At 41.0% G+C, this 144,179-nt stretch overlaps 5 protein-coding genes across 8 annotated transcripts; 4 read left to right on the top strand and 1 right to left on the bottom strand.

Annotated features, from left to right (window-relative positions):
• The first annotated feature begins 397 nt into the window (after nt 1-397).
• Nucleotides 398-6,828, top strand: LMOD2 (leiomodin 2). Its single transcript, XM_009512704.2, has 3 exons — nt 398-791; nt 4,681-6,033; nt 6,383-6,828. Exons 1-3 carry the CDS (start codon nt 519-521, stop codon nt 6,407-6,409), a joined length of 1,653 nt encoding a protein of 550 aa, XP_009510999.2. The 5' UTR covers nt 398-518; the 3' UTR covers nt 6,410-6,828.
• A 21,335-nt stretch (nt 6,829-28,163) lies between these two features.
• On the bottom strand, nt 28,164-79,096 carry WASL (WASP like actin nucleation promoting factor). 2 transcript variants are annotated; one of them, XM_064446245.1, is made up of 11 exons: nt 78,961-79,096; nt 51,556-51,690; nt 50,241-50,327; nt 49,601-49,697; nt 44,608-44,631; nt 39,437-39,605; nt 35,993-36,035; nt 35,433-35,586; nt 31,740-32,260; nt 30,599-30,707; nt 28,164-29,193 (listed from the first exon to the last, which is right to left on the bottom strand). In XM_064446245.1, the coding sequence occupies exons 1-11, from the start codon at nt 79,078-79,080 to the stop codon at nt 29,132-29,134; spliced, it is 1,521 nt and encodes a 506-aa protein (XP_064302315.1). In that variant the 5' UTR covers nt 79,081-79,096; the 3' UTR covers nt 28,164-29,131. The 2 variants fall into 2 exon arrangements, with proteins under 2 accessions (XP_064302315.1, XP_064302326.1); XM_064446256.1 differs by lacking the exon at nt 50,241-50,327.
• On the top strand, nt 79,079-84,899 carry LOC135312481 (lysine-specific demethylase 6B-like). 3 transcript variants are annotated; one of them, XR_010372036.1, is made up of 3 exons: nt 79,079-79,730; nt 80,299-80,405; nt 80,555-84,899. XR_010372036.1 is itself a non-coding variant. In XM_064446275.1 (2 exons), the coding sequence occupies exons 1-2, from the start codon at nt 79,079-79,081 to the stop codon at nt 80,563-80,565; spliced, it is 663 nt and encodes a 220-aa protein (XP_064302345.1). In that variant the 3' UTR covers nt 80,566-84,899. The 3 variants fall into 3 exon arrangements, 1 of the variants encoding a protein (XP_064302345.1); XR_010372035.1 differs by having other exon boundaries at nt 80,296-80,405; XM_064446275.1 differs by lacking the exon at nt 80,299-80,405.
• A 29,413-nt stretch (nt 84,900-114,312) lies between these two features.
• Nucleotides 114,313-123,318, top strand: LOC104041811 (hyaluronidase-1). The gene is made up of 3 exons (XM_009501142.2): nt 114,313-115,230; nt 121,646-121,735; nt 122,890-123,318. Exons 1-3 carry the CDS (start codon nt 114,313-114,315, stop codon nt 123,316-123,318), a joined length of 1,437 nt encoding a protein of 478 aa, XP_009499437.2.
• Nucleotides 123,319-139,457: 16,139 nt separating this feature from the next.
• Nucleotides 139,458-143,898, top strand: HYAL4 (hyaluronidase 4). The gene is given in 9 exon segments (XM_064441712.1): nt 139,458-139,512; nt 139,515-139,723; nt 139,726-139,759; nt 139,762-140,136; nt 140,139-140,305; nt 142,311-142,397; nt 143,505-143,586; nt 143,589-143,759; nt 143,762-143,898. Coding segments are annotated over 9 exon segments (1,317 nt in total).
• Nucleotides 143,899-144,179: the final 281 nt, after the last annotated feature.

The raw sequence follows: 144,179 nt of genomic DNA, 5'->3' as shown, positions 1-144,179 counted from the left end.
GATAACAACGCGGTTCCGCTCAAAAACCGTGAAAACAAGAGGAAGCGCGGTGAACAATGGTGAGGGTGTTTTATTTCCAGCTTCTGTGGCAGCTCAGGATTAAATGGATTTGCATTATTCTTTCTCTGCTGCAGTTTGGACATGAAGTCGGTGTAAATGCGCCCAGCGTTTTATTTGCTGCTGCCCCCCCCGTCTGTGAGGCTGGTATTCTCCCGCTAGCCGCCTGCTCTAAATATGGCCATGGCCAGTGTGTCAATAATCCCCCTCTTTAAGGGACCTGCAAACACTAGTGTTGGGACATTCTTGCTGTTCAGATGTCTAGCTGACGTCTGATGCTTAAAACGGAGCATGCTTTCATCCCTTCGTGCATTGTCGTAAGCCCCCGATGATTACTCTTAAAAGGGTGCCTCCACTACGCAGGGAAACAGTTGCTGACCAAACGAGACACAGCTTGCTTGCTTCAGCCTTCTTGAATGCCTAGTCACTTCAGGTTTGTGCCAGCCTGACCAAGCGGGACCATGTCTACCTTTGGCTACAGAAGAGAGCTCAGTAAATATGAAGACATTGATGAAGATGAGCTCCTCGCTTCTCTCACTGAAGAGGAGCTGAAGGAGCTGGAGCGGGAGCTGGAGGACATAGAGCCTGACCGTAACCTTCCGGTGGGACAACGGCAGAAGAGCCTGACAGAGAAAACACCGACGGGGACTTTCAGCAGGGAAGCGCTGATGGCCTACTGGGAGAGGGAGACCAGGAAACTCTTAGAAAAAGAGAGATTGGGTGCATGCGACAAGGTAAGATGCTGAGACGTTTGCTGTTTCCTAGGAATATTTGGGTTTGTTCTTTCCTGGCATGATCTTACTGACTGTTTTAATTTTCTTTCAGTCTCTTGTAGCATTTTTAAGAACATTGTTAGCCGTACTTCTGTGCCTGCTAAAGCACTGTGTATGAGCTCAGCGAGTTTTTGCTCTCTCTGGAGGTACTTTAAATGCTCAGCTGAGAACAAAAGGAAGTCCAGTAAAAGCTACTGTTAGTGATTAAAATAGGAAAAATTTTAAAGGGGATGTTAGAAATTATTGCCAGGTAGCAATGTGGACTTCTGGATAACATTTGATTTTGTTTAAAAGCTAAAATAAGTGCCTTTTTCTCTCCATCATAAAAATCAGTATTGATTTCTCAGAAGCACGTCAGGAAGATAATTTTGAATACCTGTTATGTCAGAAGTCAAGTAAACAGCCGCCAGGCGTTGTGCTCGCTGGAAGGAAGCTGCTTTGCAGTCAGCAAAATGTTGCTCTGTTCCTGCTGAGGATCCTTGGCGCGGCTCGGGAGCCTTCTGGCAACTGTTGTCAGAGGGTAGCTGTAAGTTATTTAAAAAGTGGCCTGGGGTAGGGTCATCAGCCAAACCATTTATCTGTATTTCCCAAAAAAGAACCAATAGTGCTTGTTAGGCAATTCATCCACAAAATAAAAGCGTTAGTAACAAAAGCTGGCCCCTGAACTGCAAATGAACAGTACAGCCGGGCAGGAGTGAAGGGCTCAGTCCTAGCAGGCAGTGAGCACTCTCAGTCTAAGCTGTCCATGTCAGCACCCATGTCCATGTCGGCATCTCCCAGGCCCTTGCTAAAGTAATTTGTGAGGCTGAGCTCTGTCAAGAAGCAGCTTCTGTTTTCATGTTGGCTCCATGTAATTTCAAAGCAAGGTGGGGACTTGCGGATGTGAGTAGCTTTTTGATTTTTAAACACCGCTTCACACCAAGCTCTGACTCTGCTTGTAAGGATGCATTTTTCCATGTTTAATTAGAAAATAATACAAAAAAGGCAAACACAGCAAAACTGGACTCAAAACTTCAATCAGCCTAGGTTCAGGAGCTCAGTTCATTTGCAAGGAAATAATTGCAGTTTGTACATTAGATAAAATATTCTCCTAGAGACAAATCACCTGGATTAAATTAGCCTGCAATAATAACATCCAGGATTTCTTTACACATAAGTGTTTTCTCCTGCTTGTGAATGGTGGTGTAATGTCTTTGCAGGCAAGCGCACAGACCACTAGCTGTCATCAGACCATTAGTATCAGCTTGCAGACGTTGACTTCACTCCTTGTTTGTCAAGTCCTAGGGAGGCAATGGCAAGATTAATGTTTATTTCCAGCTGAGCCTGGAACTCAAAACCTGGACAGTTCCAAAAAACCTCAGAACAGGTCTAGTTTGGTGTCTTATATAATGGCAGGAGGTTTTTTTTCCTTTGTCCATGTCTACACAGCATTGATGATGGGCACTAGCTAAACCTCAAAGTGCTAGCAAAAGCCCCTATACTTTTTGATCTGAGAAGAAGCTCCCTACATGTATCCATAAATATGAAAATGTTGACATGCTGATGTAGAGGGCACAAAGGCTCTCTCCACCGAAGGCAGTAAGAAAGCACCTTCTGAGTTTCTTGAAAGCCATTTTCTTCTTGCCCTCAACCATCGGAAAGTTAGACACCTTATCTAAGGTGGTTGATTGTGCTCCTTCTATAGTTAGTGGTGAGAGATCAGCCTCTCCAGAAGGCAAACATCCTGCAGATAGCCTTTTGGGGTGAATGTCTTGCCCTCCAGAGATATTTACCTCTCTGCATTGACTATCTATCTTAGTCATAACTTTTCGTCGAGTTCCTACTACGAAGTAAGATGAAGCTCTGCAGGCTGCCTGCAGCAGTCCTGTACTGAAATGTTGCCACAATAACAAAGCATGCCTCTATGGATTTGCAAAGAGAAGAGTATTCAATTTCAAAATTATTGTGCAGATTGTTATGACAACAAATGATGTATGTGACAGGAAACTAAATTCCCCCTTTCACCCCAGAAATGCCACTCAAAAAATAAAAATCAAGTTGTTTTTTTATTAATCTAGTGTTATCAAGCATATTAGCAGTTCATTTAGAGGCACCGACTTCTGCTCACCTGCAGCTGTGTTGAAGGCTGCAGTGTAGATAAAAGCATAGCCATGAAGACACTTTCCTGGATACCTGGTATTTTCAGCTTTTAAAAGTCTGCACCTATGTACAGCAGCTACAGATATAAATCTTAGTCCTGTAATAAACCTAGCTTAAACACAGCGCTGTTTCTATATGTAGCACAGCATCTCTCAGTGTAAAGGCCTTATCAGACATGATCCACAGGAGAAGCAACAGGGCTAGACCCTACAAGCCCTCCAGGTGCTCAACACTCAGGAACAACAGCCTGAAACACCTCAATGACCTGTTTTATTAGAGTGACACTTCTCCAAACATTACAGTTACCATCTGTTTTGCATGTGCCCCAACACAGAAATGTGCTTAAGATTGTGAAACAATACCATGCAGTCTGTCATTACTGTTATTTTAACCTGTCCCTGCATTTTCAGAGCCAGATAATAAAGCAAACCTAAAACTCCACAGGTTTTCTAAAAATTGGCTGTCAGGTTAGTAGCACTTTTGTTTTCCAGAAGCACAGAACAGAATCACTATGTCTCCACAGAGCATACTCACTTTTTAAAATACCCTCTACTATTTCACGAAGACTAAAATATAAATGTTGCTAAAGTAGTGCATGCAGAACAATTGTATTTCATCCAAATTTCTATAAACATATACAAATGTAAGTAAAAAGGCATATGCTATGGCTTGTCCAGTAGACAAACTAGGACATGGGAGATCTTCTGGGGCAAGAGGTTTAAGGCTGGTCATAGCGTATGTGTTCCGTCATGGCCCATACAACACTGCTGTGCCTCTGGAGTCCTCCTTTTGCTGCTCCTGTGCAGACAATTGTCTTTTGCCACCGTAACTGCTAAGGGCACGAGGCAGAGCTCTGAGAAGTGGTTCCAAATTTGCCTTCTTGGTGCCCATCAAACACACTAAAACAACCTTGGGTTTTAGAAAAACAATCGGTTTACTCTGTAGGCAATGAGTTATAACGGTTACAGTACAGCAGCTGACCTGTGACAGCTGCCGATGACCACAGCCTTAGCTCTTGGCAAACATGAAGAAATTTAGGGATTGTTGACATATGATTACTTGTTACCTGTGGGAATCTGTTGGAATCCTTTCTTCACAAATAGCTTCTAAACGTATAGCCCATGCCATGCATCCAGGGTCTTTTCAACATGGCTCCTGTAATTCTGTATTGTTTTACATGTCAATATGCATGTTTATACATACAGACACTATTTGTATTCTAAGTCATGGCAGCCTTTAGCTTTTTTAGATGTACTAACATATGCAAGGGACCCCGAGCATTGACACAGATGTCTAATCCTTATGAAATTAAGAAACTTGTTACTCAGATCATGTCCATTCTGAAATTGCTGTCTTGTGTTTCTGCTGGCAAGGATCCACAAGGATCCCTTGTGGACATGCCAACACATAGAAAACATAAAGTATGTCCATGTTGCAATATCTCATATCAAATTTTCTCTCAGCAGAAATAATTGACATCAGTAAAAGTGTTCCAGTTTATACCAAGCATTTGTTTTCTAAAGAATATGAAGGAAATGTTTTAAAGGTGTTAGGTGCTGAAACATTTACTGTTCTCCTAACTGTCTCTGGGGATTTATTTTTAGCTTTCACCATTAACTTCTATAGTTTCAGGATAATTGGTTTTGTGCAAAAAGGCCATAGCTACATTACTGCAATCATGTTTAACACCCACACCTACATTCCTGTTCAGGATTCTGAGCAAGAAGACAATTCAGAAGACATTCAAGAGGAATATTTCACAGAAAGCAATAGCGAAGTGTCTGAGGAGGCATATACTGAAGAGGATGCTGAAGAAGAAGAAGAAGAAGAAGAAGATGAGGAAGAAGAGGAAGATGAGAGTGATGATGAGGATGAGGAAAAGCAAAATGCTGCAGGTGGTGAAAGGCCTGAGGATAGGAGGGGTTCTGACCACATCAGACGCAAAAAGTGTAACGATGCAAAGGACAATGAAAACTTACTCAATGGCCATGATGGAAAAGACACTGATAATCTGAGCTTAAAAAGCAGTGCCATCCACCCTTGTGGAAATCCAACAGTTATTGAGGATGCTTTGGAAAAAATTAGGAGCAATGACCCCGACACCACAGAGGTCAATCTGAACAACATTGAAAACATCACTTCACAGATGCTTATACAATTTTCTCAAGCCCTGAGGGACAACACAGTGGTTAAGTCATTCAGCTTGGCTAACACGCATGCTGACGACAATGTTGCAATAGCTATTGCTGGTATGTTAAAGGTAAATCAGCATATAACTAGTCTGAATATTGAGTCAAATTTTATCACAGGCAAAGGAGTGCTGGCCATCATGAGAGCTTTGCAGAATAACAAGGTTCTAACAGAACTGCGATTCCACAATCAAAGGCACATCATGGGCAGCCAGGTGGAAATGGACATAGTTAAACTGTTGAAAGAGAACACTACTCTGGTCAAGCTCGGATACCACTTTGACCTTGCTGGCCCGAGAATGAGCATGACAAGTATCCTCACAAGAAATATGGATAAACAAAGGCAAAAGCGTATGCAGGAGCAGCGGCAGCAGGAGTCTGGTTGTGACGGAGCCATCACTGCAAAAACCAAAGTCTTGCAGAAGGGGACACCTCGATCCTCACCTTATGTGTCACCTAAGAGCTCACCTTGGTCCTCTCCAAAGCTCCCTAAGAAAGCACCACCGGTGAAAAGTCAGCCTCCAGCTCCTGCACCACCTCCTCCTCCTCCCCCTCCCCCTCCCCCTCCTCCTCCTCCTCCTCCCCCAGTTATTCCAGAAAAGAAGGTACCAACCAGGAATATAGCTGAAGTCATCAAACAGCAAGAAAGCTCAAAAAAAGCCTTACAGAATGGACAGAAAAAGAAAAAAGGCAAAAAAAGCAAAAAACATGAGAACAGCATATTGAAAGAAATTAAAGATTCTCTGAAATCAGTTTCAGACAGAAAATCAGAGGAAGGTTCACGACCCTCTACCCGTCCCTCCACTCCACAAAGGTCTCTCCATGACAGCCTTATGGAAGCAATTCGGGCAAGCAGCATAAAGCAATTAAGGCGGGTAAGTAAGATATCCTATTTCGGTAACTGGTTGTTGCTCAGATATAGCACAAGCTCTATTAATTTTAGTACATATATATTTAATTAAAAAAAACCCACATTTGTAGAACTGTGAGCATAAGAAAGCACTTGGGAGGGGGCTTTCCTCTGATTAGCCTTTGCTCAGCACACCGAATTCCGTTTGACTGTGATTTTGACAGAATGTGAGATACTTTCCCAGGTTCAGGCTTGTTACGGGAGATGGTGCATAGCACAGGGCTCTTGGGAGTGTGTCTCTGGTAGGAATTTTGCCATCCAGACTGCACAGCAAATGTAATGAACACCCTCCCCACCCCACCCCCGTTTCATAGGTGGAGGTACCAGAAGCCCTTCGGTGAAAGCCTGGATGACAGAAGAGGCAGAGCACTGCAATGGTCGAGGGGAGGCTACTCGTCCAGTCACTGGTGGTAACATAGACTGTCTAGCAAGCTGCTTCCAAAGTACACTCTTAGATTCAAACCATTTCTCTTTTATTTCAAAGAAATAAACCTGCTAAATACAAAACAATGCTTTAAGGATACATTTGCCTTGTAATCTGTAAATATGGAAATAATTTTTTTTTTTTTATTTAATGAGATTTCTATTGAGAAATTGCTGCTTATTTAGATATTCTTTTCAATATCTGATTGCACATCACTGGACAAGTTCTTCACAATGAGATGTAATAGTTTACCAACCTGTGGTTTCTTCTTTTTTTCTTTTTTTCTTTTGTTTTTTTCATGAATTTACAATAAATGTGGTTTGAAGCTTTCAAGCAGACACATAGTCCTGGGTTTCTGTGAGCGAAAACCTACCAGATATTTGCATCAAGTTCATCAGCATTAGGGAAGTCTCCTGGGAAAGAACCTGAGGTCTTTCTCAGCTGCGCCCATCCAGCCTGCTTGGAGGATAGTACCTGAGCCCATATGTTAGTGCAGTTTCATACTGACATGAGAAAAAGTGTTTCATAAAGCTGCATACAACTAAGATTAAGCTGTGAGCTGTGTCAGGTGACTGATGTTGCATACTGGGTCCTAAACCTTGATCTAACAGAAGGGGAAGCGGGTGATAAATAGAGCTGCCGTTTATATTGTCTTAAAGGTTAAAAATTAATGTAGATATTTGAAGGATGCGGCCACATTATTCAACTGAGATCCATTCAGGACAAGTGCACAGTGCTGTATCTAGGCAGAACTAACACCCCAGTGCAGACGTCCAGCGAGGCAGACAAACTTGAAAAGCTGTCTAGCATTCAGGTGGAAAAAGACTTTCATATGATATCAGCTGAACAACAAGCAGGGTGTGAACTGTAAATATGATATGGTGGAAGCAGAGCCAATATCATTTGGAGATGCATGGCTGGAGGTATCACATCACAGGCAATGGCAGGAATAGCCCTTCTTCATGTAGTACTAGACTTCTCCCTCTGTCAGATTAGTTATGGTTCTGGGTGCTTCAGCAAGTGTGAAGGTAGTGATAACATGAAGAAAACTGAGCAGTGGCCAAAATGTTGAAAGGCAAGAGGAGATGTATGTCTAGAAGTACTACTAAATATTAATTAGTTTGCTGATTTCAACAATAAAACCAGAATTAGTATTTCTTTTACAGAAAACCACACCAAAAACAAGTAATTTCTTAAGGTTACCCAACATTGCAGTGGTACTGAAAAAATAAAGGTAAGCTTGTATCTAGAAATATTAATGAGACAGGTTTTCCCAGAAAGATAAACAAATTACTGGAAGGAAATGAAGCGTAAGGGAGAGGGGATCATTGGTGAACTGTCAGGAATGTTACTGTTATGGCAAGGAAAAGGTGAAGATACATTTTTGCTTTTGTATTTATTGACTAGAACATACCAAAAGCAATTTATAAGTAACTGAAACACTTTCCAACATTTTTGCTCTTGCCTCAGGATCACAACAACTCATGAGTATTTCTAGACCCAGTATCACGGGAAATATGGTACGTACAATTAGACTTTAGCTGCCTTTATAATTGCATGGGCTCCCGTAGCATAAAAGTCAACCTACGGTCAGTCTCCCATGACCAAATAGAAGCTGGAGCTTGGGATCTTCTGAGGATGGAAGTAATGCTGGAATGCAGACCACAGTCAGGAGGAGACCTGTGACCCCAGACCTTGTCCCCAGCAGCTTTGTGAAGGATGAGAAACACCAAAATGTTTAATCAAATACCAGAAGCAGCTAAGCAGTTGCAAGACAGAATGAAAGATAGAGAGGGAACTCAGGGAAAGCACAGTGGAGAGGATTTGGAGGAAGACAAGAAAATGTTTTAAAAAACAACACCAAAACTTTAAAGAAAGAGGGAGAGTGAGAAGTGAGGAAACTATCTGAATGGAAGGTGAAAACTGGTCTAGAAAAAGAAGATGATATGGAAGAAAATGAATACTGAAAAGTGGCAGATGAGAGAAGAGAAGAATGCGGAAAAAGAAGAAAACCTAGAAAAAGAAAAGAGGAAGGTAAGATTCATCTTTCGGATCAGTAGGAGCTGCTGGAGTTACTCTTTTGCAGAAGGAGAGGGCAGTGGGCACAGCCCTTGTGAGGGCTGGGCCAGAGCTGCTGGCTGCGGTTGCTGACAAGTGGCGCATGGGCCCTCTCTGGTGCTGCGGCCGGCTCTGACGATGGAGATCAGTATTTCAGCTAAAATTTAAAGTCACAGCAGCCATATGTGTTTATTTAAGGTCCTGAGGCACACTGCCTCACAAAGTTCCAGTCCTGTGCCTTAGCCAAAGTCTAGTCTGGGTAATTACCTTCTGCTTACATAAATTTTGCAGTGGCTTCACTTGGAGGCATTTCGAAGCCCATCTTCTACCTGCAGAGTCACAAGGCAGAGCCCCCAAAAACACCCTGTTAAGGTTTTGATACCCTGCTGAAGGGTAAGGCAGCCCCCCCTTCCCTCCCGCTGCCAACAGCGCTGAACTCCCTCACAGATGCTTCCAAGGAGCAATGTGTTTTCCTTTCAAATAGACAAGTAAGCACCATGTGACAAAACCTCTCTGGGACGTACTGTGGCGCCTTCCCAGACTGGAAGATGGTTTTGCAGGAGCCAGGAGGTACCATGCCATATTCCTACCTGGGGAACAAGCACCTCGCAACTGTGCATTTCCCCTGGGACCCAGGTCCTGCCCGTAAACTCAGTTCACTTTCTGTACCCTTCCGTGGAGTCACAGAGAAGCAAATCATCGTGAAAGCCTGACTGCCTCTTGTTTGACCTGTAAGGAAGGTGGCCCCTGGGTCAGCCTCTGCACATGCAGTGCTATGTCCCTATCAGATCTGGATGCGTTATCTGGACAAGGGAGCCCCAGGATGCAGGTATGCTGCTCGTTTGCACTCACAGGGCTCCCTGCAGTGGGTGGCTGTCCACCTTCTCTCAAAGACCAATCAGAGAAAGAAACACACCAAAATGTGTCAAAATGAATTGGTCAGCAATAAAAGAGCTGCAAAGGATAACCGAGTGTTTGCTGTCACTGAAGAGGTTATAATGTCTTTAGGAACAGACAATATGTCATTGGAACATTATTTATCTCCTCATGAGTTGCAGAAATAACCAGCCCGTTGAAAAAACAGGAGTACTCTATCTTCCCAAGGAAGAAAAAACCAAAACCTGCCTCCCTTATTTACACTGAGCCAAATCTCTGCTGTGAGTGTTCCCCCAAATTTGGGCTGTGGGTGGGAGGGGGAGGGCTGGGTACTGTGCAGACCACACAAGCTTCACACTGTGGTTGAGACCGATACGGGGTCCTCTGACCCCCCTCAACTACCCTGCCCCATGTGCTCTGCAGTGCCGCTGCAGCAGTGATCTGCCACCCAGCTGCACCAGGTAAGGGCTGCAGCCTTGCGTGGTGGTCGGAGGCTGTGCCACCCTGCGATGCCCCAGCTCCTGGTATACTGAAGATGAGGTGCTGCCTCCATAGCAGCTTCATGCTTTGGCCCTTCCCCATGGTGTGTATCCACGTGAGCATCCATGCCGTGTAACATGGTGCGAAAGAGCACCAGAAATATCAGAGCTTGACTGTTACTTGTAATTCCAGTATTTGGCCCTTTATTTTGTGCCTCATCACCTAGGGACGTGTCCGAGCTTATATAAAGAAAAGGAGCTCATAAAAGTCCATGAGATTTTTTTCCCACATCTTCTGGAAGATTCCTGCCTCCTGCCGAGTCCCCTGTCAGACGTTCTGGACAGTTGCTCTGCAACTGCAGGGGTTTACCTGGGGGTAGAGGTGCTGGTCCGACAGCCCTGCAGAGGCCCTTCCTTCCCACCAAAGAGGGCAGGTCCCAACGAGGCTCCCTCCAGGAGAAGCCACATCCATTTCTGGAGGCCGAGTCTGCGCTGCACGCAGCAGGGAAGCCAGAGGAGCTGGAGCAGCCCAGTCCCAGCATGGCGTGGTGGGAGGATGGGGCACGGGAGGCTGCGGGGCAGGGGGGAGCGGGAGGTTATGGCCAAGGCCTCTCCTTTGCCCGCACACTAGCACAACACAGACACAACCCCCCCAGCACAGAAGAGAAGCTGTGAGTATTCAAGACTTCCACGCCACCAATCATACGGTTTCCTCAGAAGTTCATCAGATCTATGCAGGTAATGATTAAGGCAGAGCAGCTCCGGAGCCAAAACAGAGGGGGCTTGTCTGCAGGCTGTATAGAGAGTGACACATAACTACCATGAGGTAGCCATGAAGGGGGTACCTGCAGTGCCTGGATTAAGGGCAGAGGTAGCTCCAGGGACCATTCCCAGGTGCAGGCCCAAGTGAAACAGAAGCTGTAAGAGTGTGTACAATTCCAGTAACTAACAGCCACGAAAAATTGGTTTGAATCAGAAAAGGGGCAGAAAATGGCTAGGGTAATTGGGGAACAGGAGAGGCTGTCCTATGAGAGAGATGAGAGCAGGTGGTTGATCAGTCTAGCCAAACAAAGGCTCAGAAGGATTTCAGCTCATGTCTATACATACTGCAAAAGGGAAAGAGCTACAGGACACTGTTAGCAGTAGGCAAAAAAGACAGAAACTGCATGACTGCATTTGGATCAGAAATTAGAAGAAATTTCCGAACTCTTAGAAGAAGAAGGTTCTTGGAACAGCATTTCCATTAAAAAGGAATGGGTGAATTCACCTCTTACTGTCAAAAGAATGCAAGAAGCTTATGAAAATTATAGTATGGTATGGTGCTTTGAGCAGCAGAAGCCTGAAACTGGTAACAGAAGCTCCTGCCATTGTTCTATTAATGCTCATAGATGTGGTAACTCCACAGGATCTGCAAGCCAGGATAGTATTGAAAGCTGTAAAAATCTCCTACAATTTGTAGTAAGATGCTTTATTTTCAAATTGATGCAAGTTGGGTGTAACTTTAGAAAAAGGCTATCACATGGAAGACAAAGTCTTCTACTAGATGCTGGCTTAATACCACCTACTCTTGATACCAACAGGAAGCAAATACAAAAGGAAACAGAATTTGTTTCAAATATTGGTAAGCCCAGCACTGTACATACACTGTCTTGGTCTGACATACCTCCCTTTCCAAAACCCTGCACTTTAGATAGAATTCATTTTTATATTCATACCTCAAAATTTGCAACACAAGTTTACTTTGACTTGCCAGTTCAATGTCTTCATTTTGAATTTCATGTTCTTGACTAAGATAGTGATAATTGTGCCTTACACACAGGGAGAAAACCTGCAACCAAGAGATAAAGCCTTGCTCAGAAATTAAATTGTGTGCTTGTGTCACCAAGAAGATGCTCTTTAGAAGCATTTGGTGATTTTGAGTGGCCGCTTTTATATAAATATCATGAGATATTTTTATTTTCAGACGTGTAAAATGTCAGCCCACTGACTGTGTTTCGAGTTAGGTACTTCTAGATGAAGTCTCTGACCTGGACTGTGATTTTTTGCAGTATTTTGGTAATTTTATTTTATCTCACAGTTCTCTTGCTCTTGGAAGTGCAGAGGACTCATGCTTAAGAGCTGCTACTCAGAAAAGATGAAAGACGTTCATTATCTGAGGGGAGACATCTCAACATCCCACCTCTCAGCTGGGACTTGTGTTCCCAGTCCTCAGCCTTACCCCAAGCTGCCAAGACCCAGAGCCACAAGGAGGACAATTACGAGCAAGGGGGGGCCATCACACCTCAGGTAAGCAAAGTGAAGGTATGAATCCGCATGAAGTAAGTGGGCTACTGGTAGGGGTTAGCTGTGGCAGGGTAGCTCCCAGCATGGACCGACCAATTCCCCCCAGTCTGCGCTGCTCCCTGGCTTGCCAGGGCTGTCCTGCGAGGGTAGCGTGGGCTGAAGGTCCGTCGCAGCTTTGGGTCTGTTGGGTGGATGCAGCCTTGCACTGAAACTGGAAGGTGAAAGAGCAAACTGCAGCTAGTGTGCAGCAGTTGAGGGCTCGCTTTCTTTCTTTCTGTGAAGACAGTGGAAAAATAGGGCAACTGTCACCAACTGGTTGTGGGGTACTGGTGCGTTATTGGACCCAGATGTAACTGCTGTATGTGAAAAGGACAATCAGTCCGGAAGAAAAAGGGAGATGTGGAAAAATTCTGCCCTTGCTGAAAGCAGGGCAAGAGCCTGCCTGCCAGGTGTATTTATTTCTATCTTTCTGTAACATTTGATTATTTTCAGCTTGAAATGAATATGATTTTTATAAAGCCTTTTCAATGGCAAAAAAGGAATTATTTTTTACAGAAATCTAACACAGGGAAAGATGCTTCTCTTTCCTGAAAACATTGTCATAGTAAAAATTCTCAGTAAGTTTCTGGTAAGAGCCAGGACATGTATGCCAGAGCCAAGACTGAAGGTTATGTTTTGGGCTGTTCTTCTGCTATTTGTATACTCTGGTGTATATTGCTTAATTTCTTGTGCCTCTGCTTTGCCTTGGAGATATCAGTACTGATCTGTCTCACAATACTGCAAGTCTATGTTCATGTAGACTCAACTGTGCTCCAAGATCCTCAGACATCAAGAGCTATTAGATGCATTACTTTAATTTTAATTTTAATTTTGATTTTAATTTTAATTTAACTAACAGGAATGTTTTGACTGCTGAATATAAGTCAATATGATGAGTGTCAGTGTATTTCTAAGCAGTAAGAGAAGCACAGCCCATGACCCAGTGCAGGAAATTTTGTAAATGCAGATGAAATAAGCCATGAGGACAGGAATCCCAAGGCTGACTCAACGTGCAAGAATGCTGTCAAAAGGAAGACATGCCATTTCTGTCATTCAGTCACCTAAGAAACAAGTGTATAAGGAATTGAAAGGGCAGTCAAAAATGCTTATGCACCCTGAGGAGGATAAATTTGGGATGTTTCCCAGGAGAGGCCTAGGAGACAATTTCACCAGACTAACCAAGTATAGACTCTATCTGTCAGAAGAGATACCTGAAGTCTCAATTCCGTAGATAAGAAATTCATCGCTTCTGCACCCTGTTATGCCTTTCTGCTGAGAGCATTAGGTCAGTCAACCCATAAAGGGCTAAATATTTCCTGGGCTTTTCTTTCCAGAGGTTTTTCTGAGAAACATTTGGAGCCCTAGCTTTAATTTTTTATTAACATATTCATGAATGTTCTTGAGGGCTGTTGATTAGCTACAGTTAAAGCAGTGAATTTCACAGGCACCTGAAGGAAGTGTTTATGTGTACTTAGAGTGGGGTCACTCATTTCACTCAGTCTCAGCTTACTGCTCTTTAAATCAGAGATATACACGCACGTGTTGCTGTGTTTCACAAACAAGTTGGAAGGCAACAGTGCTCATGTTTCATGTGCTCTTGAACACTTCCACCAAACTGCAGCTCTTCATTTGCCTCTTCATCAAGCCTGCCCAGACTGTGGCAGGTTAGTCTCGATTGTGTAGGGTGGACAGGTATGGGCAAGCCCTGCCTGTATTGCAAGCCGGTGAGGCAGGCACCAGCACCAAGCACCAGCGCCAAGAAGGTGTGTGACTGCACACGCAGCACTCAGATGGGGCAAATATTCCTGCCTTTCATCCTGGCTTAGCACACAGGTTTGGGTGCATCACTAGCCCCTCTTACATGACTTTTGACATCCCGTGCCAGGCTTATCTTCAGCCTGAAGCTAAACTTTCAAGTCTCTGCTATAGTTTAGAGTGACCAAAAATAGCCTAAGTGAGATCCAGTCACTCCAAACACCCTAATAGTTGAGTTTTAGATGCAACACCAGCCGGAGCAGCTCCAGGACAATTTTGCAGCTCTGTGTGGGCACTGCTGTTGTCCCTGGTCCCCCTTTAATTTCTGCCTGTCTGTGTATTGCTGCCCCTTCTCTCTCACCAAACCTGCAATCAGTGAGTTCATGGAGGTAAACCAACACCAAAAAAAAAGAAAAGGAAAGGAAAACCAACCAAACAAAAATGAAGACTGTTCTGGTTTGGCTCCCCAGACCACTCACTGAAGGTTCACTCCTGTGTTGCTGGTACAGGGGAGGTGGTGCGAACCTCTGGCCAGGGACAGAGGGAGGACAGCATTGGGCAGCATAGATTTAGCTTGGCTTAAATTGTTCTGGATCCATACCCTAAGCTCTTTGTGACAACAGAATCGCAGATGTTGATAGCCCAGCACAGCTGAGCAGCCTGCATCACCCCACCATGCCGCTGGCTCCTGCTCTCAAATTCCCACTGAGATGAATCCCACAGGTCACATGGAGAACTGAGCTCACAGCTGGGTGTCAGACAATCCTAAACTCTAATCCCATGCTGCCAACTCCATGCTATGAGACACAGTGTGCCTCAAGGGCACTGAGCAAGTTGTGTCAGCTTCCTATCTCTGTAGAGCACAAAAGTTAGTTATACAATGTGCTTCCAGAGTAGCCTTTGCTCCAAGACAAGATCAAACATAACTAAACCTGTCCTTAAAAATACATAATGGAGCCCCTAGTCTCCCTAAACAACCATGCACTGGAAAGTCTTCCTTAGTGCTTCGTTGTCTTCTCAGGTGGAAAGTAAGCCCATTACTTTTCTATCAACTGCACTGAACATGGAGGACCAATTACACTGGATAGCTGTCGCTTGGCTATCTCAGACAGGCAATGCGTGTCCTCATCTGTGAGTGACTGTATAGCAGGTTAATACTACAAAGTGCTGTGTCATTTTATTGCTTAATTAAATGCAGGGTGACCAGACCTGTACAACGCTATGGGTACTGGGTCCTCTGACGGTCATCCATTTGAAAGCTAATGGAGCCCATAGCCCACTGCACACGTGCGCGAGCTGTGATCCCGCCAAGAGCATGATTAATTCTGAAGCAGTCAACTATTTCCCCTGCGGCGTGCCACTTCGCAGCTCCTCAGGTCTGTTCTCCACCAGAAGAGACATGGTGGTGTGTAACTGGGAATAGGGGGTCATTACCACACTTGGGGATCTGCATGACCCAAGATTGCTCTCCCATCGCTTGTTTTGCCTGTCAGTTTTCTGATACTGACTCATCATTGTGTTGACACTAGTAATGCCACCTGGGATAAAGTGGTAATGGGGTGATGGGTGCATAGGCAGTTCTTTCATCAGGGATGGGCCAATTCATCACTTCCAGGGTGGAATTCCTGACAGAACCAGCCTGAGCCTCTGGGTCTCAAGTGCTGCTACTGCGGTGGGACTCATACGCCCAAGACCACTCAAAACAAAGACTTGAACTTCACTCTGTCATATTTCAATGAATGTTTAAACACCTGCTTTCCAAATCAGCTGCTTTTGAAGCTGATAAATATTTACCCCCTCTCCAAATGGAGAGTGGTCTCAAGAGAATGTCAATTTTTCTGTAGCTTTGTTTATAGGATATCTCCTTATTTGAAATTCAAGGTTAATGCATCTCTTGGCAGATGCAGGGTGTCTCTCATTTGCTTTTCATGAAGAAGTCTGGAGGGTTCATGTCTTCCTGGGGCAAATGGTGAAGCCATTCAGTTCTTCAACAAGCCATGGGATGGAAAACCTCTGCAGGGCCATTCAGTCCTCTTGCTGGGTCTGGGAGAGCTGCAATGATCTCTGTGGGAAGAAGAAAGAATCAGAGAATGGCAGGGGTTGGAAGGGACCTCTGGAGATCACCTCATCCAACCCCCCTGCTTGAGCAGGAACACCTAGAGCAGGGGGCACAGGAACGCGACCAGGTGGGTTTTGAATGTCTCCAGGGAAGGAGACTCCACAGCCTCCCTCCCTGGGCAGCCTGTTCCACTGCTCTGGCACCCTCACAGGAAAGTTTTTTTCTCCTGTTTAGCTGGAACTTCCCATGTTCCAACTTGTGCCCCTTGTCCTGTCATTGGCCACCACTGAAAAGAGCCTAGTCCCATCGTCCTGACACCCACCTTTTAGATATTTATAGTATTGATGAAATCCCCCCTCAGTATTCTCTTGTCCAGGCTGAACAAACCCAGGTCTCTCAGCCTTTCCTCGTAAGGGAGATGCTCCAGTCCCCTGATCATCTTGGTAGCTCTCCACTGGACTTGCTCAAGGAGTTCCACATCCCTCTTAAACTGGGGGGCTCAAAACTGGACACAGTACTCCAAATGTGGTCTCACAAGGGCAGAGTAGAGGAGGAGGATAACCTCTCTCTCGACCTGCTGGCCACAGTCCTTTTGATGCAGCCCAGGACATCATTGGCCTTGGCCACAAAGGCACATTGCTGGCTCAGGATCAGCTTGTTGTCCACCAGCACTCCCAGGTCCTTCTCAACAGAGCCGCTTTCCAGTAGTTCAGCTCCCGACATGTACCGGTGCATGGGGTTGTTCCTCCCCAGGTGCAGGACCTTGCACTTGCTCTTGTTGAATTTCATGAGGTTCCCCTCGGCCCAGCTCTCCAGCCTGTCCAGGTCTCGTTGGATGGCAGCACAGCCTTCTGGTGTATCAGCCACTCCTCCCAGCTTGGTATCATCAGCAAACTTGCTGAGGTTACACTCTATCCCATCATCCAGGTCATTGATGAATATGTTGACCAGGACTGGACCCAGCACAGACCCCTGGGGAACACCACTAGTGACAGGCCTCCATCCAGACTCTGCTCTGTTGATCACAACCCTCTGAGTTCTGTTGTTGAGCCAGTTCTCTGTCTACCTCACTGTCCACTCATCCAATCCAGCCTTCCTTAGCTTGCCTGTGAGGATGGTGTGGGAGACAGTGTCGAGTGCCTTACTGAAGTCGAGATAGACAACATCCACTGGTCTCCCTGTAGAAGATTCAAATGTGTCTACCTCATTCCAGTCTTTAAAGCTGCCAGCAAGAGATGCTGCCTGCTGCCCTGAGGTCACGGGAGGTCTCCAGGGCCATCGCTGGCATTTACAAGCAAGCAGCGGTCTTGGGTATGTTATTTCTGACGCAGAACATCATACCGTAAAAGCAGCACATCTGATTTAGTTGAAACCAGCTGGGAATGACCTGAAGGCAGATCAGGAGTTGCATCATTTATTACAGCCAGCTTTTAAGTGAAATTAGGGATTTAGTCTGGAAATGCTGTTGAAGCTGTAGTGCTACTCTGATCTCCTGCCTCTTAGACCAGGTATTCTAATGCTTCAAAATGCAAACACTGAGCTAAGCAGTGGCAGAATTTCCTGCATGATATCTACACGGCTGCTTGTGAGCAGGACTCCCACTGCAGTACAGCAGGGAAGGCCACGTAAAAATATATGAGGAACTAAGGATGTTACACCCTTTTATTTGCTTTTCTACCAAGCAGTACATGAGGGATCACCTTGCTGTGAGACAGAGGTGAGCACCACACTGCCAGTGATCAGACTTCTCACTTGAAGGGCTTTCTCACCAGCTTGGCCTCCATGCTGCACAGCACCATGAAAGGTTTAATTATGGTCAGTTTTCCTTTTTTTTTCCTTGTCTTTTCCCATTCCTCCAAATACCACTTTCAAAATTATGGAGGAAGCATGCCCCATCACTTCTATTTTCTCCTGCCATCCCTTCCCTTCATTTCAGTGTTTTGCACAGAAGAGGCTTGCTTTCTTTCCATGTTTGCTTTGGGACATTTGTCTGTTTAATAACCCTCTCAGAGACATACCCAGTGTGATCCAAGTGTTATCAGCTTGGGCTCAGGGTGCTCTCATCAATGTCAATTCTTTCCTCACATGTCTCTATGCTAGGCTCCACGCTGACATGTCAAAAGACACCCTGCAACATTTTCCTTCCCCTTTAATCCTCGTCTGGCATTACTTGGGTCATGGGAGATGTAAGTACATGAGATAAGGAAAAGTCAAGCCTAAACCATAAAGACAGTCTGAAGCAAAGTTCCATCAAGCTGATTTTCCCTCCCACTGGCTCTGAACCAGAACAAAGAATAAGATATCTTTTCATCTTATGTCTCACTACCGATTAAGAATGTACTTCCTAGCAGATATCACACAGGCTTTTAAATCCCTGAATGTATTTCAGGTAGAGGGTCTTATCCTGGTGGTTGGAAATGTGATAAACATAAATTAGAGGTTTCTCTGGTGGATAAAGAAAGATAAAACTGAAACTTCCACTATAAATCTAAATAAATGTTCTTCAGCATTAATCTACAAAGCATTTTTACAGATTTTACAGATTTTATTGGAAAGCAGCTCCATAACCACCTGCACCACATAAAATATGTGATGGCCACTGGAAGGAAATAGTTTAAGTTTGTTCGGGTATTAAAAATTCTCTATCAGAAGAATTCGATAACTATACTGCAGCATGCAGAATCAGCCCCTGATTTTTATTTTAAATGCCTCCTCCAGTACCACAGGGGTATGTCCTTTATGTGGCTCCAGACAGCCAAACAATTACAAAGGCCAAATGTTTTGCCAGTTTGCAAGAATTGCCAAAAGTGTAATATGAACTTGTGGATCTCTCGATATATTCTCATACAGACTGATGTCTTTCTGTGTAATGGGGTACTGCCTCAGATAGCCTAACAAATCCCTTCTCAAGCCTTTAATTCTAGTCTTTGTTTTTGCGCTATGAATTCTGCCAAATGGTCATGTGCCCCAGAGAGAGAAGTCTGGGGGCTTTGATCATAAGTACTGTGCAGATTGCTTCAGATGCTCCCATCTCCAGTGTAACCTTGTATTTTGTACATCAGCTATGGTCTTCTCTGAGATAGGAGGAAACAGTGATGAAATGCAGAGACAACCCCGTACCATGTGTCCCCAGCAAGTAGCTATGGTACATGTGAGCTGCTCAATGAACATTATAAAAACTAATCCTCTAGGGACTCACTCTCTACAGACTAACAGCACTATTCCTTACCAAGCCCATGGTTGAAGTGTCACACCACTTAAACACGTATTATTCTCCGAGACTGAGACTATTGCTAGTTAAGTACCACCGTACCGCTGCGTCTGCTGTTGCAGAGCTCCCACCCCTTCTATTGCCAGAACATCCCAACAGTTTGACTGGCTGAGTCCATACCATGACTTCGCTCCAGTTTAGTGATTCTAGGTACAGCTTGGTGGAAAGATTTCATGACTGGATAAAATATAATGCTGCTGGAAATAAGGAGCAATGGGTAGAGCACGTACCTTTATCACAAAATTCTGTAAAAGCCTTGGTGAAATAAGCCTTCCCCATTTGCAACTTGAGCAGTAACATTTTATTTTACCTGAATCCTTTACAGAACCTCTTGCAGTCTGATCTGGTTAGTGTTAGGAAAATGCTTAGAGGTCCTGAACAAAATGGCAGCACACAGATGCAGAGAATAACCAGTATTTAAACTGAATGAAAGACTTTGGGGTTAATAGGTCTATGAGCTTCTGTTTAGCAAGACCTTAAGAAGTTGCACTGGACAGAAACATTTTGCCAGTTTAAGTCAAATTAGCAACACAGAAGATGAAGTTTTTGTTTCTTTTTTTCCTTCTTTAATGCTGCAAAATAGATGCTGCTAAATTAGAACCCAACTGTCTTCATAGTAATAAAACAGGAGGTACATTTGCCCTTGTGTTTCTTGGAAGACCTCTCTGCCTCTAAGTTGACAGTGCAGCTGTTCACTGGAAATTATGCAGAAAGATTAATAAAATCTTAGTTGGCATCTTAAAATATATGGCAAGTCCAACAGTTTTAAGTAAGCATGGCTCACACTGTTCAGCTGAAATAGCTGACACCTTCTTACCCTGTGGCTGTAGTATTTATCAAGTGCAAATAGTAAAAAAGAAATTTAATAGAGGAAAGTAAATCAATCTGATTTCAGCCATGTCCAGTCACAATTTCTCCTAAAGTCCTGTGATGATCCAAGAGGCTGGGGGATATAGAGTGTGACTGTCACCCTGCAGCAAAAATATTATCACACACTTCAAAGCTATTGGCTGCCTTTCCTCAAATAAAGCCAGAGCTTTAACATGCACCCTGATGAAAACAGGATGGCCCCTTTCAAACCGAGATGATAGAGACAGGCGAGGCAGTAAGACGAAACCAGCAGGAGCCAGCACACACAGAGCTGCAGTAAATCCAAGCCATAAACAGAATGCCTCCTGCACTTAAAATCTTCTGAGGCCCCTGAGCCTTCTGAAAGCATGGCAGCAGCGCTGCTGCACTTGCAGACCTGCAGGGATTCAGAAGAGGCACCAACTCCTGTGATTTTATAATAATTGACACCCATGAAACTAAAGTTCTTTACACCTTTAGGGAGAAATGTGTGACCGTTCGTAGCTGATCAGCAAGGAAGTCTGATAATTTAACAGGCAGAGCCGAGTGGCCAAACGATAGGGCCATACATAGCTGCTGCTGCTCGTACAAATGCTGCCTGCAATAATCACGCACTTGGGCTCGGGTGGCTCGCCCTGGCGAGGACTCCCTGTTCAGGATCAGTTAAGCTTCTGACACCGTCAATCACAGTGCAGTGCTCCTGATGGGAGCTGTTGCGAGAGGCTGTGCTGCAAACCTGCTGAGCGCATTTCACTTGTAAACCACAGGATTAGCAACTGCTCTATAACTTTAAGTCCCAAATGTCATGTTTTTCACATAGTTTATGAAAACTTTTTTAGTTTACTAAAACTAAATCTGAGGGGAACTGCATGCTGTGGCTGGGTTTCCAGTGTTCTGATCTCCAGGAGATACTAAATGCAAAAGCACGGTTTAAGGCAACACTAGAGTATGACCTAATATGCACACACAGCTAATTGAACTGCTCAGATTAAGACTGGTTTACAGACACGATTCAGGTAGGTTTTGTTTTTCTTTTTGAAAGCTTAAAAATGGCTGCCGATTCTGAAAACGAGGCCTAGTAAAAATAAAGAAGCCTTACCTAAGGTTTTTGTTCTGAGAATGAAGATAACTAAATTTTAACAAGTAAAATGATGTTTTAAAATATTTTAAATGTCACATGGCTGCACTGCAGTACCATGGTCTATATGTATTTATATGCATTACTTCTGTTGCACTGTTACTGCCATTACACAGATGGGCAACTGAGGCACGGGGCAAGCTGGGGTGAGACCTGGTTTCAGGTAAGACACGTACATCTAAGTGTCTGAAATATGGATACCTCCCTGCTCAGTGGATGTCTACACTCTCATTACAGCCAGTGGAGATAAATAGAGTCTGAAGAATGACTGAGTTGGACAAAGGTAGGAGCCTACTTTGGGATGGATCCCACCCTGCTTTCTCAGTAATGCATCGTCTATTTCCGAGAGATAATGAAGGTGAATCTCTTGAATGCCAAGCCATGGGGCCTCTTGCGTAGGGACGTGACCCCATAATGTTCACTACAGGTTTCTGTATGCAGACAGCCTCCCTGATGGTCACCACCCTTCAGAGTCACCTCCAAAAGAGCACCAAGAGATAATCTGCTTGAGGTTAGACAAGATGCTTCTGTCACACACAGCAGCAGCTTCATCCAGGGCACCGTCCTGCTAACAACCTGAATGAGTCTTACAGCAAAGAATGGACAAGATGGCAAATGTTCAGAAGGTTTGACTTTTTACTGTCTTCCAGAAGGCACTAATCCTATCTATGCAGAGAGGGAATATCTGAAGAATGGGCCAAAGTTAGTGCTGAAAACGGCTTGGGGAAGGAACAATAATCTAGTTTTATTGGAAAGTCAGGAACCACAAAGATCTGTAATGATCTCATACTGTATCACACTTCCGGAGGATTTCAGGACCAGCAGAAAGGCTGTTTTGACAGTGAAACCACAAGGAACAGAACTTCGGCTAACACAGCATTTGATTTGCAGCTACAGCCTTTCAGGAAACAGAGGTATGTTATGCCTACAGGTAATAGTGGGACACTTCGTTTCCACTTGGCAGAATACACAGTCTCACTAAATCCCCTGCACTGCAGTGTAGCTGAAGGTAACTTGGTTAGCCAGCTAGCATCTACAGTGCGAGGTTCAAGGAATGCTGCTCTAAACTCATTCCAAATCCAGGTATCATCTCTAGACTGGATGGGCAGCTTGACTCAGGAGGCAGATTCTTCATGTGAAATAGTGGAATGATGATAATCATCCTCACTGGTTGCTGCCCAAGGTCCATAGCCTAGAACCAGCAGACATGATGAACCAGGCAACGTGGCCAGCAGCAAAGAAAGTGTCCTAGTTTCCGGTGGGACAGAGTTAATTTTCTTTCAGTATTTTTTTGTTTTCTATGCCAGCAGTGATCTACATTGGGTTGACTCCTTGAAGAATGCATCTTGGATTACTGCTATGCTTTGACCAGCCACCTGTCTCTCATGTTGCTCGTTAGAGCAATCAGCACAAAGTTTTCTCTAGCAGTCATTTACTATCTCCGAGTATTATTCAGCTAAGTATGTAGGTAAGACCATTTTTTCCTCAAAGAGAAATCTGCACCAGGACAACTTCTGTTCACTTTGAAATGGCTCATGTGTTACACAACAGCTGCATGCTGTAGGCTGCTGAAGGTATTTGTTAGGCAATCGTGCTAATGTATTTTTATGATGAGGTTTGGAGAGCTGTCCAGGAATAAGACATTGGTAGTGAAGACCAGAATTGCCCAGAGTAGTAAGGGCTGAGATGTGATAACGTAGCTGAGATAAAGAGACACTTCAGTTATCTGGGTAGGACATTAGTTTAGCAGGAGTCAGAAGAGAAACATACCCCAGCTCTGTAAGGCCAGCATGGACGTTATAGCACGTTATAGCGCAAAATGGATGCTTTGAACATTACACAATTCTTTCATACAGTTTTTCCTTTCTCCATCTTGCTTTTACTGGACTTTATTGGTCCTTCTGCAGACTTGTAACCATATTTACTTCTTTTTTTTTTAAGGTCTCTGAACACTCTTGGTATGTATTCATCTCCATTTTGGCCGCTAAATAACCCTGGTAAGGCTGTGCCTTCTTCCCAGGCATCTTGCTGGCTGAGGTCTTAGATTTTCTTGGTAGCTCTCCTTTTTTCCTAGTCTGATCAGAATTCTGCTTTATCTGATAGCTTGCATTAGAATTAAGGTCATTCTTAAGGAATATACAGTAGGTTTTGAAGAACTCTTTTCTCCATAAGGAGTAACCCCCATGTGATGGGTTGCCTGGCTGAGGAGCAGATTAGCAATTTAATGTGCCATATTCAAGTACTTTTCTAAGAACACAGAGTCTGCAGGGAGACCTCCTGCGAAAAAGTCAGTATTTCCCTCTCCAAACCACAGTATGCCATTCAGACAGAAGGTTTGGAAAAGTAATCTAGAAATACTTCTGAAGATGTACTATTTCTGTTCAGCAAACTGTAGACGTGGTGAAGAAATGAAAAGGCCCAGGTACCATCCCGCTATGCTTTTCATCCAGGAATTATATTGACTCACATATGAAAAGGGCAGCACAGAACCTAGACAGGAGCTGGGCGGGATGCTGAGAACTAATTAATAGCATCCCCATTTCAAAAACAAACCCAACATCAGTATCAGGGTCTATATCTTTCCCATCATGTGCTTTTGGCACCGACTTTGATACTAAGAGCTTGCTATTTGTTTTTGTACCAGATAATCTACTATTAGCATGGTCAAAAATATAAAACACAGGGCTGAGCATGGTTTAACACAGCTGACAGCAGAGGGGCTTGCTTGCTCTCCAGAACTAATCTTCCTCTTACCTGTCTTGGGGACAGCAGGTAAGTTTCAGTAATATATTCTCTGCAGATTAAGTACTAATGGTACTGTTTCACTACTGGTGAAAACTTAATTCTTGATGTAGAACCTTGAAAGAGAATGCTACTACCTTGCAGATTTCTGCTTTAGCCACTTGCCTTTCAAGCTTAGACACGTTACCCTCAGGAGACTAACCACAGAAAATGTGTTTTATGTTAACCAGGTCCAGGCTGCTTTTCCATTTAATTTTGAATTTTAAAAGAGACACATTCTCTGCTGACAATTGAACGGGCATAACTGTGACAAAGAAATATATGCTGAGGATAATTTTTTCCCTTGATGATGAAATAAGCACTGTTTTTGTCCAAAAGACTATTCTAACCAGAAAAAGTTGACAGTAGCAGAAAAGAAGAGGATGCAGGTTTCTCAACAGTCTGTCAGTCTGTGCACTGTGTATCCTCAGCGTCTGGGAAAGGCCCATCTACCAACAAAGGGCTCCAAATCCAGCTCAACTGCTCCAGCAGTTGCCTGGTTTTTGGCATCGACATCCAGAAGAGCAGATTCCCGATTCTGTGTGCCTGCTGATGTCATTTAAGCGAATTCTTTGTGTCTGATATATGATACAAGCATTATCATATTTCTTAAGCTTTAAACTCCAGATCATACTGTGTCCCCCAACTCGCACATACGAAAATATAATGCCGGTTATGGCTGTTTCTGAGCAACTTCTGTTTTTTTAAAACTTCTCTGAAGTTTCTTCCTCAGAAAACCTTACACCCCGCCTCATCTAATCCTCAAGTAACAAGTTTAAAATTCATACTGCTTGAGTAACAAAACTCAGAAAAGATGATTAAGCTTCAGGGAGGGAAAAAACACACACATGAAGTAATGGCTCAAGAATTTCACTCCAAAAAGACTCCAAAAACTCTTTAGAGCACTAGCAGAAAGGCCTTTAAGTACGTTTGTCAGTACTAACGGATACAAACCACAACAAATACAAAATATCAAGCTTTATATTTTCCGGTGTGTATTAAGCTGTTTATAGATGGGTAAGTCCTGCAGGTATTACCCCAAAACTACATTAGAGAAAAATCTGAATACCTGGATAAGTTAGTCCACAAATACTGTAAAATTCAGCATGAAATAAAATTTGGCAGAAAAGAACTCATTATTTATATTTCAATATTGATGTAATGATTCTACTTATCAACATGTATCTGTGATGTCAAACAACTAATTTTTTTTCCCAAGCACAAAAGGGCAGACGTGCCATAGCAGTTTGGTGATTGAAAAGAAAGTCCCTTCCACAACTGTATGAACATCCCCAAACCTATGAAAACTACCTTAGAGAGATGTGTCAGGCTTAAACGTGGACATTAAACCTCCACAGCTCACATTCTAGTTCGTACTACTCTACCCTTTCCTTCATCTCTCTCTCACAAGAAACCTCCAGGCTGTAAACAAATACATAGCAACGGGAGCCCTTACTGCAGTGCTAGAGGGTGACACTGGTCCTTTGAGAGACAGAGAGGTTTAGTATCTTCTAAGCTTCCCTAAACCATTTTCTCTTTTCTATAAATAAAGCTGCTTATCACTGTACTTAAGCTTCAGGAACTTTAATTAGACCAGGAATTCCTCTAATGATTAGATAAAGGCTGTTGTAATGGATTGGTAACAGTCTTAAAACAAAAACAAAAGGATCTCTCCTCCTTTTTCCTCTTTACATACATCTTACTTGGGAAAGTAACTTTGTCAAATACAAAAAAATTCAAAGAAAAGCTGCCTTTCAAAAGCTTGTTTTAAGCTTCTGTTTACTAAGTGGAGAGGAAATAATTATATACCTCAGCATACCCCGTAAGTAACAATTCCAACTTTACCTTGCACTGAAGGCCTAAAAATCAGAGAAGTACTAAACTTCGAAAGGAAGCGTACACCAGATTAAAATTTGAAATGCTGGAGCTGCTTTAGAGGAAGAAAGCAGACTTCTGAAGTGTCCTGAGCTCAAAGGTTACAACATGCAAGACAGAGATTTAAGATCTGTAAAATCCTCGTAAGTTAGAGCATTCCCTGACAAGAGGTAACTGTTTAGTACTCCTTCTAGACCGTTTATTAATGAAGCCGTGTTTGTTTGACCTTGAACTGTTGCTGGATTATTGCACTTGCCTGCAGCAGTAGCTGTTTCCAGAGCCGCTGCTGAGCAGCTGTGAGATCTGCCAGGAGGACAGGGTGTCACATTCTTACTCATTGTGTTTATTCACTAGCACAATCCAACTTTCCAGAGACATGAAAACTACTGCGATTTGACAGCCGCTATTTACTGCTTTGTGAACTTGGCTAGGCAACCAAAGTTACTTTTAAAGCGTGCAATTAATATGCAGATCTATTTTAAAAGTTCTGCCACAATTAGCACTTAAAAACCACACAGTTTTACACTAGTTGGGTCAAATTAATTTTATTATGCTCCATGATGAATTGCCACCAGTGCAACATCCTATTCACTGTACATTTCAAAAATTCACATACTAAAAATTTCAGTTTGATAAATGGAGAACTGAATGATTGAGAAGTTCTTACGGATTTCATTCGTACAAGTGGCTAGCTGATATTGTCTATGCACATAGAGTGTTGAGATACAAAAGCCTCATGCTAGTTTGTTAATTGCTAAGGCTATCTGGACAGTCATTTAACCAGAATATAAGAGAGGCCTTCATTACAATGTTTAGCAACAATGCACCAGTATCATGAAATGCTATTTTCTGCTCATAGTGCAAGTGGCGGAGTGCTGAAGCATGCAGTTATGACTAACTTAACTGCCACTGCAGTCTTTATGCCTGAAATTTATCATGTACAAACACTACTTTAAAGTAAATATTAACCTGGACACCACAGATTGTGAGTGTACTTTTTGTGTGAAGAAAAGAAACAGAAAAAACCAAAAGCTTTCTTTGGCCAGTATCTACAAATTAGATTTTTATTCAAAAAGGTAACTTCAGAGCTCCCAAAACCTGGAATTGAAGTTTGATCAATGAACTGTGATGCTTAATTATTAACTATGTTACAGAAATTCCAATCCTGGGAACATAACAGCTAAACATATCTAGTAAATAGCACATTAGGAAAACCTCTAGGCCTCATCTGCTTAATTTTAAAATGCCCTATATGCAATAAAAAAATAAGAGAGCAGTGCCAGAAGTTATATGAAAGCCATACAAATATTTTCCTTATACACAAGCTCTTAACTCCACGGCCATTAGCTACCCCAGGCTGCACTTGCACTTGATCCAATGCTCAAGCCATTACAGCAGCAAAGCTAGAAGTGTTTCTAGCAGCAGAGGGCAATGTGAAAGTTACCGCAAGAAAGTGAGATCACTTGGAAATTTTATTCCTGAAGTTATGTGCTTAAATTACTCGTGGAAGGAAGTTAGTATCCTCTGAATAATTTAACTACAACCTTACCTCTCCCACTACTTTTCAGCAACTTTCCTTTTTCTCATATGACTAAATTAATTCGCTAAAGACTAGGTTATAACTGGGTTAGAAATCCAAGCCGTATCATGCAGGTCCAGCCTGTCAAGATCAGGTCAACACTGGGTTTCAGTCAATACAATTCCGATAACTTAAATTTAGTTTGATAGCTTGACTACAGTCAAAGACCCAGGACACTATGCATTAACTACGCTCCAAATATGACTGAATTAACTAAACATTCTGTGTCAGATAATGTGGTTTTTAAGAAGATTTTCTACCTGAAAGTTACAATAAGTACAGTAACTGATGCTGCAGATATTAAATACCCACGTAGCATAGATTAGTATTTTGTAATAGGCAGATATGCCAGTGTTTACTGCACTACAAAGTACAACTTATATAAATGTGCAAGCTGTGAAATGAGAATCCCATTTTCTGTCCACTTATTCAAATACTATTCTCGTGAATCAGGTTCTTGATCTTCGTCACAACCCTTGGTCTTAAAGCCAACATAAGCAGACAGAATATTGCCATAAAGTTCAGTACTTATTCAAAGTGTATACTCTGAGTTAATGGCTTTCCAACTTTACGGATGTAGGATTGGTGTTTCAGCATTTGTTGTGTACCATAACGCAAAGACTGCAAAGTAATACCACTTATGTTTATTAGTACACCAATGTCCTACAAATTTTAAAAAGTAATTAAACATTATCGAAGCAAGCATTAAACGCAGCCCTTCAGCCTGAAAACCACATAAAACTGATTTTAAAAATAAATCAAACTGTAGCAATCGCCAGCCTCCAGTATAGCCCCCAGTAATTTACACTTCTTCATTCTGAAAGTAAGAGCTGGGAAGGGAGGAAAACTAAAAGACTGAACTTGTCTGCATCAAAGATGCCTTTACCACTATTACAACGTAAAGCCACCCTGTTTAACTTCAGATAGAGAGCTCCCTAATTGAAGGATTTAATGACTACTGCTGTTCAACAGCAGTCAGCATCGCTACAGTTAGGGCAAGGTAATCTTCACAACTAGCTGTGTATTTCTGTAGTGATTTTGTTCTATGTAAAGCATACTGCTAAGATTTGAACTGCAAAGTTGTGATGTAATTGAAACCATGCAATAGTATAAACCAGCCTCAACATTCACGTAGCATTGCATTTGAAATGAAGGGGCTAAATAAACTAAGAGCTGCATCACTTAAAGAACATAGTGCTATACTAGGTTTTAATAAGAAAATTTAGATACAGAAAAAGTAGGGTATGAAAATATTGTCTTCCTTCTTGCATTATAACTAAATTACATTAAGGTTTTTGTCAGTCTCACATATTACATTTAAACTCCCTTATTGATGGAATGGAAAGTATTCACATGTACATGATCATCCAGGTGTAAACTTGCACACATTAACAGGGAGTAGCTTTGTAGAGGATTATGACAAACCTTTACAGATTAAATGAGGTATTGCACAGATTAATAAAAAAGCAAAAGGCAACAAAAATATACAGCAAATTGGTAGAACATTTACATGATAATTTTACAGAATCCATAGACAGAAAGTAGTGTTTAGTATATCATTCACCTTAAAAAATATATATATAATAATAATATATGATCAATCATCCCATTCGTCATCATCCTCAAAGTCTTCTTCATCATCTTCATCCTCATCTTCATCTGTAAGACAAAAAAAGCAAATCACTTGCATGCACCAAATTAGTACAACAAGTGTTACTGACTTCTCCCACAACTTTCTGAAAACAGAACGATCAGTTCACAGAGGTCACGACAATACATTTGGTAATACCCTATTTTAAGATTTCTAGGCATGACATTCAGTTTAGACAGATACTGGCTGAAAGTTAAATCTCATTTGTTTCCTTTCTCATTCCTTTCCCCAGGTAGGAAACATGTACCTGGTTTTCAGCTATGAGAAATAAATCAGTTCTCATTTAACCCTTACTACTTATTATTCTTTACTAGAGAATCTAACAGTGGCCAGCTTGTTGCAGATTGGGTTTTAAACTTCAAGGACAGATTAATTTCTGAAACATAAGAACTGTTTCCCAGGTTTACTGCATAACAGGATTTCTGTTTACTGTACAAACAAATTTAAAAAGTGAGCTAGAGTCCATTGTGGTTACTGGAATATTCTATCTAAGCTGTGTAATGCACATCCACTTCAACATCAACATTTGTTGTTAGCTTTATTCAGCCTTCTGCTATTTTGATATGTATCATAATTTAAAAGTTGTAGCCTATTAAAATTAAACTACTTACTTGTTAGGCAAGATCATTCCCTGCCCTGTGAAAACCCTGTATTTAGCAACATTCTGTTATTTGATTTACGTAAAGTACCAAAACTGGAGATTACTACATAGGGCAGCAAATCAACGAACTATATTGCACTTAGCCAAATGGTCTGCAGACTGTGAGTGCAGCTTTGGTGTCAAGGCAGGCTCTGGAAGAAAAACATATCAAAGCCTAAACAGAAGAGATGTAACCAAACAGCTGCACTGCAGCAACTGAACTGCATTTATTACAAGCTGGTATTTGAGAAATGCAAATCCTCTTGCAGCCTTATTTTTTTCCAAGCATTGGAGTGTGAAAAGTTGATTCAGAACCAGTATGGGACTAGTCAAGTAACGCTAGTTACCTGATTACTATCCAGCAGGTGGCATCCAAAGCACACTGGAAGCCACAGTTTTAAAAAGCATGAATTTTTGCAAGAGCTTTGGCTTCTAGAAACAGAAAGCATTAAAAACCTTCCTTCCAAAATATTTTGACAACTTATTTCATCAGACATCTACTCGATAAAAAAAAAAACCACCAAACAACTTTGTAAGGATATTAACATCGATTAGTAATTTTCTATTCAGTATTACTGCAAACTACGTACACCAGTAATTCAAAGTAGCATGACGTAACCATTCAACCCATCACTAGAGGTTTGCCTAGAGCATTCTGTATTGGACTATACGCTGAAATCCATACTTTCTTCCAACAATATTTTATGTTGAATAGAAGTGTTAACTTTTGAAAACCTGACACCATGAGGTCAGAAAAATTCCATGAGACTCACCTGAAGAATGAATGGCTTTGCTCCTTTTCTGCATAACTTCCATTAATGCACCCACAATTCCTGAGGTGGGTGCAGGTGTAGGTGGTGCACTCTCCTGACCATCAGATACCTTGGAAGAAAGGATACATTAGAAAGACGCAGTTAGTAAAACAGAACCTGTGTATTTCGAGACAAACTTACAATAGACTATTGAGTTTATTTTCAGCCAGAAGGAAGAATGAAACTGCAGTTTGTTTCTTTAGCTTAAGCTAAGTTTTTATTTATAAAAAAGTCAACATTTTCTCTTTTGCTGCATAACACAACTGCAGTTAGTCCATACTCAAGGTTAAATATTTCAGCTTTGACTATCATGAAGTGAGTGCTCAGCTAAAGGAAAGGTTTTTAATATGGTTGTACAGGCATGACTTCTGTGTCATCAATAATCATTGCTTATTTTATCCTTGGTATATACCACAAAATATTTTTTTCTTGTTTGGGTTTGTTAACCAGGTCTGTTTTGGGTTGATAATCCCTTCTGAAAGTAATAGACTTCGATACTGCATACCTGTAATGGCAAATAAATATCAACATGCCCTCACACTTTTTACATCAGAGTGCGGAAGAATGGCAGAACAATCCCAAAACTACCTACAGGCAAAATTATTTTGAAGATACTCAGTGACATTATGAAGAAATAGTTATAGTAATAGCCTAAACTGCAGCAGGAACAGCAGAGGCATCCCTCATGGGCAGCACTTTTCCAGACACAGGCAGCCACCTTCTTAGAAGCCTCAACATTTGTAGAGCATGGGTCCATTTTTAAGAAGTGGGGGGGAGGAAGATCAGCAATCTCTCATAGTTCTTGCAAAAGTTCTTTACTGCCATGATACTGTGGTATCAATATTATAGGATTTATGCCTAAAGCTTTACTGAAAAGTGAGAAATGAGTTTAAAATAAGGACAATTTCAGGCACCAATACTCTTCTATAGCAAATATGCATTCTAAGCATTTTTCTCAGTACTACCATTTAAAGCATCACTTCAAAAACTCTAAAAGTTATGATCCAGCCCAAAACAGAGCCACAAGTTACTGTTCACACTGCAATACAGCATCCATTTGCAAGTCCCAAGGGGACACAGATGAGAAACAGCTTTTACTCACAGACTTCAGCTGTATACCCTGTCGTATCTGGTCTAACAGTGCATCTCTTCCTGAGCAGGACACTGGTCGACTGTTCTGTTCTACCTTCTTTAACTGAGCTCCTTCTCTGATTTGATCCAAGAGTGCTGCTTTGTTTCCCGCAGGAACTGGAAGCTGGTGATCAACCTCTGAAGGAAGGCCTGGTGGCGGAGGAGGACCAGGAGGGGGTGGAGGAGGAGGTGGTGGCGGAGGGACAGATGACCCACTTGCTGGTGGTGGCGGCGGTGGAGGAGGGCCCGATGGTGCAGATGATGAATGCACTGGTGGTGGTGGAGGATACATCCTGTTTGGAGGAGGTGGGGGCACTGTGGCACCAGGTCTAGATGGAGGCGGGGGTGGAGGTGCTGCTGTGGGAGCTCTTGAAGGAGGTGGAGGCGGTGCCCCTCGGCCCCTAGCAGGGGGAGGAGGAGGGCCTGAGCTATGGGGAGGTGGTGGTGGAGGTGGAGGGGGTCCTCCTCTGCACGGTGGTGGTGGAGGTGGAGCTGAAATGAAACAAAACCATTTGCAATTACATGCTACTCAACACCTGGAAGTCTTTCAGAGACTAGCAGAAAAAGAAAAAAGGCTTTGCCTCACTTTTTGCAAGTATCTCTGTGCCTCTGCAAATTTTACCAATTCTGGATTAAGTTGAATATAGTTGAATACAAGCTGTGCTTATACGAATGCAAACCAAGATGAATGTAGCCCGTCTGTCATGTATTTTGTAAAAGAATCAACGCTGCAGGAAGTAAGTGCAATACATAAAAAGACTAATTAAAGTCACAAAACAAGTTTGGTAATTAATTTTGGTTTGGTCCTATGGCAGAAATTTTCTTCGTAATCCAGTGTATATCTTAAATTAGTGTTTCAATTTTTCATGACAAAATTTCAGAAGAAACCTCTATAATTTTGCGGAGCTAAGACAGAAGGCAAGAGAAGGAGGTTGTAGAAAACACACTTAAAGTGAAATGCAGAATTTCCATTTTATAATCTATCCGTTATTTTATTTGGGAATTACAGACGCAAGTATTTTTTGAAGCATCATCTTCTAGTAACAAAAACACTACTGATTCATTACAATGCAGCACAAACTGACTCTGAAAATTAGCTCCAACAATATCCTTATGGACAGGACCATAGAAAGGAAAAAACTTCAGGGCTACCTCAACGCACAGCATCTTTTCTATATGAAATGGCCTTGAAATGTCCTTGCTCTGCTAATGGCATTTTAAATAGCACCGTTTCACTTCCTCTTCCATTAAGCATCTAATGGCTTATGGTACTTTTGGTTGTGTGGTTGTTGCACGTAACTACTTAATAATCCAGGTGCTGTCATACAACGAAAAAAATTCATATTTGATTTTACATGCTTTAACAACAAAAAGGGTATTACATTCAAGAAGATACTTCTTTACCTCTTATATTATCTCCTTCCTGTTACATGCTGAGAAAGTAGGCTGTCTGCACTGGAATAGAGAGGGGACATCCCTAAAAAGGGATTTTGAGGAAGAGGCGCTAGTGCCTCCTCCTTCCCTGCCCATCTTAGAGAAGCAGATCCCTCCTAAAATCACATGTTATTTTCTTAAATTCCACAAACTGCTGGTTTTCTTCCATCCCTTCAAAAGAACAACATGGGGAGAATCTCCTCTCAACCTTCATATATTTTGCAAGAGACATACTGACAATATTCTTGATTTAAAAAAAAATTCCACATAGTTTCCTTTTTGGCCACTGGAGGCCAGTATTTTCAAATGTAACTTACTCAGCAAGCACTACAGACAGTTCTTCTGTATTACTGAAAAGATATATAACACGGTCATGCTCTGGAGTCTGTAGTGTCTGTAGATTTTGAACACAAAGGTTTATATTCTCCTGTGGGGGAAGGTTTTATTTGCATCTTATATAGAGAGCTATACCACATGCAACCTCTGGAAATAAGAGTTTGGGGGGTTTATAAGGCTTCTCTGCACTCTGCTGGAGTGAAATGAGGGAGGAAGAGCAAGGAGGGAGCACCATTACCTCATCCTCTTTCCCTTCCCCCCAAACAGATGGTACCAGCAAAAAAGAAAACAATGTAGGTTTTTATAAATGAATATTAATCTGAACACAGCTATTAATAAAAAAGGTACGTAAAATCTTCTGTTGATGGTATTGTCACTAAAAAACCAACCAACCATACCAAAACTAGGGGAAGGGCAGGAAAAACAAGACAGTAATTTTTGTCTGAGCAGAACAACGTGTCTGACTCTCCCATCAGGATCCTAGCAAGGTCAGTACATAAGCGCAGAAATTCTTGCAACACAGAAAAATGTGTTTCAGTTGAGAAATAACACTTCAAACAGCAGTCAAGCCTACACATCAAACAGCATAATTGTGGATAAACCTACTGAAATACTGGAATATTTTATCTACCTCTATCAAAAAGCACAGAGGTAGATTATTATCATGCATGTTAAAGATGAGGCAGATTTTCTTTCAACTGCATACATGCAAGTGGCCGTAACTTGAAGTTCACACATACGTAATAGAAAAACAGGCATTTTAAAGTATTTTAAGCTAGTCATAAGACTCCAAGGCAAGTCTTCTCAATCCCATTTTATGGTCAGCAGTCTGGGATCAACAACTCTGTAAACATTTAAACAGAGTTAAGATTATACAAAGAAACTGACAGATCTCTTACTGAGAAAAAAAATCATAACTGAGATTTTGCTTGCAATTTAACTAAGAAGTTTGACTATATTTTTTAGTATTGCAGTCAACCAGATGCAGACTAAGGTTTCTCATCTAGGAAAGAAATCACACAGCAGCATGAATATTTCGAAGCATTACTTAGATGCCAGCTCAAATACATACCGCTCCACCGAGGGGGACCTAAGGAATAAATGTAACAAGTCATTGTACCCTGAATCTGTATCTCTTCAGTCACTCAAACAATTTATTCACTACTTTCAAACTGTTATAATTTCAATGGTATTTATATCCTCTTTCTCTTTAAAAGTGTTCTAGGCAAATTTTTTGAAAATTTGACATTGGTAGTCTAATTTTCAGGCTGACTTGCTATGTTCTACTAGATAATGCATCAGCTAAGATCACATTTAAAGGTTAGGCAGGAAATGCTTATTTGAGAATTTGAGCAAGCTTCTGCTGCAATAAAAATTAGTACTTTTTACTTTAAAAGCTTTTTTTTTTTTTTAAATATTCATATAAAATTTGCAGGCCTCTAGCTATTGCAATGTTCATTACACAGTGCTGCCAGGGTAAACAGACACCACCCGTACACCTATCAGACACATGCTACTACTATAACTGACAACAACAATATTGCTTCTAAGATTTACATTTATTTAAAAGATTGAGATTATAAAATAAATATGCAACATACACAGTCTATATGGAATATACTGCATAGCTTTACAGTCAGACTAAGAGTTACTGGAAATCACTTAACTGACATAGATAAAAGCCTTATTTGTTAGGGAACAAACGGGTCCTGGGTCATGCATGAACATTTTCACATAGCATACGGTATACAGAAACATTATGAAATCCAGTGCAACTGCAGTGACATGAAGCCCAGAGAAGAGAGTCAAAAATTGCTCATCAACAGCTTTTACTCTAATCCTTAAGGCAAAAGCCACCCTGCTAATTTTCACACGGACATAAAAGAAATCCCACCTTGCCTGCGCAGTTCATTTTTAACAGCTTCCACACCTCCTGTTTTTTCAATGAAATCATATATGACCTTTGAAGTTTCTTTGTCTTTTAGTTGAGCTTCTGAAATTCCACACAGATCAAACAGGTTTTTCAGTTCTGGGTCTAAGTTGTTCACCTGCAAGTCAGATACATTAGTTTTAAGTAGCTTGAAATAGAGGAATTTTTAAAAATATCATTTGCATTGGGGAAAAAAAAAACCCACCCAAACAAACCACCAACCATGTAGTTAAAAGTAAGAGCAAAACCAAGGACATGTCTCTGGGTTGACTTTTCAGACAGGACTATTTTAGGAGAGCCAAGTACCTTGCAAAAAACCCTTACTTTTTGCATGTTTTCCCCTCAATCCCAGACTGCTCCTATTCCCTTCTACTTCAAAATCTCTCCATCTGAATCACATAAAAATCACAATTTATAACTATTTTGATGTACAGTTAAGTGTAATGCCACTCTGCACAACTTACGTAAAAAGCCTCTAAAGCTTTAATTATTCAGTGTTTTGAATAATTTATTAAATTACTTACATCAAAACCGGTGTTTGGATCCCAACCAACATGTCCGATGTGTCTAAAAAAGCAGAGAAGTCCATTTAATCAGCATAAAAAGGATCTTGTTAAATAAAATAACAGGGCACCAAGATAACTAGAGATTACTACCAGCTCCTACCTCCAGGCTTATAATACACTAAGCAATTCTTACTTCTCACCTGAGAACGGAATAGTAAAACTTCTTTTACTCCCACTTTTTTGTCTTGTGTCAAAAAGACCAAGTGGAGGAGTTATTTTCCCCCTTAGGTTATGGTCTGTGGCAAAACATGAAGGCTCCATGCTACCCTGTGTTGCATATGGATGGTGATAGAAGGACTGCAGAGACCAAGGGAGGATATATAGTAACTGGACTTCCAAGCTACTGCCAAGGTCTTGAGTGTCATGCAGCTGGAAAACCTCCTCCTCCTCCCTACCATCACTGTTAGTTCTCTCATCATCCTTCTCCCATTCACTTCCTTCTTTCAAAGGAAAGTCAGGACTGTTTTCGGTTGCCATCGTCCTGGGCTTCTAGTAGCTATTTCATGCAGCTACTGAAATATTATTTTACGTGATGCTATAATCAGCTAAAAAGGCAGAAGAGTTTGTGCCCCTCCAAGTTACTTTATGCAACTGCTGCTGGCTATAGAAGACAGAACCATCACGTTACCACTACTCCACGTTCTGCGCTTCTTTTTGCCAATGGTCAGTTCTAGAAACACAATGCAGTCTTCAGGAAGTCCAATTCAGAGTTTTAAAAATACCAGGTGAGCCATTAGTAGCCAACACAGTCTACACTAAGCTTGTCAAATTACAAGGACTGTTTTGCTGTCCTTATACACTGCCTAGCACAACAGACCTTGTATTCTTGCTTGGATCTGCTAGTACCACCAACAGCACAAGCTTCCTTAATGACGTTATTGAAGCTCAATGACCAGTTTTAGTCTTGGTATAACTATGATTAATTCACTACTTAGTTTGAGGAGCAAGAAGTAAAAAAATCTGGTTTAAAAATGACATTATGATACAGAAGAGGTAAAAATGGGAAGCCCTCTGTTTTGCCTAAATATTTAAATGCCTTTCACTATCATTCTGTAATGATTTATTCATTACAGAATTTTGGATGTTAAGCTACAGCTTGCTTCACATGAATTAGACATACATTTTGTAATACATAGTCTCATACCCAATTATAATTTTTTAACTGGCATACGGAAGTTGACAAATTTACCAGCAAATACGATCTTACCCATATATCTCTGCATGTCAGTGCAATTCACAATGCCCTTTTAAGAGGTAGCAAGCATACGATTCAGAGCTTAGTGTACTTCATTGCTATTAGTTTAAATGGAGTAGTGCGAGCATTATTTCTCATTTATTTGTCATCCTTCAGAATAAGGTAAGTTACTTGTACACAATGACTGTAACACATTCATTGAAAAGATCTCTGAAAACAAAGTGCATACTTACCAGGTAATTACAATTCTTACGTTATTTAAAAGAACACATATAGCAATAAGTTATATTAATGTTAAGTACAGTTCGATTATTTTTTTTCTCAGAACACTGGAAGTCCACATCTGCCTACCAGAAGGCATCTAAGAATTTTATCTACTGATTGCAACTTTGACCTGGCATAAACAAACAGTGACAGTGTTGGTCTTGACAGGTATCACAGTTCAAGTTACATACAAGTTATCCTACTGGCATATTTGCCTAACAATACCAAAGACCAATTCCCATATGTTTGTATAAAACCAGCAATTAAAGCCTTACACATTAAGATGACACTTGGCTGTGCTCTACAGGAAACTTAACTAGACCTTAAGCTGAACAAAATAGACTTTCAATCTTCTTCTACAAAGGTTCACCACTTTCAATTTAATGTTACATTTAATAATAGGGGAACATATCTTTTTGTCTGAACTTCTTTAAATATTTTATCGTCATCTTCTCAGCTTCTCTAGGCCTCCTTTAATATTTTACGAGTGCACATAATGTTTTGCAATGGTCAGAACCTGACAGATGTTACAAAGTCTCAAATTCTTTTTATACCTGTGCTGCTGCACAACCCTTTCCACAAATTCTAATCAGAAGACACACTAATGCAAATCATTAACAATTTTGTCCCCATATGCTGAAGTCTGCGTCACTAGAGCTACAAGAGTGACCAGCTACCAATCACTATTCAATTTACTTTCTTTCACTCTTCCTTCTTTTCTGCATTTTTCAGTTGAAGTGACATTAACAGATGCAGCACTTCACTGAACTCAGATCAAAAAGAACATGGTTGATGTCTGAATTTCTAAGCAATCTGGTTCGGGAAGCATTTTAGCCAATCCCTCCTTTTGCTTTCTGTTCTCTATCCCATTCTACAGAGCACTCTCTCAAAACACTGTGGAGTAACATTACTGTAACTGGTAATACCAGCATTACTTTTATGGAGTTTTATTCTGGGAAGGCATGTCAGTGGAACTGATGCAAAATAATGGTTCAAAAGAACAAGACATTCACTTGGCATGTAAACCTCACACTGGCTTTCTAACACTTCACAGAAACCGATCTTTCCAGTAACTAACTCAAGCTCTGTAAATTCTTGTTACTTTAGCAAATAAAGTACCCTTATTTTAAAAGGCAGAAGATTAAAATACCAAATTATACTTCAGGAAAACAATAGTTAATTCAGTGAACTGACCAAACCCAAGTTTCATGAAAGTGAAGCTTAAAAACATACATCATAACTATTCTAAAAGATTGAAGACACAGAAGAAACAATATTAGAAAAAAAGAACCCATTCTTAAGAGGTTTATACATGCACACTGTACTTCCATGACAAGACATGGGACTAGCCCATTTACCAGAATAAGTAAGTTTGTAAACAGAAAGCCAGAAATAAAAATATGGCTATGTAATTTCTGCTGTTATGACAAGTCAGGACACATATGTGCACTTTGTAAGATGCAGCACAGCAAGCAGGCACAGCTGGAAGAATCACAGTGTTAAGAGTTGACAATTGAGGCTAAATACAAGTCTGCACTGAGCTGACCACTTCAATAACACATTTTTATTCTCAATTGTTTTCTAAACTGTTTTAGAATACCAACTTACTTTTTGTTTACAGTTGCAGTAAACTTCTCACCTGTGTATATGTATAAACTAACTTGCTTTTAAACCCCCCAGCATTCCAGCCAACATTCACTGTAGTTCAGGTTACACACAACAGTCACACATTTAAGTCTTGGGCATTTGGAAGTGTAACTGACACCAAAAAAAATTCCTAAAACCAAACAAACCCCACCAACAAAAACCCCAAACAAAAAAACCAAACAAAAACCCAAAACAACAACAAAAACCCACCTAAGAAATAAAAAAAACCCCAACCAACCAAAAAATACAACAAAAAACCCACCAAAACCCAAATCCAAATTAAAAAAAGTCCTTACTGGAAATTAGATGGTGTTCCAATATCTGCCTTTGTCAATCTTCTTTTTTTAGTTTTTCCTTTCTTCTTTTCTTTGGTATATGAGATATTGTTGACTTGTGGAGTATAAAACCTGTTAGTTGTAATTTCAGGGTTTTTGATATCAACAGTTGCCATTGGTAGATTTGGACCTGTGAAGGTAAAGTACAGGATTTTTACTACTGTGTTTCAAAGAAGCTTGCTTTTTTTGAGTAGCAAAATACTTGTACTGTAGCCATGTTTCTACATGCTACAGCATCTGGCTGGATTCTGGATGTCAGAAACAAACTGAAGTTCTTTGAGGAAACTCCCCCCGCCCCATTGCTAAAGCAGAGCAATGGCAGAAAAATTTTCTACACTAGAATTTGATTTTTGCAAACTTGGCAAAGGAAGTAATTCTGAATTAAAGAGCTTTCATGTGCACAGAACACATGGAAGGAAACTACAATCCTAGACAAGATTAAAGAAGTGAGTACCATAAACAGTAACACCCAGCACTCCATTACCTTGGCAGCACAGTAAGCTGATCTTAAGGGGAAAGGAACCTTTGCTTAACAAGCCCCAAGTGGGAATGCTTTCTGTCATCACACACAGAACCAAAATACCACAAGAATTTCAGAAGCCTGCTCTAAACACACTATTGTCTTGAAATATATGACAGTCTCTATGTAACTATTCAGGATTTCTTATTTCTTACTCTTTGACAGGTCTGAAAAATACGTTGAAGTCCCAGATAAGAAACAAAGCTTGAAAAGCAGGGAAAGGGAATACAGCATCAGAAATTGAAATTAAACACTCAAATGATGAACTATGTTCTCAAACCTTGTTCTTGATTATAAACAATTCTGAATTACTACTCTCATTATTTAAAATGCATCTGAATTATACTCCTGCCAATTTTAGCATTTTAGTATTATATTCCTTGTGTAATACTAGCAAATAAATATACCTAGCATGTTTTCCACTCAGGTTTTTTAGTTTTGACAGAAGATAACCACCCTTGACATGAGTGATAGTAGTATTTAAATACTAAGAGGCAGTTTATGCATTTTTCATATATACATATGAATGAAAATATATATGTATATATCCACACATACACACACACGTGCATATTTTTAAAGAAACCTGCAGAAAGGATACATAATCTCATTCTTCCAAAACTGAAACTAAGCAATCAATTTAAGACCAGTTTGGCCAGAAACAGTTTGAAAAGCATCCTCTGCTGTGAGTTACTGCCCAGTGATTAGCAATTCAATTAAAATAAGACTCATGCATCCAGTCTTACTGGGCAGATGATAAAAATATCTAGGTTAGACTTTGATAAGTCTGACCCTTATATTGCCTGGGGGGGGGGGGGGGGGGGGGGGGGATATGGATGGTGGGTGGTTTTGGGTTGGGTTGGTTTTGTTTGTTTTTTTTTTTTGGTAACTGCATTTTATATGGATAATTCAAAATTATGCTAAGCATTCTGAAAGGACCAACAAAGCCTTACATTTCACAGTCTAAAGTCCAAATCAGAAAGAAGGAGACAATACAATAGATAACACAGCTGACATTTGGAGTTTAACACCTCAGTGGGAAGTACCTAGTACTGGCCAGAAGAAGAAACAAGAACAGAAACACGACACTGGGCTAGACAAAACTCATCTAAAACCATATGACAACTCCTACGTTCCTGTAGGAGTCTTAAAGGACAAGATTTACAACCACATTGAAACTGCAGGAAGAATTTCTAAAGTGTTTTCTGCTAAGCAGAAATGCTTTGATCTATAAATATTATGATCTAGACAACTGTCCTTTGACAATACCAAAAAACAAACTGACCACATCCAACCAAGCAAAACAATTTGTACTATTGAAGTTACACTTAAAGTTAGCAGTAATTCACAAACTGCCAAAAATTATCAACCCAAAACTTAACACATGGAGTTAAGTAAATCTTCAAGATTAAATGAAAGAGTTTTAATTTCATTAGATTCAAAAACAAAAGATACTGTAGTTAATTTTCTCTTTAATCACCTATTATATTTTCTCACCATAGCAATGATATTTGTAGTTTCAAAAGCTATACTGAGGTTCAAAAAGAAAACACATAACTTAGCACTTCTAGGAAGCTCTTGATATTCTTCTCACAATTCCTAACAGTCTTTGAAACTAGTTTTTTGCATGTAAAATCCTAAAGTAACCATGTACAGTTTTAACCATATCAAGCAGCAGCCATTTGCAAACTGAAGTTTTATTCAACTCAGCTGAAATTAAGAACAGATAGCCTGAAACCAATCCCTTGATACTAATAATATTCATACCAGACATCGTAGTAAACCCTTAAAGATGAAAATTTTTCTTACCGTCAGGTTTAGACCTTACATGTCCACGAGGGATAAAAGAACCTTGGAAAGAACTGTACTCTTCTAGAACTGCCATATTTATATCCAGTAAAATTTTTCCCATCATAAGACATGCCCCTTCCCCATCAGATGTAGATAGCTCAATAAACGAAGATGAGAGAGGCATATAGAGCTCATCGTTTGGAAGTACCTGACAGTACAGTGGCCTTAAGCATCCACTGTTATCAATATCTGTAACGTCTTCAGAAAGGGCTCCAGAAAATGTAGTACAGAACATTTTGAAATGTTAATTCTAAGAAAGTCTTTGTATTTTATTTAGAACCTCTCTAGGCATCTGTCCCAGACTACAGACAGCCCTACAATAATGCAAAGTGTTCTAGTTAACATCTGAAGCAAAATTCTGCCACATGGTTCTTAAAGATTCCCTCAAAACCTATTTCTCTGACAAAGCCTTATTTCATCCAGCACTTCACTAAGAGGTCAGTTTAACCATGATAACTCTTCTTTATTTGCACAGAGACCTAGCTATTACATATGAGAAGAACATAAATCCCAGGAAATTACAGACTAATACATTTTATATAACTGTTAATGCCAATTTGATTTTAATCCTGCAATTTTACAAAAAAAAAATCTTTAATCCGTCATATGGAAAAAGTCATATAAAAAGAGAGTGCTTTTTCCATGCAGCTTCAACATATGCACAAAATCCAGACAAACAGGCCCCACTAAAGCAAAATTCCCTGCAGTATTTCAAGCATGGATCATGTGACTACAGAAATGTGACTGTTCTTGTTTTTCAGTTTTGAAAGGTAATTATGCATTGATACCCAGTACAAAAAGGCAGGTGATCCATTTTTTTCCCCAATAGAATTTCACAGCATAGGGAGAGTAAAACAAAAACTGGCTGATCCTACAATAGGTTTTATTTTTCCAGTTACGTGCTGATAGTATATATCAGCTCTAGTCTGAACTCCAAATACTGACATACAGAACCTCTGTAGACTATAACCACCTGAGGCTATAACCCATTCCCTGACCATGCCTCATCTGTGACTACAGAGGGCATGACCACACTTAACTCTTTGCCAGCAAAGAAGCCAGGGAATACAGAATTTGGCAGAATCAGAAAAGGAAAACAGACAGGTTGCGAAGGAGTATGTGGATGTCCCAGGGAAATAGTAGGGATGCTCAGATGTTGGCTAGTGATCATAAACCTGAAGCACTGGGCATAAACCTATGTCTTCCACAGAATATCCAGGATAAAGGCACAGGACCGATGAATGCAAGTTTAGCATGTGAGTATTTGTCCCCAAAAAAATGTTGCTGCCTAACATCTTACAGGATGAATTATGGAGACTATTTTAAGCACAAAAGTGTCTGCAGGCTTAGTTTTCACAGATTTAGTTTTCTTAACTCTTATTCCAATCAGAGACAGCAAACTAGACAAACAAATTGTGTTACTGTGGGTAACATTTACAGTAGAGACAAAGGCTAAATTTCTTGTGGTAGGTGGCACTACACAGTCAGCACTGCTGTTTTCCTTCCCGTCTGCTCTGCAGGTACTGCTATCAGAGATGCACTATTTAGGTGAGCAGAAGCAAGTGTTTCTCAAGAGCAGAACAGTTAAAACCTTCTGAAAGCTCAGAAAAGCTGGTAAGATGATCATGGATGGTATTACCATGATTGTTTCAAAAGTTGAAGGAATCGATACTAAAAATGCCTGGTGTGAACTCATGATTGCCTGAACTTCCTCAAAACCTAATGCTTAAGAAAGAGTAATTTTTTTGAGAAGTATTCCACGTGGTGGTGGTGGGGCACTTTATTTACATATAAATTAAATCAGTAGTTCCCATAATTCAGGATTAATTAAGGTTTACTTATTTTGGTGACCTACCAAGGTGCTTGGATGTCTTGGTTTGTACTAATTCAAGACTATCTCCTCAGGTCATAAGGGGACCTCAGATGGTCAGCTGACTGTCCCCTTTGCTCAAGCAGCAAACTAAGATACAGTGGTACGACCTATGACCTGGATCACCAGCAGAAATATCACAGGAGAAAGCACTTTTTAACCTCAGTATGAATTAGAACTACAGAGACTCCAAATCTGATGTTCATTGATGTGCATTTTTCACCTGATGGTAGAATAGATGGTAAAAAAATTTTCGATCAAATTGAGACATAGTTTTGACTCCTTCCATCAATTTAATGAGAGGATCTCTTGAGGAACCTGTACCTTCATGCCAGTGAGATGTATTTCTCAGAGGTAAATAGATTCAAATAATTTTTCATGCAAAAAAAGTTTAATATTGACAAATATGACTTATGACCAAAAGGCTATGTTATACAGTTAGCCGGATACACTGAAATTGAAATTTTATGGATGCATTATGAAATCTGTCATAATTGTGCCTGCCCTTAGAGAAACAGACTAACTTCCAATTTCAGCATTCATTTCTGTATAGTGATCCTATATATGTATATTCTGAAGACCAAGCAACAAATAGAAGGTACAAAGTTTTCTTCTCAGCTGAAGCTGACAGGCATCTGTCCTATTTGCAACAACACACTCCTCCAAAAACATTTTTTACAAATGCGAGCTAAGCCACAAATCTTTCAAGCTACAACTAAACAAATACCAAAGAACAGAAGCAAAACAAATATACTAGCCTCCACAACAAGACTTTACTGCTTTTGCTGCCACATGACTATCCTGAACAAGTCCAAAACAAAGCTATACATAAACAGTAAATGACAGCTGTAGGAAAAAAATAAGATGCAGTGATTCATGCAAAAAGCTTACCATTTGGTGGGTCTCGTCTTTTTTCTGTTGAAAAAGAAAAAGAGCTATTTATTCATAGGTATGACAGGAAAAATTCATTCTAAATTTTAGTTTCCAGTGAAGATTTCAATGACCTTGAACACAGACTTAAGAATCTATTAACATCCTTAAAGCCTACTTGTTGTGCAGTTGAAACAAAGCATTACAGAACAACAAAAACCCAATCTTAGTTAATAAGCACTGATTTCAGGTGAGCAAACTTGAGGAGGGGCATAAGGAAATAGCTACTGAGTTGGCTTCAGGCATTTTGACTCCAAAGTAAGGTAAGATACTCAAAAAGCCACTGCATTGGTACAACCTATCAAAGCAATATTTTTGAAGCATTATGCTTTCAGATTTCCACTGAATGAGACTGTTCCTTCATTTTTGTTTGAAGTATAATTAGCGCTTTTATACAGTATTGTTGTCCCACAGAACCTAACATACATTATAACTACTCTTGGTTTCATGGGATGAAGATAGGACACAGAGGGGCAAAACACTTCACCTATGTTATCTAACAGGTAACTGAATAATATGGAACAGAACTAGAATGTCCTTATAGTACTAATCAGATACTCTAGTCAACGGCAAACTGTTTCATAGACCATGAAGATTTTGGCTTGATGATTTAAAATGTAGTTGTAAACATTTCACACCTCTGTACTCTCAGCCTATAATGGTAAATTCTCCTTTAAAGAAGATTTCCCTCACTTACTATTAATTCCTATCCACCACATTCACCTACCCTGCAACCAACCCTCAAAACCCCCAGTACACAGTTACGCTATTTGTGTACCTACACACGCACTCTTAAGAATTTTGGATTTAGCAGTACCCATATGGCCAAACAGTTTGTCATCACACCACACCAAAAACCATGGCTCTATAAGGAAGGCTGTACATTCCTCCCTTTCAGGTCTGGAGTATCCAAAATCTAACAGAAACTCCCAAGTGTTTTGTAACATGAATTTGTAACAGACATTTCACTTTTCAGCAAAGTCCCAGAAAACCTGCTAACTTATATTTTTCCAGACATAAACATAAGGGGAGGGAAAGGTGCCTCCACAGATGGTGTTGACCTCGTCCTAGCAATATTTAAAAAAACCCTAAAAATCTACAATCCTAAGCATGCAAGGCAAGTCAGCCTAGTATCAGTCAGCTGATCTTCAGGTAGGAAAAAAGAACCTGGTGAGGTCATCAAACCTTCAGAGGAAGGTGACTAAAACCCCTTGAGAATCAGTGTTTGCTGAGCAAGCCGCCTAAAGACACGCAGTTGCCTCTTAGCTCGCAGCAGGTTAGTTTAGGCACAGAGGTGGAGAAGCTCTGCAAGGGTACTTCAGCAAAAGGTATCAGGTCTGAGGGGGGCAGGGGGTAAGGCTTTTTGGCGAACTACAGTGCTTTCTCTTCCTAGAATATTCAAGGTTAAGAAACCACTAATGTACTGCCAAAAAGGAAAAAAAAAAAAAAAAAAAAAGACAACCAACGTTAGTTGGAGTTTTATTCAACAACTCAGAGACAGCAAAAGAGAGTGCAGGGCTGATTGCAAGTCATTTGGCACGGGATGAGAAGCTGGCAAAAGCAAGAGGTATTCATAGGACATGTTAAGTGGCCTTGGGCCAAATCATGGGAAGCCATTACAATTTTCATTAGAAGAAAGAGTTCAAGAGAAAAGATAGTGGAAAAAAAAAGCAAGACATTTTAAACACTTCCTGTAATTTTTTTTCTGGGCATATAAAAGAGTAATTTGTGCTCCAAAGATACTAGATCTGTTTTTCTGTGGTTCACACTGCTGACTAAAAAATATGAACTCCTGTTCTGAAGCGCAGACGACCCGACTGGAGAGTGGTGGATTTCTCCTTTTCTGAAAATGGAGTTGCCTACTGATTCAAAACAGATCAACTTCACCAGCTGCCTATGTCCAAAAACCACAGCTCCCTTCCATAAGTATTCCTGGAAACAAGAATGACCTCTGTTGAGACACGAATCCAATGCAAGTTGAGCACTTCAGAGATGCCCTTGTCTCACCAGCAGCAAACACAAAAGCTGTGACCAAAGATGCAAAAAAACCCGAAAAACTGCCCAAATCCCCCCAAAACTCTCCCATATTAAGTATCCAGCTTGAAGCTTATGAATTATGTTACAAAGGGCATGAGACCGCTTCAGAGAAGTCTAACAGAGCTCCCACCTAACAGAGCTCCCAGCAGTCCATAAAAATTAGTCAAGAAGCCTCCTACTTGAAAAAGGCAGTAAAGAACAAGGCTTTGTTGTACAAGTCTCTCCTTCCCTTTTACAGCTGAGTGCTCAGCCCGTGGAGAGGACACTTGTGTGTGTACATACATTAACATTTCTGAGGGAAGATAATAAAAACTAATGGTACCTACATGCAAGAATACCCAAAGTGAGAATGTACTGACAAGCACCAAGAAGACAAACAATGTTCACCCTACTGACTGGGGGAACTACTTGGGATCAGTTTAAGAAGTCAGTGGGGAGATTATTTAAATAAGTCTACCAGAGAATTAACTAATTATAGTAATTTCTTCCTAATCTAAGGTTAAGAATTTAATTGACTTAAAAAAAATAAAAATCAGAATTTAGCTAGATAAAACCAGCTTCATATTAAAAAGATTAAGACAACACATCAATAATTCTTTCTCTGCCTTTCTCCCTCATTCTAGTCTCTATTAGATACTTGTACATTTGAAAGCTTTTGTACATTCTCTATTTGGAGCCAAACTTTCACCTCTCTGGAACTCCAGCTGCACTTACTCAGGAGTTGTCTGTATACTGGAGTGCATTTCATGCCGAGTGAGGAAGAACAGAATACTGTTGCCTCTTCTTGCAGCTGTTAGACAGTATTGTGTGTACTAGCCTTGGCACCAAGACATACTTTATTGAGCCAAAACTGCTGTTCTTGCTACCTTCCAACAACATACGCTTTCCATAAGACTCCTGGAAAAGTCTCCTAGCAAGCCCTGAATCGTATAACAGGCCTCCAAGTGATCACATGGAGTACTCATTTCAGTTGAAAGCATGTCAGGTGGCATTGCTATGAAATGAAACATATTTCAGAAGGTATGGGAGTAAAAATCCCATTAAAAGAGAAAAGCATCAAAACTACCTCTGTGTTTGAGAAGTTAAGATGCATTAGAATACACACACACAATTTATATATACATTATAAATAATATATACAACTTCTAGATATACATTATATATAAATCTATGTATAAATTAATATATTTTATATAAGCATTTATGTATAAATAAATAAATGTATAAACACCAACAGCAAATCAGCTTTGACTTGGGCAAGTGCAAAGCCTGTTATTTTAGAAGCACAATTAGACACAGTCACATCCATGACAAATACAGAACTCCATCTGGTGGCTTGACTAAGGAATCTCATTATTGTCTGCAATTCTTGTTTTTCAGCTCTTAACAAGAAAAAAATTTGGAGCTTTTTGTTTTGTTTTTGACTTTTTATTTTTAAAGTTGTCTTCAAATTGTAAGCGTTTGGGGAGGGGGCATTGTCTGTTTGTTAAAAGACAAGGTATGAAGGAAGTAAGCTCATCCTGCAACATGAGTTTGAGCACACAAACCAAGATACTAGCTCAAAGAGTAAACAAGAAAAACTTAAGTGGTCCTGTGGAAAAAAACCATAAACCTCGATGTGGAAGGACAGAGGCGAACCTCTGTCCTGTGAACAGGAGGTTTGACTGAACCACTATTTTCAAACAAAGTTAGCTATGGGCAATAATGCAAACATAGTTCCTCCCAAGCCATGTCTGTGCACTGTAGCAATGTGTTTTAGACACCTAGAGTGAAACTTGAGGAACACGAGATGCAAGCTGATAAAAAATTACTTTTACACAAGTATGAGAAACATTATTAATGCCACTTCTTAGCAACCCCACTTCTCATGAAATGCTATGAACTTATTCTAATTCTGAGAGGAGAAAATTGTAAAGAAGCCATTTAAGCTTCTGGAACAAATGCTCTGTACCTGAGTTACCATACCTGAATGAAATCCAAGTGAATAGATCTAGATCACGTAGGTTCTCAAGAATACATGCAAGGATGGCACTCTAAGATGAGGGCCTTCCTCCCTTCACATTAGGCTACACTGCACTGCTAGTGCAATTCAGTTCCAGAAGGGACTACAAAAATGCATCCTGTCACTTGAACACAAGTCCACACTACAGCTTACAGCAAGCCTGAACACATCCACGCGTTCCCAGCCTATGTTTTACATTATCCTTATTCTTCATGGACATATGGCTCTCTGACAGGCAAGTTGTTTATGGGCCCCTGGAAAAGGACCAAGACAAGATCTGTAGGAAGCTTGAGCTCCCTTTAAACCATGGACCATGTTCCTAGGGCACCTTGAAGCTGGCAAAAAACATGCTGGGCTTCAGACTGCCCTGTGCTGCGAAGGACAGTATAGGTACATACACTGTCTTCTGTTCTCAGCCTCCACCAAGACCACTAGTTTTGAATAAAAGATATGTCTCTACTAAATGCTGGACCAATGCCAAAAATCCATTCACATGAACTACTGAACATACCAGATGGTAAAATCTTTGTTACAACCCACTTGGGCTGAATTTAAACAAATCAAGTTATAAACAGCCCAGAGCTAAAAGAGGGTTTAGTCAAACGTGAAAACAGCTTACAGAAAGATTTCTAGTTTTCCCTACTGACAGCTTACCATTCTTGCTTCCTCCTGATCTATGTTTTCAAACACCACAGCCTTAGAGTCTCAGCTTCAGCAAGGAGCACCAGGTTAATTTATTTCAGAAAAATATTATTTTTGCACAATACAGGAGAGGCACACATTAGTAACACAATTCCTTCTGAATATAAATACGGCAGTAGTGCCTCCAGTAAGTTTCAGACACAGAAGTAGCTTCCTGCCTCCCCCCAGAACAACATAAACAAGCCTGAATTTAAGATTAATTTGAATATTTACCAGATTTTCTCTGCCGTCGTCCAAGTAAATCTGTTACTGTTTTGCGGAATAGTTTAGCTTCTTCTTCATTAGCAAAATTAAGACCAACTTGACATGTCTGAAAAACATTAATATTCCCCCACCCATGACTAAGAAAATGTTTCAAAGGCTTTCTTAAGTGTCTTCTTACACCTTCTGAAGGTATAATCAGAAAAACTCATCACTGCAAATTTGGAACCAAGTCTTAGTGAAACATTCTATCTTAAGAATGTCTGCCTACTAATCAAGTTTCTAGAGATCACAGCTAACAAATTTGACCAAATTCTTTTAGCTTGAAATCAAAGGGGGGAAAGGAAAATTTGTGCTTTAAGAATATATGATACTTCAAATACATCATCTGCAAGTCAAAATGTAATTTCATTAAAGGGAGTTGAAAATAAAGAACTGCATTTAATGCTTCTGTCCTATGAATTAAGTTTTCTAGGTGAAATAAAAAAAAATTCTTTTAGAATTAAGCTTAAAAAGCTTCAACGAACACAGGTGATACAGTACTTTTATAAGTAATTTACAGAATGAAATAAAAGCCTCCGTTACATTACAAGAATCTACTGTTCAAATAAAAGGCATTTTAAAATAGGTATTCAAAGACATTGCGACTCACATCTCCAGCAAAGGTATGAAAATATCCTTTAGGACTATTATATACAAAGTTATTGTACAGCTCCTGCTCCCATAATAATTTCCCATCCTGAAAAAAGAAAAAAAAAGATTTTGGAAAACTTAGATGAATTGCAGAGTTTGACTTCTTTCACAAGAGAACTTATTAAGAGTTGGAAGCTGCATGGTGTTAACCATCTACCTTGCTATTAACCCAATGAGTGAGCTGAATCAAAATCAAAATATACTGGAACTTGTGGGAGAGCTGTGAAAGACTATTCCATCTGGTCACTGTGACCTGTTCAAATTCCTGGATGTTTTCAAAAAACATCCTTCAAGTGCTACAATCCTGAAATAGTGATACTGGGAGCAGTAGTAGTGACCAGTGATAGGAATACAGCCATTACTGCAATAAAGGAGACTTCCGGTCTCCCGTTATTATCTCAGGCTTGACTTGAAAACAGTTAACTTAAAAGGAACAGAAATTTCACCTTTTTAGGAAGTTTTCTATATTTAAATGGCATTACAGTTCAGCACCCAAGGAACAGGTTTCTCACTAAGTCTAATATTCAAGTGGCACAGAGTCAAGCACAAGCGTCAACTGGCAAACCTGAACAAATCTGAGAGACTTCAAGCACTGAATGCCGACAGATAAGGAGCTGTTCCTGGCTGTAGAGATAATGGGGAACTTTCCAAAGTCTCAGCAAAGTCAGTAGGACTTATGCTTCTCAGTACCATTTTTGTTATGAGAAAACATCTTGGACACTTCATCTCTTATTTCCACTGTCTTGAGTGAAATATTATAATAGGACAAAGGTCTTCAGTATAAGTATACATATTGTAGAGGGAAAACAAAACAAAAACTTGTTTTTCCTGCAGTTGTCATGTGTATCAACACACTCATCAAGAAGATTGTTTCCACCCATACAGAAGAGAGCATCTATTTTGTTAATATCATCCAAAGTAGTGTCACCTGCTAGAATTTTGACAGCTATCCATATCAGTGACACTATACTAACTTCCAATAGTTTGACTAATCAGATCTGTAGAGGACAGCTTTTGTGAGCTGTAAGAAAATTGTATCTGATATTTAATTCATCCATAAAAGCTGACATCTATGAAATAGTTTAAATTTTGAATACCTGAAAAAGTTGCACTTGCCTATTAATAAGCACTGCAATTGCGCCGCTTAAAGTACAACCATGTACTTAAAAATTTCTATGAGTTTGTAGCTATGACAACCTACACTCATTCAATTAAAAATGGAGAATTAATACAACCAGGCTTAGAGAGTCTGAAAAAAGAAAAAAGATGCTTACCTTAATGTCAAATATTCTGATAAAATATGACCTCTGTGGATTGTCCTTTACAAGGCAAGCTACACCACAGCATTTCTTTGACCACATGGCATTGCGATCTGCTGCATATACCTGAACAACAGCTGAAGACATCGTCTAAAAAGAAAAGGTAGCTATTACTTTTAAGGTAACAATCACAAATTCTACATTTCATCTTTTATCAAAGGATCTCTTAATTTTGTTCCTTGTTCTAGGCAGCAGCTTTGATGATTTCCCAGGTGGTAACACAGTAAAGTTCAAACAACCCCAAATCACTTCTATGCAAGACTTATACAGCTTAAGAACCCAAATGAACTTCTTGTTCTTGCTCATGAAAATCAGCAAAGAGACTCTGCCTGTAAAAGGCAGACCAGTAACTATGGTGGTCACACAGAGAAGCCCTATAGTGCAACTAAATTTCTTTCTGTTCAGTACTTCAGACTGGATGGAAATGCAATACTCAGGCAAGAACTGTAAATTACACAGTGCCTGGAAACACTCCTGGGTACTGGAACACAACTGCCTACATTGCTTAATTGTTCAAGTGGTGTCTGGCATGATTTTACCCTATGCCAACTAGCAAAATCCTAAAATTCTTGGGCATGGTTTGAGAATTCGTATGAGCTAGGCTCGTTCCCAGTTGGCAACCTGAAATAGTCCTGTTTTCAAATTGAGATATTTTATTAAAAGAGATGGAGATTATTCCACACCAGATTGCTTCAGTCACTGGGAATGTTTATTTTCTACTATGTATATGTCCTACCTCAAGAGCCCTATGAGGGGAAAAAAACTGGAGCCTTTGAAAAATATTTATTTAGCAGCCAAGTCATAAGGACGTAAAGCTTAAAGGCTCTGTAATGGGACAAACTGGAGGCTGTCTAGCCCAGAATCTACCCTCCAACAGCACTAGATGCCTAGGTAAGAATACACCATTACACTACGGGGAATATACCCCCAGCAACCGGCAGGTTGGAGCTCAAAGCTCCCCTGAGCCAGCATACGTGTTTTACGGCACATGTTGGATTTTTCCTTTGTGAATTTATCTCATCGTCCTTTGGACCCATGTGAACTTCTGGGCAACACAACACTGGGCAGGACTATTTCACAGTGCACTTATGCACTGTGTGAATAGATAGCTACTTTTATCTAAGAGTTTGCCACCTGCTAGTTTCAGTTGACTGTCCCTCCTTGCTGTTACACTAGGAGACGGTGTTAATGGTTTCACAGTTGTCTCTCCAAGCTGCACATGCTTTTATAGATACTTGTCACACTTCGTTGCCCTCTAAGTTCTCTACTATTTAGGAAGTGATACTAGTTTTAAGTCATTCCTGTACCAAGAAAAGGAAATATCATTCTACACTTTAATTAGCCTTGTCACTCTCACATGGATCTTACCTAGTCCTACTACACCCTTCTTCGATTGGAGATGAGACTTACGCAGTATGAACCCAGTTTGTTAGCCTTTTGAACACAGGGTCACAATAACATTGTTTTTTGTTTTCTTCTCTATTTCTTTCCCTGTAAGTCAGAGTTTATTTCTTTCTTCACTATGGAACATTAAGCACATGTTTTCATAGTTCTGTTAGTTTCAAGACCATTCTGGCGGGATCATATCTGGTGAGGGTGATGAGCTCCATATTAGGTTTTCCCCACCAGCTCTAAAAGCATTGCTTTGCCTTTATCAACACTGACTACCCGCCAAAACAGTTGACATCTAGACTGCAGACATGTTTTGTTGCATTGTGAGATTATCTACTAAATATCAACATCACCCATGTCACACTTTTCAACTGGTTTAAAATAGCCAAAAGAATAACCTAAGTTTCATGGGATTTTATAAGAAAAAAAAAACCCTTCCGATTTTGTTAAAACGGAGTCAAAGTAATATAGCTAGACTGACAGCTACTCCTTGGGGAAGCTTTATAACCTTTGCTCAAGAACTGTGATGTACCTTTCACAAGTCAAGATATAATTCTGTTCCTCTGTGAAACCACCTCTACAGAAGCTGTCAGACTCACTATTAATCTTTCTGGTAACCTACAGAAAAAGTTAAAGTATGACTGATTGATGAAAAGAAAGCTTTGCAGTTGCCTCCTCAAATGCTCTACAACTAAGTGTAGAGTAAAACTTTTCTCCCTACAACCTACAGAGTAATACAAATAATCTAATCATAACTGGGCTCGTCAAATGAATAAAAAGGGACCCTTGCATTAGCCATACTATCACAACTAAACAGTTAGGTGACATTAACTTGCAGGTATAGGAGATGCCATTTTCACCTTTATTTTGCAACAGGCAAAGACTTAGTTTTGGGCACAACTGGCCAGATTTTATCCAAAACTTCAGCTAACAGCCTTTTCTCTCATTTCTCTAGTATCATCTCGTTGTTAAACTGATAATCCTGTAGACACAGGACAACAAAAACGAGCACAGGTGGGCCATTCTTCTGTTGTAATGAAAGCATCACGTTCAACTACAGCAACTAACTCGCTGTCCATGCAAGACGCCTTCTCAATCCCCTAAAACAAGTCAAGCCCCACTAACCTCCTCCCAACAGGACTACCCACAGAAATGGGTGGTCTTGTCAGGAATTATGCAATGTAAGTGCAAGCCACAGAAGACAGTGATCTGTGTCAAGAAAGGGCTCCCTATGTGTTGCTTCTTATCGTATCTAGCAGCAAAAGTACCAACTGGATTATCCGGGTAAACCAGTAACTGTCGTAACTCAATGACAACTGCGTATAAAACCTTGAACCAGCACCTGCCCCATGAGTAGACAGAAGAATAGTTACACAAAAAGGGTGTCCTCATTCTGCATAATCACAATAGAGTTAATGTGTACTTGGATACCCTATGAGTAGACCTTAATTTACAAGTTAGAGAACAATTACACTGAATCTGAACTAGGTGTTGTTTTGTTTTGAGGCCTACCAAGCTTAGAGTTCAATTACATTTTAACGTACTCATTAGCACTGTGTGAATTCCTAGTGTTAACAGACTGAGATGAGGCGTTCATGTGTCAGAACATATAATTACAAATTCCACTGTTACACCACTAACATTTTTTTTTATTAAAAGGACAATACAGGAAAAAAAAAACACAAGGTGCATTTTTGTGGGGAGGAGGACAATAAAATCCAACTCCTTTTACTTCAGTCACTCTTCACTTTCATCATGCAGAGCAGTGATGCCATGCTTTATGCTATTCACCTTCTGGAAGACAGGTGGCAAAAATATTTAATCATCCACAGCCTTTGGAAACTTACAAACTTACCAGCAAAATTTAAAACTTGAGAAAATTTATGAACTATAAAACTTCATCTACTGCTACTCATTATGAATCCTAGCCACATAAATTCATTTTTTAAAAATCAGCTGTAATTGCAGAATTGCAGCATCTGAGGACATTTACGGAAATATCATAATTTGAGTATTCTGCTGCATTTTCTGAATGAACATTCACTTTCTCTATTTTTAAGCCAATCAATATACCCAGCTCAGTTTCTCACAGCATTCTTGAAGAGAATGTTCCGTTTAAAAGTATTGGTTCTTTAAAACTATTTGTAAATATTTCTTCACAGGAGGTCACACCACCGATTATACACACAGAATTGAACACAACTGCCATTAAATACTCAACATGATTAGTGCATTTTTTTCTGAGATACAGTAAGTTGGTTTGTTACTTAATACTTAAGGTTATTACTTTTTTCAGGAGGAGGATTCTGAAGTTGGCACTACTGCTTTGCTTAACAGTTTTGGCAAGGATGGCTAAGATGCATAGGGGAAAACAATAAGGTAGCCCACCAAAAATCGATGGGCCATGGAGATGAGAATCAACACCTCTCAGTTCCCTTTACTTTTTCCACAGTCAACCTCCAGCTGGAGGACATGCCATTGATTCCAGGGACCTGTCACACCCCTCAAACTGATGAAGCAATGAGTCTGCTGTTGTCAAGCTGTTGTACACTGGCTGCTTCACTGGCAGAGCTGGTCTCATACTTTGGACACACATACTGCAGGATATGTGTTGTCAACAAAAGGATCATGAAAACACCTTTTGTAGGCAGAAGGTGCCACAACTAGTATCACCGCACATTTGTAGAATATGAACATAGCAGCCACTGATAGTTTCCAACTGGGCAGCATATAGCTGTGTACTTGGATCAGCGTCTGCTGTGAACATTTGCTGCAGCAGCCTGTCAAGTTAATGACTTGCTGTAACACAGTGTTTCTCAAAAACAGCAAAGCAAGCCAACACAGACAATGGCAGATCTCATTGCTTATGGTTGACATAGATTGTGAAAAGCTAAGAAATTGTTTTAGTGTCTGTAGTTTCCTGTATAGTGGGCCAAAAGTCACAATAAAGCAGCAGCAGCAAAACTAAGGCTGGAAGAGGATATTCAGCCACCTCAGTATACACCAGAATAGAAAGCATTTCAAGACCCATCGGGACAGGTTTTTTTCTAGTGTTCATGTACAACTGACAACTGCTTGTGGTGCAAAGATCGAAGACTCATAAAATGACTTTGGTTGCCTGTGACCTCTGTAAGTCTTCCAAGTCCAACCTCTGGCTCACTGCAAGCAAGGGTAATTAAAAGCCTAGAGTTCAAGTTGCTCAAGGTCCTGTCCAGTTAAGTTTAAAGGCTACAAATCACCTCTGGCAAATCTGTTCCAGTGCTTAATCACTCCCATTCTAGCGCTTGTAAAAATGCAACTGAGTTTAATGTATTCTTCTAATGGTTCAGTATTGTTATGTGTTACATGTTGATGGTACTACTGAAGGCATTTGCAATCAGATAATTGATTTGCACTTTTTCCAATTTTAAGAGTCATCATTTTTCCAATAAAGGTGCAGAACCCTACACACATAAGTAATTTAATCACACATGACGGGCTTGCTTTTCTTAGTTAGCCTTCCCAGCACCTGGAAGTATTGGAGAAGCACCTGGAAAACTGGGGGGGGGGGGAGGGAAGACCGTGCCCTGTACCATAAGAATACAAGCAGTAGCAGCTGTTTCCAAGAGGAATAACCTCTTTAAAACAAACAAACAAAAAAACCCACACATGCTGATACAATGCATGTAGCTTCTTCATTAAGTCAGTCAGAAGACTTCTGGTCTGAAAGCCTCAGTGAACACGATTAGCTACTTTAAGATTTCTGTGGAAAAAGCTATGGTGAATAGCTGTGTGCAATGCAAACTCTCTAAGAACAGAAATAAATTTTTTTATTATCTTTTCCTTAAAGTAGATATCTGGAAAAGTTGTCCTGATCAATACTATAGCTGGTGAGAAGGTACCTGTGGCAGGCATTTTTTTAAGACCTACTATGGTGGAAATACTTATTATGGCTAAGCCAACATGCTGAAGCCTGACCAGGTGATGCTGTGTGCTCCGGGGTTACTCATTTCTTCTTTGATACAAGACCAGGAAGAGAGCCCACAGTTTGTGTTTAGGGTGACTGTTCAAGAATAAAGGGCTGTTACTCATTGACATTAGAACGGTGGTAAGTAATCTTCCCCAGACAGCAGGGTTCAGGAAAAGAGACATACTAATGTCAAGTACCACTTCACTGTGGAAAATGCTTAGGGAGGTGTAACTCTAATCTTGCCCATAAAAAGGACGGGAAGCTTCAGTACCAAGGCAAACTCTAATAGCCTAGCTTTATCTGTGTCATGGAAGGAGTTACAGGAACTTAAGACTCACAAATGAGAAAGAGAAGAAGCAGAAGTAGAATGCAGGGTAGCCTACTCTATAAGAAATCAAGCCTAATCCACAGAAAATTAGGTAGTTAGAACTCAGTGGTTGACATTTCCTTCTCTAGATTACAAGTATTCTGCAGAAAACCCCCAAAATGTAACACCAACAAATCAAGCAGTAATATTGCTTGAAATCTTACTTTATCTCAAAAAAGGCTTATGTTTAAGCAATGACATATTTAAATGTTGACACTTCAATAAATCCACGTTATTCAAAGCAAACAAAATTGGAGTTAGACAGTGAAAATACCTTCCCGTTGTTCTGCAATTACCTTATCTTCAGTGTCATAAATATAGGGAGCTTCCAAAAATGTTTCTGCAGTGCTCACCACATCACTTAATACAGAAACAAATAAAACCTGCTGCAGGGACCAGGTGCTGGAACGTCCTCCCCTTCTCAAGGAAAGGGCCTTCAGTGGCCTACACAACCAAGCTCTGCTCACTCTTTCTGGCAGTCTCATTTCCCTTCTGCACAGTGGTCCCATTTTAAGAGAAAATATAACTATTTTCTTGGCACTGAGAGTGTCTCCTGCCATGTGGGAACAGTGTGTTCCCTTCCTGCTAGGAAGGGCTGATAACCCACTTTCAGGGTGAATGTTTTCATCACCACGCAATCCCACAGAAGGCACACACTGCAATCTCCTCCAACAGTGCTTTTAAATGAACTAAATAAGCCTGCCACTATTCAGATGATCCCTAACTAATTAGGCCACATAAGCAACACACAAGTATGCTTCCCTAACAGCTTCCACATTGTACGTGGCAGAGGTGTTTGCTAGAGTAGACAAAAATATTTCCTAGGACTTTCACAGAAACTTAGAAAACTTGGGTTTAATTAGGTTCAGAATCTTAAAATATTTATTAGCCCTGGACAGTAGGTAATCCAACTCTCTTAAGCGTGGGTGTCCAGTATGATGATTTCGGTGCAATTCAGGCATAACAGCAAGAAATACAAACACAAAATACCACTTTTGCCAAACTGTAAAGGTCTCAATATGTATTCACAAGTGTCAACTTGTAATTACTTTTGCAGTTTTAGATGGGAAGGGATGGAGATAGAAAAAACATCACAAGGAGAGAGAAAAGACTAGTGACAATAAGGTCAGACTGCTTTTGCTTTCTGCTGACAACTTCACCTGAAAAGCCATGAGGATAATGGCCCCAGGTGACAGAAGAGTAAGTACAACAGATGCATCCAACTGTCTTTTTAGCCTTTTTCCCCTTAAGAATAGTCGATCACGCTATTTATGGTTACTGCATCTTGTACAAAAAAAAAAAAAGACTGTCTGACAGTATACACACACTTTTCTGTGGATAAAAATACTTTTCAAGGATTCCACAATATTTTGACTATGCAATTAGAGTTCAGTAAGTTAGATTTTGCAACTTTCAGACTGGGTTTATGATTTATGCCTTCACACCAGGTTGCCTCCAGAATCTTCACAGATGAGTCTGACATGTGATAGAGTTCATCCACTGGGGATTTGGATACTTCTTTATTTGCAACTTGTGTAAACAGTGATTGCTTCAATTTTTAAAGCTATTATAGCTGTTAAAGATACATTTAACAAATTACTACTAATAATACCTTTAAAGACAATTGTGTATCGCAAATAAGTTAAATTCAGATGCTACAGACAGGATTTTAAATTAGTTTCCCATAGAAACTAGAAATACAGAATTTCAGAAGTTTGCTGGCAGATTTCAACAAGTTAAGCAGCTGGAAACAATCTTTTAATTTTAATGCCATTTACAGGACATTATTTTCAGAAGACAGACTGATTGCTCCACAGACAGGAAAACTAAAGCAAGATTTCACATTATTTGACAGAACTGACATAAGAGAGCCTTTTGTAAATACCCAATCACATGAGAAAAGCTTTATTTGGTGCAAGCTGAAAAATTACTCAACTGAAGACACTAAGGCCTCACCAAGTCCTACTGCTTGTGAAATTATTTGCTACAAATCACCAATAGCGTTCAATTTTAACCTTAAAGCTTGCTTTTTATTTCTTGATTTCCCATTATCACCCACTGATTTTAAAATGCACTATGCATAGATACTAAGAAATTAAATTTTTTCCTCCTATGAACAAAGTTAGGCTATGTTAAAAATAAAGCCACTGCATAAAAGATGCATCCTTTTTCTTATTTGAAGGGAAAACAAAGAGAAGAAGTTTTTCTGAAATAGCAAAAAGCCATTTCAGGTATTTCCTATCATTTCTGAAAAATGAGGATCTTAATATAAGTTAGAAGACAGTTCCACACAACACAGAGCCCAAAACATTTAATGGATCAAGAGACCAAAGCATATTTAAAAAAAAAATATTAATACCCAAGAACAGATTCCCTGCCTTGCTCTGATCAGCACACAAGTCAGCTGCAATATCCTCACTTAAGATCTTTTACTGATGTGGAGAAGGTACCAGTGATCACTAAGTGATGTTATAACAAAAAAGGGGTGAAACAAGGGACTGCTGATTAACAAATCTGAACTACAGAAGTGCTTATCCAGACTTAAGTCTGCAGTTACCGTGCAAAGTGATCCTTCACTCCTAATCCTTGGTCAGCCACTTACAGACAAGCTCACATTTTTCTGAGTGACCTCAGATACAAGTTCTTTTACATTTCCAGTACCTCCCAGAACCCCCTGGTTCAGCTAGAGCTGGCCAACTCCTTTTCACTCATTGCTCAACTGCAGAGCACAGAGGACCAACAATTAAGATGTGGGTAAACAGCATAGCATATGAAAACAAATCAAGCAGCACAGGATTTAATTAAACAGACATGCTTTTATCACAGAATAAAGATATTTTTAAATCCTACAACCACAGTTCAGACAACATATGCAAGACTTCAGCCTTCCAGAGATATGACATAACCATAACCACAAGCACACTCCAGATTATAATATTCCAAGCTATCTCAATTTAACAGATCATTTTCCAGATGACATACACAACCTGGGGTTTTCATTGATGACTAGCTGAACACTGTCACTTCCTGTTTACTAGCACAGTATCATTAGTAGCTTACTCAGCTGCATCTTGCTGCTTAATGCTGCTGAAATCTTGGCTGGCCAGAAAGCAGCAGACACAGGACAAAACGGTTATTTCTGTTCTTTTGTTAGTTATACATTTAGTTACTTTCAGAACAACAGAAAGTGTGCTGCGCACAGGCTGTCCACAAGTTTGTCACTGTCCTACTGCCATGGAGCAAAAATTCTCATTACAGAAGAAAGGCATTTTGTCTTGCAGTTCCACTCCCACCCCCAGCCTCCCAAGACACTCCGAATCAAGGCATATAAGACTTCCTTTTCAAAGCTCAGAGAATTTTTAGATGAAATGTTAAAGTCAATTTTGAGCCATTTTAAATTAATCAAGACTCCAAAGACTAGGATGATCCTTACACAAACAAAGCACTGTACAGTTATGTAGATTAATCTTTTCTCAAAACTATGTTTCATGGTCATACACAGAAATCGGCTTGGAACACCAATCTGCACACAGATTCAATGCAAGAATCACGAGTTTAACCAGCTCCTTTGACTCAACATTCTCTTCTACCAGCAACTCATTGCTTTCATGCACTAAGGTCCTCTTTCTTCAGCCCTCACCAACCAGTCCATTTTCTACACAACAACGTTCTTCCAGATGCTACATACTAATTCCATATTTAATGCAGGTTCTTACAAGCAGATCCTATCACCCACTTTGAACATATGAGAGTGCTTTAAGAAAATGTTAGAATTCAGACCCTTATCATCCACAAAAAAAAAAACCAAACAAACCTGGTTTGGTTTTTAAAAGACTTAGACCCACTGTAGTTTTTTATAGACCTACTTAATGGTATATGTATCATCATGTTCATAAGTAAAAATCTTCAGAACAACAGTTAAATTGATGAAGAAAAGATGTAAACCATAAGCCTCGAATTCCTGACTTATCCCAGCTCTGGAGTACTCATTAATGAGCCCTTGAAAATGCTATTTAGCATCTACCAGCACTCCCAGGTCCAGATTTAAAAAGAAAAAATTTAAAATAAGATATTTGCTTTGTAGAGGTGAGGTTTAGGTGAACTTCTCTTACGATCTTTACACTTGAGGACAGAAAATAAGGGATTTTTACTGCAGATACTTAGAGAACACTGAAATAAAACAGCTTAAGTTGTTTAAAAAGAAAATAACTCTTACAAAACATTAACTACATGCCAATATAAAACAAAGAACACCCTTCAAAATATTAACAAATTTGAGAAAAGGCTATTAAAAGTAAAACCTCTTGAATAACAGCCAGCAACTGGGCTTGCAATTGTGTATACAACTTGCGTCCTGTCCCGTCACGCAGACTCAATCCACTTACATAAAGGTACTTAGAGATGCAACACCCCCCAAATACACACTTCCACTGTGCCACAACTCAAGGTGTTTTAATTCCTCCTTCAGCAGTTCATGTTTGAGCAGAACAGTTATGATAATTCAAGTCAGATATAAGGAAACTCATAATTGTACCGAAGGTTTGTTTTTTTTTAATACGAACAACTGAGTCTGCTGTGAATAAAGTTATTCCCAGTTACAGTCTTAAAACATAGATATACTACAGGGAAAAAATACCATGAAGATGTAGTAGTTGAATATGATCCCTGGCCATATTCAAAGTTCATTCCAGGGATACAATGCTAAAAGCTCTTTCAGAGTAGAAGACTTACCTAATAGTGAAAGCATCAGCAGAATGTTTGGGAGACTAACATTTTTCATTTAGTTCTGGCAACAGCCTGTTGCATGATATTTGCGTTTATTTCTCCCCCATGCCTCAGTTTACTCAGCTGTAATACAGAGATACAAACCTCTACCTCTGTAAAACACCTTGAGAACTACTGCTAAAAGAAAAAAAGTATTATGCTGCCACAGACAGAAATTTATTATTTTGGGGTGTGGTGTGTGTGACTATATCATCCTCACTGCTAATACCAAAGGTTAAGACAGCTTAATTCCCACATCACTAGTGTTAATTTTCTCCTCGATGCATGGACGTTAATTAATACCTGAGAGCCTATTCACTGTTGACTGTTTTAGATAAGGAAACGGAGATATTATTTTACCATAAAGGATGATGCCCCCTGAGTAAAGTGACATTCATAACACCTAAGAGTTACAATTGCCACTGCCTGTACAGGTTCCTTTGTAGGTCCTACACACTGTGTTTACCAACATTGTGGAGGCCAAAAGCCACTTAAATTCACCTGTGTGTGAACTAGCAGTTTGGAAGCAGTGTCACAGAATGGTGGTCTTACACAGCCAATTCTATGCAAATCTCAGGCTTAAGCCTAAGTCACCTATTTCGCTGTTTAACAAACCACAGCCGTAAATTCTTCGTAACAAACTTACTAATGCTTTTGAAAGTCATCATCACACTTTTTACACAGTATATTTAACACTTGATTCTTCAGATGGAAGAATAAAAAGCACAAGGCACATGACTCAAAACTTAATGGCAAAAGGAAAATTCTTTTCATAAAGACATAATTTATGTCTTGTCTTAAAAATGTAAATATGTTTCAAATTTAAACATTATGAAAAAAAAAATTTTTGCACCTACCTGGCATTTCTCAGCAGTCTCTTCCATGATAACCCTGACTCCTGAGCAACAAAATTCCTGAAGTCTTAGTATATAAGGATTGAGAAAATCATGACACCACACACCAGAAAAAAAAAAATGCATCTCATGTTGGCAATACCAGAGGAACCAGATAATCACCTGACAAAAGTAGTTTTGAAAACTAGGCACTCTATCCTAGTTCCACCACAGCCCTTCAATAAGGGCAATCATCACACCATACATTTAGGTTCTTTTATGAAGGATTAAGGCTACATAATAAAAAGTGCTAGAGATAGTTTAGCTGTTGGCATTACTACTTATGCCGCTTTGAAACTGCATTAAGAGCTTGCCCTCAGTGATATCCTGTAGCATGGGCTCTGCAGCTCAAAATCTGTGTTTAAATTCTCAGGCCAGGTATTACAAACCCTCAATTTCTATGTAAGAAAATCTCCCCTGTACAATTTGTGCTTCTCCTCTTGGATTATCTAAATGAATAGTACAAAGGTAATATCTGAGTGTAGTTTATTGATGTAAAAAAAAAAAACCAAACCAAACCACCCCTTAAGGAAAGGAAGTGCTGAGTTTGCCATACTCAATTCTCAAGGTGAAAAAAAGAAATGGATACAACTGACCTCTGCCAAACTAGGACTTCCAAAAAAAGTGCAGACGAAGAACAATTTTGAAACTCAGATATTACCAGAGTTGACAACTTCCTTTCTGAACTTACTACCCACTACCTGAAAATAAATGCACAGAGGGCTGCTGAATGGGAAAAATAAAGCCAAAATTCTTCCTTTTAACTCCATAAGGTGCCAGAATGTTACTTATCACAAGGTTGCCTGCTCTGCTGGGCACAACCAGAAGAGCAAAAACTGTAAGGAATCTACTCATTTAAAGTGTTTGTTTATACAACAAAAACACTGTAGAAAGAGGGAAGCAGGACTGTATTTTTTTCTCTGCGCTCAACACTTCAGTGTCCATGTCCAGTCACCAGTTTCCACTTTAAATCATGCAATACTTATTTTTTCCTTCTGTGCAGACCTGGTAGTTCAATTTAACATAGCAGTACCAATGAGCAACTACAGGCAGAACTGAAGAACACAGGCAGTGGTATTGTTCTCCATCTTTTATACTTAAATATTCATAACTTTGGATGGGTCAGAACAAAAGCATTCCCACAAAAATAAGATAATTAGCTCTCCAGTACTTCTGTGTTCCTGTTCATAACTTGTGAACATTGTTAAGCAGCAATAACAAACATGCGACATGAAAAGTTAAAAGTATGCACCAGACTGAATTTACAGATAATATAAAAATGATTTCACTCTCTTAACAACAGTACTTAAGTAGCACTATATCTTGTGGGTGAAACAAAGCTTAAAGAAAAATCAATATTAATTAGATCAGTGTAAGAGTTTAGCATCCACAAAGTCACACCAATATCATTTTAACATGAACACAGTAGTGTTCAGAGGTGGGCCTGTGAGAACCTCATGAGATTCAATAAGGCCAAGTGCAATGTCCTGTACCTGGGTCAGGGCAACTCCCGGTATCAATCCACGCTGGGGGATAAAGGGATTGAGAGCAGCCCTGCAGAAAAGGACCTGGGGTTCTGGTGAACAAAAAGCTGGACATGAGCCAACAATGTGCGCTTGCAGCCCAGAAGGCCAACCATACCCTGGGCTACATCAAAAGCAGCATGGCCAGCAGGTTAACAGAGGTGATTCTGCCCCTCTGCTCCGCTCTGGTGAGACCCCACCTGCAGTGCTGCGTCCAGCTCAGGAGCCCTCAGCACAGGAAGGACATGGACCTTTTGAAGCAGGTCCAGAGGAGGGCCACAAAAATGATCTGAGGGATGGAGCACCTCTGCTATGAGGACAGGCTGAGAGAGTTGGGGTTGTTCAGCCTGGAGAAGAGAAGGCTGCAGGGAGACCTTACTGCAGCCTTTCAGTAATTAAAGGGGGAGTGTAGGAAAGATTTAGCAAGGCCTGTTGTGAAAGATCAAGGGGTAATGGTTTTAAACTAAAGGAGGGTAGATTTAAACTGGAGATAAGGAAGAGATTTTTTACAATGAGGACGGTGAAGCAATGGAACAGGTTTCCCAGAGAGGTTGTGGAGGCCCCATCCCTAGAAACATTCAAGGTCAGGTTGGACGGGGCTCTGAGCAACCCGATCTAGCTGAAGATGTCCCTGCTCACTGCAGGGGGGTTGGACTAGATGACCTCTAAAGGTCCCTTCCAACCTAAACCATTCTATGATTCTATGATTTTAACAACATTAGTTTGAGGTATTTTAAAAACTCTTAGGACAGAAGATATTTGTTTCAGAGAAGGCTTAGAAGACACATTAGGTCTAGAAACTGACCTTTACTCTTTTTGGCGAGTATGGTCTAAATTAATGAAATACAGCAAGTTGAGCCAAAATAATAATTTTAATGAAAAAGATCTTAAGATAGCTTTGCTTTTGATCCCAGTGAAAATGAAATACTGAGAACAATCTGTATGGCACTGGCAGTTCAATCAGCCAGTATCATTACCCTAATCAAGCATGGAGATCTGAAGCATTACATGCTTCCGTTTCTGAACTACTTTTCTGCAAGTCTCTGAGTCTGTTCTGGAGCTGACACAGGCTAACATGCTTCATGTGATTGGTTCTTGCTGCTTGGGAGAACTGGCAACAGCCTTACTGTCAGGTCAGGTGTTTGCCACTTTTCTGAAAGCCTCCACTTGTGCAACGATAAGTTAAGTACTTTTATACCTGCTGTCTTTATACTGTCATATTGTTACACCACACTAACAGAATAAAAATGTTCATTAATACTGGTTGTAACCATTAAACAGAAAAAAGGGGTTATTAATGACATACTAATTAAGTCTTTCAGATGTGTAATGCCTTTGGAAATGAGATATTCCTCCATAAGGACACTGATGCAACTTAAACCCCAATGACCAAAAGAAAGTACCCCTTGTCAAAGTAGACCTTGGGTTTCCAGTTTTTGTATCGATATTCCGCCTTCCTTTGTGATCAACTAACTACACCAATTGCTCTGAGCACCTGAACAGCCTCAATCTGTTCACACAGAAACAGAAAGCTCTTGATGTTGAGTATATGAAAGGTAATATCAGTCCCAGGAGCATACAGTTTAGAGGAAACAAGCCGATTACCAGATTAAGACAGAGTTCAAGAAAAACGACATGCTACTCAAAAGACTTTACATGAGTCTAGATGTAGGGTGTTTCTTCCAGTCTCCTGGAAGAAATAACCACAGGAGTGGGACCTACACAATAGCAATGCATTAATAGGTTGCTACAGGTTCAGGATTGTAAATTTCATCAACATCAGATTGAAGTCTGTATAACTGGGTCCTCAAAAGACCTAGGAATTAAATTGTTTTCCAGAAACTTCAACACTGTGGAACAAACACTTATCTTCCTACAAGAAGATGGTTTTGGGGGTGTGCCAGTAACACAGCTAGACCTTGAGCAAGCCTGGGGGAAAAAACCAAACAACTTGATTTCCTGGTTGTCCAGAATCCACTCCTGGGCACATGGACTGTAAATCAGAAGATGAAGCAGATTTACAGAATAAAGCAAAAGGCTAGCCAACTTCACCAATGAAAGTGTCCCGTAGAACATCTGTTATCCAAAACACATCCTTCAGAAGACGACCTCTGCCATCCACCATGTGATATGCAATATGATACAGAACCTGAGAGTTTTATATTAGCTGATGTGGAACTAATATCTCTAAATCTGCCAATCCCCACGTAAAGCTTAAGTTCTGCAACAAACACTACAGTCCTCTGAAGAATCCCAGAGTTAAAGAAGTGACATGTCAGTCGCCTCACCTCAGGACCAGGTTACTCTGACAAACCAGGGCACTGTGCTGCACTTCAACAAGTGCCCAAACCATCTGAAGTGAAAACCCAGCCTTGATGATGCATGGCAGACATCTTTATTTATGGATGGTTTGTTTATTTGCAATAAGCCAACTATGTAACACCCTTTGCTAATTCAGGCTTGCATCATAGTGATATTGTCTGTGTGCGGTGACATTGGAGAGGAAGTTATTTCCAGTGATACGGATATTGGTACTGCGTCATTTCATTGCTAGAGCAATCATTGCAGCCAGAATTGACATGCAAGTCACCATCCTGAAATTAAGACTAAAAGCACTCAGCTTCCAAATCCATGACGGATTGTTATCTCCCTTCTGCTCTGAAGCACTGACTACCTGCTGTGGGAGAACTGCTTGTACAGCACCAAGCATCATCAGGGGTCCAGTTCCTGGTGCCGACTTATAAAAGCAGACATGGGGAAAAAATAGTTTGAGGGGGAAGGGGAGATCACAGGACGCTAGAGGGGAAAAAAATAGTAAGATAAAATAAAAACTTCAGGCAAATGTCTAGGGAACAGAAACATCTAAATACTCTCTACCTAACAGATCTAATGGGTGTAGAAGATAGAACTGAAAAGGTACCTTTACATCCCTGACAGAACCAATGATTAATGTGAGACAGCAGAACGGAGTATGCGATGATAAAACTATCATTAATTACACTACTTCACACCCCAGAACTGTCCTGTCTCTGGAGCTCGAGCGGGAAGCAAATTGTTGCATCCAAACTGACAGAAAACTGCTAAAACACTCAAAATGCAGCTGCAGGGAAGATTCCAAGAGACCTCAGCGCACCCCTGGAGTCTCTAAGGACACAAGAACTTTTCTCAAATTACTTACAAACTACTCATCAGAAAAAGAAAGCTCTAGATAGGATTAATTTTCTTGGTAGGCCAGTGCTCTGTAATCAAGAAGTACAGTAAGTGAAAGGCAGCAGCCCTTAAGGTCACCCCTGCTCTACCTAATGAAGTCTGTAGAAGCATGGATACACATTAGCCAGATCTCCTTTACCAGAAGGCTAATTCTTTTTCCCCTCCTGAAGTCAGAGGAGAGGATCAGGAATCTTATGAGCCTGTGTTCACAATGTGTCAGATGCACTTGATAATTTGTCCGCTCCAGTAGGTTGTTACATGCACAGCCACACTTCCATCTGCTGGAAACTTGTAGTCACCTGCATTTTCTCAGATTTCCAAAAGCCACTTCTAGAAGTAGAGACAAGATTGAATTTTGTTGCTGGCAGGAAAACCAGGCTTGATTCCGGCTTGATGTCAAAGAGGACAGTTATGAGAACAGCAGCAGAGCTAACCTTTATCAGGTGATGTACATGCTACTGACAACTCTAGGACAGACAGTTCACTTCTGTCTCCCCATCCCCAGCACTACAGTTGCTTTTGTCCCCGGTAGCTTTTACTGGCTGCATAAATATTAGTAACTAGGACCAGGGGCACTTTCTGGATCCAGTGACAAGTGGTACAGCATAATGCACATCTACACAGAGGAACTCCTCCTCCTCCCAACACAACACAAATTGGGTAAGGACGGCCCTACCCATACCATCTATTAGGAACTGTGTTTACAGCATTCTATTTCCAAAACCACACTCATTAGTTTGGGCAAGTACTAGTTAGCATTACCCAAACCTGCACCAGGAAGCATGCCAACAAATGAAACACCACGGACAGCCACAGAACAGTGTCCGAGTTCATGTTACTGCCCTACTTAGGTTTGTTAGCATCAGTATGTTAGGACAGCTGGCTGGCAGACCAGAGGTGAGAAAAAGGACAAGGTGCATCCTTCTGCCACTAAGCTTCAATGTACTCTGGGTGGGTATCTCACATTTTGAGCCTGCCAGTTCTGGTTATCAGGGACAGAAAGGCGTGGTCCAGAGAGGTATGGCTAGTGTCAAGGACAGACCCCTTGGTTACAGAGCTTGCAGCCTGGAGCAGCAGCAGGAACACTTGCTCAATAAGCACTCCTCATCTAAACAATATGAACAGAGGGGCAGAGGAACAGACAGGATTTGTTGTTTACAGGCAAAGGCCAGATATGTCTAAAGAGACTGTTAAGGAAAAGTCTCAGTAAAGAACTGAAGCACTGAAAGAGAGGCCTCCTAAATGACATAAGATGAAGTGAAAACCATGACCTGGAATAAGCAAGATCTACATCTCCTAGAGAAATATTTAGCACCAAATTCATCTCCATTAATCCTATCAAACAAAACCCTAATGCAACTAAGTGTGCTGCATCTTGTTCGTGCTTGAACTAAGGCAAGAAAGGGAGTGCCCTGTGCAGAGATACAGATGTCATAACAGACTCTCAAGTATATAAATACTGGCACCTGAACATGATATGGACAAATCTCTTGAAGACAAAACTAAAATAATTTTTTTTAAATAGATAAGCACTTTGTTGAATCACTACTGAGTTCTACAGATCGAGTGCGAACAGCATTTTCTGTTGCAATAACGCTTTAAAACCTTGTATAGTTTTAAATCTAAAGTTCCAGCTACACAAACTAAGAACAGTGTTAACAGTGGAGTAGAATACTTAGAGGCCAACATTGTTTAAGAAAGATCAAAATGGCAATACCTATTGTATGGCTAAAAAATACTGGTTGATATGAAATTGCAAAAAACTAAGCCCCAAACCTGTATTTTTCTGACACTGTTAATTGCCAGGTTACTAAAAATATAAACGCTAATAATCCTGTGTGCCCAGTTATAAAATGAATTTCATACCTGAGATACTCTTAACTACAAACTAAAGGCAAATAAAGAAAGCACAGCCCTGCATTTTATTTATTAGAAACTACTGCTTCCTCCTTTGCAAATGCAAGGAGAAGCTTTTGCCTGTGGTATTGCACAGAACACATACCACTACAGGATATTCATAGTTTTCTTCCTCTTTTCAGATAACCACAAAAATCAAGCACAGTTTTACAGAGAGGAGCCTATTTGGATGTCTTTGTGTATATTTAGTGTCATAAGCCAAGTGATGTTTCTATTTGCTTTGGCTGACTGAGGGGGAGTAAAGGAAAAAAATGCCTACTTACAAAGAATGACCACATCTTAGCTGTGCTCAGAGCGAGCTGTCACATGGTTAGAGGAGCAGGAAATAACTTACAGTTCACTCAAAGCAGGACTAAGCAATTCTGTGGTTTCAAATCTGAGCCTGTGGAGTTGCTGAAGCTGTATCTTCCAGTATACAGTTTCTTAATATAGCAGCTTACAAACTGGAGAGTCTGGTCCTCCCTGGAAGAGCAGCAGTGGAGGGTGGAGCAGTGCAAGAAGCCTTAGGAATACCATACTCTGGTTCTTGCTTCCCCCTCTCTTATCCATCAGAAGTTCTTTTCTAAGGCTACATTAACAATGACTTTGGGCCAGTGAAGATGAAATAGGAGAGAAATATCTCATGACCATATCTCAGGCTGAAGTGCACTCTATGTATGCAGCAAACAGCTGGCTGGCACAGAGACTGTCTCCTCATCTCTTTCCTCATGCAATGCTCTGTCGAGTTAGAAGAATACAAGCCATGTATATCCCAGCACTGGGTATGGGTAGGACTACATGCCAGATTAGAGACAAAGTTCATCAGCAAGAGCAAAACACTTGTGGAACTGAGAAGTATGGGGGTAAAGGAGTGGAGGGAAGAATGTTGAGGAGGAGACACACTTTTACCTGGAGATCTTTGTGCAGATTATGGATGCAGGGGCTGAAGGGAAAAAGGAAGATCCTGGAAGCACTTGAGGTACAAGGGGGAAAGGGGAAATAAGAGATGGAATCCCAGCTTTTGCTGGGACAGAAACTTGTCAAAAAAAAAAAAAAAGCCTGCGTGATAAGAGAGTGCAAGCAGACCCTGATGAAAGCTGAGACACAAGATTCAGAGGACAGAGGTCACTGTGCAGGACTTAAAAGCAAATCAGCAGGATGGGACTTACTAAAGAAATAGTGGTTAAATTGATTTCTAAAATATTATTACCAACTTTACAGTAATCTGCTGTATAAAAATCTCAAAGCTTTATTTTCTACATAGAAACTAAGATTCTTTTTACATCAGTAAATTACTGCTTCTGTTATAAAATGTACTAAGAAGGTTGTAAAACAACTCTTGCTTTTCTTTATCCCTAACAAAGATAGATATTAATACAACAAACTAATACTCATTTACTGTTGCATCTACAAGCCACATATAGATAAATAAATCTCCTGGCTGTCACCTTGACAGAGTAGAAAGCATTTCCAATTTAGTGCCAAATTCCCGTATTTAAATATTCTTGTTATTCTTCAGCCTAGACAGCAAGTATTAGACCTTGTTACTTAATACTCAGAGAATGTTTTTTTAGGAATCCATATTAACCTTTCTTGTAAATAATCTCACCAAGTGCTGGCTAACTTTCAGGAAAACCATCATCAATAACATTTGACATAACTCCTTTTTTAAAGTTTTTGCAATCTTAGAGACAGTTATCTTTCCATAATTAATAGCTCAAATAATGAAATACAGTTTTCCTAGCTTTTCAAATTTTTCTTTCATTAGGTTGGTGTTTCTCAAATTGCGGGCACAGTACTGTGCATAAAAGTACGCTCGGTGAGCACAGATATGTTCCTGTGTAACTATACCACTCTGCTGCAGCTTAGTGGCTAATTAACAAGGGGAGATAAAGGCAAAATAACACATTCACTTTGAAGGGAAATGAGGGGAAGCAGGGGAATTCTGAATTACACATAAAGGGGAGAAGGAGAAAATGCTATGTGAAACCATCTTACAGAAATGGGAACACTTACAACCTTGATTAGCAAACCTTAATGTGATCTTTCAGCTTTAAGCTAGACACACTGGAGAACTGGAAAATGCATTAACACTTTTTCTCAGAAAACTTAAAAGAAAAAGCTGCCTCAGAGTGAGGATTTTAAGGATAGCCAAATAAACAGTACAGGGAAAACAGTCTCACCAAGGTGGGGACGCATGTATGAAAGCGAGTGCCTAAGGTGAGCTGCAATCTGCAAATCTGCCAGTACGTTGTGGAGTTCTGCGTCAACAGTTTCCTTGCCAGCAAAGATCTTCTCCGCAGAACATTAAGTCTACAGGAACTGAGTAATTCATTTAATGAACTTCTTCCAGAATCATATATTCTTAACACAGGCATTCTAATTTGAGATGCCTAAGATGTCACTCACTGCATAAACATGAAGAGGTGTCAGGAAAGTTATCTACCTTTAACTCAGGGGTAGCTGAAAACACACTACTGAGTTTGAAGAATTAAGCAAGTGAGCAGCTTTCTAAGAAAGTGTCCCTATGATTGTTTGCATTACATCTGTTCCTTTTTTATTTGGCCCTTCTAGTACACTGTTCCTGTCATGTGAAGATCACAGCACGCTTCAGGATCTTCAAATTTCACTGCAGCTGTCCCTGAAGGTAACTGCACACCTACTATACCCATCTTATTGGTTATCCAGGCATAAACATGCCTGGAAGCATCAGAAGTTAGTGTGACAACGTACCTAGGCAAATACCTTGAGAAACAAAACCATCTTGTACAGCATCTGAGTCATGTCCCGGTAGAGTGGGCTGTCTAAAACCACCCATGAAGATACACTTCTAGTTCCACTAAATCTTCTTCTTATGATTTACTGTTACAAGAACAAACTGGCCAATAAAAAAAAAAATCCCTCTTCGCCTATGTAACACATAAGAAAGGTGGGCATTGAGGAAATTGTACCCTAACCTACCAGTAAGCAACTCTGTCTAGTGCCCATGACACATTTTTGTTACTTCCTATATTTTATTATCTAGGTATTAGGTCACGAAAGCCTAAGTCTCCTGCACTATGCTAAGTTTTATTTCTGTACTAGAAAGATTCCTCAAGAGGCAAGCCTATGAAACATGCTCACTGGAAGAGAGGACACCATAAATCTTACCACACAGCTTTAAGTGAACAGCAAACTTTTTCCAACAAACTGAGCACTTAAAAGCTCACCAAACTCCATCTCCACTGCAGACAGCTCTGCCTATAAAAGGTCAGTGAAAGAATCGAGCCTTTTGTCATGTTGGTTAATGAACTACTGCAAAGTTCTTAGATGACACCCACTCATCTTGTACAAACCACTTCAACGCCTCCCTGCACCCGTTCCAGCACTGAACAAGGAGCTGCCAGTGGCAATTGCTGCCATTGCTGGCACCTCCAGCCACTAGTTACCAATGATAGCAGTAAACAAGTTCTTAATTCCTCCACTACTAGAGACACTAACAGTAGAGCAATAAGGGTCATAAGAAGCTCTCTACAGAAAAGACAGGGAAGTTTTTTCAGGCAGAAGTACCAGACCCCCTCCGAAAGAAGGCATTAGAGTCTAAAGTTAGAACATCCTCCATTATCACCTTTTTACCCTTAAATTGCATGGTGTAAGATGGACCTTATACATTCTACTTGCTACAAATTGGGCTTATACTAAACCCTTGAAAATCCCAGAAGAAATATCCACAGAGGAAACATTCTAGTGTTAACAGATTCAGATCGATATTTATGATCACATAATGCAGAGAGGTCACATCAATTCTCTATTAAAGGAAGAACCAAGTAAAGTCTTTCCATTTACACAATTGCATGGAATAGTAAACTCAGTCTTTATCTTCTAACAAGAAACTACCTCTTCCTTAGGTGTTCTCCTAAACAAGTGGTATCTGGACATCTCAGTGGAAATCGTGTAGTCAAAACCTGACTGTTCATCTGAATCCAGATTAAAACTGTGGTCTTCTAAATTTCTCCACCTGATTCTTCGCTGTGAAGAGCCGGTAAGTTACAACACAACAGCTTGTGACTACAAATTGTTTTCATCCTGTTGCGTCTGTACACTGTAAGATTCCAGAACATGTTACCAGGAGCATGAGTGTATACTTGACCAGCTGATTAGCCACAGAGATGCTAAGAGACTTTCAGCACTTGACTACCTCCAAAACAGAGAAGTGATCTAAAAAGTAGCTCAGGAGAGAATCCAAGAGCACTGAAGCTGTAATAGACTGAGGTACTTGTTCCAGGCCTGCATTACTAGACCACCTTCTGTTTAGGAATTCATAACTTCATAATAGAGATATACAGTGACTGAAATGTATAGGAGGACTCACGCTGTATATCAAGACACAAATTTGTGTGTCTAGCATATGAGCTACAAGCATGGCCAGGAGAGATGTAACCACTACAGTTACTGAAGCAAAGACAGATTAAGTTTCTGTTTTAAGGTAAATTGGAGATTCAGATAACAGCCGGTGATGTCTACTAACAATGATGTGATTTTAACACCTAAATTTCTGTGTCTCACTCATGAACCAAATCCCATGCTCTGTGAATTGATGCTTTGTCTCAAACACATACAGCTACAAGAACATTCTACGAGCCTTGTAGAATGTTCACATGTGGTCTCAAAACATTTCTCATCCATGGGTAAATAATCTGTTTACAGCATAGTTCACTACCTTAACTTAATAGCAAGCTGTGAGGAAAACAAGAATGAGAAACACTGTATGATAAGTAACTCTACTGTAGATACATGGAGGCAGTTTGAGGACAACGGTTAAGCCACTTGCTCTGAAGAGTCTGATCTGACCTGTTCCTGTGAAAATCAGTTTTGCAGGCACAGGTTTAGTTCAGAGGAACTGTCAAAAACCAATGTAATTCCCTCTAGAAGGGAAGATTATTGCTGACAAGTTGTTTTAGGATAGCGACTCCAGTGGATACTAGTGAGGCATCTGAAGATGTTACATGTCTTTTGATAGAACAGGACAGACCTCAAAAGAAATCCAGGCATAACTCTCAATATTCTTCTCTTCAACAAGACTCTATCCTTTACACTGTCTTCTCCCTCTGCATCTCATTTGAAAACACATGCAACAATGATATAACCCCCACTGAACTGGCAACTCAGTGCTTCCATCTGCTCAAGAGATAACTCCTTTTCAAACTACAATCTTAAGCTTTCTTGGATGTACAGCCTGCAGCATAAACGCGAACTGAAGAATCTCAACACTTCTCAGCCACATGAAGTTGCCCATTACTCAGAGCAGTAATCCACCTTCAAGTCTCAGTTCATGCTGTTTTCATACACACAAGAAATCTTACCTGATATATATATATAATCCTGATATAACCTTTAATTCTTATCAATTAAGAGCTATAACTGTCATTCAGGTTTTTATTTTATCTGAACTATTACTGTAACTAGTCCTTTGGCTCTGACATACAATCTTATTCTGGTCACACGCACTTCAAAGGCAGTCAAAACAGTTTTCTTAGTTTACTGCTGTGTCACTTATCCTTTTGCATTCTTTACCAGTTCCTGTTTACTGTATCAACCATGGCAAGATCTTACAAATAACAACATTTTCCTAGCCTTACCCCTTACACCTTATGCCAGTGTTGAGTCCCGCTTCTAAGCAGTATAATTTTAGAAATAGTTAAAGGCATATGGATATTTTGTCAAGTACACACTTCTCATATTTTCTTTCCTAATGCCTCTCACACATGTAAAACTGTTTCTACAGAATAAACAAGTTTTTCCATTAGTGACATTACTGACCAATTGATCATGCAAATCGTAGAAGTACCTCCTTTATTAAAAAACTATTAATGGGACACCTAGCGCGTGCTTTTCCTTACAAAACTCATTCCTTAGGACAGAATTAAACTGACTGATTTGTAACTCAGCAGACATAAGCAAAAACTTCCAAGTTTGGCACAACCACAAAAATGTTCCATTAATATGCATAAAAGTAACCTCATAGCTCACCTTAGCATATGTTTATCATAATGTAGAAATAAAAGTCTACGCAAAAAATAGTTATTGATAAATTTCTACAGACAGTAAATTTTACACCTGACCTAGATAACAAATGTCATGTACCTGAATGAAAATTAGTTACATGCCTAAGCGACAATGAAAGTCCTAGAAGGCTACCTTATGCTGGATACCTGCTGCAGGTAGTTCCACATTTGGATTCATATTTCAACCAAATGAACTATAGCTGCAGCTTTGACTTTTAGCCAGTGGCTTGCTTCTGAAAACCTGATATGTCATGGACAAAAGTATTTTAATTGCTTATAGATTCTGATAAGCATTTTACAGCTCAGCAAGCCGGGGGGGTGGGGAGGAGGAAGAGAATAGAAGAACAAAAAAAATCAGTAGCCTTCTGTATGTACATTTGCCTACTAGTCCATGAGATTCCCAAAGTATCAGCAGTAGTCCAGAAAATGGTATCAGCCTCAACAGCACACACAGAGCAATGGCTCTTCACCATTTCCCCCACTCCCAGCTAATTTTTATGTTCACCAGTCATCGTTACTTAAGATGCCATTGAAATTACATCAGTATTGGAGTTCATAGGTTGCGAGTCATCGATCAAAATTAAGCTACTTGATAAATTTCTTTGCTTTTCTATAGAACAAAAATAGAGTGGGGTTTTTTTTTAATCCTCTGTTATTTCAAAGCAGTTGCCTTGTTATCAGTCAAAAACAGATAGGAAAGAGAGTTGAAATAAATCAGGTCCAGAGTGCCACATGCTTTCTTAACCAAGCCCCTCAAGACTGATACCAGCACTATGCCCTCCATAAGAACACTATAAATTATTACTACAAAAAGAGCATCTAGGATCATAGTTTAATATCTCGACTGTTCCTCCAGCATTTATTTCACTAGCAATGTAAACACAAGGTCAAGTCAAACATAATCTAAAGTTATGTTGATATGGCAGATGCACATCACATCCAGCAGCATACCCATGCCCCCACTGGCAGAAACACCACCTGTAGCAGCCAGGTAGTACAGTCAATTCAGTTGATGGGAAATCAAGCTTGTAGCATCCTACAAAAATCACAAGATTTTTCCTTTCTGAAAGAGTAGTATTTACAGCCTGATGTTTCAGTAATGAATAATTCAAACATGGATATTAAGAAATCAAATATCATGTACATTACAGCAAAAAGGCATTTATAAGCATAGCATGCCAACACTGAGTCAGGCTAGAAGGTCAAGAGTACTATCAAGCTCTGACAGACAGACATCATGGATTCAAGTTAGGCAGCTGAAGCTGCTACCATCTCCAGGTACCCACTTCCACTATCAGAGAACAGACACTGCCCTCCAAGGGACAGAGATGTTCAATCTGTTCATGAATTAGTTTCTGACTTATCACCATTTTTGGCTTATGCCACAGTAAGTAAAAAAAACCTCTAGAGCTTTGACACTCAGGTCCTCGATATTGAGCAGAGACCCTCAATTATAGTAAGATGAGCCTATACTTAACCTAGAAAGCACATAGGGCTGGGGGAGAAGGGAAAGAGAATGGGCCACAAGTAGAAAAACCTCAATCGGGAAGTCATCCAAGATTCAGTGTAAACCACGAGAGTGTGTAGTTTCAAGAAAAATTCAAGGCAAGTCATGTCTATGAAGCTACCAACCTGTCACAAATCCCATAACACCCAGATACTGTGAAGATATTTACCTCCAAAGTCTGCTTTCAACATGCTATTTATGCAGAAAAGTTGAGAACTTGAGTAGGTGAGTGTTACAGCTGAGCGTAAGAAAAACAAGAAGTGTGTTCACTTGACAAGAAAATCCAAGTTGTAGAAAAACAAACTGGAAATCAACTTACACAAATTCATGCATTAGTTTTTAAATTTAGAGAAAAGGTGGGAGGTTTTTTGTTTATTTGGGTGTGGGGTTTTTTTGCACAAAGGAGCTAAACATATTTAATATGTGCCTGAAAGTAGTTCAATTAATTGAAGGTGGTTTTTTTACAAAAGTATTACTTTTTTAAAAAAAAAATCCTTCACAGTCACACCTTCTGATCCATTTAGCTTAGTTACTGTGACAGCATCTTATTTAACTCACCCAAATGTAAATATCACCTACTTCCTGTTCAGTTACTACATCTTATGCTTTCCTTGCAACAGTCAGTTTGATCAACAATACCATTTCAAAGTCCAAATAGTTATGTGGGACCATCATGATCACACAGATATCCTGCTTTAGATCACAATTTTAAGTTCATTAAATACTCTTCATAGCAGTACAGCAAGATGCACAGTGCCTGACATTAGTATGCTAGGTGCTGGACGCAAAGCATCCGAAGACAGCCAGATAACATAATTCTCAATGGCTTCTGAGTGGTATTTTTTTTCTTAAAAAAAAAAAGAAACCACTGTTTTTCATTTTTTCAAAACCATGATTTTTCTAAAAGCTGCTTCTTTTCTAAAGAAAGTGGTTAACTTTTGAAGCCTTCAAGTAGTTCTTTAATACACATAAGTATGGGTTTATATCAACATGCAAGAAGGTATTTTGAAAACTAAGTTGTTACTGATATACTTGGTAACACATTCACCGCAAGGCTTTTTCTTTTTTAAGCATTATGTTGCCTTTTTTATACACACACATATACATACATAAAACCAGGAAGAGGTGCGGTATTTGAGTCGCATTTGGGTACCTGAACCTCTTCTTGAGGCTAGGAGAACTACAGACTAACTCCACGACAGGCCTAGCACTGATACGAGCCTTCCTACAACTTCGCCAACACTGCTCCGTGGTGCCGCAGGTGCACCTAGGGCTCGTCCCCGCCTCATCAAGCAGCTCAACTTTTTCCCGCGATCCCCGCGGCCGGTCCCCCCCGCAGAGCGGGGCCCAACTGCGGGGCTGTGGCGGGAGCCCCGCCGGCCGCCCTCCGGGGACTCCGTGCCGGCGGGCAGAGTCTGGGAGCCGCCCCGGTGCGCAGGGCTCCAGCCGGAGCCGGCCGGGCAGAGGGGGCGAGGCCGGGCCCGCCGCTCAGGGCGGGCAGGCAGCCGGGCCGGGCCGGGCCGGGCGAGGGGCCCCGCCGCCATTCATTGCTCCGGCACCGCCGCCGCCGCCCGGGGGGCGGAGGACCAGGCGGGCACGGAGCGAGGCCTGCGGGGCGGCCGCCCCCCTCCCAGGCGTCGGGCCGGGGCAGCGGAGCGGGCCGGGCCGGCCCGGCTGAAACTTCCGCAGCCCTCAACTTCCCGGCGTCCCGACCGGCCTTGTCCTCACACGCCCCCGGCCCCGGAGCGCCCGGACTGGGGGTCCCCAGCTCCCTCCCCTGCCCTGCCCTCCCCGCCGCCGCGGGCCGGGACTCACCACGCATTTCTTGCCGAGGAAGCCGAAGAGGCTCTCATTCTCCTGCGGGGTGAGTAGCAGGGAGCCCACGTTGGTGACCCGCCGCGGCTGCGGGGGCTGCTGCTGCGGGTTGCCGCTCATGGCCGGGGCCGGCCCGGCGCTGCCGCCCTCGCCTCCCTACGACTGCTGGCGCCCTCGGCCCCCTCCTCCTCCTCCTCCTCCTCCTCCTCCTCCTCCTCCTCCGCTGCCGCCGCGGCCTCACAGCAGCCGCATCGCGGAGCCTCCCTCTCGGGGCCAGGGAAGGCGGGAGGCGGAGAGGGGCGGAGGGGCCTCTGCGGCCCGCGGCGAGGACGGCGGGGACAGGGGCGGCGAGAGGCGGGGAGCAGCCGCGCCGGTGCCACTCCGCGCCGGCGGCCGATCGCGCCCGCCCCTCCGAGAGGCGCTAAACTTCCAACTCCGGCCCGGCTCCGGCGGCCGCGCGATCCAACATGGCAGCGGGGGCGGGCGAGACCACGGCGCGCGGCAGCCGGAGGGGAGGCCGGCGAGCGCCCTGCCGCCGCGACCATTCGCCGTGCGGGGGGGGACGGGGGGGACCGCCTTCCGCCCCCGCCCCGCCCCACCGCGCCTCGGCGGCCCGCTCGCCCCCTCGATACCTGCCAGGCCGGCCTGGCGGCTGCTGGGCGGCAGAGGTGGAGGAGGAAGAGAAAGGGGAAGGAGAAGAGGAAGGAGCCGTCGCCGCCGTCCCTGCCGCCACCTGCCCCGGGATGGGGACCGGCGCGGCGATGTCCGCGGTCCGCGGGAGCCGCCGGGGCAGGGCCTGAAGGGAGCGGGGCGGGGGGCGCCGCGGGCGCGGGGCCTTGGGGTCCCGGGCGGGGGCAGGCCCGGTCCGTGGGGGAGGGAGGCCGATCACCCGGAGCGCGAAGCGGTGCCGAAATCCGTTAAACGGATGCTCGCTACTGAGCGAGCGCGAGGGGCGGCCGGGCCTCACGCACGGGTCCGGGTACCAGGGTGCGTTGGGGACCCTTACGCTTTTAGTGAAACCCGATTTAATTTGTAACTCGAAAATCTTTTCACTTTTTTGTGACAGAAAGGAAAATGCCTCGTCGTGGCTTGCTGCGTGGGGCGGCTGGTTCCTGCAGGCCCGGGGGCGCGCAGTCACACAGGGGTGCAGGAGCAGGGTGTCAGCCCTCATGCTGCCTAAGGCAGGCTGCCACAGTCTGAAGTGAAATACCTAAAAATACCTAAAATAGGTACTTAAGGCTCTCCGGGGGTCAGCTACTGAGGAAAAACCACGTATACAGTCAGCAGCCTTTGTCAGCTGGATTTCTCTCCCCCCTTCTTCTCTCCACATGACAGCAGCTAGCTGGGATGGAGGTTGAAGCCTGAAGATCCAGAGCACAGTTGCCTTATGCTCAGCCTGGCTTTTAGGTGCATGAAAGAAATGCTCATGCATCTCATCTGCAAAGGTGAAAACCAGGTGCCAAAGTTATCACCTTTGCTAGTTTTCTCTGTGTTTTTAGGTGAAGAATGTGTTGCTTCACATTCTCTCATAAATTCATTGTCCGTCTCAAAGGTGCTAAACCAATCACCCATGGTGGTTTACTTTGTATTGTAGGAAAGAAGTGAAGAAGCATGGGAGGAAAGACACTAGAAAAGCCCAGGAGGAAAACCTGTGAACACAAGTCTTTGTATGAAGCTCTACTGACTTCCGTTCATATCTTCCAAAAGATCAGGCGGGAACAGATGGCAACCCCTTCTGCTCTACTTATAGCCCCTTTTCCCTATACTAAGAGCCTGTAACTGTGTTCAAAAGTATAATGAAGGGAAAATACGGTGGAAAATCCTGAGCTTTCAGCACAAAAAGAAAAAGTATCTGCATATACAGGACTCCTCAATCCACAGATCTCACAAAAGTGGCTTGGGCCTTTGCTGTAAAGGAAGACCGTTAGGAACCAATGCTTCTAAAGTAATTTCCAGCAATCCTAGGTTCTTCAGTTTTCATTCCTTTCTTGTGCAAGTATGTGCATATTTTATGGGAAGGGAAAATACTTTAGCAGAAGAGTATGGGCAGCATTTTGCTCGTTGAAAATGTATGCAAAAAGATAAAACACATGGAAGCACTTCACAAGACACTTGGGTGGGTTTTTCTTAATTTTATAAAACAATTATTTTATAGCCAAAGCCATTTCAAGAAAATTTACATACCTCTATTGCTGGTCACAGTGTAAATAGCTAAAAATATAGTACACCTTCGATAGGTACGTGCTGGTACTGTCCTCACCTCTCTGACCACTTATGTTCCTTGATTTTTTTTTTCTCATTTCTGTTAACTTCTACTGATACATATTGTCAAAATCTTGCCATTCAGTGAGAGTTCTGGGTGATACATTTTGCTTCATACTGTTCTCAGACCAGCCGCCTGGTACCTATTTCATAAGGGCCCTTTAACCTTCAGGCTCTATTGTTAGGATTTTGTTTGCTTTTTTGATAGGGGTAGGCAGGAAAGGGAAGAAAAAAGAGCTATTTTCAGACTCTCTGTTTCATTAATTATGTAAAAGCTGTTTCTGTTTTCATATCATGGCAAAGCAGCAAGTACTGAAGGGAAATGGAAATATCAGTATCTGGTGATAAGTCCAAGGGACGTTTTCAGAAATATCAGCAAAGAACTGCTATTCTTGCATAAAACATCCAATTTCAAGCAAAGTTCTCTCAAGGAAAGTCACCAGCTAGAATTACCTGTCTCTATTTTGAAGGAATTGCAGTGCTCTTTCTGACTTTCTTAGCGAAATGGCTGTCATTGTTTATCTGAGGCTTTCCTCTGAATTTCTCACTGTAGTCCTTAGGGTTCGAGCTGTGTTACCCACTGCTGATGTCTGTAAGCTTTATGGGAAGCTGCTCTTCTCTTGTATTTTTCCATTTCAGGATACCAGCCCATAGCACCAAGGTGCTGAAATACATTGGAAGTGACGTGTGTATCAATATAAGCAAGTGTAATTATTTTAAAGATTTATGTTATAAATACATAATTAATAAACAGTTTTTATTATCCTCGTCAGACAGAAAATATGTGTGTCTCAGCTTGGCCGTTAAATGTGGACCTCTACAGTAATTTTTCATACTTTGAGTTTCAGAGTTTAAATATTCACACAATTTCAGAAATAACATTCTGCATTGAAAATGGTGAGGAAAACTTTCTATTTAAAGTTAATTTTTCTAGCATTACAAATCATATTTTAAAGGTTTTATTGAAGTCTGAATTATCTAAATGCAAGAAGTTAGTTCTCCAATGATTTATTTTTTTTTCAGCAGCGCCACTCCATTTCCCAAATCTTGATTTTGTCCCAGTGCTGAATTTAGGTCACACAGTTTGGTTTTCACATTTTCCATAAGATGAAAAGACAGTTGATGGCACCAAAGAGCAGGCAGGCTTAAAGGAGACCGTGGCTCTCCATAGCAAAAAATCCCCCCTACCATCTCTCTTCCGTCTCCCGTTACTCTTGGTGACAAGAGGAGCAGCCTGGGACAAGTGCAAACCTCGCTGCGGCGCCCACATAAGCATGGCTGGGGGAGCCGAGGAACGAGAGCGTGTGATTACTGCCACCGCACCAGAGGGGTATGTCAACAGGTCAGCCCAAGAGCGAACAAAAGGGAGGAAGGGCTTGTTTCCCTCAACACCCTTCTTTCTTGGGCTTGTAGAAAACACCAGTCCACTTACTGCAAAACCACTTGTGGTAACTGAAAAAAGGAACTGTCTTTGTGGTTGAAAGTGGGTTTTGAGCCATGAAGACAAAGTTCCTTTTTTTAAGTAAACCATTTTTTTTGCAGCAGAGACCTTATTGAAGAGGACGGGGTTTGCATCGTTACTGAATCAATGGCAAATAACATATTATTTTAATTGACAAGAGGTTCATTCACTTCTCTCTGTGCGCTGAACCTTTAAATGTTTCAGAATCCCAGCCTGCTCTGGAGGTAACCGAATCATCTGTTAAGTTACGGCTCGTTTCAGATGCAGTCACTGCATTTGCTTTCTCATGGAGATTTGATATTAACTTTTTCAGGCATATAATAGTCTGGAAGAAAGAGGATCTGGAGTCTATGGTGATTTTCTTCTCTATGTTGAATTTGTAACCTGGACTTCAGTTACAAAAGTACATGAAGTAGCCACGGAAGTTGAAAAGTTGACAATTCCATTTTGTTTTAATTAGTCAGGAAAGCCTCTGCTAATTCCATATGGATGTGGAAGTGTAGTGTCAGTAGGAGTAATTCTGTCCTTTTGTGGGCCAGCTGCACAGCAGAGCATCTTCGCCATCCGAATGACCAGGCTGGAGCCTGAGAACCAATGCTGTGGGACAATAAGTTCTTTCATTTCTCACACGAATGCTGTCTTGGGTGCCAGCTAGAACTTTTCCTCTCCCTGTAGTGCCTGTTACGCATGTCTTTCTGTTTGCAGTATCTTTTCTAGCCCTCATTTTCAACCTAAGACTGTTTATTTGTAGGAAAGTAATTTGTGCCCTTCCATTTTGCTCAGCAAAGGATGATATTGATTTTGCTTTGAATGTAGAATCGTACTTTCTGTGTGCTGGGGTAAGACTTGAGCAAGTCTGTTTTAACTTTGAAATCAGCTATGGGAAGATCTAGTTCTTTTCAAGAGCTCCTCTACAATTCCTTTGTGGCCTGAAGCATTGGACTGTATCACTCTCCTTTTCAAGATGGTGGAGAAGATGGACTAAACAACATACTGGAATTTGAGGCATCCTCTCTCTCTCTTAGTGCGTATCTATTGATCATTGCCTGCAGTAACTGTGGAACAGTTCTGTAGCTGCTCTGCAAATAAGGGGAAAACATTTTTCTTTCCTCAGCCCACCTAGCACCTAGCTTTGCATCTAAGCCCGTCTTCAAAATTGTATAGCACATGGTTTGTTGAAACACTTTTTGTTCTCTTCGCTTGGTTTATACCTCAGCAGAGGTGCAACTTCTGGGTTTTACACCCAGCAATTACTGTAAGTGGAGTAAATAAGTTAATTTTGATTTATCCACAGGTATTAAAATGAATGTTTATTCCTTCCTCTAAGTCTCATGACAGTTTTTAAATTCAATGTAATGAAATCTCCCTTCAGCCATTAATTAGCCACTATAACGCTCAAGAACTTCACCAGTTAAAAAAAAGAAAAAGAAAAACATGTTCTTTCCTTACTGTGATCTGCAAATCTGTTGTTAGAGCACATTTCCTTAACAACAGAAATCTTGCTCTGGCTTTGACACGTCAGTTCTTGTTTGCAGCGTGACTGACCTCCCACCCTGATCAGCATGGCTCTGACCAGGAAGCCTGATCCTTACTGAGCAGAGGGAACACAGGCAAGTGCCTTCAAAATCCACCTTTTCTACTGTAAGCACTAAGTACAACGTACATAGTTGCCCTCTCAGAGCTGGCCTGAGATCAGTAGTTTACTCCCAAAAGCTCAATGAACAGCTGGCAAATATATAAGCAACTCAGCAACAGTTGCAATTTGGACCCTGATGGATGACTTAACTTTCATGTAGGATTTTTTTTTTCTTTTAATTCTGTATCCAACATATTACAACCCTAAGGAACAGGCATGAACCGCACCTTGGTTCTTGTTGGAGATGTGCGGGGGCTCACACTACCAGATCCTTACTGCAGAGCTACAGTGTGTCAGGGCTGGCTGTGTCCTGCCACTCCTGCTGCTGCTGCCCTCCCGGAGCCCAAAGAGTGACATCCCATGGAAGGTCAGCCTTCTTCTGGCAGATGGGTCCAGACCTGGAGCTTCACTCTTGAATCAGACCGTCTCTGTTGTGTTAGTTCTTCTTTAATTGTCTTCTGTGCGGTTTTGCTAGTTGATGCAAATCTTTAGGGAAAAAAAGAAAAAGAGCAGTCTTTATGCATCAGTGTTCTTGAAGGCATATGGCTCCACTTCATAAAGCAAGACTGAGAACATGCATATCTTGATCAGCCTGATTTTTGTGTTCAGGGAGTTTACTTATATCAGCTCCAGGCCAACTAGAGCCACTGGTGCAGTGAACTATACCACTTTTATAGGAAAAAGAGAGTATGTTTAACAAATCTAGAAGCTTAACAAACATAGGCTGTAGGAGCTTTAACAAATATAAACAAAATGAAATTGAATATGCTGCAAACTGGCTTGAGAAGATGATTTAGAACCATCTATTTTCTTTTTTTTCAAAACCGTATGTGCAGTCAATGACTGTTGCTTATGTGTATGATGCATCAACAAGAAAATCTGCACTGTCCAGTTGTTTCACCTCAGAGATAAGTAAATCTAAAAGTAAATCTTTGGTTTTGATTGCATCCTAGTAAGTAAAGATAATCAAATTTCCTTAAGACCTTAGGAATATCTAGAATTTAGCACAGACAGCCAAGTTATTTTAATTGGTACTTTCCTGGCTACCCTATTATTACTTTCAGTTAAGTTTCCGTGGTATGTTAAGATGCCATATACAAATTATAGCAGTGCTTTTTGCGGATATCTACTTTGCTCATGCTCATCAACTCAACCTGAAGGAGAAGCTGTCCTGCGAGAACTATTTTTTTTCTTTTTCCTCTTTCTACTTAAAATACCACTGTATGTGTAACACAGTAGTGCCTGAAGCCCCGTACAGATTTGGTGCCCAGGTGCCCTGTAAACATGTATGAGAACGCAGCGGCTGATCCAGAGGGAGGTGACCTTAACCTTGGAGAACATCCATAGGAGCCTGCCTCCTAAAACTAACCATCCTTGAATAAATATTGATTCTGTGTGCTACAATCTGAAGTAGAGAAATTTAGTTAAGTTCCTTTAATCCATTTTCTTTCTATATTTCTTTGCAACAAATACATTTTGGAAGATGTGTACCTCTTTCCTCTTTTTTTTTTTGTAGAAGTCATGTTTCTTCAAGCGTACCATCACATTTGTTAAATACATATAAATCTCAGCCTTAGACCTATCATTTTTCAGCTGATCGGATATTTTTATGGATTTTAAGAGGGCCAGAACTGATTTTATTTGAAGTCTAGCCTCGGTTTTGGAGTATTTGCTGCAACAGTGTTGACCTTCTTCGTCCAGTTAGGTTTCTTGGCCTTCAATTTTCTCATATCTATTTAAAAGATGAAACCAAACGTTTTCATTTAAAAAACTCTTACAATAATTGCAGTGTGACAAGATGCTGTTCAAAAACTAGAAACCTATCGCACAGTTAATAAGGCTTTCTGGGAAAATACTTGCTACTGCTGCAGCAGCTCTTTCACAGAGGTCATGGCGGGGAGCCAGAGGCGGTTGGTAGACAGCTAGGCAACCAGAAAAGAACAAGTTTGTCAGCATGTACTGCTGATTACTGTGAGAATAATTTTCCATAAGCATAGCCTGCAGTGTTTGCTTAAGGGGGGGTTACTTTTTCACTAAACTGCCTAAAAGCTAAGCCATTTTTAACTGTGGTAGAAAATAATTTGTTCAAATCAGATGGAATAAGGCTCAGTACGATTTTTATACTATTTTAATGCTACCTACACGTTGCAGTAGGCTGAGGTGTATTTCAGTGTATATATAGGCAGTATAGGATTATTCCCATGATGATACGTTATGATAATTATTTTGGATAGGTGTTTTGATTTCTACTAGCTACAGTGATCGGTTTAGAACAAGAAAACATGAGAAAGGTTCTTAGTGGCAGGAGCCTTTAGTTATGTTCTCCTGCCTATGAATGTCATCTAGATTGCCAACATGTAACGATAAGAAATAAATTAACTTTCTTTTCTAGGTTGCTCATGGTTATAACTGTAGTGTAACTTTGTGGGAATATGGGTGTTCTTATAAGTTTTATGGTGCTCTGTGACCCAAAATCTCTAACCAAGTGTAACTGAATCATAGGTCCAACCTCCAAAGGAGGTTTAGGTGTGTTCAACTGCTGCACTGTATCTATAACTCTCCTTTCTCTGGCTATATCTGTGTGTAAGGTCAGGGCTGTGTCGTATGGAGACTTCCTTCACACTGAAATAATCTGGTGTTAGCTGGTTGCCTAAGGAATGGTATAAAGCAGATGGACTGGGATAAATGCATGAACCCTAAACTTCCAAAAGAGAAGACAAAAATTGATTTATATTTACACTGAAAAATGTTTTTGATGAAATAATAACCCACTCAATTTTTAATATTGTTCTTGAATATACAGAATGTTTGCCAAAGTTTCTATAAACATGTGTGGTTTATTTCAAATATGATGCAATCCATAACCTGCAGCCTGCTTAATTTTTACAATATGAGCTGTCTTTATCCATTATTTATTGTCTTCAGATATGAGGAGGATCAGAATATTAGACAGAAAGAGCACAGTGGCTTTGAGGATGAGTCACAGGAATGAGATGAAATTCGGTAGTACAAAGTGCTGTGCTTAAGTGTCTTGGTTGAGAACAACCCAGGGGGAGGCCTGAGAATGGTTGGGAGCTGCCCTGGCAATGTGGCCTTGGAAAGGTGAATGCATGTCCCGGGGGCTTCGGGGGAGAGATTCCTGCTAAAGCCAGGGAGGTATTAGTGCTGTTGTGCGAGGCTCTAATGCACCTTATCAGAAATAATGTGTGTGATTCTCTCTGCCCATTTTCTGGGAGGTGAATTTAGATTGGAAGAGGTTCAGAGGAAAGATAGCATGTCTGGGAGAATAGGGAAGAGGAGATGAGGTATCATGGAAAAACATAGAGACAGAAGACCTGAGAAAAGACATAACTGGTTAAATATAGAGTACTTCCTGACCGTTGAGTAAAAACAATTTCTGTTGAATAGATATAATTTCTGTGCATACATATAATTTCTAAACAATTCACAATGACTGCATCCTCATTTATCAGGTGATGAAGGACTTTATGAGAAACACATCAAAGCAGAAATATCTTTTTTTTAAAGGAAAGGGCAACATTGGTTCACAAAAAAATGTTTAGAAATTAATAATGGATACATTTAGACAGAAATTTATGGATTCCTAATTGGGAGGATAGTTTGTAACATGTCTCCAACAGGATTAAGTGGGGGCAAAAAATTGAATTGCTTTCAAGCTGGAGCTTGAGATATTTATCAAAGTGATTCTGTAAAGTGTTGCTTTTAACACCAAGGGACAGGACTCAATAATTCAGAAAATCCCTCTAGTTTTTCTGTTCATATTTGTCTTCCAGGTATTTTACCTTCTTAAAAGTAATAATAAAACTAGTCACTGCTATGGAAGGAATTCAGAATCCTTCTGTCTTAAGCTGTGTAAAAACAATAAACGATTTGGGGTCTGCTGGAGAACTGGAGCTTCTAAACATATCTGTCAAATCTTAATTTAAGTCTCTGTTTAGTCTGCAGTGGTGAAATTGCTCTGAATAGAAAATACATGCTAAAATATGTCTAACAGGTCTTGACAAAAAGCTGCTTCATTCTATTTAGCACTTTCCAATAATAGAAAATCTCTACTTCATTTAATAAAAAGTAATAAAACTGATGAAGCCAGGACTTACTGCTGGTTAGTTTAAAACAAAAAAAGTTCATAACCTCTCTTTACAGTGTATTACTCACTCTCTGTATCTAGAAGTCAGTGGTTGAATAAAGTCTCTCTGGGAGGATGTTTCCATTCTGAGTCATAAGCATTAGATTGACAACCTTTCTAGAAATTTAAATGCAATGCTATTTAACAATACACTTCTATAAACGCTGAAGGATAGGTTTCTTTCACTGGGTGCGGGGGCACTAAGCTGCAGTATCTCAGAGAATGGCTTGCAGAGAATTCGTGTAGCTGTGCAAAAGCAGTAACACTGGGAACTGCTGGGCTAGAATGCCTCTAACATCCCATCAGGAAGATCTAATGGTACAGGACCCAGCAGCCAGCAGCAATTAACTAAATGCTGTTTGCCCGCAGGAATAAAGCAACAGCCACATAAATAAAAAATTGTTGGGTTTTCTTTCAATATCCCATTAGAGCTGGATATTGTTTGTGCAAGCATCATTTGAAATAAGTATATCAATAAAATGCAGATAACTATCACAATACTTCCTGGCGTGTATTTTAAGCATACAAAATTTAGAAAAATATTTCCTCTAAACTTACTTTGTGGATTCATCAACATTTGCTCCATCTCCCATAACTATGAATTTGGCTTCATTTTGAGTTCACTCTCTTGCAACTGCAGAATTTGGCCACAGGTTTTACCCTTTAACTGCTGACTAACCTGTAAGTGAAAAACGTAAATGTGCTAAAAATGATTAAAAAATGCAAACGCCACTCTTGTCACAGAAGAATAGCATATGCTTAGGGAAATTAATTTTTCCAATATTAAAAAGAATTTTTTGGTGAATATAAAGGCCAGTCAACCCACTCAGGATGCTGAGCATACATACCGACGAGAAAACTAGAGATATCACAGATGACGTTGTACTGATGCAATGGAAGAATGCTGAAAAAAGATGTGAAGATGTTGGACAGCTTTCTGGAACAGCAGAGGAAACAATACCAGCAGGCTGGGACTGTGAGCTTCCAGTTCTGATAGAATCCCAGCACTCACAAGTGCCAGCGCATGACCACACTTCTGTGAAGCTGTCCCTATTCGCTGGGCTGGGCTCGTGGTGAAGTCTTTGGACACAGACCCCCCCCTTGGTGGTGGGCAATTCTAAGTGCAGTTCTCAAAGCCTACACAGATACCTGGGCATAAACCCCACTGCTCCCAACATAATTCCTTCTGCTGGTCATGTACACAATGCTGCGCAAGTCATTTCTTGTCTTCACCCTCCTGCTATCACAACCTCTAGATCGCTTAAGATATGGCACTGGTATTAGCTTCCTGGGGAAGGGTATCACAAGGTGATTGCAAGCTATACATGTGGACACAAACCTTGTACAGCTTGGCACTGTGCTTATCGGAAGAAGGAAGTGCTGAAAGAGAAATGCAGTGATGCCCTGCCGCTGTTAGAGAATACTACTGTTGACTCTTACTGTCTTGTAGCAATAATTCTGTTCACCATCTCCACTTCTACATGTTATTTCTTCTTTGTTAATTTAAAACAGTTGCTTACTGTCAGTGGTCAGAGGGTCTGACTTTCCCTTTTCCCTCACAAGCAGTTACTAATAAAATTTCAAAGTTTGTGCTCTGCTGTACTTGTTTTTCTCTTAATGAAACTGAATAGCTAAAGTTATGCCAAAAATTTTAACTAGCAAACAAACAAAACCCAGTAAACAATCTACACAAGTGAGTTGTGTTTTAACACATGCTTCTAAACCAGCAGAGATTTAAAATATTTGGAAACAAAATTGTTCATTAACCAATGCAGTCCATAGAGTTAATAATCTGTAATATACTCTCTAAAGATTAGCAGTATTTTTGCACGGGGTGGGGAAGTGGGGGGAGTTGGGGTAACCCCTCTCTCTCCAGCAAAGCAGGCACATTACAAGTCTGTAATGCACCAGCACTTCATGTCTCAGGATAGCCCATAGTCCAGAAAGCACCATGCTCGTGTACAGATGGTTTCATTAAAATTGCCATCTATTGCAGAAATGGGAGTATTTGTGCATATATATATATGTATGTGTGTATATAAGTATTAGGACATGTATTGTCACTGATTTTTCTTGTCCTGCAATACTCTTCCAACAGGGATGCATCCTGGCCACTTGAGTAACAGAAAATTCTCACCAAAGAAGAACCGTTTGCCTTCAACAATCTTGAAGAGCATCGTTTGTCTTTGACCTTACGAAAGCCTGTTACACTGGAACTTTTGCACCAGCTAAGGCTATAACTTAACTTTAATGTAGCTGTACTGTCTGGATGAGATTTTATAGCCCAGGGCCTAAGGACAGGCAGGACTTCCAAGAAGGTAGAACTTTTTCTTAGAAAGCTTTGAATAGCTCTGCTTCCTCACATGGATTTTTGAAGTCACTGATGGTTATCCAAGATAATTTCAATACAGAATCATGTGAAAAACCTCCTGCTCTCAAAGTGCTGATGTGCTTGTGGGTTTTGTAAGCAGCTGGCATGTAAATGTAAACCTCCTCCTATAGTAAATATTTACAATGAATCAGAGATCTGTAGGGGTTTTATGTTGAGGTCAATAGATGTATAAGAATTTAAAGGCACTGTGAACCTGACTGGTTCTCCAGTGTGTAGACCTATCTGCAGTGAGGTAAATGAGATTTTTACTAATGAAAGGTGTGGGAACAGTCTTGGACCCCCCAAAAAGCCATAGTTTAGCGCCCAATCCTTGTGTATTGTCTTTTCAGCCACTGCCTGTTTTAAGACTTAAAATCCTAAACTATTCTGTCAAAGCCCTTTTTGTTGTATTACTGAAAAGACTTCTGCCCCTCTTGAGCTGAATTGAAGGCAGTGGATATAGAGACCTGGTAAGAAATATTAAGACTTTTAAAATATATGATTATTGAATGAAGAAATTCCAAAATGTTTGTGTCTTGTGGTATTATCTGAATGTTAAATAAATATTTTTTGATTGATAAATCTTGATGATGATAAATCTCAATAAATCTTTTGTTGTCTTCCATTTCATAACAATGAATTTATTACCAGTGTTTCTAATGATCCCTCATTGTGCCCAGTCACAAGGGCTGAAAAAGAGGAACTATATTCAGGTTCTAATACAGGCAGATCAAGGAAGTGCCGAGAATGCAACAATTAACTTGGCAATCAGTGTGATGAATGATGGTGACCAAGCTTTCTGCAATTGTAAAACCAGCTCTGGGTTCTGTCAGCCTCACTCCAAATTTTGTTCAAATTGATGAGGCCAAGTTTAAAGTTTAGAGGATTTTCCATTGAAATTACATGCCTGTCGTCAGTCTGCAATGATGGGCTGCAAATGGCAGGAGAAGAGATTTAGGAAAGGTTCCAGCTGCATCACACTCACCTTTGGGCCTGGGGCGCTGCAGGAACAGCATCTACTCTTGGTGACTATTTTGAACCCAAGAAACACAGCAGGGGATGAAAAGATGGGCAGAGCGGTTGGCATTTAAATGAGCCAGACTGCTTCTAACATCAAAAGAGATTCGGTCCAAGAATTGGCCAAAAGGTCAACCAGATTCTTGCCTTGCTTAAGGCAGTATTTCCATAATGATTTCGGTATGTGCAAATGCTCATTACAAATGTGGAGCCAGGGAGCCTCGGCAAACTGCTAAATTGGCCAAGGGCTTTGTGTTGAGCTAGGGATTGTCCTCTTTCCTTAAACACTGGACATTTAACTTCTAGACAGTGTATCTTACCCAAATTACATCTATACCGTGTTTCTGTAACTTTTTGATTTTCTAATAAATAATCTCAGTTTATGTCTTTCCTCATCAAGTGAATAATTGGGCTGGTTTTCTATATGTACTTTTAATATCTCTTGCTTAATCTCTACAGATTCACAGGTAGCTAATTACAGCCTTCCTAAGAAAGATTTTGGGGAAGCATTTTCTTATGTTTGCCTTTACAACTTCATGTATATGTATAACTCTATATTCTTTTGCTTCTTCATGATTAAATGCTGCCATTACTTTACCACATGCATCCATGTAGTGCCCTGGAATATCCCTTCTCAAGAGAAGAGAAGATCATGGGAAGGAGATCTCAGATAGGATATATCTCATCTGGAATCCCTGGAGGTTTTTCCTGAGTCAGCAGTTCCAAAATGGGGACCTTCATCTCGTTGAGGGTAAGGTGCAGCATAAAGCCCAGATGAATAATACCCTAGCAGCTTAGCCTTCAAGAACTGGAAACTTGGAAACTGTGAGAGCCGTGTCCAGAAACATGCGGGTGCCAGGTGTGTCCAGCTGGGTGGGTGAAGGTGGGAGCACTTGTACGTTGTCTGTTTTTTCCACATGAGCTTTGGGCAGCAGAAAGCTCTGAACCACTGTCCTGTGTCATACCAGGAGGATAGGCAAGACATGCCCACCTCTCCATTTCACCAGAGAACTCCACACCTTGCAGATGTAGGGGAACCATTGGGCAGCAAAACTGACCAGCCTTCCCATTTTTCCTCCGTGCTTCTGGGAGCGGCTAGTCCTGCAGCGGGGTCAAGGGAAGGAGCTGTACCCAGGCGCTGTGAAGATCAGTCTTCAGTTCAGCAACAGGGAGATAGCCTCTGAGCTTTGCTCACAGGGGTAATGCCAATGCTGGACCATATTCCTTGCACAAGTATCTGATTTCTGAAGGGGGATACTCTTGTGCTAGGTTTTTCTTTGCAGCCCAGCTCATATTCTGGCACTTTGATTTTGGAAAATAGCTGCAACTAACAAGAAATATCTTAGAGTTAACTTGTATTTTAGTGATTAAAAAGAGCAGTTATTATTACTTCCCACATTAACTTTCGTGAATGCCACTTTAGACTTACATTATCACAGGCAAAAAGAACTGAAAACACCTCAGATGTGAAGGACCAGTGCTATAATACATAGTTCCTCTCATATTTCACCACAAAGAATCATGCCAACCTCTTGACGCAGTGTGTGCAGCCCTGCATTAAGCAGTATTAATGGCTCTAAATTCAGTTTTGATCTTTAGAGCTTATTCTTTAAATCCATAGTTAAGATAGTCTGTAGTAAGTTATTTGGAATACTGAATTAAATAACATCCACAGGGCTCAGAAAATCTTGATAATGTCATTTATATGAGGCACAAGGGGTGGGATTCCTTTGACTGTGTGCAGATCGCTCCAGGAGCTATCTACGCCTATGCTAACCACATCATTTTCCCTTTATAGCCAAAAAAAAAAGAAATGAACACTTTAAGGGTATGAGTCAGCTGATCTGTTTCAGATATCTGGTATACAATGAGATGAACTGCACCTTAAAAGCAACTGATATTCCCTAGTGACTTCAAAAGGAGCTTTGGTGACCAGTTCAAGTACAGACATTTGTACTGGTGATATCTAAAGAGAGGTGAATCCCACTGAGATGACTGACAGTAATTATGGGCATGCCTTTAAATAAACGAGCTCAAGCACTACACATTTTACTCCTAGCCCTACAGCTGTTTGCATATTAAACAAGCTGGTCCTACTCTATCATCAACAATATTCTTGGTCTTCTTTTTTCTGCCTCCACAGTCAGTTGCTGACAAGTCTGACTAGTCCTTCAAAACTGGAAGAAATTGAGGTATTTTAAGAAAAAAAGACTGAGAAAAATGAGTCTGCATCTTGATAATTCTCAGAGTGAAGGCACAGATCTCAGTTTTTAAGCAAACTAAAATCCCCTATATGTGGATTTGAACAATTTTGACTCACTTCTGGGAGTAAGACATTGCTGCTGCGAATGTAGCCATTATTTTCTTGATAAACATGTTTTAGCTTGCCTTTTTTTTTTTTTTAACATTTACTGGGGCTGACCTCAAAAGGGTTTTTAAAAAAACATTCACAAACAGTAGCCAATGTCTCAGAAATCTGTGTAGCATGGTAAGTCATCAATATAATGTGCACCTTTTGCATAACAGAGCACAGCTCTGCTCTAACGTCTTCTGAAAAAATTATCATTTTTTAGACTCAAAAGGCTATTCAGTACAGTTATGAGAACCAAAAGGGGGGGGGGGAGGGGGGGGGGGCTGCACAGGGAGGACATGGAAATGAGGAAAAAGACCAACTGAATTTACTGAAGAAAAATCCACTTTCATTTTCACCCACAAGATGGTGCCACTTCCTCGACTTAAAGTACAATTTTCCTTTGAAAACGGTATTAAAATGACACTTATCAAATTAATCCCCATGAAACGGGTGATGGAATGCGGAAGTCCTACTAGTGCATTTAAAACAGTGTTTAAATGGTATTTAAATGACATATGGTCCTTGTGCTGGCCCTCTGCACAAGTGTAAGATACATCCTGCATGAATTCAGGGACATGTTTGCTAATCTGCATCACAGAAATAGCCTTTTAGTGCATATTGTCACTGCTAGTTCTTCAGAGTCACAGGACTCAGTCTGAGTGGGTTTCTGTTTCTTTCTGTGCACCATAAAAACAAATATTTAACAAATTTCAAAGTGTTGTATCTAAGGAAATGTACTGAAAATGAGTGATCTGCACAGATAACAACTGCAATTTTTAAAAAAGTGGGGTTGCCAGTGTGTGGCTGAGAACATGTATGAGAGCCTTCATTGCCAGGAATGATTAATTGGGGGGAAAGCTACCAGCTACCAGCTTTCCTTTACGTTACTGCTCCTGGGTTTACAAAATTGGCAGTTAGAAAAAGAAGACAAAACACTTCTAACTTTTAAACTAAATGCATAGAAAGAGTAAAAAAGCAGAACATTACCAATATTGTTTTTATAGTCACTGCAGAAGACGACCTTTTGGGATGGTAACTGCTGCTTATTATTATTTTTACCTCATTATGGGTGAAAACCTGAATGAGTAAGAAACAGATTTATGGTTTTGTGTAACAGTTCATCTGTAAAATTTTCTTGAAATCAGACACTGAAAGCGTAGGAGAAAGCAAAAGAGGCAGCCCCTTGGCAGCTGTCCCCATCTTGGCTTCCCTTTGCTCATCCCCTAGTGTCCCTCTAGGTGCCCTGGCTTTGCCCTCTTCTCCCAGCAATACTGCAGCATCTCCTACCTGCTTCCCTGGTTGTTTCCCCTCTCTGCTTCCCTTCACACTCATTTAGTAGCTGCTTCCTCTGTGAAGCACCCAAAAAGGTGCAGAGGAGCAAAAGAGCGTGGAGGGTCTCCCTGCTTTTATTTGGGGTTCAAGTATCCCAAAAATATGGCCTAATGATGTGAAAACATTGGGGAAACTTGACCATGTGCATCAATTCCAGTCCAACACCTGATGAGAACATATTTTAATTTACTAAGAATAGAGGCATAATTTTGTGTTTTATCATGGAAATTCCAATATGTATTTAAGGTGGAAAAATCAGCCTTTTATTCAAATGAATTGTGTGACTGATTCTTACTGAAAGTCAAAACACATAGGCTCCTACATCTCTCAGGGAGTCTTGTGAGTTTTATTTGAGAGTGTAATGCAACACTGCTTCCATTCACCTGGCTAGGAACAGCAGGCTGAATGACTGAAATCTTTTCAAGTGTTTTTATTGCCCAACGAACTTTTCTGAAATGTAGAAACCCTGATACAAGTAGCTGGATGACAAAGCATGAACTCACCTCCCAACCATGAAGCAAGTCATTGTCTCAGGGTAACCCTGCATTTGCATCTGGCTTCTGCCTGGCCCAGGTGATACGGTGTCATGCCTGTGGTAACCCCCATCCGGGAAGGAGCAGGTTGTTCACCTAATGTGTGTCAAAAGGGATTGTTTGCTTCAAATTGCTGAAGTACGGGATTTTGCATTACTCAGGGTAGTATGATGACTCCATACCTAGTTTGTTTAGGCAAGCTGCAAGCCTAAGGATGTGTCCCAACCTAAGCCACGCAATGTGTTTCTCCAATTCCTAAGTAATCCAGTTCCTTATGGGAGTTCCCCATATGCATAAGCAACCTGTGCTTGAAAAATGAAAATTAGTTTAAAGCTGAGACACAAACTCTTACAGAAAATGACTGTACTACTTCCTTGCTTTGCACAAAAATCTGGATTTGAAGTTATGTTGCTAGGCCCCTGGTTTTTACTACTTATGTAAGAAGCAAAAATTACCTTTCTTTTTTATTAAAATGCAAAAAAAAGGAAGATGAATAGAGAGAAGGGGGAAAGGAAACAGAAAAAGCTTCAAAATAAAGGGTAAGATTATTAAAGAAGTGGATATAATTTGGGTTAAATCTTATTAGAAATCTCAATACACCATATTTCTAAATAGTTCCACTTTACTGTACCATATTTTTTATGCTATACCATAATTTTAGAGGAAAACCGCCTCTCATTTGGTAGTCTTCAAAGTCATAATTAATGTCCCTTCTGTGAAAAAAATAAAAGGGTGTTGATTTCAGACAGTGTCTTTTGTGTTTCATTGTTAAAATTGAATCATATTTCCTTTTAAAGCAAAACAAAGCCCTCTGGTAGGAAGGGGAAGGAGGAAGGAATAGCAAAGGCAGGAAAATACAGCTTCTGTATCTGGGTAGCTTTTGAAGCACATGATCCAAACTGTTCTTCAGGCCAGGAAAAATATTTGCCTTTTTGCTCTTACTTTCCTTTCTACAGTTCATGGAAAACTTTTTTTCTTTTTAGAGCTAGATCTAATTGTTTAGGACTGGTTTTTAGCTTGCTGTGCTAAGCTAAGTATGGCAGGGTTAAGGTGATCTGCCTGGCTAAAATGGGTTCCCAGGCAGAAAGCAGAAAGGACTGAGAAGAAATAATGTAAAGAAGAAAAAGAAGCTGGAAAAGAAGTTCATGGATTAGAAGGGTGATTATTAGAAAGGGCTTGTGTCAGAGGCATGAGATGGCTCCCCACGACTGATTGCTCATTCCTTTTTGGTGCCAGGGCTGCTGAGCATCACCACCCCTGCAGCTGCAGCTGCCCAGGGTGCTACGAACATCACCTGCTTGCTCTCTGTTTCAGTGTTGTGTAATGAAGGTGTGCAATGCCAGTGGCGTCTGGGTGCCAGTTCATGGTTCCCCCGTCCGTGTTCACCTTCAGCAGTTTTTAGAGTCTTCCCTCTTTCACTTCTCCCACACAAAGAGCTTTTTAAAGACCAAGGGGCATGACCAAAGTGAACACTTCTGCAAATATCTGACTTTATCATAGTTCTAGGAGCTGTCAGACAACTCTTTGATGACATTTCATGAGCCTGAGTGTTCAACAAAGAAAAGAGCTAAATAATTTCAGAAAAACAAATGTCTTGGTTTTACTGATAACTTACTGTTACCCTCTCCACTTATCCAAGTTCTTGTTCACAGCACACACTTTAGAAAATTAGTCTAAAGTGTGAAGTGCATTTTATGAGCAGTGGGTTTCTGATTGTGATTTCTGTATATGTATGCATATATTTGTATATAGGTAAGCAAAGATTTATTTTTCACAAGAAGCTCCTTCTCAAATGCTGTCTCATTATTTTTTATTACCACCCAAGAGTATTTATTGTGGAAGTGAAAAATCTTCTTTTTCATTATGGAGGAATAACCTGATCTCATGAGTTTTCTATGATCCTACTTGTTTTCATACCGTGTTAGAAAATCTACGAAAATTGTGGAGATATGATTTAGCCACAGGCCCCAGCTTTTGCTTTCAGGCTATACAACAGAAACAGAAGAAAGTTGCCTTGCAGAAGTATGTGGGAAGTCATGGCTGTTCTTTAGCTTCCTCTTTAGTCAACATAAATTGACATTTTTTTCTCCTTATTCATTTATCTCCTGCTGTTGCTTAAAAGTGCCGTCAGCCATACAGGCCTGTGAGTCAGCCACCTCTCTGCATGAAGCTGAACAATAAATTCCATTTCTTCCTCCTTACACTTTAACTATACCTTCATTCCTCTGTTCAACCAGGAACGAGGCCTTTTACTTATTCTCTTCTTGTGTGATGAGGTTACCAACTCCCTTTTGTGTGACAATGAAAAATAATCGAAGTTCAGAAAAAACTGAATGCACAACATTTTTTTCTAAAGGAGTGCCAAAATAATGGCAATATCACAGAAGAAAATTAGGAAAAGGTTTCTGAGTAAAGCATGTCTCCAGACAGCAGTATCTCAGGCCTGGTGACTGTTATCTTCAGGGAAATGTGTTCAGGAAGACAGCCCGACTTTTCCCTGTTTGATAGATATACCAACAGTTGGGGAGCCACAGATCTGATTTTGTGAGAGTTGTTACTACAGCATATATCCCCCCAAAACTATGTGCTGAGTGTGAAAAGCTTATAAATGTTTGCCAGCTTTGAGCTTTGAACACATTTTCTGTCTTTGTATTGTATCATCGTATTGTAAATATAACCATTGCCAGAGTAAGATCTCCACTATCTAAGTGCAAAAGCCTGGTTTGCTGAGAGTATTCTCAGGAGCTCCTTGCAAGAATACCTACAAACTAAGATCGACCAAGCCACTGGGTACATCCAGAGGATGGTAGTAAAATGTACACTTTTTGCATTTACCCACTGAATTAAATATGGTTTGGCATCTGTGGGTTGTATCAGCAATCAAGCATCAGGCAGTCTGATGTCTCCCAGCAAAATAAGTGGGGTGGGTCCTGCAGCTTGCGGGAGGTGAATATGACGCTGGGTCAGAGGCTGAGTGCTGGCAGTGGGAGCCAAGCACTTTTCTGGCAGAGGTGGCCTTCCAGGACTGCATTGTAACTTCAGCCAAACTTAACTGAAACCCTGTCACAATGGGGTGCTGTTCCCCAACAAGATGACAGTGATAAGCATTGACAGAAAGGTAGCTAACAGTAGCTACAAGCATCCCAAACTTGCCCCTGTCCAAACAGAAAGCTCAGAGAGGCAGCTTATTCTGTCTTATGGTTAGCTAGATATTTTTAGAGTGGGTTTTAGTTTTAGTTTGTCTAGCAATAAAATCCAATGTCCGCTATTCATGATTAAATGTGTTCAGAAAGGCAAGAGAGGGACCTAATCTTTTAACCCGCTAACCCTTGAAGGGATAGATTTGTAAAATTACATAAGGGCTTAAAGTACAGATAACTATCTAATAATATTTTCAGAAGTAACAACACTGCTTCAGTGTTTGTTTTATGCCAAAGAGAGCTAGGTGCCTGACTGCACTGAAATCACCAATAAACAGGAATTAAATATTTGAATAATCTTACAGATATGAGCCCTTAGTCCTATGAGGGAGGTCCAATCAGTTCAACTGCTTTTAACAACAACCATAAATACCTGTTTACATCTTTAGACAAAGATGTGACTTGGAAATCTAACCAGAAGGGCACAAGCCCTTTCACGTCACATTAGCTTTAAATAATATAGACCCTTAGGAGTGGAGTTCAGTTCCAGGTATGTGTATGGGCTTGAAATGAAGCCCTTAGCCCACAGGCCTAATCAGCTTGACAAAATTTGTTTTAAAAATCAGTATTAACACTCAGTCTAGTACTGGATTATTCCCACATCCCTTCTCAACCTTTTTTTTCCTATCTATGGCACATGAGGAGGTATTCTGTAGGCATCATTGATTTTAATTTTTCCTAGAACTCTTAGAAGTGATTTTTTTAATTAAATGCATATTCTTCATAGAATTTCTGTATTAGTCCAGTTGTTTAATAAGCTGTGAGTTTTTTAGAAGCATTTATTGTTCAGAATGCATTTGTGACATGGGGTAGAACCTGGATTATAAAGTATATCAGGACTTCTTTCCTTATAGTCTTTAAACACCAATATTAATGACTACTTGGTAATTAATTAGGAAACTTACATTCTAATTATTTTGTCAGTTCTCAAAAAAAAAAGAAAGCAACAACCAGTTCTGTGTTCAAGAATGGACTACATTTTATTCAAGTGGCAACCCATATTCCTAATGTGATTTCCTGAGGCATTTCTCTCTTGATGCATAGGAAGCTGGATTATATTTATCAGGAATGAAACTTTAAAATAAAAATATTATTATTTTTAGATGGGAAATAAGAGGCTGGGAACAGCTGCGCTTCCTCTCCAGCTTTAAACAAATACTGCTCTACATAAAGTAGAGCTTTCTTCCTCAAATATCTTCCATTAAAGATCTTGGTTTCATTTGTAATTCAAGTAAAACCAAAGCATAAGTCTCTCTCTGAATTATTCCCCAAAGAGTCTGTCCCTACACTTCCCTTTATTCTGCCACAGCCGTCATTCCTTCTGTCCTAGAGAACATTTTCTGCCTCTCCTATACCATGGCTGGGGCTGAGGTCCAGCTGCCGAGAAGGAGGAGCAGAACTTGGGAAGGCTCCCTATGTAGATGCCCACCACCCAAGTTCAGGGAGACACAGCAACAGACAGACGCTTCACAAAAAAATATCTCGGGCTGCTCCGGGCTTTAGGATTTAGCAGAAGCTTTGTATGGCACAGGGGGAGGTTGGCAGGAGCTAGACTGCAAATCCTGGCATCATTCCCCTCCTGCCTGTCAGAATTATATAAATACATGCACAGGCATCCCTTTGTCAGATGGCAGGAATCAATAGCTGCTGACTCATGGCAATCGTTGCACCTCCCTCATGATGTCCGTTTCTCAAATACCAAGGTAACTGCAATATCAAGTAAAAATATCAACAGGAATAAAACACACTGAGTTCTTAGTTCCCACACAAGTGCAGGTAGAAAGAAAGGTGAAAACCCAAAACCTGTGGTGGGTGAGAGTATCACACTGACTTTTATTAGTATAGTATTAGTGATTAGTATTGTACTGGTATAGTATTCTATTAGTATAGTATTAGTATTGGTATTGCCATGAAGTGGTAAAACAGAAACTACTCATTCTCAAAGCTTCTCCTTCAATTCTGGGTTGTTTAGGGCTGTTTCATCATCCTGAACACATGCTTTTTGCTCTTGCTGGCTTTTTTTCCCCAGTGGCTGGAGGGATTTCTCTTGCTTGTGCAGATCAGAGCACTGCCCAAATGGCTCTTGGTGTCTTGAAGAAGCAAGTTCTTAGGTTGGCTTTGTCTCCTGTTTATCCTGCAGGATTCACTTTTCTGTGCAGGTATGAGTAAAACCCTGGAGTGGGTGGGATCTCGATAGGTGCCAGGCATTTATTTCAAATTTGTTTTTCTTTCCCACTTTAGCCAAAGAAATTAGATACTTTACTAGTTTATCTGAGTGGTTTTTTCCACCCTACCACTCTATTTTAAGTGTGTTCAGGTCTATTTTTTGACTATACCAAAAATTTTACCTACATATGTATATAAAACCAAGTACATGTGCACAGCATGTATATATTTGACTGTCACATACTGGTATTTTAATAACATTTAATTGGGAAGTTATTCTTCACATGGTATACTTGAACAGAAAGAACAAAGAGAATCATTGAAGTGAATTCCTTGTGAATTATGCCTCAGTTTGCTTCATAATTTCCACCTGAGTGCAGGATAAGAAAAAGGAAAACGTTTTAGTGGAGTGAAATGGGACACAGAACAAGAATGAAAGTAAGGGGGAGGTGTCACTGCAGGGGTGGCAAGGCTGAGCTGTGCAGAGCCGAGGCTCCAAGGCGATGCTGACCCTTACAAGTAGGGTAAGGGTGCAGTAAAGGGGAGGTGGGCAGCACCTGGGTTACCAGCCACCCTCTGAGGGAAAGATGCAGATAGAAGCACATTGAGAAAGAAGCATTTCACACGAGTCAGGTTGGTCTGCACGCCCGAGCCTACAGGCTGAGATAATTGGCCTTTAAAAGGAAGATGGATAAAAGGCCAAATATGAAAAGTTGTCTGTTTAACTTTACCCTTTGTCCTATGTTCTATTTTAGGCAAATAAATTGTGCTTTGTTTTGAATAAGCTGTTGCTCTGTCCCGGCAGGTGCTCAGGAAAAGCTGTGCTGGCTGGGTGAGCCCACTTGCTGTGCTCTGGGATGGGAACCCCAAGCATAGGGCTGCTGAACTGCGGACAGGCAGCGAGGGGCACCTCAGCAGTGTGGCAGGAGTGCACCGTCTCACCCATGGCATGGCTGGGACAGCTGTTAAATGCAGCCTCTGGCATATCTACTGAATGCAACTGTCAGTAATGAGAAGTTATTTCAGCCTTTCCCATGGTAGAAGGGATGCTAAATCACTCACAGAGTGTGTAGGTATGGGCATAAGTCTGTCTGTATAGTTGCATGCCCTCCCCTGAGAGCAAACATCAGCCAGACACTCGAGGGGGCTCAGGTCTTCGAGACCGTCTCATCTCTACCCATTGATGGAAACAACCTGCTGAATAAAAGGCAAGAAAAAAAGGGAGCCATGCTGCAAGCCAGAGAAGCAGCACAGGAGAGATATTCTGTACATGCCTCAGCCTTGGAAAACCTTAGTTTGGAGCTCAGTCAAGCATGAGACACAGGCCTGTAGGAAACTTGCCTTTATTATTTCCAGGGCTCAGGGAGCTACTTGTTTCCTATTTAATTCAAGTGGCTGCATGGATTCGGAGACAAATGTGGCAACAACAACAACAACATCTGTAGTTGTTCCAATAATTCTCTGTGCTTGTTTCCTGTATTTATTTCAAATTTATTACTTAAATGGCAACAGTCACGCTTGACAAGGTGAGAAAAGCCAGGATTTCCTTCTTTTACACTTTGCAGTTCCCACATGGGGATGTGGATGTTTCTGACCTCCTTGTCTGCACTGTTACGATACACAAATGCCCTTGACCATCATACTTCTGTATGTAGGGACTCCTTCTATCCACCTCTATACATCTGATGGGGTTTCGACTGGTTACTGAGATAAGATGTAGCTGTTTAAGCTGCTGTCATGCTAAAGCATTTTAGATGCCTCTTTGAGGAGCCCACAAGGGTGCTGTGATATTGCTGGTCCCTCCTGCCCTGCTTTGGTCATTCATGCTATCCTATGGCAGTCAGCCACCAGGATCAGGAAACGGTGGTCTCCAGTGTCTGCTCGCTGGTATCATGTTCAGGGAATAGCAAAGACTGAGCAAAGACAGTTTGGGTTAAGTTTTAGGGAGGTTTATGCCCAATCAGAGAATCATAGATTCACTTAGCTTGCAAAAGACTCTTAAGAACATTGAATCCAACTGTTAACCTAACACTACCAAGTCTGCCACTAAACCATGTCCCTAAGCACCACATCCACACGTCTTTTAAATACCTTCAGGAATGGTGACTCAACTGCTTCCCTGGGCAGCCTCTTCCAATGCTTGACAATTCCTTCAGTGCATAAATCTTTCCTAATATCCAGTCTAAAGCTCCCCTGACACAATTTGAGGCCATTTCCTCTCATCCTGTCACTTGTCACTTGGGAGGAGACTGACACCCACCTTACTGCAACCTCCTTTCAGGTAGTTGTAGCGAGCGATAAGGTCTCCCCTCAGCCTCCTCTTCTCCAGACTAAACAACCCCAGCTCCCTCAGCCGCTCCTCATAAGACTTGTTCTCCAGACTCTTCACCAGCTTTGTTGCCCTTCTCTGGACACACTCCAGCAACTCAATGTGTTTCTTGTAGTGAGGGTCCCAAAACTGAACGCAGTACCCGAGGTGCGGCCTCACCAGTGCCGAGTACAGGGGCACGATCACTGCCCTACTCTTGCTGGCCACACTGTTCCTGATACAAGCCAGGATGCTGTTGGCCTTCTTGGCCACCTGGGCACACTGCTGGCTCATGTGCAGCCAGCTGTCAGCCAACACCCCCAGGTCCTTCTCCACCAGGCAATCTTTCCAGCCACTCTTCCCCAAGCCTGTAGTGTTGCCTGGGGTTGTTGTGACCCAAGTGCAGGACCCGGCACTGGGCCTTCTCAAACCGCATAAAATTGACCTCGGCCCATCGATCCAGCCTGTCCAGATCCCTCTGCAGAGCCTTCCTACCCTTGAGCAGATCAACACTCCCACCCAACTTGGTTTAATTTGCAAATTTACTGAGGGTGCACTCGATCTCCTCGTCCAGATCATTGATATTAAACAGAACCGGCCCCAGCGCTGAGCCCTGGGGAACATCACATGTGACTGGCCACCAACTGGGTTTAACTCCATTCACCACAATGATTTGGGTCTGGCCATCCTGCCAGTTCTTTAAAACAGCTCTGAACTGTTTTGTTTCCTCGGTTTTGCAAGCACCCCTGCTTCATCCTGCGCTGCCGTGACCAAGCTGTCCCTGCTGTTAATGGCTGTTGCTGCTGAGCGTGTTACTCTCAAATCACAACTTAATTCTTTTCAAACACTGATTTGGTTGTTCCCTTATGAGGCCATAAAAGTAGGCGATACAAAATTATTGTAGCAAGAGCCAGGCTGCTAGCAAGTAATATGGCTAAATTTTATATGGATTTATTTACTTATTTTGCAGCGATATGATGAGTGTTTGGTAAAATTGTGCCCTTATCTTGAGATGCCCTCAGTTTCTCATTAGTTAAAAGCCCACTCATTAGGAAAGGCACATTCCCTGGACAAACACGTCAGCTGTTGTAAATTGTTCTGCCAAAGTTTTGTGCTGATCACTGATTTTACAGAGGTAAGTGCCCTGTTATTTACTCAATTAATAATCAGTAAAGACAAAGTTTTCACTTCAGCTTATAGTCTACCAGTTAGAAAGGCTTTCTATGTTATTTTCTGTAGCATGTCAATTCTGGGCTGTTTTATTTCTTTTTTTTTTTCCTGTCAAATAGCTATCTTGTGCTTTACACTCTGATGTGTAATAGCAATTTTAAATTAGAAAACTGATCTTGAAATGCTGTCTGCAAATAAAATTCACATATGAAAAGAAAGAGTAGTATTTTTACTTTAAAGGTATTTCAGGATCTGATTAATCAATTTAATACTTAAATGCACTGGGCTGTGCATGCAACACTACACAACTAGAAAGCAGCTAATCATCTGTTGGTCATGTATTTAATCTCACATGAAAAATAAAATAATACTTCTTTCATTAAAGCAAAATATTTATGGTAATTGTTTCAAGATGACTCACAGTAAGGCAGTCCATCACCTACAGTGTATTTTAAAATAATCTCAAAAGGAGCCCAAAAGAGGATGCAGTTAGTTGTTTGACAATGAGTTGTTTATTAATGATATTTGTTAATATATTATGCTGGTTATTTGTAGAGCTAGAGAAATATTTAATTAATTTATTTGAGACAATGTAGACACCAGACAAGCTGTGTATTGGCATGCAAGTAAAATTTGAAGTTAATTTCACCTCAAATGCTGTATGCATATTTTCCAAATTGTCCTGAGTTCTGTTTGGCGAAGTGTAATATTTCCTTCTGTGTTATCCAAAGAGTAGGAATTATTTACTGCAAGCAGAGATTTACAGTGGAAATTCACAACTGTTTTAAGCATTTGCCAACATTTTATTTTTTTAGCTGACTGAAGGACACATTTTTCCTCTGACAAGATTATAAATGCTTAATAACTCCGTTAATTCAACTGGAGTACTTCCAGATTTACATCCCTCAATTGATTTCAATTGAATTTTCTTGAATTACACCATCTGAAAGCAGAATTTATCTTTGAGAGAGCTAAAATTAATTTAGTTTACAGCATTTTCTCAGGAATAAGCCAAGGCCTGATTGTAGGAATTCTCTCTGTTATCAATTCGGCTTAATTTTCTCTTTTATAAATGCCCCTAATAACAATAAACCTTTCAAAAAATGAATGTGTGAATTAAGCAGATGGTATGAAAGAAGCTAAACTATTTTAAATGCTTTGCAACAGTGTAAACTCATGCATTATTTATTGTACACTATTACCCATTTTTACGTTCTTATCAGCTATTAAAATTATATGCCAGAAGGTAGGATGTATTCTGTTAGTGCCAATTAACATTCATGATCTTCACTTAAAAGTATTTAGTAATAAATTAAAAGGAAAATCTATAAAACAGTAAGAACTTCTTTTCACAATACTGTTGGTAGGCACTTTTATTTTCACCCATCAAGGGCCAGAGCCACAAGAGTGTACTGTGCACTGCTGAGGACATTAGTCTTTATTCAGGGAATTGAGGCTTTAACAAGCTCTGACAATCAATATAGCTTCTTGAGAAGGCAAAAAAGTATTTTTCCCCTTTATTCTTTGTATATGAGGAAAAAATATTAAAATTGCATATAAAAGCTTATACTTTTAACAGAAACTTTACAACTTCCAATATTGAGAAATTTTTTTCTAAAATATGTTTGTCTCCACTTTATATTGCAATAGAAGAAGATGGAATGGAGTTGAAAACAACAACACATCAAGCTTTTTCATAAAAAGCTATATCAGCATTTCATATATTAGATTCAATCTAAATTAATGTATTAGATACATAAAATGATATAATACTCTAGATTTTATATAGTTTCATCCACTCAGAAAATACTTCTTTTATTCCATCCTTCAGCAATTGAAAAATTGTTTATGGCACATGTATATTTAATCATCTTCTGCTGCACAGATGGACTTAAACCATATTACTTTTTCTTTTCCTGGTATTCAAAGCGTCACAAATAATCTGCAGTGATTTAAAATGACAGGACAGTCTTTTAACTCAACAGTACTGGGAACCATGGCCTGTATCCTAATTTTCCCTCTGTCACTGATTTGCTAGCAAATCACTGAAAAGTTTCACTATCCCAATAGGGAACATTTTTCTCTCCAGTATTAACATTTGAAAAACAGTTTGAGGCCCCTGTGTTAAAGGCAGTGGGGCAGTGAAGGAGAAGGGCCAGGCAGGAGGGAAGGAAATCCCCAGCCCTGGCAGTCTCCACTGCTTGTGTGTGAGCATGAAGCAAGGACAAGCTGACCCCAGCACACCCATTTGTGACTGAGCAGGCTGTACCAGCCTTGAACGGCCAGATCCAAACAAAAAGAGGATGCAGGCTCCAAAAATGGGATGTGAAGGCATTTGGGACAATTCCCAGAGTTGCTGCAGCACTGGAGCATTGGACCAGTAAATATTTAGGGTGCCTAAACTGCACATATGGAAGGGGAAAGGTCAAATATTTTACCAGCGGTGCTTTGGTGACAACACACAGATGCAGGTGTCTTTATCTGTGTCTGTGAGATCTAGAAGTGACCAGAGCCCAAGCCTTAACTGCATGGACAAAAGAGCACTTTTGATGGCAAAGCCTAGCGGAGTGAAGGCAGCTGGCTGCAGGCTGTGCCAAGGGTCTGGCACCGGTACCGGGGAGCTGGTCAGGGACAGCCTGACCTTTCTGCCCTTCACAAACCTGCACCACCATTTCTTGCTTTTAAACACAGCTAAAACCTCTGTCATTCTGGAAGTGAAAAGTCATTCTGGAAATAAAAAGTAACAAGTCTCCTGGTTTTACTGAGGTTTATAACGGGGCGAAAGCAGTTTAAGGAGTGATCTGTACTTTTATGAAACCAGTCCTACAGCCAAGGGTGGGGTGAAACGCCATCACCATTTATTATGCTGAGCAGCCCTCAGTCTTGTTGGTACTAATGCGATGACCTGACATAAGTAAAAATGTGTGTAAAGGTGTAAGAGTCTGGCCTGTAGCGACTATCTGACAAAGATGTATCAGGTAGACTAGGATAGACCAGGACACATGAAAGACCAAAATGGTTATCTTTAATAGAAGAGAAAAATCAGGGGTTCCATGGGAAGAATATCTTTTCAATACCAATTCTTTTCTCTTTCATTCCCATGCCTCCCTCCAGTCTTTTCTCGCAATTTAAGGCATGACACAAACTGCATATGACAGAAACAATAAAGCTAAACAGGAAATGCCTAAGCAGATCTGTGGCTCAAATATGACTTACTGTAAAACTGTGATACCCACCCAAGAACGTCTTCTCGTGCTTTCCATTTGCTTTGAAATATATAATCCACAGTTCACAAAAATGTCAGCAGTGATAGCATAGGCCTGAATCCCCATCTCCTTTGATCTTCTTTTTCATATTTTGCACAAAAATAAAGGGATGCTACTTCGTGCCTTGCAACCTCTTGTATCTTTGTTCAACTATTGGAAGTGAACTGTAATATGAATTGCAATAGAAAAAGTTAATCATACGTCCGTTTTGTACTTATATTGATCTGTAATGAAGTCTACGAAAGTTTAGTGTTATTCTTCTTCTGATCACTTTTTAACTTAGAATCTAGTCTGAGAAATATAGCTGGAGAGTTAGGATGACATGTGTGTCAAGAGACTTTAAGAGATACTTAATCTCTCTCTAATGCAGTTTTGTACTTTTGGACCACAGAAGGATTCACAGTAGATATGCAGTCTGTGTCCACCCCACCACCTTATCTAACACAAGCCATTTTTCAACAAAAGCAGGAAATGCAGGACTTGTGACATAATTTTGAAACAGAGGAATAACAATGGAGAAGGAGCAAGACGGGTACATAATGGACGGATTTGGTCTTTCTTTTATTTCCTAAGAAGACAAAGAAATACACATAAATGCATAGATAAATAGATGATATCTTATAAATGTATATTGTGTGCATATGAATCATATCTCATAAAGAATGAAGTATTGATGCACAAGATTTTTCAAGTTATTTGCAAGCTACTTTTAAATGGGATTCTATGGTGAAAAAAAAGTTTAAATACACTTGAAATGTCTATATTTCTTAGCCACAATAATAATTTCTGCCCCAAATGTGGTCAGCCTATGTTCAAAAAAGGACATTTCTTTTAGCTGCCAATTTTGCACATTCCTCAGTGGAATGCAAACAATCGCAGTTACACTAATTTCCTTTTTAAGTGCCATCATATTTAATTTCTTTTCCAAGAAAAATGCTTCCCTACAGATATGTGAAATATTAATTACAACAAATGTGTGTGTACCATGAAGGGAAGTGCAGCGCTACACTCAGTAGTTGCAAGACAGGAGCCAATAGTGCATGTGAGAGGCGGAAAGCAAGCTTGGTAAAGCATTGTAAACCTAGTTTAGGCCACAAAGTGTGACTCTTCTGCTAAATAATTTGGGAACAATCACCTTTCCTCTATGATTTAACTGTACGTCTTTCCTCTTCTGGCTTTTAAATTATGCTAGCCAGATACTGGTTAATGAGGGAATCTGAAGTGGCTGTTACCATAGGAACTTCGATCCTTTTCCTCTTTTTTTTTCCCCCAAAAATATATTTGTGAGTTCCAAAATACTGAGGGAGTTCAATGAAAGATGGACAGCCTAACTCATGCTTCATGGGTAAAGCCACATCTCTGTGACTTCTTTGTATCCCACTGCACGTGACATTGCATATATTTCAACAGTCTTGAAACTAAGAGCGTAGTTTTCCCTTCTCTGTGTGAACTGAAGGAGTGGCATAAGCCTTACTTAGTCATAGGATACGGGCTTCCAGGTGTTACAACCACGTTATATCCTGTGATATCCTGTGAGTTTCTCACCTGCCAGGTAAAGAATCGTAATGAAATGGAATCTCCAGAACCAAACTAATTAGTTAACTGAAGTAGACAGTGAAGGATCCGTAAGTTTTATGAAATACTTATTTAATAGAAGATTCTTCTTATCTTGTTGCCCATTGACATTAAACTGGATAAGCAGTCAAAACACATAAAATGTCGTACTCCTGCAAAATAAACCTGAACAGCAAATATGTCCATACAAATAAACTGTTCATACAAAATAAATTATAAACCTTGGGCTTCAAGAACAATTAAACTCAGCAGAAGTAGAAAACACAGAATGGTATTATAGCTAAAAGTATGGATTACATTTCCTTGAAAAGTCAGCATATAGATGAGTATAAAATGAGAGGATGCATTTGCTGGCTATTATAAAGTTGTGTTGGCTGGCTATATGACCAACGTTTGAATCATAATCAAAAATACCAGCTGTAACATCATGTGTTACAGCGCAAAGAATGCCGGGATAATCAATAAAAACCAGCAGAAAAGCAGAACTGGCTGTCTGGAGAACACCATTGGGCTGTATTGGAACACATGCTGTGCAAATAGGTTTCTTTAGGGTGACAGTCTATATTTTTACTAATTTTAAGCTGTTCTTTTTGGAATTAAAATGTGCGATCAAGATGTCTGGTTCAGCTGTTATCAACTATTCAGAAATGGAAATATAGTGGAATTCAGACAAATAAACACAGTTGAAATAAAGGTAGGACTAAGTTAACAGCATTTGATTGGGTAAAGCAAATGTTTCCTTGTTTCTTGTTACAAAACAATGAAAGGAATATGCAGAAATGATCTTGCTTTTTCTATTCAAAAAATGGCGAATTTCACCACACTTATTAAAGGATATATTGAACTCCAGCGATAATCCGCTTTATCCTAAACTGCATAGCAGAAACTGATGCAAATAGAAAACTACATGTTTCTCACTACATGTGCAGTGAGAACACGATCCAAAGTTTCTTAAGTACAATAAAAAATATCTCATCAACTTCAATGGATTTGTCTTCAGGCCCCGCTTCTTTCACTTACAAATAATTCATTTTTGTTTTTAGAATATAGAGCAGAAACACTGCAGTGCCTCTTTGGGAAGTTAAATTAACCATAATAGTATGTCATTGAATCAGAAAAACGGGATAATTTGAATCATGGTTGATAATGAGCTTCGAGGAGGAATTGTTAGTGTCCATGCTCATTAAAAAACAGGGATTAAAGCAGTCCAATTAGTGCCCATGCATGAGAATAAAAAGGCCATAGTCCAAAGATACATAAGTGGAAACTGTACTAAAAGATGTTTTGTTCTTGTTTAGTGGTTCTTTCATGCATTTGTGAAACAACAGATAATTTATTTTCCCCTCTTTCAGAACTATAGGCTTACCTGTTTCTTTGAAAACTTGTTTCACTTGGCTTCAGATGGCTTTAAAGAAAAAATAAGCATCTGTGATTAAATTGCCATGTGCAAATAACATCAGAATTAAATGCAGATTAATGCAACTGGATTGGAGCTTTTTCAAAGGACAGTTTTTTTGAATTATCTCCCCTTTAAGGAATTGTGTATATAGGAATGTCTCCTATGTGTAATAGAAAGGAACAGGAAAAGTGAGATGCTTTGCAATGAGATGCTTTAGCCATCTAAAAGGTAGGCATGCTGTCTAGGCACTTATCACCTCCTTTTCTAGGTTAACAGAGGTTGCTGGGTGACTAATCCCATAGAGCTTTAAATAAGGAATTTATAGGAGCTTTGGGAGGTGTCCAGCATTCACTGGAGGACCCTTAATGACTGTCCTTGACCAGACCCCTAACTTCTAAACAGTTTGAACAGGATAGAGAGATTCCTGCCCTTTTTTTTTCTGAGCTTCAGCTTGAAAATGCAGACACCTGCATGTTTACAGCTGAGCAAGGTGCCCAGGCTTCTTCACAACTTCAATGAAGATTTGGTCAATCCAGTCAAAAAACCCTCAAGAATTATTCAACATGTCCCAAGACAAACATTTTCATTTTGTCACTTGTGGTATTTTGTATATGGCCCTGAGCGACCAGCTCTAGATGGCCCTGCTTGAGCAGGGGGTTGGACCAGATGACCTCCAGAGGTCCCTGCCAACCTCAACCATTCTGTGATTCTGTGATTTAAAGCCTTGTCAGGGACAGTGACAAGAATTAGCCAGGAACTAAAACTATAACTTAAAATTATCCTGCACTATTATTTCCTGGCTTATCTCTGTTATGATTTATTATCTGCAATGTTGTAATGCCTTGGGCTGTCAGATCTAGACAAGAACTGTACTGTATTAGCCACTAATACCTGACAAAATGTTCCGATTATACGTACATAATAACAAAACACTGAACAACATCAGCATTTGGATTGTACGAATAGGCAGCTGGGATCCTTTCTCAGATCTTTTCTTACCCAGAAATTCACTAAAGGTGTTTTCTATCTCTTCTGGTTCTCTTCCCATTTCATCTGAGCTATGACTTTTTGATAAAATCTTTGTTTATATTATAGGCTTGTTCTCATGTATTGCAAAGCAACCTAGTACAAATAATGAAAAAGCAATTACAAATGTACTAAGTCAGTTAGCTGCATCAAAGAATGAGTGCAAAATACTGTGATGCATTCATTAGTTTGTATAAAACAGGAAGGGAAAGGCTTTTTTTGTGGCTTCCCCCACCCCTCCCCCACCCCAGCCTATGACATTACATAGATGTTTATTCAAGATTCTGCAGGGAAACAGAGAAAAAGATACCAGTTGCAAGCATAAGGCTTCCTTCCAGCAAATCAGTGGAGTGAAAGTAACCTGGCATCCTTTTCCAACAGGCATGCTTGTATGTCGTACCAGCTTGATGGCCTGTAGCAATGTCCCATTTTGCTCAAGGATGTTCTTCTTAATAGGATCTAAAGGATTGTGAGCAAAGTTTTAAAACAGGGGTGCTAAATTTATATTTAGGCATGTAAAACCAGCAGGCAGAGAGTGGATGAGGAAACGGAACCATAAATCTCTAGCTTGCTAATGAGGGCTTGCTGCTGCGTTGTGGCTTCTTGCAGTCCTGCTCTTCACTCGCTGTCCCTAGCCATTGCTTAATGCAAATTGCCTTCCTCCACCTCCTGGGAAGGTGCTCCGGTATGAGACCACTGGTCAGGGGGGCTCAGTGCTTTTCTGGGACTGAGGACAGAATAACAGAAGACTGGGGACAGAGAAGAGAAATGCTGTTCTGCAGGACATGAAAAAAAGGCAAAGTAGAGACTTAAAGGAAAGGCAGATGGTCAGGAGAGGAGGGGCAGATAGGGAAAAACATCAAACCCAGAGGATGGAAAAATGGCAGTGAAGGACAAATGATGGGGGATAAATCCTGGATTATATAATGCATTATATTTTTCAACATTTCATCATTTTTCAAACATTAGAAAAGGTTTTTCTTTAATAAGTTCTGCTGGCAGATTTGCATAGGGATACTTGCAGCCTTCCTGTCGATTTGGCATCCCATCACAGACTAAAAGGCAATATCCAAGGAGAACTACAAAATCTAGTATTTAGAGTAAGGTGTTGTCTATACTGGGTTGGAAAGCAGGAAACCTAGTGATCCCAGCTGTGAGCTAATGGATGGGTAGGAGTGAAGAGGTCTTGTCCAGGAAAGGAGTTAAGTGTTTAACTGATGTTGACTGAGTAAGAAAATACTGGTGACCAGTGGACCTAAGCTAATGATGATAACTTTGGTCTGACTTTACAGGCAAGGAAGGAAATAATTAAAAATAGATGCAAAAATAGGGAAAAATCCAGCTTCAGATCTGCTTAACATAACCTGTTTTCTTTAACGGATTGATATTTAATTTGCTTTCTGTATAATAAGTAGCTTAAACCATTAATTCATTAATAGTATCACATTCTAGCCTGCAGATCAATTATCAGTCTTGCACCTATTCATTTAGAAAATGAAAATTAAATTCAGGGGTAGATAAGAATACACTGTTTTTCAGAAAACTGCTGAAAATTGCAGTTTTTTCTGAGATCTTTTGATTAATCTGTGTGAGGTGGAAGTGTCTGCCTTTTGTTTAAATCACCTTTCCTGTTGTGACCGCCTATACCATCTACGGATGATATTCTAGGCAACTCAGACTGACCATAGCAGAACATGCTTGGAAGCTGAAATTTCAAATGAGCAGCACATTCTTCTTTATACTGTTGTTTTGTTATTCTTTTATTAACTCACTTTTTGTAGACATCAGGGAGCAAATAAGTGTTAAGGAAAGGTCTGAATTAACTGTGGGAGGTGTCTGGGTGAGAAGGAAAGCAGAAAAAAAGCTGAGCATCAGAACACACTTCCAGGCAGAAAAGTCTATCAAGAAGTCTTTCACAGCATTTCAAATTACACTTAATTTTTACAAGATCACAGTTTTGCACTTTTCTCTGTTTGCTCTGGGTATAACGTTAACAAAAACAAATCAAACTAAAAGACATCCCTTTGTCATCCTGTCTGCCTCCAGGGCGACCACTGCCCTTCTAACATGCCTTCTCTCATTTTTGTTTTCAAGGACACATCATAACAATTTCCCAGAAAAAACATAGCATGGACGTTTGGGTCAAACGGTTAGCAGTGGCGGCGCTGCTTACTATGGTTGATGCTCAGCTGCCGAAGCCGGCCCGGGCCCCTCTGGTTCTGCACAAGCCTTTCATGGTTGTTTGGAATGCGCCAACCGAGCAGTGCAGGCTGCGCTACAAGGTGGACCTGGATCTCAGTATTTTTGACATTGCATCCAACACCAATGAGACTTTGAGTGGATCCAATGTGACAATCTTCTATCACACTCATTTGGGATACTATCCCTACTACTCAGATAACGGAGAGCCTGTCAACGGAGGGGTGCCCCAGAATGAAAGTCTTATCAAACACTTAAATAAAGCAAAGTCTGACATTGACTATTGCATACCCATGAAGAAATTTCAGGGACTTGCAGTCATTGACTGGGAAAACTGGAGACCCCAGTGGGATAGGAACTGGGGCAATAAAAGCATTTATAGAAATAAATCTCTTGAGATGGTTAGGAGACGGCATCCTCAGTGGTCAGAGGACAAAATTAGGAAAGTGGCTAAAGAAGAATTTGAAAATGCTGGCAAGAGTTTTATGAACAACACTATCCTTCTGGCTGAGCGTATGAGACCAAATGGTTTATGGGGTTACTATCTTTACCCAGACTGCTACAATTATGATTACAAAGAACACCCCCAAACATACACGGGGAAATGCCCGGCCATTGAGGCTTCCCGCAATGACCTCCTGCTGTGGCTGTGGAAGGAAAGCACTGCTCTCTACCCTTCTATATACCTGGATTATATACTGAAGTCAAGTCCAAATGCACTAAAGTTTGTTCACTATCGGGTTAAGGAGGCAATACGTGTTGCCTCAATTGCTAGAAAAGACTACGTTTTGCCTGTTTTTGTTTACTCCAGGCCATTTTATGCCTATACTTTTCATGTTTTAACAGAGGTAAGCAGACAGACTTCTTTAGAAATTTAGAGATTAGAAACAGCCTCTTAGAAAAAGTGCTTTCTGAAAGTTTGCCTTGTATAAAAGCATTTATGCACTTGTTTTTCATACTTAAGAAAGACCCTCTAGAAGGAAGTATTGTAGTCACAGTACAAAACTTTACACTTTTCAGTAGTTAGTATTGTAGCGCTTTTGTCTACTTCTGTACGATAATGCATATTTTTAATGAGGGTAATTTAAAAAGAAAGTACAAAGAAATTATTTCCTTAAGGAATTAATTCACTCTGATATTTTAATTCTTCAGGACAGCTTGTGAAATTAACTTGACAAATTTTCATGAAGTTTAAAACTAATTAGTGTAATGGAAAGATAAACTTTCATGAGAAAAGAGCCTCAGGGCTTTTTTGTTTCTTTATCTAAATGTAGATTTATATAGAAAGTAAAGGCATTTGTATAGAAGTATAGAAATAAACCAAAGTAAACTAGTCCGGTTTGTCCGGTTTGGAGTTCCTAACTCCTGCGTTATGAGCATTGGCTATCTCGCTTTTCAGAGGTAAAACACATTCAAATATCTTCATGAACTGACATTCAGTGCTAACACTGTGGAGTCCTTTCAATGAAGAAACCAAGTTTTTGAGTCATGCAATGTTCCTTTAACCAATGATCAAGTGCAATAAGTACAAAATGACCACACATTGATGATAAAAGGACATATGTGTGCAAATCTCAGGCTGTCTGCATATTTAATTATGATTATGGTGCTGACTTTGTTTATGCACATAATAGAGAGGCACAGATGCATATTGATTCTTCTAGCAGTTGTCCCAAGTGCTGAAAGTTTTGCTTTGATCCCTACCAATTCCATAAGAAGGAAGAAGGGAGAGGAAAGAGGGGAGAGGGGAGAAAGAAGAGGGGAGGAAATCTGGACTAGCAACCAGGGACTCTTTGGAGCTGTTTTCTGTGTGATATGGAAACTGCAGGTCCTGACTGACTCAGAAATCATGGGTAAATAGGACAGGCCGGGTCCCACTGAAGGCAAGAGCCACTGGGCTCAGTACAGGCAGGATTTCACCCAGAATGCCTTCACTGAAGAACTCAAAACAGGCCATGAAATAAATGAGTATTCTTCAAATGCAGGTTGTAATAATATGTTTTTATAATATAAATCAGTCCGTTGATTGATATAAAAATACCACAAATGTCACTGAAAGCTAAGAAAATGAATATGCTGCTACCAATTATGCATGAGTTCAAAATCTGTGGTGGTATAAAGTTACTGTTTTACCTTAAGCTATTTTCTGTACAGTACAGTGGTAGTTTGGAGTGATGTTCCTCTTAAGTTATACTCTTTAACTCACTGACCTGTTTTTCAATTGCATGTAGCCATTTACTTTTGGATGCTTTAAAGATCACTTTACAGCTCTGCAGCCAGGGAAGATCCATGCATAGCCAGAGAAACATCTTTGGGTTATGCTCCACTACATATTTTCTAATAAGGACAGTACCCAGTGCTGCAGGCAGCCATGGGGACAGGGCTTGACATTTCTCCAGACTATACACAGAGTCTGTGTGAACAGCTTGGGACTGCCAGGAACTTGCAGGGTCACGATAAGAAAACTCTAAATAGGAATGATCAGGAAAATAATGTTCTTGTTTTCCTTCATAGCCCTGAAGCCACCAAGATATTTGAAATAAAGTTTTGTGTGTTCAGATTTTAGAATAGACTGGAGCTTCTCATTTGAGCCATGACAGACCCATAAGTGATGCTCACAAACCTGCAAACAAGGCATGAAACCTCCAAGCTCCAGCAACAATGTGCGTGATTGTGACAAGGAAAGGAGCCAGTGTAGTATGGTGACAATCAGGTTAAATGGCCATAGAAAAATGGGGATAGCAGGCTAATAGGTACTTGAGCTCCGACAAAGACTGGGCCAGCAGAACCACTGTCCTGCTCCATCAAGCTGTGCAAGAGCTGTGACATCTGGTTCAACAGAATTAATTGCTGACACATTCAAGCCTTGTTTGTAAGCCCTTCTGTACCCACTATGAAAAATACAGTAAATATCACAGTGGAAGAAAATAGAAAGAATGGTTGTGAATCAGAGTCACTGAGGGAGAGATACAAGTCTGTCAGACCTTCAGAAAGATGAAAGACCCAGGATGCTGTAGCTATGTCTGCTGTACCTTTCACCCTGACTGCACCTGGAAATCAGGTGAGTTGTTCATAAGGTATCTGAGAAATTCATCCTGCTTTTTTTTCTTGGAAATAGTTTATAAATTCTGAATTGGGATCCGAAAAATTATGAAAGGTTTCTGTATTTGCTAGAAATGCATATTAGCAGTTTGCCATCTGTAGGGTATTTAGAAACTATCTGCCTTGACAATTCACTACTAACTGTGTGGGAGAGGGAAGTTGCACAGTAGCATCTGTGCTTCCTGACTAGATGACTGAAATAATTAATAAAGCAGGATGACAACTAACAAATGATGAATAATGTATAACAACTTCTCTCAGTCACCTACAGATAGTATTCTCTAATGACCAGGTGTGCATGTGTACAGAGGCCATTCCCTGCAACCACACCAGGCTTGCACTACCATTCCTGAATACAGAAAAATCATGTCTGAAACTAAGACTGTTCAAAATTTAAAGGAAAGATTACAGACATACTTATTTTTCTTTCCTCAACATGTAACTAGAACTGACTGTCCTGTTTCCTCTCAAGCTCCAAAACTGAAACAGCTTAGCTCACCTCCTATTTTTTTAGTGTCCAATGCAGAGACTTGGCTGATCAAAATATGGAGAAGTACTGGTAGGAACTAGAGCCTACTCTTGTCTACTCGGAGATAGCCCAGCATAATCTTGAGGGTCTTTGGCTGTTGCACACTGCCCCCCAAAGCTTGAACAAGAATGAGCATCAGAAGGGAAGAGGCTTTGCTGACTTGTTTATCACTTGCAGATACTTAAGTGGCAGCTGACTCATAAAGTTGTCTCTTCAGGACAGTTCTCCAACATGGAGGGGTGAGGATCTGTCACAAAGAGTGAAATAGGATTTCCCACCTATACAAATGCCAAGATGGTTATATTTAATATGACTACTTTTTTTAAAGTTTGTGCAGCAGAGCCATGCCAGTGAGCCCCCACTAATGCCAAGCTGTGCTGTGTGAGGAGCAGCGCTAAGTTCATTCCCTGAACCAGGACCGCTGTGTCTGAGGCCGCTGCTGGAGCTCCTGTGCCTCACTTGGGGCTTTAGGGATGCACCTCCCTATCTCTCTCTTGATTTGCCACTCTCAGCTGTTATGAGAGGCACTTATGTTTCTTTTTCTCAAAATACCTGAATGAAGGGTGAGTCAATTATTTTGCTAACCCTGCCCATGGCAGGGGAGGGCTGGTGGTGGTGCCTTCCTCTTTGTGTGACTATCTAGTGGTCAGAGCACCGACCTCTGGTGCAAGACCTCAGTTCTCTTCCCAGCCTGCTCAGGATGAATCCCGCACCCTGTGTTAGACACTAGGAAGGAGTTAGGGAATCACCAGACCAAAAAGAATAAGCATACAGAGAGAAAAAACAAGAGAGGGTGCAACCTCCTGTTCATAGGTTATTCAGGGAAAAGGCCTGCTGTGCTGATGGCTTCTGAAGTACTGAACATGAGTCAGTCATTCAGTAAAAGACATAACTATTCCTAGAAATGGGAGTCAGAGACCTTATTTCCTTCCTTGTGAGCAAGTTACTTCATTATTAAGTTGAATTAATCATAAACTGTAGTCAGGTTCCCACTTGTTTCTCTTGTTCTCCTTTGAACATTCATTGAATTGGTGCAAGGTGAAATGGCATCAGAAAGAGAAATGGTACCCCTCTAAACATTGTCTGTAACCTCACGGTGAAGATAACCCCACGATGGAGGGTTACCTGGAGGTGATGTATCTTTTAAGCTTGGGGAAAGAGAGAAAAATTCAGCCCCATATTTTTTCTAATTCTCTTATCTCCTGGGGAGGACTTTTAGCACTTGGCCTTTGTTTTAAAGTATACAAGAAGAGGAAATATGAGGTGGAAGGAGAGTGTTTACATGAAATCCCACACAAATTTTTTTTGCAGTGAGCTGCTATTTTCTCCAGCATCCAACACCTGTGCAGGTGCTATAAATGTCCTTTAAGCATCCGTAGGGGAATGTATTTTCCAATCATATGCCAGATTTTGGCATTAGCCTGAGAAAAGTGCTGTTTCTCAGCATTGGCAAGGTGGTGATTCTAGGTGTGCACGGAATTGGAAGCATAGGTGCCTTGGGAACTTCAGTTGTGAAGTTATTGCTGCCATTGGACTTCACACACCCAGAGGACTAGGTGAACTTTAAGGGTCATGCTCTTGGATTTGATTATTTTATATATGTATGAATCAGACAAGAAGTGCTGAAATCCCTTTGTGGGTCTGAATCTAAATGATTTTCACAAGTAACTGAAGAAAGCTGTGAAATATGAAGGAATAAATACTGGATTTAGCAACTCCTAGTCAAGCACCCTAACTCCTAAAGTGCATTACTAACAAAATCTTTGCTTTGGGTTTTGTTCATTTTTGGGTTCATCCAGCAATGCTAAATATCTACTGATTATTTTGGCTGTCTGAAAAACTTTCATTAATTTGTTAATGAGATCTGAACCCTGTGAGTGCTAAATCACTCAACCATCATGTGGCTAATGTAGTGCAGCCTTTGTATCTGGTAATCTTCAAAAAATGCTTTGCAGATGAGGAAAGCCTGGGAACTCTCATTTTGAAGAGGTCAGGCTGTGTTTCACATTCTTTTAATATTTGATATTTTGATCTTTAATTCACACACTTTTTTTTTTTCCACTGATAAATTAATTCCTATAGGAAAAAGAAGTCCCACCATTTCCCACATGAAAGTCACACCTGCAGCCCACACCACTATCCTTTTATAAAACTAGCACTGGGCTATATACTTTTAAGAGTAATGACATTCTCTAAAGACTGCTTGGATGATCACCAGCAACACAAACTTCAGGCAAGACTAATTATACTTTATATCACCCTGAACCCTACTCTAAGAGCCAGTAGGCAAGCTTTACTCTTTCAGACTTCTGCAGTTTTCCTGCACTGTTTTGTCCAACATTTTAGTTAAGGGTCAAAGTCACTCCTCGCTCTGACTTCTCTGTAATTGCCTCCAACTCTTCAGCAGATTCTCCCTTTCCCAAAGCATTTATTTGTGCCTTCTTTTATATCTCTTGGGACATAAATGTTTCAGGAATGGGGACTCCTTAACTATGCATTGGTAAGTCAACAGGCCCACTTACACAGGGAAATAAATTATTTAGTAGTAATTAACAATAATAACATGGTTCTTCCTCTGCATCATTTTGTATTTCTAAGGTGCCACCACCATACTGTGATAATATGGATGCTCTTTTGGATTGTTTTCTCCTAAAAAGAGGTGAAAATACTGTATCAATGACCATCACTAACTTTTTAATGGAATTTGCTATTTCTTCATCAAATCGAGAAATATTGTATTACCTGTTATTACAAACACTGATCAGGAATCACTTTCTAATCAATTAGATGCAATTGATCATGCCTTGAAATTTAGGGGTGAAAGAAGATCCTTCCTCCATATTTTATACAATTCAATTGCATTTCTCTTGACACAATATTCACAGTCTCAGGGAATGGCTTTAAGACACTTGCAAGGTACATTGCTATGTTGTTGGCAAGGCACCAGTGACTCCTGTTCTACACAGAGTCTGTGCTCTGGTAAAGCTGCGCTACTGCTGATTGCTACAACTCAACTGCTTATTGGTGCAGCTCTAAAAGTGGACATGGTTAAGTCAGTATGCAAATGTGTGCATTACCCCCCCCCCCCATTTGGCACTATGTAGCACTAGGGGAGGCTGATTTTTTGAAGATATGTTTCCTGGAATAATGGCATTCATGCTGGTAGGAACAGCAGCTTTGTAACTGTATTGGCATGGCTAAAGCAGCAGAAGTTAGACACCTGCCTAAAGCCTATCACCTGCGATTAGACACTGTAAGGGTGACCCAATGATGTGTGACCATACTTATCATTGCTTGCCAAAAATGGTGCCCGTGTAGGTATGGTAATAATTCAAAGACTAGTAGATAAAATAGATCATTCAATTCTTACCCCACCAGTTTGTTTGGAGGACCCCTTGTGAATAAACTATGACGATTTCTTCACTTAGTATTACCACTCATGAAAGCAACCTATGCAAACCTTTGGAGATACACAGAAGAGCTTCCTCAATTAAAGAGCGATTTTATTGTGAACACAGGACTGATGTCTGCTCTGGGGAAAAAAAAAAGTGTTGCCCGTATCCTACTGCTTTTTTAGTTTTATTTTTATATCTTTGGTTTTCTGATGTCTGGTTTTGGCCTTCTTTTATCAGACGGATCTGGTCAATACCATTGGTGAAAGTGCGGCCTTGGGAGCAGCTGGAGTTGTTCTCTGGGGCAGTATGCAATACGCCAGCTCAAAGGTAAGTCATATCAGTGTGTTAGTATTCAGGAATCACCTTAATACCTCTTCTCTGCTGCCAGGTCCTCTGTAGCACCTATCTATCTTTATTGATGTCATCAGCCAGTGACTGAGGACGATGGCTCAGTACTACTTTCAGGTCTCGTTAGTTCTATATTCCATTAGACTGAGAAATCCCATTGCTTCAGAGCACACTGCTTTGGGCAGATCATTTGTAGCATTGTGGAATAATGAGTCCAGGTTAGAAGAAAGACATGTTTTAAAGCAATAACATACAAATATAAGCACATCTTGTTTTACAGTGTTCTACTTTGTAGCTATGATATTTTGTGCAGATCCACAGAGAAGGAATGGAGTCTGGAAGGGTGTTATTTTTTCTGGTTGCTAGTGTTGAAATGACACATGGAAAATAATGTTTCCACAAGGAAAGGCCTAGTTCCTCCTCCCAGATTCTTCAGGCTTTCACAAATAATCCTTCTTGAAGTGATGGAGGAGACAGGAGGCTGCACTGGGGTTTCACAGGAGGCACAGCAGGCTAGCCCCCGCTTCCGAACCTGGGCTGGGCTTTGATGCCCACTCTGCTTTTCATGCAGTCTGCTCTCCTCCTCCTGAAGTCTCTGGCAAAGCACCACTGACTTCGGCAGAGGAAAAGGGAAATCCGAACTGGAACCTTCTAGCTGCAATTGCAGCAACTCCTGTGCTGGTTTCTCAAAATGATGTGGTTCCTTGGAAAGTGAAGGAGTTGGACAGATAAGGACCAAAGCAGTGACTCAGTATGTGCTTTGAAACCTATTAGTCCCATGCACTGCTCCTTGTCAGCAGTTACCAGAAATATCTACTTAAAGAACTAGTTAGTCTCAGATTAACATATAAACTCTCTTTCTGTTTACTAGGACTCTTCCCTAGTCTAATACTGTATGTTGCTATCAAGCACTCAGATAGACAATATAGTAAAGGCTAATATTTTGCTAATCTTACCCATGGAAGTAAACTCACTTAAACCAATAGACTACTCCAGTATGTAAATCCAACAAGATTTATCTCAACAGGTTACTTTACCCAAACCAGTTTTGTATTAGCATCTTCTTAGATATAAGAAATTTGGACATAATGCTAGTTACTGAGAAATATGTCATGGTCTTTTATTTTCTACAGGAGAGCTGTTCAACTGTGAAACGGTACATTGATGGACCCTTAGGACATTACGTCATTAACGTGACATCAGCAGCCAAACTCTGTAGCAAAGTCCTGTGCAAGAAGAATGGAAGATGTATCCGCAAAAACAGCGACTCTTCTGCTTACCTCCATTTGTCACCCAATAATTTTAAGATTCGAGTCCGTCACTCAGAGAGGGGTCCCAGGTTCCAGGTGACTGGTGAACCCAGCCTGGAGAGTATTGAAGCCATGAGGCAGAGATTTGTGTGTCAGTGTTACCAGGGCTGGACAGGCATATTTTGTGAATTGCCTGACCAAAGGCTAATGGAGCGCTGGGTTCATGTTGTGTTCAGTACATCAAGAAAACAAAAATTGTATGTCTTCCTCTTAGGAGCCATACAGCTTCTTCTGCTTTATACTGCACATTAAAGTATTCTGAGGCAGTGCAAGGAAATAAGAAATGGTGCCGCTAAGACCTCTGTTCCTGAGCAAGTTTTTATTACAAAGGGAAAAGTCATTGTTGATTAAAAAGTTTTATTCTGTTTTCTTCACCTCTCACTCCTGGAATTGCTTCAGACTTTAAACATTTTGAAAGGAGCCCCCTCCTTTTTACCATCTCCTTTACTCTTAATCGTATTTTAATCATACCTTCAACAGATAAAGCTTCTGCTGCGACAGTAGCAACTTCACCTGGGTAAAAAAGGTGAAGTAACCTGTACAATGACTCATCCATGTAAAAGCTTAAAAAAGATACAGATCCTCTTTCTTTCAGGGCTGCATGATTAAACATATGGTGATGAGGAAAGTTTTCATGGATGAGGGATCACAAACTATTCACTGCAGCTCTTGCTGAAGCCACATAGCACTTTGAGCAGCAGCAGCACCATGCCCAGATCCACATTCACCACTACTCACTGATCACGCGGCTCTGTGTAGACAATGTGAAGAGTATAGAGTTATACATCTTTGCACACATAAAAAAAATTAGATTTCAGTATTTCAAGGCCTAATGTGATTCGTGTTACTTCTAGAGGCATCAGTATTTCCAGTGGTAGTTTTGTGCCACCCGTTTCAAAGGTACTGTTTGACTGAAAATCTCTGCAATTACCAGTCAATGGGTCAAATGTTCATTATCCACAGTGCCAGCCAACCAGCAGAACGTATATGTGTTTAGGTGAGGAGCTCCTGAGCTCTGGTGCTGGCAGCTGGCATCCTGCAGTGCTTCTGCCCTGTCAGGTGATGGGAGAGCACTTCTCCTCTTGCTCTGACCCCCCTGGGAAGCAGGGGGCCTTGCTGTGTGGCATTACTGCTGCCTTTGGGGCCTCTGAGGGTCTTTGCTTTCTGTTCTGCTAACTACGCGGGTCTGGTAGCTCTGCTCTCCTACTGCTCTTGTGCAGTTACCCAACCAAGCTGGCTGGTCAGTGACTGGGAAATGGGAACAGGCTGACAGACCCCACTGCTGACGTGCATCTCCCTCATGCAGGGGAGGAGAAGATGAAGAACTCTACTCACTGGCAATATTTTGGCTTGCAGCCTTCAGCTTCAGATGGGGACCTCTTTAAAGGTGATCTATCTTAAAGAACCACTGATTACTGGTTAATTTAGCACCCATAACATGCCATCCTGTCAGGTTGTGGCATGTCCATTTGCAGGTAATCATTCTTCTGTGTTCATGTGTGAGCATATATATTTTATCAAAGACCTATCCGTCTTCCACACAGCCTTTCAATGTAACAAACAATGTATACCTTCTCTGAATCGATGCTAAACCCAAGAAATTCCCTACATCTCTCTCTCATTTAGGGAAGATATTAAAACAATTTTCTTTTGAGGATTTTGTATGATGTGTTGAACTGAGTACTGTTCCAGAGCATGCACACAGAAATCAGAAAGAAATGCACATGTGAGTCTAAACTACCTTTTTTCCCACCCTGACTAATGTCTCTATTGATCATTTGTGGCCAGACTTCAATGCTCACATTACACAGTACCCTATTCCTGTAGCAGTTTGGTTAAAATTAGCAATGCTATGTTGAGAGGATACTCAACTGAGTAAAGAAGTCTGAATCTGGCCCTTAGCCAGGCCCCCTTCTTGATACTGCCCTAAATTGCATTAAACGTTAACATGTCTCTATGCACTATAATCTGCTGGGTTGTCCTATGCTCTTTGTAATCCTCTGTTAACTCTGAACATTTCTTCATTGTAATCCCACAAAAAAGCTTTCTTTGGTTTGCCAGGACCAAATTCACAGCTGGTATGAACTGCAGAGCTCAGATTCACTCGAGCCAAAGACCCAGCTCATAACAGATCTGCAGTGGATACGTTAAGGCTGCACTGATCCCTTTAAACCTAGACACTGAAATAGGACTGACTTCAGTTAAACAGAGACTTAGTGCTGACTATAGTGAGTCATTCTGTAATGGTGTGTTGTGCTGAGAAGCTACAGGAGAGCTTTGCCACTGACCTTTTCCTTTGTAGTGAGTAATGGCAATGGATGACAGAAAAAGTGAACATAAAATACTTCATTATTTTGGTGTGGGAGAGAAGGGATTAAAATTAAAGTTTAGAAAACCTGACAATTGTTAAGAACTCTGCCTTTAAACTGAAGCTATGGGTGTTTACCTTTCCAAATATTTTTTGTTGATTAAATATATTACTCTTTAGCCCCTTTATTCAGTTCAAGGGAAACTACCACATCCTTTGATACAGAATCATAGAATCATTAAGGTTGGAAAAGACCTCTAGGGTCATCAAATCCAACAACACCATGTCTCCTAAACCATGGCCTGAAGTGCCACATCTACATATTTTTTGAACACCTCCAGGGATGGTGACTCCACCGCCTCTCTGGGCAGCCTGTTCCAATGCCTGACCACTCTTGCAGGAAAGAAATTTTTCCTAATATGCAATCTAAACCTCTCATGACACAACTTGAGGCCATTTCCTCTTTTCCTGTCACTAGTTGCCTGGGAGAAGAGACCAACACCCACCTTGCTACAACCTCCTTTCAGGTAGTTGTAGAGAGCAATAAGGTCTCCCCTCAGCCTCCTCCAGACAAAACAACCCCAGCTCCTTCAGTGGTTCCTCATAAGACTTGTTCTCCAGACCCTTCACCAGCTTCGTTGCCCTTCTCTGGACACGCTCCAGCAACTCAATGTCCTTGTACTGAGGGGCCCAAACACGAACACAGTATTCAATGTGCGGCCTCACCAGTGCCGAGTACAGGGGCACGATCACCTCCCTGCTCCTGCTGGCCACACTATCCCTGATACAAGCCAGGATGCTGTTGGCCTTCTTGGCCGCCTGGGCACACTGCTGGCTCATGTTCAGTCAACTGTCAGCCAGGACCCCCAGGTCCTTCTCCACCAGGCAGCTCTCCAGCCACTCCTCCCCAAGCCTGTAGCATTGCATGGGATTGTGACTGAAGTGCAAGGCCCAACACTGAGCCTTCTCAAACCGCATAAAACTGACCTCGGCCCATCGATCCAGCCTGTCCAGATCCCTCTGCAGAGCCTTCCTTCCCTTGAGCAGATCAACACTCCCACCCAACTTGGTTTAATTTGCAAATTTACTGAGGGTGCACTCGATCTCCTCGTCCAGATCATTGATGAAGATATTAAAGAAGACCAGCCCCAACACTGAACCCTGGGGAACACTGCTTGAGACCGGCCACCAACTGGATTTAGGTCCATTCATTACAATGATTTGGGCTTGGTCGTACAGACACTTTTTTTACCCAGCGAAGAGGACATCTATCTAAGCCACAAGCCGCCAGCTTCTCTAGAAGGATACTGTGGGACACAGTGTCAAAGGCTTTGCTAAAGTCCAGGCAGACAACATCCACAGCCTTTCCCTCGTCCACTAGGCAGGTTACCTGGACATAGAAGATCAGGTTGGTTAGGCAGGACTGGCCTTTCATGAAGCCATGCTGAGTGGGCCTGATCCCCTGGTTGTCCTGCACGTACCTGGTGACCTCACTCAAGATGAACCACTCCATAACCTTCCCCGGTACCAAGGTCAGGCTGACAGGCCTGTAGTTTATTCTGCTCCCCATCCCTGCCTTCCAGCTCAGGGGGCTGAATACCCTGGGGATAACTGGTCTTACTATTAAACTGTTCTTATTATTAAGACCAAGAGCATAGAAACTATTAGCCCATTTTTTGCTAAATACCTGTAACTAATGCACATCTGTATTTAAACTGGATGCTCCTGCTTTGTGTAGTGCTGTCCTGTCAAGCCAGGGGTGATGTGAAAATGTTGTAGTGCCCATGCATTCAGTCAGCGAAATGTGTTTTTAAAATGTTGTGTGTTGCTTTGGAAAGTGTTTCCATTATTTCTGTAGGCTTTTAAGAATAAACTGTGTAGAGACTTATATACACAATTTATTTGGATAACATAAATTCAATTAAAATGACATAAGATCTTAATCAGCTAAAGTTCTGATACTTCATGGGAAGTTTATACAAACAATACAAATGCTGTGGGTGAAGTGGCAATATTCCTGATTCAGCCTGTGATGTATATTCCCTATTAGTGTAGACTGACAGAGCCCTACTAAAGTCCATGGGGCTCTGTCAGTTTATGTCAGGTGTAAATTTGCCCAATGGCTCTTCTTTAGTTTAGGTTACCACTTCACTTGGAGGTGTGTATGAGTATGTGTAGTAGTACATCTGCGTGGATGTACTTTCTTTCCTTTTGTAAAGAAAATAAGAATTACTATTAGACAGTGTGCCTGGAAATTCTTTACAACTACAGCTGTGAGTGGCAGGATTGGAGGAGCCATGCTGCTGACTGAGGGCAGGCAGAGGTTGCACAGGCACCTGTAAGGGCTCCCACATCTTACATGCTCCCATGTGGGACCACTAACTACACCGGACAGTACCAAAGTCAGGATGCATTTGGCCCCTTTAGCACCACAGGTCATTGTGCCCTAGGTCACTATCAGGATAAGGTCACAGCGCGATGCTGCATCAGTGCCCTGTACTGAGGTGGACACAGGATGCAGGGTGGCTGGAGCCTGATGCTCAGCAGGACCACAGAGCATGAACAACCCCGCAGGGCCAGCTGGCCAGCTGCCACAAAAGCAAAGGAGGCCTCCGCTCCCTTCCCTTCTTTTGTGGATGTTTTGCACTCACTGGTGGACTCAGCACCCTTCCAGTGGAGGGTTTGCTGACCTCGTGGTGTCTTTTTTTTCTCTTCCCTGTGCAGAAATGTGAAATACAGTAAAAAACACAGTAATGAGCATTTTTTATTTTCTGTTAACATTAAGTTAATATTAGTCTTAAAAATGAGTGATGACCTAATTGATTAATTCAATCCAGGTCCGAACACTGAAATAAAATTCAAAGGAATAGGCTTTCTTGCAAAGTCCAGCTACCTGGAAGGTAGGGGAGATGTACTTTTTTTTTTTTTCCTACTTCATTGATCCTCCTGAACAGTATCATATAGTTACAACATTGACGTTTTATTTCTTAATAAGTGCACTTCTGACTTTTATGGTACTTTGGGTCAAACCAATCTCCAGATGCTACTGTAGTACACCTAATAAATAAAAGTAGAGAAAGCTTTTCAAAGTGCATTTTTCACTACAGACTGTTTAATATTGTTGTAGTTCTTGCCTGATCATTCTGGTACTCATAATTTTACAAAGATCTTTTTCTGGTCTAGTTGTGTGGCCCAGTCTTTGGAGACACATGATCCAATTTCTATCTGTGTTAGAATTGTTTGGAGAACACCATTTTGTGTTTGGAGAATCACCATTCTGTGATACTGTGATTCTGTGAAGGGAGAGTCTGAAGCAGCAGAGAACTGTGCTATAACCTTTATAATGTTGTCCTTAGGTAGAACCAGCTTTTAAAGCATAGTTGATCCTGGGAAGTGGGCACTGGTTTCTGGAGATAATTGGAACAAAGAATTGCTGTATTTCATCTGAACAACCTCTGCTTCAAGATGATAATGGACTCAGACCCCATATCTTTACTCTTCCCAAATGCTAAGCTGTAGAGTCCTCTAATCCTCTGCTTCTTGTCAAGGATAAACGATACCAACAGAAACACAACTGACATGCTTCCAGCTTCTCTCAAATTTGCTGATTTAGCATTCAAAAACTTTTAAATTAGGGGAAATGTTGTGTTCATTTCCTTTTTCTCTCTTGCCACTGCTGGGTGTTGCATTTAATAAAATGTTGTGTGTTCTGAGCAACTCATAAATGTATGGAAAGGCTGGGTCTCATTTTGTTCCACTTCCGTCTGACAGGTAGACGTGCGGGGCTGCAGTCCCAGTTTGACCAGCTTTAGGTGCCACTGGCATCTTCTTCCCACTCCCAGCCTTTCCTCTCACTCCCATCCCTGTATTGTGGTGTGCTGTTCCCTGTTTGTGCTGGCACTACAAGTTTGGGTGCCCTTGTGCTGACCTGGATTGGGAAACCATCCAGGTCAAAAGTTCCTGTGTTAAAAAAAAGGTGCCAGCCACAATGTTGTTGGTTGGTTTTTTTTTTTTAAAGTCAGATTAATCCCTCAATCTGACTCATATCGTGCTGCGCACACAGCTGAGCCAGGGCTAAGGAAGTGGGCAAAACCCATAGGGAAGTGGCAGCAAAGCTGTAAATTGAGTATTGCCTCAACAAGACAATACATTGTGAGTAAGCAGCCTTGGTATGAAGCCGGCAGCATCAACAGCATCTCAGCCAACCCACCCCTCAGGGTCCATGTGGCAGGGGAGAGGCAGTGCCTGGTGGTCTCCCCTCTTCTGTGTGGCTTGTCAACAGGGATTCACCAAGGGAAGATCTTGCTTGACCAACCTGATAGCCTTCTATGATGGTGTGACTGGCTGGGTCAATGAAGGGAGAACAGTGGATGTTGTCTATCTTGATTTCAGTAAGGCATTCGACACTGTCTCCCACACCATCCTCACAGGCAAGCTAAGGAAGGCTGGATTGGATGAGTGGACAGTGAGGTGGACAGAGAACTGGCTCAACAACTGAACTCAGAGGGTCGTGATCAACAGAGCAGAGTCTGGATGGAGGCCTGTCACTAGGGGTCCATGCTGGGTCCAGTCCTGTTCAACATATTCATCAATGACCTGGATGATGGGATAGAGTGTAACCTCAGCAAGTTCGCTGACGATACCAAGCTGGGAGGAGTGGCTGATACACCAGAAGGCTGTGCTGCCATCCAACGAGACCTGGACAGGCTGGAGAGCTGGGCCGAGGGGAACCTCATGAAATTCAACAAGAGCAAGTGCAAGATCCTGCAGTCTTAAAGGTCAAAAAGATGAGAAAGGCTCACTGGTTGAACATAATCATATCAGCATTTTTGTATTTCATCAGCTTTTTCCAAATGTAGCGTTCTCTGCTAGGGTCAGAGGCTTCGTAAAACTGGGAATGATATTGTTATGGAAAAAACTGCCAACAGCCCTTACAGACAAAATCAGCAGAATGAAATCTCAGACCAGTTTGGATTTGTAACACTGCATACATATGCATGTATGCATTTTTTTTCTGTTAAAATTGTTAAAATATAAAAATGCTGCTTAAATTAAAAATTGCCTCAATTTTGCACTGAAAGCATTTATTGTAGTTAGTGAATTAAAACTGCACATTATGTATAATAAGAAGATATATGAAAGGCTTTGCCAAAGGAACTTTGATACACTTAAGACGCTGTGGCAGCTACAACTTATTTTTGTTTACATATCAGGAAAAGTAATTTCCCGTCAATCTGGGCCAGACTCAGAAAGTGGGACTGTTTGCAAACACAGGTTACTCTAAAAATAAGTTGGAAACGATAGTCCTGTACACTTCGAAGAATTATACTGGCTTAGAACAGTACAGCTTCTTAGAGTCAAAAGTCCAGTCCTTTAAAAAAGAAAAAAAAAACAAGGAAAAACAATGATGTCACATACTGCTTAATGCGATTAAAGCCTCTAAGTTGTTCTTATTTAGCAATGGCATCGTGTGCTTTCCACATACCATAGCATGCAGGAGTGAGGAGCAGTTAGAGGTCACATTAGAAAAGAGGGGAGAACTCTTTCGGTAGCTTCCCAAAGTAAGCGAGTGCTTGCAATTTAACTTTGCTGCTTTCAATAGTTACAACACACCAGTTTATCCATTGTATAATATCACCACAGTAATTCCAAGGCAGTATTTTTCTGATTCAATTAAAACCTTTTTTAAGCTGCAATAAGAAAACAAGGGGAGATATGTGTGTGTTAATATACATGCATATATGTACATGAGTATATGAATGAGCGTATGCGTGTGTATATTGTAACACACGTGTCTACAAGTTTGACCCAGAAGCAGAAGAAAGGTTACGAGGGGCATGAGGCTTTGTTTTCTGCCTGGTGGGAACACGTTCGGAGGCAGTTGTGTAACCTTATAGCTTGGCACATATGGCCTCTGCTGCTGTGCGGATTATGTCTATTATGTAACCGCGTTTATACAGGAAGCTAACAGCATCTAATGGGCTAAAAATAGGCAGACTTCTATAATTTCAAAGGACAGTATTTTAAACTTCGCTCATGGGGCTGCTCCTATTTCAACAATAAATGTGGCCTCTTCAGACATTTTATTTATTTTTTGCCTAGGATGATACTTTAACACGCTGGCAGCCTGTTTTCTCAGAGGGAGTCAGAGCACCTTTTGCATTTTTCCATTACAGCAAGAACTATCCTGGCTTTTATTTAAGGTGCTCCCCGATATATGTGAGGAACAAAGCAGCCCAGCGTATTGGTCCCGCTTTTTCTCCTCAGAGAGTCAGGCAGTCTGACATTTGTGAGCAGCTTTTGGAAAAATTACGTTTGTTTCCACATTAGTAATAACCTTCTCAGTCAATTAGACAGTAGATTATTACAGCATTTTTTATACTGCTCCTTCAGATGCTGGGTTTTCAGGGCAGTTACTGAAGTTGCTCCTTACCTTGGCTTTGTGTCCACTCGCCCAATGTGCTATGGGAACCCTCTGGGACTGATGCCTCACTCCTCGATGGCATGTTGGGCAGCACGTCATGTACACAGAGGGTAGCTGGGTTTTCTTAAGCTGACCCTTGCATTCACCTTGTGTTGTTACCCCCGCGCCCCATGTATGGCTGCTCATGCCTCTCCCCGTATGGAGTGGATGTGAGCTTCAGTACAAGCATTTTAACACTCAGCACAAGCTTCCCAATGGCAACGTTAAAACAGGCTCACACCAGGTATCACCTCCACCGCACTGGGCTCCCTTGGCTCTGTGGGCACGGGGAGGAGCCAAGGCACTGGGGGGGGCTCTTTGCTATGGGGTCCCCTACATGGGAGAGCACAGGCCCCAGTGGCGGTGCTGATCTTACTCCTGCTCCTCCTCACCCGCCACCGGCTGCAACGGGAGCTGTGGGGGAGCACTGCCCTTAGGTGACATGCAAGCTGGTGGGGCCAGTGCACGGCACTTTGCTGCTCTGTCAAAGGTGCTTCTTCAAGCTGGGTGAAACTGAGTCATGCAGAAAGATTTTGCAAAGTTCTTGAGTACCTACAGTGGTAAGCAATGCTGATCGTGAAGGGTTAATTAGCACAAGCATGAACTGAAGCCCTTTGGAAACTTCAGACTGCTCCACAGACAAGCACTTTTTTCTTAAGTCTCAGCATCAAACTTCATTTTGTGAAATTTGGACAAATAACAATTTTTCTAAACCTAGAAGTAGGAATAAATAAGACAAGCTCTCCCTGGGCCTCTGTAGGAATTCAGGTACTAATGCACCTTAATTTGGAAGGAACAGGGATGTGTAAGCACCGTTGTTGCATTCATACCTCAGCAGCAATACTTAGCTCTGAGTGTGCTTGGATAAAAACTGACTTGACTGTAATGAAGATGCTAATCTGAGTAGTAGAGTTACCCCATTTTTGACAGAAAGTACTTGATTTGTGATTTTCCAGAATGCACTCTCCTATTTTAATTTTGTTGTGATTTCTCCGCTCTTAAAGGGGCACAACCTCATCTGCTGTAAGATGGTATATTTTTATTGATTTGCAGTAGCTGAAAACCAGGCATGAAATATTCATGTTTGCTTTGTTCACACTTGGATTTTTCCTTTTAGGCTAGCATTAGTCCATTAGTTGCCACCACCCACCAGCTGCTGCAACTATGGTCAGCAGCAGTTCCTCGAAATATCCCCTCTGTGCTCCCAGCGAAGCAGCAGATCATATGGCAGCTGATGAGAGCTAGATGGAGAGGCTGCGCTGGGGCATGGCCACTGAGTGAGGCTCATTAGGTTTGTTCAAAGCCTCCATCCATATATGAGGCCTACTGAGGTTTACATGACTCCTGGCTTAAAATAATTGCAATTAATCCCTTAGACTGACAGCACTGAATTGTTGTATTTCCTCCAACAATAACATTTAGTTCTAATGTAATACTCAGCTGGTGGGGGGTATGTGGAAATCAAATGCTTTCTTTTGTTGTTGTGTTAAAGCTATTCTGGAGGAGTAGGAAGAAAGGAATGTCGCCCGAATCTGCTGGTGCTGGGTGCAAGCTGTAATCACTCCAGCGTACGTGTGGGCATTTGTTCTGCACAGTCTGGGGGCACAATCTTATCATAGTGCAAATTACAAAGTAACTCTGCTGGACTCCCAGGAAAGTTAGTGGGAGGAGAGGCAACTCCTTCCTACTGTGCAGGGCTAACCTTTTGTTTAATTTCTGCGAGAAGAACATGCTCAGAACATCAACCATCAAACCATCATTTATTTAGTTTTCAGTTAGGATTTACCATACAACTGAATCAGGAAAGTGGACAGAGAGGAAAGGTGCTTCTTAAAAGAATCCGTTCAACACCATTTTAAATGCTATAAGGAATAAGAGTATGTCAACACTAAACTGTTGGTATTTGATCTTTTCTCTCAGTAACCTCAGAAATGTAGGAAAAAGAGGATGGTAATGACATGCCATGAAGCCTGTATCTGGTCTGTGCTGCATGGGCACACCATGTACTCAGGAGCTCCCTGGAGAGGGAGAGCCCAAGCAGTTCTGATGCCTTAAAATGGGCTCCCACTTTTTTTCTAACGCAGCCTGCAGTCCAGTGGCTGGCTACGCTATGTTGTGGTCCTCTGAGCACATCTCCCAAATGTGGCTGTTTGTGGTGTGGGCATTTTGAACTACCGATGAACGAGCAATGTGGCAGGAAACCTGGGCATCCTGGGAGTCAGTTTAAGCCAACTCCTGAGCACAGCCTTCACGTCTTGAGGCTGACATACCATCAAAGAATGTGAATCTCCTTGCTTTGCACACGATGTAATCCATATAATTTTTTAATATGCTATCACGTGAAGACAATGCAATAGCAAAGCAGACCAGTCAGGCTATTTCAGGATTCAGGCCATTATGCTGAGTCTATAGTATAAGCATCCAAAATATAGCCCCTTGTGCCAAGGCTACCTGCTTTGGAAAAGGGCAGTACTGGAAAACCTTTGGGCTTAAAACAGGGGGAAAACTGTGGTATGGAGCACTGAGAACCTTGCCAAGCTAGACATAGGCCAAAGAAGCTTTGTGATTATTTCAGTGTATGTCAGAAAATGACTCAGTCACCGGCATCAAGAGCATCACAGAAATAAAAGCTAAGCATAAAGACTGATTTGATGGATGTTCCAGAGGGCCATTAAATCAATCCATCAAGCCATCCGGCTTTTTGCTAGGACTAAGCATAAGTCTAATTTCCCAGGCTGGACAGCTGTCAGGTGTAATTGTCTGTAGATGAGAGACATCTATGCAGCATGAAGTGGAGAAGTAAACTGCATAAGGGCACTTGATCAGTTTTCTTATTCCTTATTCAGGAGTCCAGCTATCTAGTAGGCCACCAGAATGCAAGTGGTCTCATGTACATAATAGTGAAAGTCCACTATGGTGGCAAAAGAAACTGAGATGATAGAGGCCAGATGACTGTCTGGATGAGCCCCACACAGATTCATAGCTTGTATGCTAAAATCTGCTCTTCTCTGTGCAACATCCCAATCTTTCATCATAATAAGTTAAATTTTACTACAAAATTGCTCTCAATACCTGCCTTCCAACCTGCCATACATGTGTTAAAATGCTGAATTATCGCTATTGATGCTTTATTCAGCTTATTCCTTACAGTTGCTATGGGAAATAGCTCTGCTGCAACAGATTCATACTTTAATTTGTAACATTTTGAGGGTGCCCTGCCCTAAATTTGAAGCAGTATAAAATGCCCCTTGGCAGTTTATGCTCTTCAGGATTCCTAGAACCTTCACTGGGATCAGTGAAGTACTGTACTAAAGGGGTTTGACTCTCAGCTATAATAAGGCACCAGTGTCACTGGGTCAGTTAGACAATTGTGAGGTGAGGTTCTGCTCCATTTTTATTATTCATTATGCTGCCTATTCAGTCCCCTGCATCTATTAATGTAACAGAGAGACTTTGCAAAATGTCATTGAGGCAAATCACTAAAGGATGCCCTGGTCTAACAAGCCCCCATCCATATGAGGGAAGGTGGAGTATGGCAGCAATGCATCCTCACATACTGTCCTCCCTGAGGCTGCTGCAAGCTCTGCGGCTCTCAGGGTCATCTCCTCTGTCAGCAGCCTCTGAGCATGTTGCCTCCAAATCCAGATCTGGCACAGAGAGCAAAATCTGCTTCTGACAGCATGACTTCAACTGGGCAAAACTTGTTCGAGCTCATCAGACTTCTGAGTGTATCAGCTTTAGCTTTGCTGATAAAAAGTCAACAAAAGGATTATTCTGTAAAGATCCAGGGATTTTACTGGATCTTTGTGGGTGTGAAAATTCCTGTTTCAAAAACCATGCATGCCTTTGATAAGGGTATTTGGTGATCGGCTTGCCTGTTGAGACAGCCTGTTTTAAGCCCATCAAGGTTGTGTTGTGTCAATGTCATATTGCTGTAACAATGTTAACCAGAAAGGAGAAAACAGCATTGTCTGTATTCATCGTTTTCTAATCCCTTGGTATGAATAGTGTAACGTCACTGGAGGAGGAATTTTGTTGCAAGATAAATGCCAAAGCTCGAAAATATGTTCTTCAGATCTAGATTAACTGGGGGAGAGGGATACAGGGTTAATATCATCTGATGAATGCTTAGGTTTTTTTCATATCATTTAGCCAGCTATTTTTTTTCAGCAGTATCCTGTGATCTGGTTCAAGTACTCTGTATGTCTATTCAATTCAGAACTGCCTGTTTAAAGCTGATTTTGCTTAGTCTTAGAGCTATTTGCTGTCTAATAAAGACATATGGTTTCTACTTTCTCTCTTTTGGGAATTGTTTCCCACTGTGCATTTTTACTGTCAGCTGGACACCAAGATGGGCTGCCTCCATGTTGCCTTGGTTTACAAAGAAGAATAGAATCAGCAGAAGGGCTATAACTAGATACATAAATTTTGGTTTTTGCCAACTACGACAGATACAAATGAAAGAAATACCTAGCAAAAAGAGGCAGGGATTTTTTTAGCATGGTGCAATCCTGCACAACTGGAAGCAAATTTGAAAAGCCTGGGTAAAGGAAAAAATATTGAGCAGAGCTTGGGAAATCCTTCCTGCATGCTGCAAACAACTTCAGAGCCTGCTCCCAGCTGGCACGTGTGTGTGCTTGTGTGATGGCTAAATGCATCAGATTAAATCAAACCAGAAGTCAGTAAGCCTCAGTGATTTGCCCTTACACAGAATATTAAATGGTAACTGTTTCCTCCTTAATAATAGAGTGATTACAACTATCTTTCTGTGTTAAATCCCCTATGACAAGTTTTTCTCATTGGTGCAGGGTGGTCTGCCACTTCCCTGCAGTCTTCAATAACCTATTGTATTATTATTATTATCATCATCATCATTATTATTGTTATTGTTATTCATTCATTGATTCATTATTATTTTCAGCTTGCTGATACTGCCTTTCCTATATATCAGCTCAGAGGGCCTTGGGGCAGCAAATCAGTATATCCAGCACACAGTAAAGCATAGGGCTAATTACACCCCAGCCCTGCCCGAGGAGGGACGTACAGACCCGTGGCACAGGGAAGTGCTGAGCATCCCCACTTCCCACCAGTGGGCAGTCCCCAGCAAGAACAGCCCCCGGGGAGCCCCATGGGTTTTGGTGCACCCTGGCTGGGCACTGCAGGGCCTGCTTGCTCCAGGGTTTGTGGTGCACTGGGTGATGCCATGGCATGCCCCAGGGCACGGGTGGCCACTGCACACACTGCTGGTGTGTTGTGCCAAATGGCACAGGTCCTGTGTGGGAAAGGGTCCCTGAAACCTTGGGTAAAACACCTAAGGGATGTGTCCAGCCCAGCTAGTGACACCTCCCCATCCAGATAGTGACAGGTGTGGGAGCAGAGGGGCAGGATGGTGATAGAGTTCTCACAGGGGAGTTCAACATGCTGCAATCTAGAACTGCATGCTGCAATTTAAAAGAAAATAATTGTAGGGTTTTGCTGCCCTCTGGCAGGATTTTCTTACAGCACTAATTCTCTGTGAACTGCAAGAACAGCACTCAGTGATCATGCACCGGCACAGCAAGGTCTCTGCATTTCCCAGTTGGTTGTAGACAAATCAAAGCAAACTGCTGGCCATCACTGCTGCAGCCTCCCTGCAGCCCTCCTGGAAAGCCAGACATGTGTGCTGATCCCAGGCAGGGGCTGGAGTAGGGGGCAGAACTGCTGGGCTGGCAAGACCCCCCCATCCCTTCTCTCTATCCCTCTGGGGGAGATGGGGCAGCAAGCCTGACTTTCTAAAGGCAGTCCTTTGTTCCTTTGTTTGGTTGTCTCTTCGCAGAAGCCAGCCCACCATCTTCCAGCTTTGGCTGCACAGCCTTCTAGCAAGAAAACTCAGTTTGGCCTCTAATGTTGACAAGCCCTGAGTGGCTTTGCTGAGTTTGATTTCTTGGTATGGTGTTCACTTTCTGAGAGATACTCAGCAAGTCGGGCTAATTTTCATTATCACATTTTCCTAAAGGCCCATTAATGATTATATGGCACTTGTCGATATGTGGAGAGTGGTTCTGAAAACCAGGGCCTCCTCTTCACTAAACACAAAATATTGTGAGTCTCATGGGGTGAGATGTCTCTGATGAAACATTGAGTTCTGCAGTGTCTACACCGTACTGCACTGGCCCCGTGGACTGCCTCTGCCTGGTCAGCAGGAAGAACAGGCACACCTTGGACACTTCAGAGCACTCTGATGTCTCAAACTGTCCAATGGCTGTATCCTAAAAGCATCCATGACTTATTAAAAGTACATAGTTTGGCTATTTTTGCAGCAGGTACCTGAAATTAGGTCGTGCTAGTCCTACCCTAAAAGGGCAAAGAAATGTGGGAGTGGGGAGGTCCAGAAAAGTACCCCAGGTTCATAGCTATGACAGATTGTTTTTCTGTTTTGAGATAAAAGAAGGATAACATAGATGAGTTATTCCCATTAGTATATATACCAGTCTGGCTGCCCATATGAAACCCATGATCCTCACCTCCCGCAGGTCACAATCCCAGGAAAGAGAAACAGGCAGGGACTGAGGAAAAGGAACTACAAGTAGGACCCAGATAGAAATCCATGATTATCCCTGATGGCTGATTGTACAGCTGTATGGACTTTCCCCAGGGTTTTGAATGCAGGGGGGAGCATGGAGTTGGAGGACAGATAAGACTCTCCCTCTCTCTTACATGTAATACAAATACATTGGTTTTGCTGTATATCTGGTTTCTTTTCTGCTTAATACACACATAATCAGGGATCTTGTGACTAATGATTCTGCTTGTAACAGTGGCCACAGGCCTTAGCATCAAAGTCCACGTGGCACAACGCAGTGCTGTGCAGAGCTATCAGAGACAGTCTGGAAGGCACTAGCTCCATGTAATAGTGCAGCCAGGCTAATAAATAGCTCAGAGCAAGCTTTCATGGATCTGCTTTATTGCTATCAGGGGTTTGAACTTGTATCCCTTTATGGTACTATACAATGACAATGAAATATGTGTTCTTGTTTAGAGCTATTGGGAGTATTTCTGGCTGGCACTGAACTAGACAGGTCAGGAATGTTCACAAAGCTGTGAAGATGGTGATAAAAGCCATGGTTTGATTTTATAGTTACCCTTGTTATTGAGAAAGCTTGAAGAATAAAGAAACCATTTCTTCATCAACCTTTCCAACAGCAACAGCCACAGCCACTAAGACACCCTGGGGCCCACTGAAGTGATGGCAACATCCTCAGTGATTTCATTAAGACCTGGATTGATGAGACAAGCAACTGTGGTTATGCTGACTTCCACAGACTTACCCTGATTTACTTCAGCTGGGAATCTGCCCCCTTTCTTTGGATTAGATTGTGCTCGCTACATTTGTTCAGTGTTAGCATGGTAGATACGCCTTAGAAGTGGCTGGTGCCAATTCATATAGCTATATACGGAACAAGTACTAATGTCTCTTCTGTTAAGTTCTACAGACAAACTGGGAGTTCTGCCTAATGTTGTCTCTTAGATCATGAAAATACTACCTCAAAATACTACCTGAAAATGGGACAATGTAATACATTATTCACCTTTCAGGCCATGGCTTGGCTGTACATAGCACTCCTCTAGACTTCCCTTGCTATGAAACCTGTCCAGCCACCGGATTGTGAGAGGAAACCTTTCATAGCTGCCTGGAATGACCAACAGACCTGTGCTCCCTGAGGTATGACGTCGTACTGAACCTGGAAATATTCCATCTCATTGGAAGCCTATTAGCTAAACCAAGAAGGCAGAATGTGACCATATTTTATTTTAATAGGCTTGGCTATTAACCTTGGTACACATCACAGGAAGTCCCTGTTAATTGTGGCTTATTCCAGAACTTCAGCTTGCAAACTCATCTGCTTGCAAAAAAGCTGGCCATGACATTAGCTATCACACCCCAGCTTCAGTATATTAGCTGTCATAGACTGGGAATACTGGAGGCCTCACTGGGCCTGCAACTGGGATGCAAAAGATATCTACAGAAGAAAGCATAGGGAACTCACAACCAAAATGGAAAGGAATATTTCAGCAAAATATGTTGAACATTTAGCCAGACTTTCCTTTGAAGAAAGTGCAAAAGCTTTTATGAAGGAAACAATTGCATTAGGCATGAAAAGCAGAGCAGAAGGCCTTTGGGGATACTATTTATACCCTGACTGTCACAATTACAATTTCCGTGATCAGAACTATGCTGGTTCCTGCCCAGAGTGTGAAGTTTTGAGGAACAATGAACTTTCCTGGCTCTGGGATAGCAGTGCAGCCCTGTATCCTTCCATTGCATTAAGAAATCCCTTGGAAACAGTCAAAACATTTTGCACTTTTCCCAGTTTAGGGTGAATGAATCCCTAAGGATTTCCTCCATGACATCCCAAGATTATGCTTTGCTCATATTTCTGCATACTTAACTAGGTTATAGAGATGAACCTTTATTATTTGTCTTTATGGTAAGCTTTTGCTGGAACAATGTGGGCTGCATTTATGCGTTAACCATTCTTACAGATGGTGCATCAAGATGGAAAACCTCCTACTTGGGCCAGCTCTGCTGGTTCATGTTAATTGTCCACATGCTTTAAAGAGCTCAATGTTCTGAAGAAAAAATGCAGTCTCAAATACCTACTTTTTTTTGTTTTAGTTCATCACTATGCTATACTCAAACATGCATTTGAGTGGATTAAAAGGATTTCAGCAATTTGATGTAGTAAGTAGGAGGTGGTTAATACGTTAACCCTCCCTGATGTATTTTCTTCTGCTCAGGTATGCAATCATTCACTAATTCCCAGATAGCTCCCCCATTTATAGAGGGGAAACTGAGGCAGAGATGTTAGGAACTTGCTCAGTGTTACATCAGAATGGGAAATTGAAGCCAGCAGTCTTTCTGCACGCCTCTATCTCAAAAACATTCAATTTAGTCCCATACCTACCTTGGAGCAGGCAAACAGTGCACCAGAACCAAGTAGTACTACTCTCATCTACTGAACACACACACACACAAGTAATTCCAAGATAAATGTCCTACCATAGTCCTTCCCTATGTGGCTCTGGACATCCTCCCTGAAAATGGATGAAGACAATAGTTTCCTGTGAAAAAGCAGCACAGCCTGTCTGTCACAGCCCTAGCTTAGTTATCCCCTGTAGACAGTGACTGCACTACCAGCAAGTTTCAAATTCTGTGTTTCAGAGTTTAGCAAGTGAACTTTTTAAAGGCTTTGTTCAGTGTTTCAGCCCAGCTACAGAGTCCGAAGCTGGCACCTTCTCTGGGAAGGAGCATTAGCTCCCTCTACTATTAGGTCCCTCTACTCCTCTAGCACTGCCATCACCCACTACACTTCCTAGTAAGGGGCTGTGCTTTGTGCTTCTCTCTGGTTTGAAGGCAAATGCCTATTCTTAGGCATTAAAGAAGGTGTAAGCACCTGCTTTGGTGCTTTTATCGAGCTTGCTCTTCCTTAGCTTAGCAAGAAGAGGATAGATGGACATCAATAACTGCTGCAGGCTGGTGTGCATCCCCTTTCCCATTTTATACCCAGTTGTGTCCTCTTTTCTCCCTTAGGCACCAATTCCTGTGAAGTTTTTCTACTTTGATTCTTGTGCTGTGGCCCTCAATCTCCCTTAAATCTATGATGGTGTCTAGGGAGTCACTTGCATATCAATGGTCTTTCATCTTCAGTGCTTGCAGGGTAGTAATTCACTTGTTGCTGATCTTTAATTCAAATTAAGGATAAACACCCAAGCATCAATACCCTTCCCTTAAAGCCTGAGATATGAGGAAAAGGGACAGTGAGAGACATCTCTCCCAAACAAACACAGAAAGAGCACAAAACCTGAAACTGAAATTCTTAAAATTCGCAGTGTTGCATTTTCTCTTTCATTTAAGGTTGCATAATGCCAGCATTCTCCTTCCTAAAGTGTGTGCCTATTTACAGTCACTTTTTCTAAGGTTTTTATAAGAAGCTGAGTGAGCTCCTGGGGAAAGCAGTGAGAACAATGCATGCCTTTGGAATCAGAGCTTTCAAATTGGAGGAGGAGGAGGAAACCAGATGACTGACATAGCAGAATGGCTCTCTCCTTCCCCTTATCAGCAAAAACAGAACTGAGGGAATGCTTTGGAGAATTCTCATGTTAAAAATCCCACTTTAACTAAAAGATTTTAGTTGCTTCCAGTAATCAGTGAGATATCAAATAATTACCTTTCAATCTTGCATCAAAGTAAATTGTATCCCAGTGTTTGTTCACTTGCTTATTAACAACGTCTCAGGCAGTACCTAGTTTTTAATAATCTTTGTACTCTAGACAGCAAATCTTTAGCCACAATAAAATATAGTTCATAGGGACCAGAATGAAAAGAAAATGTATTCTGAGGGACAGCCACATAACAAACCATAGAGTTACTTTAGAAAGGCTGTGAAATGCTGAATTAGTCTGACAGCAATGTCTTTACTCTTTTCACTGTAGCAACATCTTATTAACACTGTTGGAGAGAGTGCTCTGGGAGCTGCAGGCATTGTTATTTGGTGACATATGAATTTAACTTCTTCAGAGGTAAGCCTGTGCCTGATTTAAATGTGGTGTGTAAGTTCCTCATTTTATCCTATTAATAGACACTGTCTGACTGCACCAGTTCTGAGTACTTGGTACCAGCAGAGCTGGCTGCTTAACCAGTCTTTGCTGTTCCCCAGTCAGGATGCCCATGGAATATGGTCAGTTTTTCCTGGCTCTACACAGACTTGTGAGGCTGACAGGCAACCAGTGGTGGGAAAGGAAGCCAATGGCTAACGCCAGGCATTCTGGAAGGCAGCTCCTCAATATTATCCATTCCAGCTGGATAAAACACCAGAAAATCAGCTGGAGCCTGACTAGCACATCAGTCAGATCAGGTTAGGTATACCAGTGGTGCTCAGCAATTTGTCTGGTCATGGGAACTCTATTTGTGCCTGTGTGGGGGCAAGTAAAATGAAGCAGGCTGTTGAGATCAGGAGAGGCTTTGTATTACATGATATCAGACCTAGCTGTGTTAAAATCAAAGACTGATTTCTGAGGCTCCATCATGTCCCGGAGCCACAGCCACACATCAAACACTGTCAAGAGAAAAGACTTTGTCCTTAAAGCTGTGTGAAATGGGTGTTCTGGGCTGCTTTTCTCCTGGCAGATAGCATAGAAAACCCAGCCAGCATGAGAACAAATGGCTGAAAATAAGTGTTCAGTTGTCCTCAGTAAATTAGATTACTTCAGCCAAGTTTTGTAAATATTCGGCTGTGGTTTCTGTCAGAGTGAATGTGAATAAGAGGGTGAACTTCCTTCCAACCAGGTCAAGTGACAAAGGCAAGGCTCTGGAGCATCACCTCCAGTCCCCCACACTCTTGCCATGCTGTCATCAACTGCGTTTCTAGCACACATCATGGCTTTTTTGTAGATCTACAGGCTGTGGTGCTTTCTGGGGAATGCACGTTGCTAAAGCCCTTTGCATCTCCATTGGATTATGTTTTCTTTATAAAACTTCCTAAATAATCCTTTAAATTAGTAAAATTTAAATTATCCTGAATTAATCCATTAAAGCTACTTACATATTGTATATTTTTCAGAAAGAGAAAGGAAAAAATAGAGTGGCTAGTTTGACATCAGCTAAAAGATCTTTTCTACTATTTACAGAGTAAACACATAAAAGTACAAAATTTTGTTGAATCAGAATTAGGGCCCTACCTGATCACTGTCACAGAAGCAGCTGAAGTTTGCCTAGGCATCTTGGTCAGGACAATGGACAATATGTGTGAAGAACCTCAAGACCCTCAACATATCTGCCTAAGAGCTTCTGGATAGATGTGTTGGAGGACCAAGGATTTACTGTGAGAGGAAAAGCATCAAATGAAGACCTGGAAATAATGGCAGAGACAGTTGTCTGCCACTGTTAGCAGGTTATGAAGAAAGTAACTGTGTGGAAGTTACAGTTGCTGATGACCACCCAGGGAGCTCTGCAGACTCTGTCCCACCCAGAAGATCTGCAGTGATCTGCCTGCTTCCTTTGCCTTTGACAGGTCTTTTATAACTGCTGCTTAGTCAAAGAGCTGGTTTCAGTCAGTTAAGAGGGATGGTAGAGTGGATCCAACAATAAGTCTCACATGCTCTGCAGCTGGGAACTGGACATGTCATGTTCCCAGATGTAACCCAAACCCTACAGCTGTGCCCTGAGGTGTAAAGCCCATAAGGCACGGAGAGAGTGGGGTACCTTGGAGGTTGAGTCAAAGACACACAGGTCATAGGAATATGTCTTGATTTCACCTTCTGAGATTAGGCTGTTTAGGAGGCTAGAGACCAGGTTTCTACCCA

This window comes from Phalacrocorax carbo, chromosome 1, assembly GCF_963921805.1.
Source record: "Phalacrocorax carbo chromosome 1, bPhaCar2.1, whole genome shotgun sequence".
In the NCBI taxonomy this organism is placed as follows: domain Eukaryota; kingdom Metazoa; phylum Chordata; class Aves; order Suliformes; family Phalacrocoracidae; genus Phalacrocorax; species Phalacrocorax carbo.
The sequence above is the reverse complement of the archived record's forward strand: the minus strand, read 5'-3'. Positions and strand labels throughout refer to the sequence as shown.

Excerpts from the sequence above, each read along its gene's own strand:
- LMOD2 (XM_009512704.2), top strand. The coding sequence starts at position 519 with ATGTCTACCTTTGGCTACAGAAGAGAGCTCAGTAAATATGAAGACATT. Across the intron at positions 792-4,680 it reads GATTGGGTGCATGCGACAAG|GATTCTGAGCAAGAAGACAA; the intron begins GTAAGATGCTGA and ends ATTCCTGTTCAG. Across the intron at positions 6,034-6,382 it reads GCATAAAGCAATTAAGGCGG|GTGGAGGTACCAGAAGCCCT; the intron begins GTAAGTAAGATA and ends CCCGTTTCATAG.
- LOC135312481 (XM_064446275.1), top strand. The coding sequence starts at position 79,079 with ATGGCCGGGGCCGGCCCGGCGCTGCCGCCCTCGCCTCCCTACGACTGC.
- WASL (XM_064446245.1), bottom strand. The coding sequence starts at position 79,080 with ATGAGCGGCAACCCGCAGCAGCAGCCCCCGCAGCCGCGGCGGGTCACC. Across the intron at positions 51,691-78,960 it reads TCCTCGGCAAGAAATGCGTG|ACGATGTCTTCAGCTGTTGT; the intron begins GTGAGTCCCGGC and ends TTTTCTTTTTAG. Across the intron at positions 36,036-39,436 it reads GGAACACCATCTAATTTCCA|ACACATCGGACATGTTGGTT; the intron begins GTAAGGACTTTT and ends CTGCTTTTTTAG.
- LOC104041811 (XM_009501142.2), top strand. The coding sequence starts at position 114,313 with ATGGACGTTTGGGTCAAACGGTTAGCAGTGGCGGCGCTGCTTACTATG. Across the intron at positions 115,231-121,645 it reads CTTTTCATGTTTTAACAGAG|ACGGATCTGGTCAATACCAT; the intron begins GTAAGCAGACAG and ends TTCTTTTATCAG. Across the intron at positions 121,736-122,889 it reads TGCAATACGCCAGCTCAAAG|GAGAGCTGTTCAACTGTGAA; the intron begins GTAAGTCATATC and ends TATTTTCTACAG.